This window comes from Quercus robur, chromosome 4, assembly GCF_932294415.1.
Source record: "Quercus robur chromosome 4, dhQueRobu3.1, whole genome shotgun sequence".
NCBI lineage: Eukaryota > Viridiplantae > Streptophyta > Magnoliopsida > Fagales > Fagaceae > Quercus > Quercus robur.
The window spans coordinates 56018440-56162618 of NC_065537.1; the positions used below are offsets into that span (position 1 = coordinate 56018440).

General features: G+C 34.2%; 8 protein-coding genes and 1 non-coding gene across 10 annotated transcripts in view; 4 read left to right on the forward strand and 5 right to left on the reverse strand.

The window, feature by feature from the left end:
- Positions 1–678, reverse strand: part of LOC126723032 (acidic endochitinase-like) — a 1097-nt gene extending 419 nt beyond the window's left edge. Inside the window, exon 1 of the mRNA XM_050426246.1 lies at positions 1–678. This exon is cut by the window's left edge and continues 419 nt beyond it. Within this exon, the coding sequence (XP_050282203.1) occupies positions 1–621 (621 nt within the window). The 5' untranslated portion in view covers positions 622–678.
- Positions 679–17417: 16739 nt separating this feature from the next.
- TRNAL-CAA (transfer RNA leucine (anticodon CAA)) lies at positions 17418–17501 on the reverse strand. Its single transcript has one exon. It is a non-coding gene; the product is annotated as a tRNA-Leu (tRNA).
- Positions 17502–40175: 22674 nt separating this feature from the next.
- LOC126723033 (F-box/kelch-repeat protein At3g23880-like) lies at positions 40176–43145 on the forward strand. The gene is made up of 2 exons (XM_050426248.1): positions 40176–41858; positions 42807–43145. Exon 1 carries the CDS (start codon positions 40240–40242, stop codon positions 41554–41556), a length of 1317 nt encoding a protein of 438 aa, XP_050282205.1. The 5' UTR covers positions 40176–40239; the 3' UTR covers positions 41557–41858; positions 42807–43145.
- A 15018-nt stretch (positions 43146–58163) lies between these two features.
- Positions 58164–59285, forward strand: LOC126722208 (F-box/kelch-repeat protein At3g06240-like). The gene has a single exon (XM_050425354.1). The coding sequence runs from the start codon at positions 58164–58166 to the stop codon at positions 59283–59285; it is 1122 nt and encodes a 373-aa protein (XP_050281311.1).
- Positions 59286–68458: 9173 nt separating this feature from the next.
- Positions 68459–91903, reverse strand: LOC126723035 (F-box/kelch-repeat protein At3g23880-like). 2 transcript variants are annotated; one of them, XM_050426251.1, is made up of 2 exons: positions 91733–91903; positions 68459–69722 (listed from the first exon to the last, which is right to left on the reverse strand). In XM_050426251.1, the coding sequence occupies exons 1-2, from the start codon at positions 91901–91903 to the stop codon at positions 68667–68669; spliced, it is 1227 nt and encodes a 408-aa protein (XP_050282208.1). In that variant the 3' UTR covers positions 68459–68666. The 2 variants fall into 2 exon arrangements, with proteins under 2 accessions (XP_050282208.1, XP_050282207.1); XM_050426250.1 differs by having other exon boundaries at positions 68459–69323; positions 91331–91903.
- LOC126723036 (F-box/kelch-repeat protein At3g06240-like) lies at positions 85647–87085 on the reverse strand. Its single transcript, XM_050426252.1, has one exon. The coding sequence runs from the start codon at positions 87081–87083 to the stop codon at positions 85845–85847; it is 1239 nt and encodes a 412-aa protein (XP_050282209.1). The 5' UTR covers positions 87084–87085; the 3' UTR covers positions 85647–85844.
- LOC126723034 (F-box/kelch-repeat protein At3g23880-like) lies at positions 90449–98286 on the reverse strand. Its single transcript, XM_050426249.1, has 2 exons — positions 96845–98286; positions 90449–90543 (listed from the first exon to the last, which is right to left on the reverse strand). Exon 1 carries the CDS (start codon positions 98226–98228, stop codon positions 96975–96977), a length of 1254 nt encoding a protein of 417 aa, XP_050282206.1. The 5' UTR covers positions 98229–98286; the 3' UTR covers positions 90449–90543; positions 96845–96974.
- Positions 98287–122717: 24431 nt separating this feature from the next.
- On the forward strand, positions 122718–123965 carry LOC126722209 (F-box/kelch-repeat protein At3g23880-like). Its single transcript, XM_050425355.1, has one exon. The coding sequence runs from the start codon at positions 122718–122720 to the stop codon at positions 123963–123965; it is 1248 nt and encodes a 415-aa protein (XP_050281312.1).
- Positions 123966–124261: 296 nt separating this feature from the next.
- On the forward strand, positions 124262–125994 carry LOC126723037 (uncharacterized). Its single transcript, XM_050426253.1, has 2 exons — positions 124262–125079; positions 125274–125994. The coding sequence occupies exons 1-2, from the start codon at positions 125037–125039 to the stop codon at positions 125633–125635; spliced, it is 405 nt and encodes a 134-aa protein (XP_050282210.1). The 5' UTR covers positions 124262–125036; the 3' UTR covers positions 125636–125994.
- The last annotated feature ends 18185 nt before the right edge of the window (positions 125995–144179 follow it).

The following is a 144179-nucleotide window of genomic DNA, read 5'->3' on the forward strand; positions in this document are numbered from 1 at the left end:
GAACTGTACCCATACATAATCAAATAGACCTGTCTTAAGGGCAGCTCCCATATAAGCATCAGGAAATGGGCACTGAGGAGCTGCGGTTAAGTACACTTTCTTTCCTTGTTTGCTGTATAGAGAGAGAAAGCTTGCAAGCTCATCCCAATGTTGGGTTGTTCCTCCTTCAATATCAAAGTCAATTCCATCCAAAACAGCTGCTCCAAGAGGGCGAGATGAGGATTGTCCTCCTAAGAAGTTATTCCAAAGATAGGTCGCTACTTGTCTAGCATCGTCAGTTGAAGAAAGAGAATAGCTCCCTGCACCTCCTCCAATGGATAACATCACCTTAATTCCTCTTGACTGACATGATTGTATCGCAGAGCTAAACCTGGTACACCCATTAGTTGTTGGATCACAATGGCCAGCAAGGTTGATTTGGGGTTTTTGACCGTTGCCAAAGGTTGGAAGGAAAGCTATGTTGACAAAGGCATAATTACCTGTGGCACAGGTTTGTGCCAAGGTACCCTCATTTCCATTCTGACCCCAGTAGATTGCGATTCCACCAGCATTAGTACCAACCACTAGAATCAGAATTACTGATAAGAGGAAAGGTATTGAGCTTGACGGATTTGATGCCATAGTATAGTAGGTTTGTGTGTTCAGAGAGTCGCAATTGAACTAGATTTTTTCTTTGTGTTTGTGGTGTTCCGTGTATCACATTTTCAATCTTTTATAGGACAAAAGTTGTAATACCCGAAAAATAAAAAGATTTAAAAGGAGGGGTATTTAAATAAATTTGTTTATGGGTCAGTTTTATAAAAGTTTTTAGAAAATAAGGTTGAAATCCTAGCAATATATATTTTTTAATTTAAGTCAGCATATAATGACAGATATTTTGAAAGAGAATATTACTCAAAATGCTCAAGTAAAGAAGGTTTGACTACACAGTTGAGATAAGAGTCTAAGAATTTTTTTCTTGTTAAATCTAAGATTTATTTGAAATTAGAGTATTTTTTTTATGAGGATATTTTGCCCAAATTTGAAACTATTTAAATACTCAATGAATTTTATGATGTGACCTAAGAAGGGATTAAATTATATTTTTAGTGTCTATACTATTTCGACAATAATGATTCTTTTCCTACGCCACTATTGCCTTAAGTGTAGAATGTTCTGCAGAACATTTAGGCATGGTCATGGTGGGTCCGGTTTGTAAGTAAAGATGAATTTGTAGAAGGTTAGGCATGGTTTTTAGGTCCAACGAAAATAGCCAAATACTACATTTTGGCAAATTAGTATTGTGCTAATTTGCTACAAATTAGTATTGTGCTAATTTGCTACAAATTTTACCAAAATGTGATATTTGACTAATTTTAATGCTAATTTGTGACAAATTTTACAAAAACACGATATTTGCCTAATTTCAAAGGTTCGGTTCTACACTATTTTTGCCTTAAAAAGTTGTACTTTTGGTGAATAGGAAAGTCGATGCAGTAGCAGCATTGTATTGATGATGTGCGTGTGTCGGTATAGATGAAGGCTAAAACAAGAAACAAGTCAGCCTTCATCTTCTTTTTATTATAATTTTTTGTTTATTGGTTTTGGTAGGGGTGAATAGGAAGTCAATGGCCAACACGTTGGTTGGTTCAGTGGTAAGGAGCTTGTGGCCCTGCTTGTCAGGCTTGGGTTCGAGTCACCTCCACAGCCAATTGTTGGTGGGCATCCTTAGTGGGGTTAACCCCCTGCACGATTTGGCTAGAACGGCCTGAGCCTATGTCAGATCGGCGCCCTGCCCGGGGGTAAAATATAGCCATAAAGGCCCCCATTTTCTTTAAACCAAAAAAAAAAAAAGAAAAAAAAAGAATAGGAAGTCAATGAAGTCTTTTTTTTTTTTTTTTTTTTGAGAAACAGGAAGTCAATGAAGTCGACAAGTCATAAATTATAGTGTAAAAAATAATAATAATAATAAAGAAAGGAAACAAAGGAACACACGTACTTGAAGATGGCCCACGTGCCTACATGGTAATAGGAGTTATGGCCTTATCTCTAGGGTTTTAGTTGTGGCAGAAAGATTAAAAAAAAAAAAAAAATAGAACAAAAAATAAAACAAATAGTAATAGGAGTTACTTATTTCATCTCATATAAAACAAGTAGTGAAAAAGTTTTTTTGATCTACTTTATTCATGTAAGATAATATGAAACTTTTGAATTTTAGGAACAAAAAATAGAAAATATAACTTGATTAATTAGTAATTCTTAAAAAATAAAAAATAGAAGATCAATCTTAGGAAATTTTCAATCTTCATGATAAGAGCAACCACATCAGTGGTTGCAAAAATTTGCGAAATACAAAAAAGTGCTCAATTTTGCACATTTTAACCCAAAAAACACCTACATCAATACTTGTAAAAACGTGCAAATATACAAAAATGCTACAATAATACAATAACCGTGCATATATGCACGGTTACTATTCATGTGCAAATGATTTTTTTATTCTTTTTTTCTCTCTCTGCGTCATGTTGCTCTCTCATCTGTCTTCTTCTCACAACAAAGAAAGAAAAAGGTGGATGGGGCCATGTGAGTAGTGGTTTGTTTGATATAATAAAAAATTAGAGAAATGTTATTATTTAAATAAAATAGATGATAAAATAGATAAACTGATGTGAGTGTTTTGTAAAAGTGGGTGTGTAAAATAGAAAAATTATGTTTTTTTTTTCTTGCAAAATAGATAAGAATTTTGCACGGACTGATGCGGTTGCTTTAAGAACTTGCTAGAATATGAATATGAATGATGAAAAAGTAAGAATGGTGAATTGGAATAGCAGTTGTTGTAGGCCACTTCAAGGGGACCTAAACCTCTACACACACACACACACACACACACACAGATGCATTAAGCAATTAATTTATTCTTCAATGATACCTAATGTTGAATTACAATTATGTATTTATAAAAGAATAACTCTAATTTTCTTGGCCCACATGGCTCAAGATAATTAGATAGTTAATTCAACATGTGCTTTATAAATTAAGTCATGTGTTAAATGAGCTACATGTACTCAAATCCTAACCAACTCATTCTAATCTCAATTAACTAACCAACTAAAGAGATTACAACAAGTATGAGGAGATTACAAGACATACTTTAGGGTTTCTATCATTTCCCTCCCCTTTAAAGCACCTTGTCCACATGGTATTGTTGTGGTTGGCATCTTCATCAAAGGAAATCTTCCAATGGACCAATACCTTAGTGACATTTTAATCACCATATTTATGCACTTCTCTTTGACAAGCAGTCTCATGCACATGAAGGTTTCTTTTTCGTAGATCTTCAAACTCTCAAATTATTGAGCCTTTAATGGTTCTTTAATCTTCAAGGTCTCATTGGTTCTTTGGACCTTGGAATGTTCTTGGATCCTCAAAACCTTATTTGATTCTAGAACCATTAGAATTGTTGGTGCTTGCATCTTTAATTCTTGGATCACCGACACACTTGGACTGCCAATTCTTGAATTGTAGACTCTTGAGTGAGAGCCTCCATTGGTGTGTCAAGAATTGGTTCTTAGTCCAACAGCATGAAATTTAGGCTTTTGCATTTTAGATTCTTGGGTGGTGTTCTCCATTAATGCATCAAGGATTGGTGATCAAAACCAATTTTGTAGAGTGCATATGACATACTCAAATCCTAACTAACTCATCATTATCTCAACTAACTAACTAAAGGGATTATAATAACTATGAGGAGATTACAAGTATGACACAATTTTTTTTTTTTTTTTTTGGGTTTAAAAGGTTATGGATTATGTTTGGAGGGCCAAGATTATTTTTGTGAGAAATGCTACTCCAACAATTTTTCACAATAATTTTACAACAAATCCTGAATGACAAATTGTTACCAATGAATAAAATTAAAAAGGAGAGATTTGTTGTGAAATTGTTGCGGTCATAAAATTACTCTATTTTAGTTAAACCTAAATTATTGGGATTCTAAAAAAAAATGTTCAATATATAAATTTTTTGTAGAATAAAAAAAAGTGTTATTAAAAATAAATAATAAATATAAAAAATTGCAAGTATATATTTGGGTTTTATTTTTTGGCAATCATAAGTGGCTTGTAAATTGGAGGTTTTTTTCTCAGTCAAATATAAACTTCATCTCTTGTTTTCTTTTCTTCCTGAGTAGTTCTATGACTAGACACTAATTTACAATTTTACCACAACTCTTATTGCATCAAAGTGATTCCCTCTCGAGAGTTGGAACAACCAAAATTGCCCTTCTTTTCTTGCCTTAATATTTCTTTGTTTCTCTCAAAGTATTTATTTTTATTCATCAACAGTTTTACTGTCAGTATTATATACTTGTATGGCACAATGCACAAAAGAACCAGTGATCGGCATGCCCCAATTAGGGTACCGTAGACGCAATAAATTAAAACGTAAATTATTAAAATTTGACAATTTATTAGAACAAATTGGACCCCATCAGTCAAAGGGTTTGATCCAATTTTTACGTGTGAAAATGAAAGTGAGTCAAGAAGGCACATTATTGAAGAAGCCACTGGGGCTACAAGAGTCCCTAGAAACCACGATGACCTTGACCCTTTAGCAACGAGACCGAACATATTATTGGTCGATGTAAAGAACTTACACCAAACTTTCCAACTATGACTAGAATTGACTTGGGATTGTGTGGCCCAATGCCAAAACTGGCCTTCCATTGGTCAGACGGTGTGATAGTCGATGTAAGGAACATACACCACACTTTCCAACTATGACTGGTATTAACACAAATATATTTGATTACCATATATATGATTTTTTATATGTATTTGAAAGAAATATATTTTCGTTTGAATTATAATTTGGAATATATGATTTTAGACAATTTGACATGTTTTGACTCTGATACTCCGTCAATGAGGATTATTCATTAATACTCTAATATCCAACCAATTGAGGTTATTCATTGGTATTGAAACTAGTTCTATTTGGGACATCACGAGCCTATCGTGTTTTTGAACCTAGCTAATGGGGGATATACATTAGCACGGAACTAATTTTATCTGAATCTGATGCCCAGTCACAGGGATATAATATGACCATAGTTGTAAAGATTGTTAAGAATATGAATTATGTTAAATATTTGAATTGTTTTAAGTCCTTGAAACTGTTTATGTGTTTTTGGAACTTATTGTAAATTAGAGCTTTGATATATATGAAAAACAGATTACTTTCCAATTCATCTATGATATATATGTAAGATTTAAAATATTTGATCTATATACAACTTATTATTTTACAGATTGATTTGCTTGATAGAACTTATTAAGATTTTGGTTACTTATTGAATTGTCAACTCACCCCCTCTTTCCCTTTTCAGGTTCTGATCAGGAAGAGTAGCATATGTTTGGGCTTCCGATGGGATGTGCGCATGAGTGAAGTTTAGGAAATCCTTGAAATAAGATTTGAACTTTTATGTTTAAAATCACCATTTGTGTAGATTTTTAGCCTTAAAGGATTTAGTTTATTTTTTATTTATTTTTTGATTTTGGAAGATTATCATTTGGAGATCTTTTGAGAATTGCATTATTGAAGATATTTTTAAAATTTATTGATGAAATTTTTTTTTTAGGATAATTCTTTAATTGTTAAGAATGCCATTCACATTTGTAGAATGCAAACTTTATAAGTGTGTGGCTATTATCATGTGCCTAACTCTTGGGTTTGGGGCATAACAAAAGTAATCCTATTATTACGGCTACATTGATTGCTTTTGCAGAATTATTCACATAAATGGTTGACATATGAAAATGCATGAAAGAGTCAAGTCGGTGTTGATCCCAGACCTAAACCAAATCCTTTACGACTTGACTTGGATTTGCACAATTTCTTGATGAGTTATAAGATAAGGACTGGCACTGTGACATTCACCAATAAGTAGATTTCTTGGTGGATTTTAACCAATACCCTAGTCGGTGGCTTGAATTGCCACCTTTTTTTTTTTTTTTCTTTACTTTTTTACATATGCGACTGACAAAGATAAATAGAAATTTTGCTTTGTCTAATATTGCGTCCTAGTGCCGCAATTGGAATACGAAGAGAGCTATTTGACAATGCCGTGGTCCTGAGGAGTGATTACTAATTTAGAGAGCAGAAAATATTTCACTTTGTTTTAACTGTAGTACGAAATTTTGTATTGTAGAGATCATTAGGGTTTTTTTTTTTGGGTGTAATTGAGGTCCTGTTTGGTAGTAGCTTTCAAGTATTGTTATTTAAAATGATGTAAAAACTGTGGTTTAAAATGTATTTTGAAAATATATGTTTAAAGTAATCATAATGCAAAAAATGTGTTTGATACCATGTTTTAAACAACATATTATAAAATGTGAAAAAATATAATCGTGTTTGGTATGTGTATGTATTTTCCTAAAAAAGTGGTAACTTTCTGACATGTGCAATTAATGGAGGTGAACATAGAGATGAAGAAAATTGAAAATGAAAGAGAAGGGATGAGAAAGAGAAGGGAGGACAAAAGAGAGTTGTAGACATGTTAGCTATTATCAAGTGGGTCCCATATTTTTATAAATATTTACAAAAGTGCCATTAAACAATGCTATTTGAAAACTAAAAAAATGGTAAGTATTAGTATTGGTAGTGCTAAAGAGCTAAATTGCTATTTTTAGCACTACAAACTTCAATTAGTGCCCAACTGCTGAATGATGGAGTAAGAGATGTGGTCACCTAAGACCCCAAGTAAAAAAAAGGCCCCCAAATTTTAAACAATAGGGTTATTTATAATTAATAAATAAAATAATATTTTTTTACCAGATGAAAAACAAATAAAAAATAGAGAAAAATGCAATGTCCACAATATTTTTCACAACACTTTTATAACTAATTATGTTAAGTAACAGGTTGTTACAGCTTGTTATTGATGGTAAAAAAAATAATTATAGTGATATTTTTAAATAGAAAACAAAAAGCAACTTAAAACCTAGGATTTGTTGTAAAAAATAATATGAATGTTGCACTTATAATAAAAAAATATGAATAATAATAAGAGTTTAGTTAGTAAACTTTTATTAGTTTTCATCTAAGTCTACCACTAATGTTACTTTTTTACTTACCAACTTACCATTATTAATCTACCACATCAACAAGTATGAAAAACTTTGTGAAATTTTTTCTGTCTATAAAATTTCTTTAAAAAAAAAATTCAATTTAGTTCATGTTAATTAGTAATAATTTTGCAACTAAAACAAGATAATTAATGTAACGACCCAAGGAAAAGCGTTAGTCACATCTGCTCTATACCTCAAAAGGACTAGTCACAATTGAGACTCCTTGTAATTGTTAATAAAGCCCAGATCTACCCAGTAAATACCCGATATGAGACTTATTACACACCCACACACATTACACAATCAATTAAATTGGGGCATCACAATCTCCCCTACTTAAATCCCTAACGTCCTCCTTAGGGCCCACTTTGTGGGGTAGTGTCCTTGAGCCCACACGGGGTTATCAGGCCGGCTCTGATACCATAAGTAACAACCCAAGGAAAAGCGCTAGTCACATTTGCGCTATACCTCAAAAGGACTAGTCGCAATTGAAGCTCCTTACAGCTGTTAATAAAACCCAGTTCAACCCAATAAATACCTGATGTGGGACTTATCACACATCCACACACATCACACAATCAATCATATTGGGACATCACAATCGAGTCACATATCACAAAGCAAAGTTATACGAATATGATAATTTTCTTGATACTAATAATTTCTTTTCAAATACAGAGGCACATCAAAGATCACAATATCAAATAGAACATAAATCAAAGGATGCTTGACTCTCTTGGGGAACGAATAGAAATTGAGGAGTTTATATAAATATATTACAATTCTTGAGTAAATCTGAAAATTTAATTTGCTAAAAGAAACATTTTAAATACCATTTGGAGAATAGGAATATGACTTTGAAATCACTTGGTTTAACAAATTTAAAGAACAAGAACCTTTTTAGAAAACTTACTTTGAAACTCAATTATTTTTGGAAAATAATTTAGTTTAGAAATCATCTTTTAAATGAGATTTGGACATTCAAAACATTATTTAAAATTCGAAATTTCTCTTTAAAACGATGTAAAAATAATGCTTTCAATAACTTTAGAAAACGTAAGCTTTGAAAACATATCTTTTGAAAATCTTTAACTTCTAAGAACCTAAAAAATAAAATTGTACATATTATGCATGATTACTTACAGCACTTGAATCACTCTGACAGTCCAGCTGAAATAACCTCCAAAAAGTCTCAAAACACTCTTAAATAGGACCTATCATCAATCATAAAAATTATTTAATATCCTCCACAAAATATAAATTTTATTGACCTAAATAAATTGACTCACTAAAATTAAATGTGCTGAACTAAATGATAACACTATTGCAAAACATCTCTACCCAAGAATATGTTTCTTTGAATTATCAAAACTCAGAGCCAGCAGCCAATACTTTAGGATTTAATATATGTCCTAAACAAAAGTAAAACCTGAAACATGAATTTAAGCTCTATAACTGAAACTTTGTTCTAAAATACACATTAAGGGCAAACCTAGGATTTAACAATAACCCCAATGAAGACCGTGGGCCAAAACTAATATGACTTGTTCATGGACTTAATATCATTGGCCCTAATGTATTTAATATCTAAGCATTATTTTGAAATGAAATTAGAATTTGATAGAAGAAACAAGTCTGCCATTATCCTTTAAAGAATTGTAGACGTGTTGAAACTGAATGGTTCATTTTGTTTGGACTAGTCAAAGTCTAGGCAAAGACTACCAAGGCCATTGATCATCCATAAGAGGACTTGGACTTTGACAAGATGAGATTACATGTGTGGGGTCGATTGCAATTTCTCCAGCAATTCATAATTAACCCTACGGCATAGATCAATAGCCCAAAAGTTCCTATAGACCTTAAAGCCCTTATAGTCCTACAAAACGATGCAGCCTTATTCATGCTTTAATTAATTTCGGCTGTTCTTTCAGACTCCGAATAGTGGCATTCTAAGATTCAAGAATAATTGAAACAGTGTAAAAATCGTAATCTAAGAAATTACCAATCTCATAGTCTACACATCACTAAAGTTTTCCATGATCAAAATTCTAACTCCCTAATTCTTGTTTCTAACGGTGAGAAATCATTCCTTGAACAATCTAATTACTTCTTCAATTGTATGTGCTCTAAACTCCAAGGAAAAAGTACACCTCCTAACCTCCTAAGCGATGAAACCCTTTCTATGAAAAACCCTAATTTATATCTTCATTTACCTTGTATTTGACGCATCTGAGATGTGGGCTTAGTGGGGTAGTGGGCTGTAGATTAAAACCCACTTAAACTTATCTCTTTAGTCTCTAAGTGGCCCATAAAACATCTTCCTCTTTTCTTTTTATTTATTTATTTTAATTGCCTCACTAAATTGTATGCACTAAAACTTTAATTTTCTCACCTATTTGTAGCACCACAAAATTGTCTACTCTCATCTTACTATGCATACACATATATTACCTCAACTCTATATTAAAATTGACAAGGTACAGTGATAATCATAAAAACAAAAATTGGGGTATTACACTCCTCCCCCCTTAAAATAAGTTTAGTCCTCTAAACTTGACATACCTTAGTCCTTGAACATAGAGAGATATTAGTCAACCAATTAGCATCACTAAAACTCAGTACTGTCCATAACATGTATGAATGGCAATCTTAAAAAATATCTTCCTTCTTAACTTTAAGTTGACGGTAACCTGATTTAAGGACAATCTTGGGTAATCGATATTTATTCCTCACAGTCATCCTATTCCATAACCTATTGTCAATGCATAATATCCTTTCCACAGGAAAATGCACTATTGAATACAACCCTTATCTAGAATTCAAAAAAAATATCCCACTAACCAATCCACATTATATCATATCAAAATTTCAAATCTTTAAGAGAATTAAGTCAGCCATTACTTCCTTATCTACTATCATAACCATACAATACTTACATAAACTCAGCAACCACTGTTTCACTTAATAAGAGAAAATAAGGAGATGATACCTGACTTAGTTTCCTCATCACTTTGCCCAGTAATTCTATGTGGGTTCAAAGACACATCTCCCCTCACTTAAATCCCTAATGTCCTCATTAGGGCTCACTTTGTGGAGTAGTGTCTCTGAGCCCACATGGGATTACCAACCTGGCTCTAATACCATATGTAACGACCCAAGGAAAAGCGCTAGCCACATCTGCGCTATTCCTCAAAAGGACTAGTCACAATTGAGACTCCTTATAGTTGTTAATAAAACCTAGATCTACCCAGTAAATACCCGATATGGGACTCATTACACACCCACACACATTACACAATCAATCAAATTGAGGCATCACAATTAATTTACGCCTTAAACCCCAGATTGCATTAAGCCGCCCCTGGTGCCCAACATTGGTAGAGTTAAAGGTAAATTTTTTTTTGCCATCTTGCTACAGTATGAGTAAACAACCAAAAGTAGTTGTATACTCTAGCAAGAAGGCATAAAAGAAATATTTGTTTATTCTCTTTTCTCATTAAAAAAAAAGTTCTCTCTCTCCAGTCCTGTCTCTCTCTCGTGGGTAGGTTCATGGTGGTGGGTCAGTGTGGGCTTGTGGGTGGGTTGCTGGATTCGTGGTGTGGGTGGGTTCGTGGGTGGTTTGGTGGTTGTGGTTTGCTAGAATTGGTGGTTGTGGTTTGCTGGAATTGTGGTTTTGGGTTGCTAGAATTTTGGGTTGTTGAAATCGGTTTGGTGTTTGCTGGAATTGTGGGTCGGTTTGCTGGTTTGCTGAAATCGGTTTGTTGGAATTGAGGGTTGTTGAAATTGGTTTGTTGGAATTGCGGGTTGTTGAAATCGGTTTGCTGGAATTGCTAGAATTGGTTAGATGTTATCTCTGGCTTTGCAAGTTCTACCGACCCAGTGATAGGCTCTTGGGGTTGTGGGTGAGGTGGCCATGGTGGGTTGTATCTTGATTGGCTTATGGTTTGTGTGGCTTGTGATCGTTGATGTCTTTATGGGTTTTGCTGATTTGTGTGGCTTGTGATTGTTGTGAGAGAAAGAGATGAAGAACAGAAGAAGAATTAAAAAAAAGATTAAAAAAAAAAAGAATATTTAAAGGAAATGCTAAAAAATATAGAACTATTGATGTTGGTAGTGTTATAAAATAAGATGTTAAAATAGATAAAGTAACTTTTTGAGTTGTTAAAAGGTAAAAAATATGGCTTCACCAATGTGGATGCTAAGAGGAGTTTTCTAAATTCAGGATTCAAACACTCAAAAATGAGAAATGTAACTCAAACACTGCTAAATAAAATCTCTTATCAAATGCATTGGTTTTTTTTTTTTTTTTTTTTTTAGAGCCAATAGTTTTCAGTGTTTAAATACTGAAAATTGTTATTTGTATTACCTTACCATACAGACCTCAGCTTTTAAGAGAGTGACCACAAGTTGCTGCACACAGTAGTCAGGATGGTCCTCTAACCACCAGTGGTTGCACGTAGTTGTCAAGTGGTTAGAGGACGATCGTGATTTATTAAAAAAATGTATTATACTTGGAAAATAAAATTATATATGCAATTGTTTTTAAATTAACATGTTTTGTCTAACTTGTGAGTTCTAGTTAACTTAATTGGTAAAATTTTTAATGGTTGAATAAGAGATCTGAAGTTCAATCTTTGCCTACATAAAAAACTAATTGATGTCTTGGTCTAATAATAAAGAGCAAAATCACAAAAGTAAATGCCACAGGTTGGAACTTCATAAAAAAAATTGGGTTCAATAAAATAAAAATAATGTTAGAGATAATAAAATGTCATAACAATCCAAAATTAGCAATGTTTACTCACATAGGAGCTTTTTTTTAATCTTTAATTTAAAATTTTTTTGTATTCTAATGTTAAAATTGTTGTGACATTTTATTGTATTTCTAGCATTACTCACAAAAATAATCTTGGGTCCCAAACATTATTCTTAACCCCTTAAACAAAAAAGTAAATAAGTGTTCAAGTAACATAAAAAATGTGCCCAAATAACATTAAAAAAAAAAATACTCTTTTTTCTCTTTTCTATCATCATTTCAGACTCCTTATCACTTTATTATCCTCGTGTCAATATTCTCAAGTCTCACTTTTTTTTAAGAAGAAGGTAAGAATTCTCAAGTCTCACTTAATTTCTCATCATTCACTTTTTGCTTTTTTTAATTTTGTTTGTAAAATGAAATTGTACAAATTCATGTATTTGATTATTTGTTTTTTGTGATTTCAATATATTCAAGTTCTTTTTTATTATATTTTGTATAATTTAAATTTTTTAATGACTATCTTAAAAAATTTCCTAGAGCCGCTACTAAGAGTGACTCCACAACTCTATATTCTCCATATTTGTTAATGAAATTTTCTCTTTGTTGTTATCGATCTATGGACGTAGGCCAAAGGCCAAATCATTATTATTCTCTTTTTTGTGTGGCTGTGTAAATTTTTTCCTTTCAAGTTTTCTTCATTCCTATTATTTGTTTGTGAGATCTTTCTCAAGATTGTAACAATTTTTACAATCAATCTTGTGTGGTAGTGCTTCAAGAAGCTCTTTGGCACAATAAACCGGTATTAGAGCCAAAATTCTCTACCTAGGAATTTGTATTTTGATGATTTTACTGATTGGTTCGTGTGTCTAAGGTAAGGAGATTTTATGGAATGACAACATTCACATGTGGCAATACCAAGTTGTGGATGTCTTGGTCCAGTAAAAGTTAAATATTGCTTTGGAAGACAAATGTAAAGAGATAATAGATAAACACTAGGAGAAGAAAACTAGACGAGCTTTTAGCACCCATCTGTTTGTGTTTGGCGCCCAACGATTAAAAGATTACACACACACGCACATATATATATATATATATATATATATATATATATTATTTACAATGGAGACGAAAGCTAAGAAGTTGTGGAAAAAAAATATAGGAGCACAAGTACATGACTAAGAGTTTGTAGAATTGACACTCATTTGAAGAGGAATATTTTCTATTGCCAAGACCATGAAGATATTTTTATGTATCTGCATATGGATTTTTTAACAAAATATTGTTTTACAAATTTTAGAAATTCAAGATTAGCGTTAGGGATAAAACTATATTGTGTGTATTGTATGAATCATATCATATCGTAAAATTATATATGTATTGTAAGGTACCTAAACATATGCTTTAAAATGAGTTTTTTTTTTTTTTTTTTTTTCCCCTCCAAAAAAATGAGGGGATTTTTTTTTTTTTTTTTTTTTTTTTTTTGGGATTAAAATTTGTACTTTTATTTGAATCTAACAAGTTGTTAGACTTGTTTTTAATATAAAATTATTAGGTTATTTAATTTAGGCTAATAAAATAACATGTTCATAAGTTTTTTTTTTTTTTTTTTTTTTTCCTACAAAATTTGGACTACACACTTAAACTTCACTTTCATATTAACAAATTTCTTTTCTATACTATGAACAAGGTATAACCATTTTTCATTTTTTTCATTATTGATATAAGTCTAAGAAACTAGAATACTATGAAGAAATAATTTTTTAAAGTGTATTTAAATAAAAGAACAAGAAGAGATAGTAAATGTTGATGGTGATGAAGAAAATTTCAATAAAGAAATAAGTTTATTGCAAAATGATGAATATGATGATAACATTGACTTCGACGACATTGATTAGGCAATATGACAAAAATAAATTATTATTTTGGGTCATTTTCAATGTATTGTTACTTTTGAGTTTAATTAATTTGAATTTGTATGTTATAAACACATGCTAGTTTGATTTATTTAGTCATTAGTGGAATATATTCAAAATTCATAATGAATATACTCTTTATATATGCATATCAATAATTTATTTATAAATTTTATTAAGTGTTTGTATATTTCACGATACATGATACGATACGATTCATGTTTTGATGACTATGCTTATGCCAAGGATTGATTTGTCCATCATCATGCTTTTAATTATAGACAAATAAACAGCTAAAAAGATCCTAACTACCTATGAACTTACAAAAATTTTCCTTACAAATAAGGGAATAATTTTTGAATGACATGGGACCTCATCAAGGTAGGCCCTAGAGGTCCATACCTGTGAAGTAAACCCTTGATGCACGGCCCTCTTACCTAAGGAAATATATTTATCAGTGAGCGACAGTGGAGGAAAATCTCTTGTATGCGTGCATCGAAGCATTATCACACACATTCCATGCTAAAACAATATTAATAAAAACATTAGTGACCAAATGTTGTAAGATGAAGACAATGCACACAACATTGGTAAGCATCTTTATCCCAATGCAAGCATGGCAGACACATTAAGTGCTTAATAGTTTCAGTAACAAATAGAAACAAAATTGCAAATCATAAAAAAATACTAACTTAAGAATAATTTCAGCAACAAACTGAAACAAAATTGTCAAAGAGATCTAGATACCTTTGTTTGTCAAAAAAAAAAAAAAAAAACTACAAGTGATAATTTAACAAAATAAGTAGATGAAATAGCACTAATCAATGTACTTATATAGAAAAAACCTACACCGATAGTTGAGGTTAAAAATATTCAAATTAAGAAACACTTTAACCCCGTACCACATGAACATGTGCTCCAATGGGCTTGCGGTACAAGGTTAAATGCTCGAAACAAATTCTTATGTAATCAATTATATAATAAGAAGAAATCCTGCAACTTGACAAAAATGGTAAGAATCTCATCAATTATATGATAAGAAGAGATCTTGCAACTTGACAACAATTGAAAACTTGACAACAATTGAAGAGAAGATAATGTTTCAAAAAAGGGCAAAATACAAAAAATAAAAAATAAAAAATAAGAGAACAGAAATATTGCAAAATTTGTAGTAAAGACAAAGAACACCACTCTAATATGATATTAACTATTTTTTACAACCAAATAAAATATATTTTTCAAACTTGACAAAAATTGTAAGAATCTCGTCAATCATATGATAAGAAGACATCTTGCAACTTGACAACAATTGAAAAGATGACAATGTTCAACAAAGGGCCAAAAAAAAAAAAGAAAAAAAAGAAAAAACCAAAAATAAGAGAGTAGAAATATTGCAAAATTCATAGTAAAGACAAAGAACACCACTCTGATATGATATTAACTACTTTTTACAACTATATATGTATATATATTTCAAACAACAACAAAACCTTAGTCCCAAAATTAGAAGTCGAATATAAATCCTCAACAGATTAAATTGAGTGACTAAAGTGAACCATACTAATGCATCAAGGTTTGTATCATCCCTCAATATGCTCTCTATAATACATCCTTGTATATTAATTCAAGGCATTTAAAAAAGTACGTCCCTAAGTATTCAATGTTTCTTATGAACAGGGTGCTATCCTATGCTCAACAATAATTGATAATTCTTGTACTATTTTCATTCATAGCAACAATGTAATTTTTCTTAAATTTCTTAAGAGAAATCTTTAATCCTACTCTAAAAGATACATTGAAGTAAAGAACAAACTAAGAACATAAGCACATTCTAAGATGAAATAAATTTTAGCATAATAAATAAAAAAGAAAAAGTCGCTAGCTTAGCATCTTGGAAGATTTTTCATCAAATTAAATAGGTTTTGTGTATATGTTGCATTTTTATAATATGGTATATGATTTTTATCAACAACTTTTATAGATAGGTTGAAATTCCATTTTAGTGTTTATAGATTATGCTTATCAGGAATTAAAGGTGAATTTTCACGACCACTGAAAATAAAAATCCACTCCCTAAGGGATTATAACAATCATCCATGGCCTGATTTGTCTTCTCTAAACTTCTGTATCCCTTAATCTCAAAGACATCACCTCATCTTTTAGTTTTAGGTTGTTTGTTGTTGTTGTTGTAGACATAGCACCTTTCTAATGATAGCTTATAAAGTTTCCATTGTGATGTAATAGTGTGGAATGTTTTCCCTTTGAGTAGATTATATAGTAAGCGAAATATTTGTATAATTTTTTTTGTCATCACATGATTGCTTATGGTTGATATCAATATTTTCTTGTGGATTTAATTTGTTGTGGTTTTCATTTGGTGCTTTGTTCTATGTAGTCTATTTTCTTTGAAAGCAAAATTTGTCAACATGAAATTGGATACACAAGAAAAAGAAGATCTAAAAAGGTTTTCACTTGTGGGCAAGATTATAATATTTGGCTAAATTATAACACTTGGTCCAAATTCTTATGTAAATCTATCTTTACTCAAGCCTGTTTCACTTTTTAAAAAGGTTCAGAAATTTGGATTGTTTTTAATTAATGAATTGGGATTTTGGCTTAATTTTTTTTCAAATGTAATCAAGTTGTATAAGTTAGGGCTGAGTTCAAGTTACACCTAGTGTAACTTTAAGTAATATTATACCACTCAATATTTTTTTAATTGGATGTGAATTTTGACAAATCCACCATTAAATTACATTATTTTTGTATATTCTCTATACTTGCAAAATTTCAAGGTGATCAAAGATTAATAGTGATGTTATTAATCAGTTGTTTAAAATCAAGTTTTTGTAGTTTAAAATAATGCATAAAAGATGAATTTATAGACCGAATGGTAAATAACATCCAATTCACATGAAAATTGGTATGAATGTTAAGAACATATAGATTATGTAATTCAAATGGTGAAATTTTCAAATATGAATTCTATCAATTCAGCAAGGTTACACATGGTAGCAAGAATCCATATATGAGAATAAAAAATGCCAAAATTAAATAAAGTGCATCCTGAGTCTACGACAAAAGGCTTCAGAGTGGATTAGCTTTCTTAGAGCTTACAGAATCACCTCTATATTCTACGGTCTAAATGCAACCCTGACGGCAGAGTATGTGGCAGTTTTATGCATGTTGAAGGTTTAAATATCATTTGTAAATAAATTTTCCTCTAGTCTGCTAGGCATTTTATGTATCAACGTACTCTTCATTTATCTTTGTTCCATCCATTTGAAATCTGTCTTTGGTTTCTTCCATATGCTGCTGACTCTAAACATGGCCAGCACTGTCATTCATATATACATACAATATGCAGCGCAGATATAGGGGTTTATAAGTCATCCAAAATTGGACATGTTTACTTTTTGAAAGCTTAATCGCTGATTGCTACCGCACAATGACAAAAATTGGTACAAACGTTAGAGCTTGGCCAGACCCAAGTCTGAAAACCATCAATTCAGCAAAGTTACATATGGTAGCAAGAATCCATATATGAGAGTAAAAGATGCCAAAATTAAACGAAGTGTCAGAAGTGGGATTTGAACTCACGCAGTCACGCCTACTCACGAAGACCAAAATTAAACAAAGTGTCAGAAGTGGGATTTGAACCCACGCCCTCTCACGAAGACCAGAACTTGAGTCTGGCGCCTTAGACCACTCGGCCATCCTGACATTTGCTGCAGTTTTCTCTTTAGTTTTCTAAACCCTAAGGATAATCTTAGTATAACTGATTCTAAATAGCCAGGTTGAAAATACCGTGATTCAATATCTGTTAAATGGGTGAGATTTAAGTTACATTTGATGTAATTTTTAGAAATGTTAGGCCACCTAAAACTATTATTAAATTAATAATTTGAAAACTCATTATTAGATTATTATATGTTCTCTATGTTCTATGCGTACGAAATTTCGTACCAATTGGACGTAGTTTATTATTTTATTAATAAACTCATCTTTGATGTATAATCTTAATTTACAAAAACTTAAACTTTAAACATTTGATTGATTATATAGTTATTAATTTTTTATTGTCTTTAAATTTGGAAAATATGAAGAATATTCAAAGATAATTTAATCCAATGATAAATCTGTTAAAGTTTGCATCAAATAAAAATAAATAAATATTGACGGGTGTAATTAGTGTAACAGTTAAAATTATTGAAGGGTGTAAGTGTAACATTTAAAATTACACTAGATATAACTTGAAATACATAGTAATATATGTATAAAAATGTAGGTTTGAATCATCTGGCACATTGATTTAAAAGTATAGTTTGATGATAAAAAAGAGGACAAACTACAATCTAATGCATTGATTTTTATGATTTTTATCCCTTCATAATAATAATAATAATAATAATAATTTTACATATATTTATATCAGTTATTAATTTACATGTATTTTTACTATTATGAGAAAGTCTAGTGACACAATAAAATCTCACAATATTTTTACAAAATCATTATTTTATTTGTGGTGAGTCTTCATATAATCTTTTTTCATTTATATTTCATTTTATTTCGATCCCCCCCCCCCCCTCGACGTTTCAAAATTTCCAATTATGATACTAATAAAATTTAAAATTATCTTAAAATTTAATTACCTCCCCCCCCCCCCCCCCCACCCCATTAGGATTTTGAGAGAGAGAGACTACAGATTTAATTAATCTGACTTAAAACCCATTAAAATGTTATATTTTTGGCCTCCAATCTTACATCTGGTTCATAAAAACCTATTAAAGATATATTTAGTATAAAGAACTCCAGTGAATGATCAAGCTCGTAGCTGCGACGAACTCTAGTTAAAAATCAACCCTCAACATGGTCTCTCTCTCTCTCTCTCTCTCTCTCTCTCTCTCTCTCTCTCTCTCTCTCTCTCTCTCTATATATATATATATATATATATATGTTTGAACTTTGAATCTTTGATAGTACACTTTTTTTTATTATTTATTTATTTACAGTGAGGTTTTATTGAATGTTTGATAAAATATGTTGTTTTAAATAATATTAGTTTAATGATTGGCCATGGGTTTCTTTTACATAAAGAGATTAAGTTCAAAAAGTATGTAGTGTAAAAGCCTATATTTACACCTTCCAATAATATATTATCAAATCAGTTTTGTCTGAAGGTAATTATAAAGTTTAAAACACTAGATCACACTCTCATTACATCATATATATTCCGAATATTTTAAAAAAATATATTGTGTACACTAGAGAAGAGAAGCTAACAAAGTCATCGTCTTTGGCTGGGACAAGCTCTGTCAAGAGATGGTAGAGTGAGCATGCCGCTAGTCGGGGATGTTTTGCGACAATGGCCAAATGGTGGAACAATCCTAAATTCCCCTTGGGTTCTTTAGAAATGTTTATTTGTGAAACTAAGCCCAAAATTTAAAATGTATGATGAACAAAGGTCAATGATTTTTCAACAAGAGAGAAATAAAAAATGCTTATAACAAAAATGCAAAAAATAAACTTAGAACATCAAGTTTGAAACTTCGACTCACAAACAGCAGGAAGAGAAAACTAAGAGGGTAGGTTCCTCTGTACTAGTATTTCCACCCACAAACTTCAAAATAGTGAGAATCTTTGCTACCTAAATGGGGTTTTACTCAAAAATTTCAAATGTAAGGGTAAAACATGGTTAGCTTATTTTTGAACTAAAGAATGTTTTGTACCTGGCTGGAGGTGTCCTTAATGACTGGTTTTAAACTAAAAGATAAGGCTATGGACCTCCAAGGTGCTAAATTGATGTTTGTACAATTTTCATTTTGTTTGGATAAAAGATTGGCTTGCTTTTAAGAATAATTGAGGAAATAAAGTGGCTCAATCTTAATGGCTGCCCTTTCCTAGTCATGGTAGGTTCTTGAAGGCTGCAATAGGTGGCTACAATAGGTGAGACTAGCCAATTAGAGTCACCTATGTTTTTTAGGCAGAAAAATATGTAGGGAAAATTACTTAGGCCACATACAGCACGAGCATAAGACCTTATCTGGAGTTGAAATTTCAGGTACAAGACCCCCTCCATGACCCTGAGGTGCTACTAGCATCCCTAGCCCGCTTTGTAGCATGCATGAGTTAGGCTTATGCAAAAAGTCCAAAAGGAATTGAACCATGCCCTCCAAAACACACACTTCTTCAATTTTCCCAATATGTCATATGAGTTTAGGTCATGCTTAAAAGAATAAAATAAAATAAAACACATGGATTAAGCCCACAAATAAGTTGATCGTGGCTGAATCGGGCTTGTAGATGTGTTGTGAAAATGAGTGAAAATGATAATCAACACGACTTAATCCGCCATTGAACCCACCATTACCAAGGCCTCTTGTTGTCTTGGTTCCTTTAAATACTTGAGTGACTTTGTGATAGTCCGCCACCTCCACAAAGTCAACCAACAAAGTAGTAGAGTGAGATTGACCTAACTACATTGGCTATCGAAGTGTCGTGCAAGTAGATGAAGAATGAAGGCTTGGGCCATCCCTTCTTGATCCCATGAGTGGTCTGAGGCTTGTTTTTGAGCAAGTACAGGCCCCTAAGTTGACAGTGTTGGTCTGAAAAGTGTGCCCAATAACGCCTTATCAAGGCAAGCATCAACAAGGAGGTTCTAGAACCTCACAGCTACCCCCTTTCGCCCCTTACAATGAAGTTTGATGAGGTGGTAGGTGTCACGTAGGGTTAGAGTCAGCTCCCTACCAGTAATATGGAACATGCGGGTTGTGTCCCACCACTACTTAAAGAAAGCCAGCAACAAGACCTTTAGAGCTCCTCCATTAGGCTAAGTCTCTATCAGCACTCCAAAGCTAGCTTGGTGCACTAACTCCTTAGTCTTGATGAAAACTATGGTTAGTGATAGTTCTTCAATGTGAAGAAAGTTTCAAAGATTAAAGTGATTATGTAGGAAAGATCACAAACACACACAGAGAATGAGAGAAATATCTAGAAGAACTTTTATTGATCTTTTTGCTTGAAATAACAATATGAACTATATCACAGTATTTATACTATATGAAACTCTACAACCGTATAATTGAATCCCTAGAATTACGGAATTGATCCACATAATGTGGAAACCAAAACCCAAAGCAAGGTAACTGCCATTCCCGCCTTGTGTAACTAACTTACAAAGGACCAAAATGACACCGTTTAGCAATGGATCTATTGACGTTGCTTGAGTTAAATAAAACGATGTGTTTGGACTTTTAAATGAAACTGTCCGTTTCATGCTCATTGTGTTGAAGTCAATGATGCTGTTTTGTTCTGGGTTTGTGTATCTTCCTTAACATCCCCCCTCAAATGAGAGGGGGAGGAATCCACTATGAGTTTGCACCTTTGATGAAGAAACAAAGGCGAGGGTAGAGATTTGGTGAAAATATTTGCTAAATTATCCTTGCCCGAAACAAACTTCACACACAAATCTCTATGAAGAACCTTTTCACAGACAAAATGGTAGTCAACTTCAATATGTTTGGTGCGAGAATGGAAGATTGGATTGGCCGAAAGGGCAATAGCTGAGACATTGTGACACCATAACACTGGAACATGATATAGAAACAATTTAGGCCCCTTGAAAAGAATGTGCAGCCAAGGCAATTCAGCTGTAGTGGTGGCCAAGGTCCTGTACTCAGCTTTTGTAGAGGAGTGTGATACTGTAGATTGCTTCTTAGAAGACCACAGGACACATGACTAGAACCAAGGAAAACCAAGAACCTAATTGTTGAACAATGATTAGATAGATCCTTTGCCCAGTCAGCATTAATGAAAGCTGAGAGAGTCAAGGGACCGGGGGAGAAATTGATACCATGGTGAATAGTGCCCTTGACATCTTTGAGAACACGCTTAGCAGCCTCAAAATGAGTCGAGGTTGGATGATGCATAAATTGACAGAGCTAGTGCACATTGAAAGCTAAGTTAGGGCATGTGAATGTCAAATACTATAAAGCTCCAACCATAGATCTATATTTAGTAGGATTAGAAAGAACAGTCCCTCATAAGGTAGCAATCTCTTAGAAGGACAACAAGGGGTTTTAGTAGGCTTGGCATTTTCCATTTGGAACCTGTATAAGACATTAGAGGCATATTTACTTTGTGTCAAGTTGAGACCATACTTAGTAGGCTGAATTTGTATACCCAGAAAGTAAAAGACAGGCCCCAAGTCCTTTACCTCAAAAGTAGAACTGAGGACATCAATAAGGCTACTGATGTGAGCAAAATTGTTGCCTGTGATGTTAATGTCATCCACATACAAGAGCAAGTAGATGATAATTTGTGTGGTTTGAAAAATGAAGAGAAAGCTATCAGCTAGGGAAGTAGTAAAGCCGAAGTATAGCAAATGAAATGTGAACCTTTCAAACCAAGCTCTCAAGTTTGTTTCAAACCATACAAGGACTTATGCAATTTGCAAACATAATTAGGATGCTTGGAATAAACGTATCCCGGTAAGAACTGACTACAATTGCTAAAACTAACCTCATAATGGCAGGTTTGATAATAGGACTAAATGTGTCTGTATAATCCAATCCAGCTTGCTGATGAAATCCCTTAGCCACTAACTTGGCTTTGTATCTAGCAATAGAACCATTACTATGCAACTTAAGTTTGAAGACCCACTTGCAGACCACAATATTCACATTGGGAGGTGAAGGAACTAAGTCCAAGTGTCTTGGTTCTGGAAAGTTTTGAATTCAGCATCCATTGCTTCACACCATTTGGGATATTGAGGAGCAATTTTGTATGTAGGAGGCTCAATATAAGTGTAATCAACGACAGCCTTGTAACATAGCTTAGGCTTAGTAATACAACTCTTTGATCTAGTCCGCTTAGGGTGCTGGTTTTGAGTAGATGGTTGTGAAATAGGGAAAGTGACATTAGAAAGGGGGGTTACAGAATTGGGAGTTGCAAAATTGGGAATTGCAGAATCCAAAATAGTAGGATTAGACATATTAGAATCTATAGTAGGAGTGGAGGAAGCTATAGGATGGGAAATAGTTGGAGTAGGAACAGGTTGAGAGGGTGGATCAGGTGAGGTAGCAAGTGGAATATGTGGAGTGGTAGGAAAGGAAGAAGAGTTAGTGGACTGAGCAGAAGGAAAAGGACCTAGGACTGAAGGCTAATTTGTAGAATGGAGATATAGTAGGTTTGAAAACCAGGTAGCATCAGTGGAAGTAGAAGTGAATTTGGAGAAAGTAGATTTAGTGGGTGTATAAAGAGTGTAAGGAAACTTAGATTCATTAAAAAGGACATGTCTAGAAGTATAAATCAATTTGATGAAAGGTCAAGATACAAATAACCTTTAGATACTGTGGAGTAACCAAGGAAGACACACTCTCTAGTTCTACGCTACAATTTGAGGGAATTATATGGTCTGAGGTATGGATAGCATGCACAACCAAATACTTTGAGCTAAGACAAATCAGGATTAGAAAAATATAACATAGACTAAGGGGAATGGAATTGAAGAACAAAAGTAGGAAGAAGATTGATTAGAGAAATAGCTATTTGTGTAGCATAAGGACAATAGGATATAGGAATGGAAGCCTGTGACAGCAAGGTGATAGTGGTTTCAATGACATGCCTATGCTTTCTCTCAACTAAACCATTTTGTTGAGGAGTATATGGACATGAAATTTGATGGATAATGCCATTCTGAGACAAGTAAGATTTGAAGGCATTGGAACGAAATTCACCACCTCCATCAAACCTAAAAGTCTTAATTTTGGCAGTGAATTGAATCTCAACCATGCATTTGAATTGAAAAATTTTTGCAAACACATCTAACTTGTTTTCAAGAAAGTAAATCCAAGTAAATCTAGTATAATGATCAATGAAAAGGATATAGTATTTAAAACCATTGACAAAATTAACAAGATTAGGTCCCCATATATCTGAACGAACAGTTCAAAAAGGGAATTAACAATGAATTGAGACTTAAGGAAAGGAAGTTTATGCATTTTGCCATATAAGCAATGTGTACATGAAACACTAGCATTACATTTATTTGAAGAATATCTGATTGAGAAGAAGGGATTAAGGAATTACCAACATGAGTGATGGGTAAATTCTGCCCATTTCCTACTATGAGATGATCTTGGCCATGGTAGGGTTTTGGAAGTTGAGTTGATTCAGACTAGATGTAACATGATCTGTGGTTGCACTATTAGCAAGCCATGGTTGGTCCTGAGCAATGCAAGCATTTGATGCTATGGCCATTGCAGCAAGCTTAGTGGATGGATGCTTCCCCTGATAAGCACAGTCCATCTTGTGGTAGCAGTCAATTGCCAAGTGGCCAAGCTTACCACAAATCTGACAAGTAGGCCTTTCTGATCTTGCACCAGTGGACTGGTTTTGTGAGAATGGATTGAACTGATTTAATGATAAATTGGAGCCTCTTCCTAGACCTCCTCTATTGTTGCAATTGCCTTGACCTCTTCCTCTATTATAGGATTGATTGAAAGACTGATTGTAACTTGAATTAGTGTTAGGCCTTGAGTTTGATGCAGCAGCCGTAGCAAAGATTGGATCTTTAACATCTAAACCTTCATTCAAGGACTCTTCTTCAGCATTCAACATTGTTGCTAGTTCATCAAAACTAAGTTGAGTGCTTTTGGTCCTTATGGCAGACCGAAAGGCATTATAATACTTAGGAAGTCCCTTGATTGATATATGCAATAATTCTTCATCATCTACTATGACACCTACAACCAAAAGCTTGTCTCAGACTACCTTGATCTTCTATAGATAAATATCCACAAAGTCTGTGCCTTTCTTGATGTTATCTAGCTCTCCTTTGAGATTCATCACATGTGATCTAAAGATAGATGAAAACCTATTCTCTGGAACTTTCCACACTTTCATTGCAGTAGTACAGCCTAAAGTCAAGGCTAAAATGGAAAGTGAAAGAGTAGAACTCATAAAAGTGAGCAAAGCTTTCTCTTTAGATATCCAATTCACATCATTTGGATTCATGATTATGGTGATTAATCCTGAAAGATCCTTCAAATACTTTTCTGGAATCAATTAAGGCTCCTCCAAAAGCTTAAACAATGAATAGGTTTCCAAGACCGTAGTGATCTAGTGCTTCCACACTATGTAATTTGTGTTATCAAGCTTAACAGTCATCATCTTAGCCATGTTTGACAAGAGTAATAGGGGTTGATTCATCACATTAACAGTGGAGGTTGAAGAAGTTAAGGTAGTTGTTGAAGAAGAGGCCATTGCTAAGCTCAAAGCTACCATTGTTGAGTTGCTTGCAAGGATCAATGGCTCTGATACCATGAAGAAAACTATGGTTTGTGATAGTTCTTCAATGTGAAGAAAGTTTCAAAGATCAAAGTGTTTATGTAGCAAAGATCAAAAAGAGAGAGAGAGAGTGAGAAATCTAGAAGAACTTTCATTGATCTTTTTGCTTGAAATAATAATATGAACTATATCACAGTATTTATACTAGATGAACCTCTCTAACCGTATAATTAAATCCCTAGAATTATAGAATTGATCCGCATAATGTGGAAACCAAAACCCTAAGCAAGGTAACTTCCATTCCTACCTTGTGTAACTGACTTACAAAGGACCAGAACGACACCATTTAGCAACGGATCTATTGACGTTGCTTGAGTTAAATAAAACAGTGCATTTGGCCATTTAAATGAAATTGTGCATTTCATGCTTACTATGTTGAAGTCAACAATGCTATTTTGTTGTGGGTTTGTGTATCTTCCTCAACAAATCTCAGGGACTAGTGCATCCCATCAGTCCTATGTCTTAGCAAGTCTACCCCTACTAGTGGGAGTGGGATAGGGCTCCTGCAGGCGAGCATGACAACATCAGAATACAAGTAAGTATACACAAGGATTGCATGACTAAACTCTACTTACTATGCCATGTGTGTATAGTTTCTTTCTTTATCACATGATTTGTTGATATTTGTTTGTGTGTAGTGTTCTTTGTTTTATTTAACTTGCTTTCTAGTTTGCATTTTCAGTATATTGTACATATCCAATGAGGCATTTTCTTTTCACTGCATCATGAATTTCATCTTTAGCATTTCATTTCAACATGAATTTTGAAGCATAAAATCATTTTAAAAAAAAAAAATCACAGGATTTGAGCAAAAAAAAGGATTTTTGTCTGCCGTTTACTTTTAGTGCGTACGCTAGCTACAGAGTGCTTACACACTCTTTGTTCCAGATTTTCAGACCTAACTCTACACATTTTCATATTATTCTTAATGAGTCCAATAAATTTCCTTCGTCCACGCAAGTCCGCACTGGACGAAGGGAAAAGTCATTTAAGCCACAATAAATAGAATGCTGTTACACATCAACAATAAGTAACACAGATGTTGAGGAGTCACCGAATCTTCTCATTCAAACCACTCAGAGGCATTACAAGAATGACATTGACACCGCCATTGAATGCCCCCAACGGCTAGAAAAGAAAGCCATATATATATATATATATATATAGGTCACACAAAGAATTGGCTACGATGTGAAAAATCAAGGGAAAACCTTTCCAATGGAAAAACAACCACGAAACGCAACAAACCCCATTAAAAATTCACTAATAAGGAATAATTATAATAATCAATAATTTACAAAACCTTTGTATCCTAAACTCTCTATGCAACCTCTGTTTTCCTTCCTACCATAGTAGTCCCAAAACCTCTGATATCCTTATATAATCAAAAGCTAGAATGTGTGACACTGCAAGAAACCTCTTTGAATAGTTGGCTCTGTGGTTTCAATCTCTCAACACACCCTCTTTGAATAAAAAGAACAGTGCGTTAATATCAAGCACTTGGATGGGTTCTTGATGATCTTCAATCAATAATGGGGATCCAAAGGTAAATTAAACAAGAACCCAATAATGATTTTTGCCACAAGGCACTGATTCTGTCTTCGTTTTCTTTTTCAAGCTTGCCTCTCTATTCTCTATATTTTGCTTCCTCAAATAAAAATGGCAGATGATGAATTCAAACCCCCAAGCTTGCCTTCATTGATTTCCGATGCACAAACCCATGTCTTGGTGTACGAACTTACACAAATATGGCTAGGAGACTCAAAAATCATTCTTGGCTCTCTAAAGCCAAAGTGCTCTTGCTAGATTGATTGGCTCTACCCATTCAGAAAGGGAGCAAAATAATGCTCTGCGATATTTTCTTCTTAGGTTTTGAACACACACTTCAGCCTTGATTTTCTGCCACAAATATCAGAGAAAACTTTATCTAAGCTTCCTCTGCACAATTAGCCATTAAAAAAAAAAAAAAAAAATTCCTGATGATCTCATTCGAATTGGACTAATGACTTTCTCAAGCAGGAATTTTGGTGAAAAAACGGCTCATGTGCTCGTTCCTTGAGTTTCTTCACAAATTGATAATGACTTAGACAGAAATTAGTCAATTTAAATTTTAATAGATTAATCATTTTCTCAAGCAACATGTGCTTCACTCTGTATTCCGAGATCTTCATTATAAGAGTGAGGTTAGGATTATTTTAGAAGAAGTGCTACATTATTTTAGGTTTTTAACGTTACTTTATTGTATTTAGGATATCGAGAGAATTTTAATCAAGTTGGATCCAAATTGATTCCTAGAGATCAGGATTTCTGATGTTAAATCCAAATTTAGTGTATAGCTTAGACTAGATTAGCACATTGGGCTTAGTCCAGTATACTATACTTGTAGTTTACTCATATTACTTGTACTGCACACATACCTAGTCTATATAATGCTCTCTATTGTCAAATAAATCCCATCCAAATTAGAAGTAGAAGTTCGTGTTTGAGATAACAATAACTACTGCTAGTAGTCTTAAATCTTAATCGTGCCTTTATCCTTTGCCCCTAATCTATTTCTCTCTTCTCTCTTTCTCTTCTTCTCTTCCGTTTAATGTCTCAGTTGACAGAACCAAAGATCCTCCCAGAGAGGAAGAACCTTGTCCCAGCCGATATTGTACTCAACATCTTGACAAGGTTATCTGTCAAATCACTCATAAGATTCAGGTGCGTTTGTAAATCCTGGTACTTCTCAATCACCACCCCATATTTCATCTCCACCCACCTTAATAACAACAACAACGATTATGATCGTAGTTATCTCAATACAATTTCCAAAGTTTTTTAGAACCATGTATCCTCCTTCTTCTTCTCATCTTTCTAACAGCCAAGTCTGTACGTTTTCTTGCGATCGTATGTTCAATAGAATTTCCGACTATTCAATTCCATCTGATTTTTCATCAAAGCTTACAAGTATAGTCGGTTCCTGCAATGGCCTATTGTGTGTCGCTGCCTATTACAGTGTCATGACTTATGCTGAAATTATATTCTTGTGGAACCCCAGCATTAGAAAATTTAGGAGGTTGCCTAATTCATGCTTAAGCCAAAATCAATATGCTTTTGCTACTGGATTTTCTTATCAGTCCCACACACGTGACTACGAGGTAATAAAGATCTTTTCTTTTAGTGTGGCTGAGGTTTACACATTAAGCTCGGACTCTTGGAGAAGGGTAGAAATCTCATTGACACCTAATATTGATAAATCTAAATAAATAAAAGTAGCAACCCACACATATTGAATTTATAACATATTTTAAACATATACATATATTTAGATATGATATTTAAATGAATCATATTCTCATTTGAAAAGAAATTTTATGATATTGGATACCTATCAAAGATTGATACAAAATTTGTTGTGTTTGTACTCGTTATGGTTGTATATATGTATGGATTTTTTCCTAAATATTTTAAAAAAAATTTATGAACCCATGAGCTCGATTGCCTTCCACCATTTTATATTGCCTAATTGAAAATGATTATTGCCCACAATCTTATATAAAAGATATTAAAAAAAAAAAATCATGTATTATATTTGTAATACAATTCATTACAAAAAATTGCATAAAAAATGAGACCATTTCTTCTCTGTCTTTCATCGATCTCAATTCAAATTTTCCTAAATTCAAAAATTAGTTTTTCTTTTTCGCTTAGAACAAATCCTAAATATAATTATTGGGAGAGAGAGAAAACGTTTAACTGCGGAGTTTCTCCTAGCCAAGATGGAAGAAAAATTAGGCAGTTCATCATACCCCTACTATGAATTTCTGCATACTACCTTATCACTTCTCTATTAACGGCGGTGAGGTAAACACTATTTCCATATTGTTTTCATGCTAGTAATAGATTTATTTATTTACCCAAAATTGAAAATAATTGTCTTGCTCTTTGGAATACACAAATAAAATAATGTGTTTGTTATTTTTGATACATATGTTCGCTAAATTGACTTAAACATGTGGTAAGTTGGAAGTGTTTATACTAGATATTGAAGTTCCATTACTGGCTTGTTTCAAATTCTCATTTCATGTAAGTGGGATTCTAATTTTTGTAATTATGTATACATATGTCTATACATAAGACATTCAATCCAATTTTCATTAATCTCGAAAAAATTGGATCCTATAGTATTTTATTTTATTTTTTATGAGTAGATATTATTATAAAGATTGATTTAATTCGAACTTACTCTTTTCCTGAAGTATTGAAAAACAATTGAAGTGAAATAGAGATGCATCATGAATTAAATTTGCGGTATGAATCAAGGAGGGTCAAATCACATCATTTATTGAAGAAAAGCCAAGCCATTTGACAGTCTTACAATAATGTGTGCCTTTAATTCTTTTTCAACCAAAAATAAGTTTAGAAACACTTTTTGTATTTCGTAACCTGTAATTATCGGAAAAACACTTTCCATATTGCCATACACTATAGCATGTTTCTTTTGGAAGACTGATGTCGCAAAAGTTACAAGAAAACAAACATGTTACTTTTTTAATGGAAAGGAAACTAAAACTAAAACCATAATTTGCACTAATCATATAATTAGGTGGCAAAATAGAAAATTAAAAAAATTGAGATAATTGCAAAAATTGAAACTACTGTTTGAGAGGTGTACTAAAATAAACGGGACCTTAATTATGACTTTTAAACTAAAAGTTATAAAGGAAAATATATATATTACTAAATATGTAAAAACCACTATTTTCGAGGCTTTAATAGAGATATTCGCCAAATTTGGTTGAACCTTAAGGTGACTCAAGTCTTGATCAAAAGACTGTTTCCCTTCAGCCCTCCAAATTTCATGCAATTCTGGCATCGTCACCACGATGAGTTCTACTAACACCCGTTTGATCTTGCACAGTGATTTCCAATGCTCTAGCTGCTCCAGGAAGGCCTACACTGCTCTACATCACATATTAAATACTTGGCAGAAATGCATTTTTCGCCCCTACGTTTTGACCCAATTTTCATTTTGGTCCCTATTTTTTATTTTTACCACATTCAATCCTTATTTTGAAAAATGCCATCCATTTTAGTCCCTACCATTAGTTCCCTAATAGAAATATCCTACATGGCTAACAAAGTGCACTGTTAGCACTCAAAATGCCTACGTGGCCATTAAAATAATATTAAAAAAAATTATTTTGCATTTAAAAAATGCCATGTCAGATCCATATCATATTCTAAATTTAAAAAATCAATTTATAAATTTTAACTAAATAAAAAAAATTGGAAAAAAGATTAAAAAAAAAAAAAAAAAAAAAAAAACACATGAATTAAGATTTTGGTTTATCTTGAACAAGAACACAAACTCAGATTTAAACACAAACACAAGAAGAGTATTTTTCCTTTATTTGATATTTTCTATTTGTTTTTCTTAGAAAACAAACACAAAATTAAACGCACACAAACCCAATAAATTAAACCCCCCCCCCCCCCACACACACACACACACACTCTCTCTCTCTCTCTCTCTCTCGTGATTCAGGTTCTCCTTTTTGCTTTCTCTGGTTCAGCACTTCAGCCTCTCATTAAGCTCAATCCTAGCCATGAGAGATGAGAGGAAAAAAGAAGAGGAATTGCCACTCATTGAGCTCAATACTGACCTCGGGTGGACACGAGCAAGTAGAAATTGTCGGCAGAGAACTTGATGTGAAACCCATAAACCAAGCCCAGAAAGGACTCACTGTCGTTCGTGGCTATTGTGGTCAATGGAGTAGGATTGAAGCTTAAGGAGTTTTAGCCTGGGTTCCTCACAATAAAATAGAAGTAGAGATCGGAGGTGGTGGATATGGTGGGTTTGGAGGTTTCAAATCGGCGATTTGAGTTGAGTTTCAAATCATTGGGTTTCAAATCGGTGGGTTGTTGATCATTGAGTTTTCAATCGTTGAGTTTTCTGTTGGTTTAAGTTGATTTTGTGTTGGTTTCTAGGAAAGATGAGAAAATATGGGTTTAAGTTGTGATTTTGTATATCTAGGTTTTGTGGTTTGAGAAAATATGTGTTTTATGGTTTGAGAAAATCTAAGAAGATATGCTACTAGGTTTGTGTTTGTGTTCTTGTTGGAGATCAGGTTGTGTTTGTGTTTTTGTGTTTAGTTGACAAGAAAGGGCAAGAAAATGCTAGAAAACTTGGCATGTGTTCTTATGTTTAAAATCTGGATTTGTGCTCTTTAGTGTTCTTGTTGAAGATGAACACAGTTCTAAATTAATGTATTTTTTTGGATTTTAATTTCGTTTTTTCTTTTTTAAAATTTGTTAAAATCGATAAATTAAAAAAATTAACTGGTTGTTAATATGGCATTTTTAATATTATTTTAATGGCCATGTAGGCGTTCTAAGTGCTAACAATGCACCGTTAGCCATGTTTGATATTTCCGTTGTGGAGCTAATAGTTGGGACTAAAACGGATGGTGTTTTTCAAAATAGGGACTAAATGTGATAATAATAAAAAATTATTTAAAAAAAAGGGTAGAGACCAAAATGGGAATTGGGTCAAAATGTAAAAACAAGAAATACATTTCCGTCTAAATACTTTTGGAAGAAAACCACAACAATAATAATAGAAAAACAATGTATGAGATGTTTAACATACTGATAGATTCTCATCACTTGTGGTAGTGACTGTGCAATTTAGCCACCAAAGCATGAGGGAGAACAAATCGTGAATCGTATCATGAATCGATTTTTTATTTTTCTATATCATGTATCATATCGAATTGTGTATTGTAAGATACACAAATACCACATAAAATTATAAGATAATTATAGATATACATATATAAAAGGTATATTCATTATAAATTCAAAATATATATATTCAACTAATGACCAATTTAATCATTACTTATGCAATTAAATTTAACAAAGCTAACTAAATAAATCAAATTCACTTATGTTTATAACATGCACATTTAAATTGATTAAATTCAGAAGTAATACATGATGTGTGGCCCAATAATTTGTGGCTCTGGCCCATTTTTACATTTGGGCCCAAGGCCCGAGTCGAGGAAGGGTATAGCCGAGAATGTGTAATAAAAGTCCAAATAGTCTTGAGACATAGCCGATGATGATTTTGTCCTCGACATATCCGAGGTCCCCCTGGAAGAAAGGACAAAAACGGTATAGGAACAGTTTGGGAAAAAATCTAAAATATCTATGTCAATAGAGAAGGAAACGCTGGATAGTATAACGACCAAGAACAAAGGGAAAGCTGCCATTACTGCCATTCAATACTCTGCACCTGACAGAGCCATACTCTTCAGCTTTTACAACCACCCCCAACCACTCTAGGTATGGGCTGACAGGACAAGTCTTAAGTCCTAGGGAATTGAGCTTACACGTGGACGCTGGTAAGAGGATAAATGCCCGCATAAAAGGATAAGAGAGAGTGTGAGAGAGGGGGGGGGGGGGGACAATCCGTCCTCCCAGCCATGGCGTCCTTGAAACAAGGAGAATAAGAAGAGCACAGAGCTCCCCAGACTCCTCGGATGAGATTCACTGACCGGAGCCAACCCGAACCCTCGCCCGGGGACCAAGACCTAGCCTTTCAAATCCACGCTCTATAAGTGATATTGTTTGGGCCTTTTTATGTGCGAACCCAACATTATTATGGGTCGTTACAAATTGTGTCCCTACAATTGGCGCTGTCTGTGGGGAGGGTTGTGTCTTGGCACAGGTGGTGGGTTGAGACAATCCCTCACATCATTTCCAATAGCCGGATGTAGTGTTCTAGCGTAAAGTTCCAATAGGGGCTACGTTTCTTCACTAGAGGCTGCGCTTCGTAACGTCAACAGCACGGATGGTTCTAGGGGCTTGGTTGAGGAGCTAATCCCCCTAAACCAAGGTCCCACGCCATAGCCAAGGGGTTAATTCTCCCAACTACTTAAAAAATCAAGTTTTGGACAGAACCAAGGTATTGCATAGTCCTAGGACTCAAACCTATGGGGAAACCAACTACTTAAAAAATCAAGTTTTGGACAGAACCAAGGTATTGCATGGTCCTCGGACTCAAACCTATAGGGAAACCAACTACTTAAAAAAATCAAGTTTTGGACAGAACCAAGGTAGTGCATGGTCCTCGGACTCAAACCTATGGGGAAACCAACTACTTAAAAAATCAAGTTTTGGACAGAACCAAGGTATTGCATGGTCCTCGGACTCAAACCTATGGGGAAACCAACTACTTAAAAAATCAAGTTTTGGACAGAACCAAGATATTGCATGGTCCTCGGACTCAAACCTATGGGGAAACCAATTATTTAAAAAATCAAGTTTTGAACAAAACCAAGGTATTGCATGGTCCTCGGACTCAAACCTATGGAAAAGTCGGTTACTTAAGGAGAATTCTAAGTCGCTCAATCCTTGGACCAAATACCAGAAAAGGCTAAGGCTATGAAGGTCATTAGGAAGATGGCGAAACGCCTTATTACTCAGCGACCTGCAAGGGCTGTTCATTTTGGGTTATATATCCTCAGATGATTACTTCCTACACGGCACCGAGCATTCGGCCATCATCTCATTCAAGTTTGGGGTATACAACCCCTTTTCAAGTCGGTCTTATTGTACACGATAGCTCCAATAAGTTCATAATAACAACTTTTTTCTTGATAAGGGATTTCGGCCCTAAGTATTGTTTTCTCAGGTCGGCGTTATTATGCCAGACAGCTCTAATAAGCTCATCATAATATCTTTTTCTTTTTTCTTAGTAAGGGTTTCTGCCCTAAGTATCATTTGTTCAAATCAGCATTATTATGCCGGATAGTTTCAATAAGCACAGGGCAAGGTCTTTTTATTAACTGGGATTTCAGCCTTAAGCATCGTTTGGAATGTAAAAAAAAAAAAAAAAAAAAAAAAAGTCATATGGTAGTACGTCTATTCACGGCATAACCATTTCAAAAAGAAGAGGTAGAATGTACGAAATAAAGCAATGATAACTTTCATTAATATAAAGAGGTATTACAGCGTACAATGAAGGGCTTAAACAAGCCTATATAGAAAACGAATTACAAAAACAAACAAAAAACAACAAAACAAACAAACAACCAGAAATCTTTTTAAGCTATGCTCCCAAGTCTTTCCAAATTCTGTCCCAGTAGCACCCATATTGAGAGGAGGACCTCCCTTGGTGGAAGAGGAGAAGAAGAGGAAGAAGAAAAAGCACCATGATGGATCTGGTGATGGAAAAGAAGAAGAAGGGGAGGCAAAAGGAGGCACCAGTGAAGGAAGAGAGGAAGAAGCAGGGATACTTTGTCCCTGCGTCAGTCCAGACTCCTAACACGCTGGTGCCATGTTAGCTATGCTCATAAGAGAGTGACTGGTACTGATAATGGGTGACCCCAGCTCAGTCGCACCAAAAGTTTGACGCGACGATCCCCTGCTTCGGATTTTGGCTGAAGGGAGGATGAAAGGTATCTTGAGTCTCTGCCATCCCTGTCCTGACCGAGCCATCTTAAGCTTCGGAGGGACAGAACGCTTCTGAGAAGGATATGATCTTATCATCCCCACTTCTACTTCAAATGTGTCACACTATAAGCTGTGGCTATACTAATAAGGAAGACTTAGAATACAGCTTGAGGGTTGAGGTTTTAGGAAGGTTAAAGAGTCTTTACGCGAAGGGAGTACCCTCTCGTTTGGCTTCTTATATGGAAGATGAATTCAGTTGCATTTAATCTGTACATATCTCTAAGAAGATTTACAAGTAAGGTAGCGTCTGTTCAACTCTCCAATGTCATCTGTAACTGTCAAATTTGATTGGCCTCGTAAAGGAAATTTATTAAAGACGCGCCTCGTACACTGAAACGACGGGAGCGCATCGTGTGTAAATCTAGAAGAATGTCTCGTAACCCGGCGCGTTTCCTAAGCAGATGAAGAGACACCAACATTAATGAAGGGTAGAGCTAAACGAACCGTAATAAAGGCTTGGCATCACCAAAACCCTCCTCTCCGACCAAGAGGTCGGACAGCAGGATTTTGAGGGGCTATTGTGTGGCCCAATAATTTGTGGCCCTAACCCATTTTTACATTGGGGCCCAAGGCCTGAACCGAGAAAGGGTATAGCCGAGGATGTGTAATAAAAGTCCAAATAGTTTTGAGACATAGCCGAGGATGATTCTATCCTCGGCATATCTGAGGTCCCCCTGGAAGAAAGGACAAAAACGGTATAGGAACAGTTTGGGAAAAAATCTAAAATATCTATGTCAATAGAGAAGGAAACGCTGGATAGTATAACGACCAAGGACAAAGGGAAAGCTGCCATTACTGCCATTCAATACTCTGCACCTGACAGAGCCATACTTTTCAGTTTTTACAACCACCCCCAACCACTCTAGGTATGGGCTGATAGGACAAGTCTTAAGTCCTAGGGAATTGAGCTTACACGTGGACGCTAGTAAGATGATAAATGTCCGTATAAAAGGATAAGAGAGAGTGTGAGAGAGGGGGGGGGGGGGGGACAATCTGTCCTCCCAGCCATGGTGTCCTTGAAACAAGGAGAATAAGAAGAGCATAGAGCTCCCCAGACTCCTCGGATGAGATTCACTGACCGGAGCCAACCCGAACCCTCGCCCGGTGACCAAGACCTAGCCTTTCAAATCCACGCTCTATAAGTGATATTGTTTGGGCCTTTTTACGTGTGAACCCAACATTATTATGGGTCGTTACAAATTGTGTCCCTACACATGATATATGAACCAAAATAATAATATATTTTCATCATCTTGGCTAATCAACTTCATCTAAGTCAATGTTGTCATCATGTTTAGCATCTCACATAATTATTTTTTCATAGACATTTTCTTTATTATTATCAACATTTACTTTTTTTTTTTGTTTTTTTATTCTAATAATTTTTTCTTTATATTTTTTCTTGAAATTCTAGCTTTTTAGACTCAAAATAATAACAACAAAATAAAAAATAATTATATTTTCATTTAATATATTATTAGTAGCATAGAAAATAAATTTGCACATATAAAAGTGAGTGTTATGAGTATAGTCTAAATTTTGTAGGAGAAAGAGAAGGGAAGAAAAAAACTCATGGATTTGCTATTTCATTAGACTCAATTAAGTTTCTCAATAATTTTGTGTTAACAAAGTCTAACAACTTGTTTAAATCAAATAAAACCACAAATTTTAACAAAAAAACTCATTTTAAACCCACATGTCAATGTATCTTATGACACGTACGATTCACCGATACGATACGATTCATATGATACATACCTATGTATCAGACGATTCATAAGCACTTACGATACATTTTTATGATACAAAACTTTTTGTACACGATACAATACATATCGCGTATCATACGATACTAACAACTAGGACAAAGATAACTCCAAAAATAGTCATACAAAAGCACATAAATTTCCGCATAATCAGTCCACCATATATGTAAGTCACCAGCATTGGACTTGGCCTTGACAAACTCTCCAATTGGAAGTTCTCCACGCATGTTGCAGCCATAGAAGGCCACGACTATAATTGTTCGACTAGTTAGTTCTTTAGAAAATTCCATTTAAGCTTAGGTAGGAAGCTAAATCAAAAACCTAATTACAAGGGTCAACTTGAGTGCGATAGACAAGCTTAACGATTTGGGTGTATGGATATTAAAGTTACAAATTATTTGTATAGATTTATTTGCTTACAAATTTGAAATTATAGAATTTGTGAAAAACTGTAATAAATTATAAACTATAAGAAAATTGTAGAATTGGTAGACCATGCAATTTAGCCACCGAAGCATGAGGGAGAACAAATATAACTCCAAAAATAGTCATACAAAAGCACATAAATTTCCGAGTAAGTATGATTTTACCTTAAAGAGTCACAAGTATTAAGGCTTACTATCAATCATGAATAAAATTCACCCACTACATCATACCAATATTTTCAAGTCTATTGCAAAACCAAATGAAACAACATAATTGGACTCATTTCTATTGCAGATATGGTAACAAAATTCTACCAATACCACTAATAATTTCACATCTTATACAAATAGCGCGTTTGCTTCATCAATCAACACAAAACGCAAGGCTTTCACAAAAGTAGTAGCTATAGTTGGAACATGTTGAACACCAAGATCTTTCTCTTTTAAAGTTTGGAGGTCAAGTGAAATAACCGCATAATCAGTCCTCCACATATGTTAGTCACCAGCATTGGACTTGGCCTTGACAAACTCTCCAATTGGAAGTTCTCCACGCATGGTCCAGCCATAGAAGGCTACGACTATAATTGTTTGACCAGTTAGTTCTTTAGCAAATTCCATTTAGACTCAAGTAGGAAGCTAAATTGAAAACCTAATGAACAAAGTTTAGTTACAAAATTGGTTATAACCTAAACCTACAATCTTACTCAATATCTTTTTATTAATGGTGAATTTTGACAAATCCATTATTGGATTACATCTTCTTCTCATATCCTCCATGCTTGAAAATTTTCTAGAAAATTAAAGATCAATAGCTATGTCATCAATAAATTGTTTAAATGACAAGTTTTGGTAGTTTAAAATTATATATAAAATATAAGCTTATAGATCAAATGGTAAATAATATCTAATTAACAAAAAATTTAACATGTGTAATAAGAGTATAAAGAATATACAATTCAACGGTTAGATTTACAAAATATGTAGTAATGTTTATTTTATTGAGTAAGGTTATAGACTTAGATTAAAGCCAATTTTCTATCTAAACTTTGTTCAAACCTAATTACAAGGGTTAGCTTGAGTGCGACAATCAAGCTTAACGATTTTGGTGTATGGATCTTAAATTTACGAATTGTTTGTATAGATTTATTTTGCGTACAAATTTGGAATTATAGAATTTTGTGAAAAATTGTAATAAATTATAAACTATAAGAAAATTGTAGAATTGGTTGAATTTTTATTGAGAAATTAGGGACCTATCAATAGATGTTATGTTCTCTCCTTTGTTGTTTTCATTTTTGTTTTGTTTTGTTTTGTTTTTTTTTTTTTTTTTTTTTTTTTTTTTTTTTTTTACAAAATCATTTTATTAAAAGTAAAAGTTTCTTTCCAAGCACAAGAGGTGTTTCGAAAAAACATGCAATATACATTGAGATATATCAACTATTAACATTTTTGAGACTACAGAGGTCAATAACCTTTCAAACAGAGCCATCCAGATTCGAAATAGAAGTTGAGTTGCCCTTGGATCGTTGTAAGTCCTATTTACATTGTTAAATTCCTTGTATCTCCTTGCGTTACAGCATACGGTGTAGTCATGGAGAAATTATAAGGTCCTTATAGTGGACAAGTGACCTGGTCTACCATTCCACTAAAAAACTCTCATCTGTTTAAAATTGCTTAGTTAGAATTTTTTTTTAAAAACAGAAACTGATAGCTGACTCAGCAATCTTAAACAAGTGGGAATTTTTTAGTGGAATGGTGGACAAGTGACGTGGTTCACCAGAGGATCGTATAATTTCTCGTAGTCATGGACTTAGAAATTTTCGAGAATGTTAGAATTTATGATATTTTAGGAGTGGGGTGCTCGAACAAAGAAAGTATCTCATGAGAATTTCTACGTGGGTTGCACACATATTATGAGAAAGATGACTTATAAAACACCAAGACGATCTCATAAGATAATTGTTGATTTGAATATAGAGTTTATGTTTTGACATATAAAAAAATGATAAATTACAACTTATTCACCTATGGTTTAAAATTTAACACTTTATGCATCTGAGGTTAGCTCAGTTAGAATTACGTAACCCACAACATGGCTAAATATGTAATTTTGCTCTACTTTTATGTCCCTCTCCATCAAAAACACAAAAAATATAAAAATACAAGATCAAATAAGATAAAAAAGAATCGAGCGAAATACTTGCATCATAGGTTTTCAAATCACAAGTAGGCAACTTAAATTTTGGTCAAACATTAGTAAGTAAAGTGTTAAATTTCAAATCACAGGTAGGCAATTTAAATTTCAATTAAATTACAGGTAACTTGTAATTTTCCTGGAAATAATATATATATACACACACACACACACACACACACACACACACACCCCTCTAAGCACGTGCATGACTCTGAGCATGTGCTCATGCTCGTGCTTAGAGACTCTTCTATTTTTTAGGTAAATTTTAATATTTTATATCCATTGTAATTTGAGATTACTACATTTTCAAATCACAAATAAGAAGCCTATAGGTGTGATGAAATTTTTTTGACTATTATGCGTTTGTTGTTGAAATGCAACTGACAAAAAATCTATTTCAATAAGAAATAACAATAGAGAGAAATGTAGAGGTGGGAAGAAAAATAGATTTTTTAAAAAAAATTTGGTAACAATTTAGGAGTTTTTAAATTACTAATTCTACATGTCTAACCCTATTGTTTAGGTTTTAGTAGTGGATTAGTGGATGTGAAGTTATTTTGCAATGGGTTGTTAAGAATTACAGGATTGTCCTCCAAATTTGTCCAAGTGTAGGGGTATTTTGGAGCAAAAGAAAAATACAATCTAAACAGGAGAAGCATCTTAAATAGTAGGATAGATATGTGAGGAAGTTTTATTGTACAAGTTTTTTTTTTTTTTTTAATGAGAAATTCTATTCAGAAAATGTGGGGAAGGTAAATACGTGGGGAGTTTTTTAAGCTATTGAGTAGAAGTAGAAATTTGTATCAACATAGAAGTAGGAATGGGAACTTAGAAGTAGAAATTTATTAAAAGTAGGAAGACATTTCAACATAAAAGTAGAAATTTATTATTTTTGTCAATTTACTATTTAACCTAATTTTTAAGTTTTAAGTATGAGTATTTTTTACCCAAAAAAAAGAGTAATAACTAACTTTTTTTTCTTTTTTTTAATCAATTTACTATTTTAACTTTACTTTTAAGTTATTGATTAATTAATTTTTGGGTATTTTTAACAATAAAAAAGTTATAAATAATTTTCTGGATCTTTCATGCGGTAAGGGGTAAGATGGGAAAACCCAAAGTGGAGATTGATAACTATCCGATTACCAATCTAGCATTATATTCGTATCTTTTTACTCTCCAGCCCTAAACTCTTTCTCCCCTTTCCGTTGAAAGAAATGCAGGAAACGGGAGAACATCGTTCACTACCACCGTTTCTCCGACGGAGGAACACCGATGTCCCAATCGACATCGCACTCAACATCCTCGCAAGGCTGCCGGTCAAACCATTAATGAGATTCAGGTGCGTTTGCAAATCCTGGGACTCCTCAATCACCAACCCCAATTTCATCTCTACCCACCTTAACAACAACAAAATCATCATCAACAACAACAACAACAACAACATGAACAAAGACGATGATGATGATCGTGGTTATCTCTTACACATGCCCAATGTAATTACAAGGACCATGTATTCGTCTTCTAGTTCTAGCAACCCAGTCTGTACTGTTGTTTGTGACCGCACTTTCAATAGGATTTCCGAGCACCCAATTCCCTCTGATCTCCTGATCAACTTCGCCGAAATAGTCGGTTCGTTTAATGGTCTATTGTGTCTCGCTGAGTATGGAAATGGTGCTACTTATGAGGAAGTTATATACTTGTGGAACCCCAGTATTCGAAAATTCAAGAGGTTGCCTCGGACTTGGTGGTTAAGCCAATATGATTGGGATGCTACTGGGTTTGCTTATCATTCGGAGAGAGATGACTACAAGGTTGTAAAGATTTATTCTCCATCGTCGAACAGAATTAAAAGGCCTGAGGTTGAGGCTGAGGTTTATAGTTTGAGCTCGGATTCGTGGACGAGGGTTGGCATTTCATTGAGGCCCAATGTTGTGGTCTCCAAGGTCAAGGATTATTCGTCGGCCTCGTTTGTTAATGGGGCTTTGCATTGGTTGGTGTCTGTTAGTGAAGGTGAAGTGGAATTTCAAAATAGGAAAACGATTTTGTCATTTGATGTGGATGATGATAAATTCGGTGAGATTGCACTCCCTGGTGGACATGGACTGAAACCGCTACATTCGGAGCGCTACAAAGAAAATCTAGCGGTGTTTAAGGGGAAACTGGCCTTCATTACATTTGAAAATCGTGAATTTGTTTACTTCAGAGATAGTATCGGGTCTTGCCAATGCGTCATTTGGGTGATGGAGGAATATGGTGTATGTGAATCTTGGAATAAACTTTTTTCTGTGCGGTTGGGAGAAGTTGAAAGTTTCTTTGGTTGCACCAGGTTTGGTGAACTTCTAGTTCAAAAGGCTTTCAAGTTCAAATATGGTGCTAGTGACGTACTGAGGTTGAATAATTGTGTGATTGTTTCACTTGACCCCGAAACTTTACATGAGAAGGATCTTGGTGTTCAACATCTTCCAAATATAGCTACTACTTTTGAGGAAAGCCTTGTTATACTCGATCGAGCAGATGGGCGGTCTGGATAGGAAGTGAAATCATTAGCTTTCATAGAATTTTGTTATGCAATCTCTAATAATAACGAGATCATTATCATGTTTTTACTTTTAGTTATGTGGTAGGCATGAAAGTATTGGTATGACACGCTGGGTTGGATTTTATAGATGAAGGATAATATCCCTTACTGCTTGCGGCATGGGGTATCAAATACAGGAGATTTGCTTGGAGTTTGAATGCTGTTTTGTGCAGATTTGCTCGGGGTTCAGCAGTTTACCATCTTTTATTGCAGAGAAATAGAACATTTATGGAGGTCTGATCAGCTCTGAAGAAGGTATTTTGTAATTAGTAAATTGAAAGTCAAGAATGGTGTGGTTGATAGAGGGAGGTTTGAGAACTTTGTTTTTAATAGAGCTTTACATTGTGTTTTTTTTTTTTTTTTACTCTGTTTGGATAACAGTTTCTTAATTCTTAGTAATAGTATCTCTTCGAACTCCCTTACTCTGTGTTTGCTTATTCTGAGTTGGCAATTGTATGTTTGTGGCAATTTAAGCCTTGGGGCTTATGATTGTTGTGACAGATGACAGTCTGTTGTGTTCCTTGACAATCAAAGCACAAAAATTTTTGGTTGGTAGTGCCTATAAACCAAACAATTTTGTCCTAGTGCATGTCACCTCCTATTAGTCAATGTTTTGTCAGGTCCTTTTATTTTAATTTTTAATGTTATTTTTTTTTTATTGATTTGGGGCCACTGATAAATTTTCAGTTAGAAGATTAGTTTTGAAACAAATGACATTTTTCCTGTGTCTAGTAGTGTTCTTCACCTAGGTTAGTTAGTGAACACCTGACTTTCCAACAATGGTTTTTCTCATAATTAATCATTCCATCAAGAATATTAGTACTGCTCATTGGTGTTTTTTTGGTTCTTTTTGGTTGATTGAAAGTTAAAGTTCCTTTCCAAGCACGAGAGGTGTTTTAAAAAACATGCAATATACATTAAGATATATGAACTAGCAACATTTTTGAGACTACAGAGGTCAATCAATGGTATAAACAAAGCCATCCTGATTAGAAATAGAAGTTAGTGTTTATGCAAACGATAACTACAGCTAGTTAATCCCAACTAGTAGTCTTATAACATGAAGGGTTGGATTTTATTCATGATGGATAAAATCCCTTACTGCTTCTGGAATGGGGTATCAAATAGAGGAGATTTGCTTGGAGTTTGAATGCTGTTTTGTGCAGATTTGATTGGGGTTCTGCTTACCATCTTTTATTGCAGAGAGATGGAACGTATATGGAGGTATGATTAGCTCTGAAGAAGGTATTGTGCAGTCTATCAAATGGGAGGTCAAGATTCAAGACCTGTGCGGTTGCTAGGAGGTTTAAAAACTTTGTTTTTAATAGAGCTTTATGTTGTGTTTTCTTGATAATGTTTTTGGATTACAGGTTCTTAATGCTTAGTTCTGTTTGAACTCCCTTACTCTGTGTTTGTTTATTCTGTGTTGTTAATTGTAAGTTTGCAGCAATTTGCTAAGCCTTTGGGCTTAGGACTCTTTTAACAGATGGTGGTCTGCTGTGTTCCTTGCCAATCAAATCATGAAAATCTGGTTAGTAGTGCCTTTAAACCAAACAATTTTGTGTCAGCGCATGCCACCTCCTATTAGTCATGTTTTGTCAGGTCCTTTTGTTTTAATTTTTGATAAATTGGAAGTTTTACCTATCAAAAAATATATATATATGTATTTGGAAGTTTTTTATTTTTTATTAATTTGGGGCCTCTGATAATTTTGCAGTTAGTATAGTTGGATTAGGTTTGAAACAACTGACATTGTCACCTGTGTCTAGAAGTGGTCTTCACCTAGGTTAGTGCACACCTGACATTCCAACAATGGTTTTTCTCATATTTAATCACTCCATCAAGAACATTAGTACTGCTAATTGGTGTTTTTTTTGTTCTTTTTGCTGCCATTGAATTAGAGTTAACTTAGATCAAATATCAATCTATGCTCTAGAAATTTCATACTTCAATTATATGAGACAGAAATTTTCTTCCAACATAGAATTCTCTAACCCAGCCTTCATCCACTTATTTCACGTCAAGTATAAATTTTACAACTGCGATGTAACGAGAACGATAGAGGTGGTTGTTTGGAATGATTTATGGTCAACCAAAGCACAAAAGAGTGTATAATAAACCTGCTCACATAGTTATGATAAGTCAAGCTTTTCCATAAGATAATAAATTCAATTTTTTTTTTTATACATTTTAATGTTTTTGTAGCCCCCTAGACAATGTGGTAGGTTACTCTAATTGATGGTTTTTAAGTTTTAGCAACATCAATAAATTGAAATTTCGTATTTTCCATTTCCAAGTAGCGGCCTTTGTATCTGCTTTTAAAAGCTGTAGTTTAAGAATTTTTCTGATTATTTAATTTGGATACTCTTCTGTCTTGTTAATTGTTGTTACCCCTCTTATCCAAATTACATTATCCACAATAGCCTGCCTTTTGGAACCAAAATTTTCTCCACTACTAACCTATCCTCATTAGCCCAACAAGGAATCAATTTCTTTACATTACTAGATTTTATACACTTTTATATTCATAATTCCTAAGATATGATAATTTGGAGATGTGATAAGGCATGTATGAACTTTTAAGTCTGGTTTGCTCTGTGTGTGTGTGTGTGTGATGAATTGAAGCTCATTTCCCTTGTCATTATAAACTCTCAAATTGTAGCTTTTTCCTGATAGGTAAGTAGAGCAATTTTATTAATCAGGAAAAAAAAAAAAGGAACTTTTGAGTTCATGATGATGAACACAAATGGGAATTACAAAAATATCAAATTGTAGGTCTAAGAGAAGCTAGGAACTCAAACATGGGTGAACAATTAGATGGACCCCCAAAACCTTGACAAATCAAAAAGAGTGCGTTGAAGCACAGATTTTAATTGATCCAAGGAGGAGTTTTCTATATCGTCAAACAAACTACGATTTCTTTTCTTCCAAATAATTCACATAAAAAAATTTGGTACCAAGTTCCAGATATGTTAGCCATGCTTCCCAAACCAATTTCTCTAACAAAACAATAAACTCGCAACAGTACCTGACATGACATAATGAATCCCAAATATCTGAAATACATGCCCTCACAAAGCACGTGATAGCATGGGCAATATCACAGTGAAGTAAAATGATTCATTGACTCCCCATTACTTCAACACACACAACACCAATTCACTAATGGCAATCCCCTCCTCATAAGATTATCCAAAACACAAGGATCTGACCTAATGCTGCAGTCCACATAAAGAACACAACCTAGGAACCTTAATGGTCCAAATACCCTTCCATGGAAATGGGGAAGGTAACACCATTTCTTTTTTCATTGTGACATCACTTCTAGGCTATGGAGAACTGATATTTGCTTTTGACATAGTTTTTCTAATTTATTGATTCCATCAAAACTTGTGAGTGTTGGCCATTTACATCTGATCAATTATCTAGTCTTTAGTTGTCGTAAATTTTGTGCTACCAAAAGAGATTTATTGTAGAATTAGTATTACTAAGAACACTGGAGCTTAAGCATATTCCCCAATCCAAAACTCATTCTTGCATCATGAGAATGATGGTATCATAAGGACTTCGAATAATACAGATCAGTTATTCTCCATGCTTGCATGGACTTAAAACATGCACAGAATATGTTACTTTCCATGATTGAGGCTTGGAAACCCACGTTAAAGTGAAAGAGAAAATTTGTAAAGGATTCTAATCTTACCAAAACGAGCTCATAGCATCCAACAAAGACACGCCATGACAATGTGCAGACAATTCTACAATAGAAAAACAATTTTTTATTTATTATTGTACAATAGAATTTAACTTATGACATCTGCACTATGATTATTGTTATTTATCATCAAGTTAATTCATTAATTGGTTTTTGGTGTAAGCGAGATTCAAACCCCAATCTCTTATTAGAGAATTAGAGATTAACAATAAAAAGGGATCCAATCAGGTATTAGCTAGTGGGGGTTCTCCATGAGGAGCCTAAGCAATACCTCCTATCTGGTAAGTTTGCTTCACAACATGGTGTCTTTTATTTATGAGTTTGGCTTGGCTTGGTTCCAGTGTCTTGTGTACTAAATCCAATAAGATGCTGCCATGTGGCAATTGTCAGCATCCTATCAAGTCCAATGCATGGGAATCATTGGACCCAAGCCTCTCCGATTTTTTATAACCCCATTTCCCATCAAAGACACAATAACTTATTGGAAAAAAATTTAAGAAGGTACTTTGTCCATTTGTTTCTCCCAGATCCAACACCAGGGGAGACCAAAAAAAGAAAAGGTGAATGATGAGAAGATAGATAAGATCAAAGGATAGATACTCTAATGGATTCCACGAATAGATATAAGAGCAAAGCTCGTCACACAAAGGAAACTCATCCAAGGGATAAGAGTAGGTAGAAGAAACCACTCTTAAATGTTGTTTGACCCCTTAGAGAAAGGAGCCATTAAGCTTTAAGATGACACCTAATTTTATGGTAAAATTTGTTCAGATAAGGGCCTCAATTGCAGGCTTGCAAATCAGAGTAGGCTCGGTTTGGGGATTCTTTAGAAGGCAGTCACTGTGTGTCACCATACGTGAAATTTTGGAGATGGGAATAGTTCCCTCAATGTTACAAAGAAAACGCCAATTACTAATAGAGTGGGCTAAAGAGATGCTCTTTCTAACCACATGTAAAGCTTGCTAATAATCACATGAACCTAATGCTAATGAACTATGGACTAATAAATCGAACACCAAGTTCTAACTTCGTCCCTAAGTTGAAATACAGTGTATTTCCCTCTATCCATGATTCCATGTAATTGTTACATGTTATCCTTGTAATGTATGGTCTAATATAAATGCACTTTGTACAATATAATTTATCATTTGATGTGTTTTAAGCACATTAAATTATTGACATGGTTTACTCTTAATAAAATTTCATTACCAGAGTTTTAACTTAAGGTTAAATATCAAAATTTGCAAGAAACTTCATTTAATTTAATAATACTAATATATTATCATCATCATCATCATCATCATCATCATTATTATTATTATTATTTTTTTAACAAAATAATGGATAATATGTGAGGGAAAAAAATTATTACAGGTATTATAAATTTATAAGTACAGTCATGTGTGTCTCTACTCTCTACTCCTTAGCCGACCCTAAAACTCTCTCTTCTCTTCTTATGTTCAGTGCTATCCTCTCCTCCGTTGAGACATGTCGCAAACACAACCAAAACCAACCAACAATCATCTCCCAAATGATGTTGCACTCAACATCTTTTCAAGGCTATCTGTCAAATCAGTCATAAAATTCAGGTGCATTCACAAATCCTGGGACTCTTCAATCACTCAGGGCTAGCCCTAGGCCTAGGCCACTTAGGCCATTGCCTAGGGCCCCCTTACTAGAGAAAGGCTCCAAATTTCGGGATTCGGGTCCTCTCCATTTCCCTTTGAAATGGAGAGGGTCCAGTACACGGACAAGATTTCTTTGAAAATTATCAAGGGCCAAATACCTGCCACGTCATTTAAAATGAAAACACCACACTTAACCGGGGTTAAACTCTTAAACTAGAGGGTTTGTTTAACTCAACCAGACAAAAAAAAAAAAAAAAAAAAACGGGGGTTCAACTTCTTTAACTCAACCAGACAAAGACAAACCACAGTCTCTCTCACCAAACCCATTTGAATATTTCAAACTCTCTTTCTCAGATCAACAGAAAATGTTTGCTTCCCATACGTTTTGATTTTTTTTCATTTTTTGTGAAGCAAATGGGTATCGCATCTGCAAACCTTCTCCCTCTCTCTCAGATCGGCAGTGTTGTGGATTCGGTAGTTTGCTTTCTTTCTCCCTCTCTATCAGATCGGCGATGCTATGGTGGTGGGTTTGGTATGGGTATTTTGCGTGGTGGGTCTATGGTGGTCTGTGGTGGTGCTGGTTTACTGGGTCTATGATTTTTTTTTTTTTTTGGCGGTGGGTTTACTAGTGGTGATGATGTGTAGTGCAGCGGTGGTGGAGTGGGGTTGCTGGGGTTTCCTTTTTTGCTTTGATTTTTTGTTGTGGGTATTGTGGCTGATTTATGGGTAGCCAATGGTGGTTGCTTTTGATTTGTGGCTGATTTTTTGTTGTGGGATGTGTGGGTTTGATGGTGGTGGTGGTGGGGATGGGTTCGCTGTGGTGGAGGTGGCTATGGTTTTTGGTCGAATTTGGGGTCCATAGGTCGGATTTGGGTGGTTTGGATCAGATTCTCACTCTCTTTTCCAAGGTTTTGTGAAGCTTTTTTTTTTTGTCCGGTTGAGTTAAACAAATCCTCTAGTTTAAGAGTTTAACCCCAGTTAAGTGTGGTGTTTTCATTTTAAATGACGTGGCAGGTATTTGGCCCTTGATAATTTTCAAAGAAATCTTGTCCGTGTACTGGACCCTCTCCATTTCAAAGGAAAATGGAGAGGATCCGTATCCCAAATTTTGGGGGAATTTTTTTTTTTTCACTATTAAGAAGGCCCAAAGAATTAAGTGATGCTAGAGATAGAAATAAGACAAATTTAAATAAATAGGTCTTACAAATAGACATGTTAATAATCACAATTATCCAACTATTCAATTCCCTCTCACCTTTGTTTATACCTTGCTGAAATAGTCAATTCATGCAATGGCCTATTGTGTGTCGCGGACTTTATTGCCAATATGGCTGAAGTTATATTTGTGGAACCCCGTACTAGGAAATTTAAGAGGTCGCCTGATACTTGCATAAAAAAATATAAATGGCAGGCTACCGGATTTACCTTGTAAAAATCTATTCGTCTTCGTCTTTTTGATGCTACAATGAAGAACCTCAGCTTGTGGCTGAAGTATACACATTAAGCTTGGGCTTGTGGAGAAGGGTTGACGTCTCATTGAGACCCAAGGTTGAGGTCAGTTGTTTCACAGCTAATTCGACTGCCACATTTGTTACTGAGGCTTTGCATTGGTTAGGAGAATTTCTTGAATTTAATGAAGACAATGATGATGAAACAAAGATTTTGTCATTTCATGTGAAAGCCTGTACTTGTGCTAAAACTTAAGAGCTTGATCAAACCCCCTCATAAAAATTTCAGCTAAATTATTTTTACTCTAACTTAAACTGAGTGTGAAACTAGAGTAAATAAGCGCAATGAACCAATAAAGCTACCCTAAGCCATATTCATTCATCATCAACAATAAAATCAAAGTTTAAAGAGTAGAGAAGAGAGATGCAAACACAAGATAACACCGAGACGCGTTAGCAAAGAGAAAACTGAAAAACTTGGTGAAAAACCTCTCCGTGACTCTCGAAGTCAAAATCGATTTACTAGAGAATAAAGTTGGAGTGCACAAATAATAAATGACCCTCCAAGCCTAGTCTATCCCATGTACTTGAGCCCTCTAAGCTTCTGCTACCAATGAACTTCTCGGAGTTTTGCCTTCTCTAACTTTTCGATTCCTACAATTTAGCCCAATTGCATCCGCCAATGAATGGCTCCTTCCAATGCTTCCCAACGACACCAAAATCTCACTTGTCACTCAAAATGGGTGTGGTAAGTATTTGGGCTAACAACATCTCAAGGATCTAGAGATGGAGAGATAGGAGTTGAGGAAAACCACAAAGAAATGTGTAGATGATTGTGAGTATGAGAATCTCTAACTCTCAAGTGTATTTGCTAGGATTTTCTCTCTGAAAAGCACTCCTTATAATTTGTGGTTATTAAAGGTATTTATGGTATGAGTAAAGAATTTGGTAAAACATCACAACTTTTTGCCAAATAGAAACTTTCATGGGTACTTCGCGGGTTGACCCTTCTCACGAAACACTTGTGAAATTGATAGCTTGACATGACTCTTCATCTTTCAATCATGTGCTCCACATGTGGCATTTTCACGAGTTGCTTCTCGCGAGCTAGTCTCGAAATCCACTGATTCATCATTTGAAACTTGATTCTTCACTAATCTCTAACATTTATCCCTTACAAATAAATCCACATACATACAGGAAAAGTGATTACAAAAATTACAATCAAATTTGGTACGGAATTAAAGCCAACACAATATAGTTGGAAATCACAACTTTACATGATGTAAACATTTAGAAATTCGTAGAGATAGCACTCCCTGGTAAACATACAATGAATCACAAAAAGTAGCAGTGTTCAAGGGGAAGCTGGCCTACATTATATTAGGAAAGCCCTTAAACTACCACGTTGACTATATCAAGCCATGCTCCATTTGGGTGATGGGAAAGTATGATGTACATGAATCATTGAATAAAATTTTGTCATTACGGATGGGAGATGTTGTAGACTGCTTTGGTTTCACTAGTCATGGTGAAATTCTAGTTCAAAGAGAAGTCAAGGGTCTAATTGATGACTGCATGGTTGTTTCAATCGATCTTGAAACTTTACATGAGACAGATCTTGTTGTTCAACAAGTTCCAAATATAGCTACTACTTTCATGGAAAGCCTTGTGTTACTTGATGAAGGAACCAAGCTATCTGCTTAAGAGGTGAAATTATTAGTGACAATCATAGGATGTTGTTATGTAAGTGTGATATAAATGAGAATTTTATAATGTTGTTTCCTATGGTGTCATTTTGTTTCTTTGTAGGCATAAAAGTTTTGGCTATGATTTAAATGTGTGAATTTTACTCATGATTTATATCAAAACATAAAGCTTGTGGCAGTTTCACGACAGAATATATCTATTAAACATTTACTTTTTAATGTTTGTCAACACCTTGACTGTTTTGGTTTTGGAATTGTTTCCTCCTCATGCGTTGGAGGCTAAACCATATGTTTATAGGTTATAAGAAACAATGAGTATGTTCAGCTGCTAATGCATTGTGTTTCTATTTAATAATTTTGTGGTCATCTTCTGAAAATGATTAATCGCTTATCCTAGAGAGACCGGTTACAGTACTGATGAATAGATAATATATTCCTTTTTTTTTTTTTTTTTTTTTTTTTTTTGAGAATTCTTGATTTCATTGAACTAAGCACAAAGTTCATAACCCAAGACTTGGAGCCATGGAGCCAGCAAAGCCAAAACAACAGAACACAAGTGAAGAGTCAAAACTAACTTAACTATTAAGACAAGTTCACAAACTTCACTACACAACATCAACCAGGGCCAAGACCAGCCCTTACAAGTTACAACAAGTTACGAAGCTGATAAATTCATTTAGAATAGCCCAATTTGCACAGAGAATTGTGCTAAGGATGGAGTTGTCCACTTCACTGCTTCCCTCCATTCTTCACCTTATATATATATATATATATTATAGACTTAAGGATTTGCTCATGTGTCTTAACCTCATCAACATAGATTCTATTATTCCTTTGAATCCGCAAGTGGTAAATTGTTTCCCAACAAGACATTTCTGGGATAATTCATCAGACGTTTGCTAACCTGTAGAGCATGCAAGTGTAGAAGCAGGTCAAATGCTAAGTTGTTGAATATAATACTGATCCACTCGACCATGATCCAAGCAAGGTTACATTCTAGTAGACTGGCAAGTCCTAGGGGCTATGACCATATGAGTAAGACAATTTCATATAGAATTGATGTTTATTAATTTAACGAAAGCATTTCAATACATATGGAAAGATTTAGTGATGAAGTGCAACTTATCCAAAAAAAAAAAAAAAGGATATAGTGCTGACTGATGAAGTGCAAGTTTTCAAGCATGCTTTGTTGAAAGCTTGATACTTTGAAGTGGACATCTAAAAAGCAAATAGATTAATGGAAAATTTCAACACATTGTATCAGATGTTCAGAATAACAAGCCAGGAGTTTAAACTAACTTAGTGCAAACTTCAACAGGTTAGTTGGTTCAATTTAAACACAAGCAATTTGACACTACAGTGGAAAAACGAAAAAAAAAAAAAAATATATATATATATATATATATATATCTTATTAGTTGGCTTTCTATATTTTTCGTCCCTGCTCCTACATATGCATTTTGGGTTCTACAGAAAATTTTATCTCAAGGGCAACTTCCTTACCTGTGTAATTAAAATTAAAAATAAAAATAAAATAAAAAAACACAAACACACACATCAAGAATTTAGCGTGGTTCTACACTTAATCCCTACAATTTTGCTACTACATTAGTTAATATTCAGTTTTAAATGTGATCCTCATTTGACTGCTGCACAGACAGTAGCCTAAATGTCAGAGATTGTGGGACTTGCTGTGATATCTAGAGAGGAAATTTCCTTAACAAAGAAGGAGCCTACATTGTACAACCTAGAATAAGTGCAGCTTCATTGAGGACTACTGCAGATACAACTTGCTTAGCCAACACGGCACTGTTGCCGATTACTTTATCTTGATTTGAGCAAATAGCATTCTCCCCTTTAAGATGATTCATAGCCATTGACTTATGAACCTCATTACATTAATTGCAGTGCATCATTTTGCATCTTGCAAATAGCCTAAACAAGATATCCTAAGTCACAATCAGATACAAGGGTTGTACTTTTCCTACTAGCCTAATCAAGATAGAAAATCTCGATTTTCTCAGTTGTCCATATTTTGCAGTCTCCCCTTCGTGACAAACCAAACCACAAAACAATGGTCTGCTGAAATTTTAAGCCAAACAAGTCTGTGCTAGTGCCACCTCTAATTTGGTAATTTTTCTTTAGAACTATATGTTATATTTCTAGATCAATTTACCTGTTTTTCCTAGCCTTTGAGAATTGGCAATCTGAGTCTAGTCGAAAGAGTTTGGAAATAACACAAACATGCACCTACGGTATGCCTCATTAAGCACATCAAACAAATGCAATACATTTCCTTGGAAAATTCTTTGCGATATTTTTCTACAGAGGAAGCGGCAAATTCTGAATAACAACTGCATAAAGATAAAAATGTTAAACAAATATAACAAAATAAAATGGTCATAAGCTCATAGCTACCTATATTGCCAATAGATACTCATAATGAACTATCATGTGATAATTCAAAATTTGAAAACTTGCAGAAGCAAATTGTAAAATTTCATGTATTATTTATTTATTTTTGTCGATAACTTGATATATTCAAATTCTCTTTTTATTAAATTTTTTTAAATTTAAGTTTCTTAATGATCCTCCTAAACAAAATTTTTGGAGCTTCCACTAAGGTTATACCAAAAAAAAGGGTGAATGATGAGAAGATAGATAAGATCAAATGATAGATAACTCTAATGGATATAAGAGCAAAGCTAAGGAAACTCATCCAAGGGATAAGAGTTTAGGTAGAACTTGATAGGGGTGGCAAATGGATGGGTTTGGGATGGGCATAATTGGGTTGGGTATATAAAACTCATTTACCCATTAAAACTCATTTAACTAATTGCTTCTAACCCAAATCCAACCCAACCCAATTATTATGAGTAAACCCCAACCCACCCAATTACCCAATTATCAAAATTACCAAAATGCCACTACAGTGAAAATAACTAAAGTACTCTAAAATATTCAAAAATGACCAAAATACCCCAAATCTAAAATTACCAAAATACTCTTGAAACCCAAAAAATTACCAAAATAACCCTGAAACCCAAAAAATGACTAAAATACCCCGAAACCTAAAAATCACCAAAATACCCCCGAAACCCAAAAAATTACCAAAATAGCCCTAAAACCCAAAAAATGACCAACATACCCTCCGAAACCTAAAAATTACTAAAATACACCCGAAATCCAAAAAATGACCAAAATACCCCCGAAATCCAAAAAATGACCAAAATGCCATCGAAACCCAAAAAATGACCAAAATACCCCTAAAACCTAGAAAATGACCAAAATACCCCCAAAACCCAAAAAATGACCAAAATACTCCTGAAACCTAAAAATTACCAAAATAATCACAAAACCTACAAAATAACCAAATACCCCCAGGAATCCAAAAAATGACCAAAATACCCCTGAAACCTAAAAATTACCAAAATACCCCCAAAATCCATAAAATGACCAAAATATTCCCGAAACCAAAAAATGACCAAAATACCCCAAAAACATAAAAAATAACCAAAATACCCTCAAAACCCAAAAAATGTCCAAATACCCCTGAAACGTAAAAAATTACCAAAATAATCTCGAAGCCTAAAAATTAACCAAAATAACGCCGAAACCTAAAAATAACCAAAATACCCCTGAAACCTTAAAAATGGCCAAAATAACCCCGAAGCCTAAAAATTGACCAAAATAACATAGAAATCAAAAAATGATCAAAATACCCTCGAAATCTAAAAAATGATCGAAATACCCTCAAAACCTAAAAATTAACTGAAATACCCCCTGAAACCTAAATGTGACCAAAATAACCCCTAAACCTTAAAATGACTAAAATATCCTCAAAACATAAAAAATGACCAAAATACCCCAAACCCTATAAAATGACAAAAATGCCCCTTAAACCTATAAGTCGATAAAAATACACCCTAAACCTAAAAAATTACCCAAAACCCCCCTAAAAATAAAAAATGACAAAAATACTCCCTAAACATAAAAAAAAATGACCAAAATACCTCCTAAACCTAAAAATGACTAAGATACCTCGGAAACCTAAAGAATGATTGAAATATCCCCAAAACCTAAAAAGTTATTAAACAAGCCACACTTAAAAAGTTATTAATCTACCGTAGAAGAAACCACACTTAAATGTTGTTTGAACCCTCGGAGAAAGGAGCCATTAAGCTTTAAGAAGCAACACCTAATTTTATGGTAAAATTTGTCCAGATAAGGGGGGCCTCAATTGCAAGCTTGCAGATCACATTAGGCTGGGTTTGAGGATTCTTTAGAAGGCAGTCACTGTGTGTCATGATACTTGAAATCTTCGAGATGGGAATAGTTCCCTCAATTTTACAAAGAAAACTCCAATTACTAATAGAGTGGGCTAAAGAGGTACTCTTTCTAACCACATGTAAAGCTTGCTAATAATCACATGAACCTAATGCTAATGAACTATGGACTAATAAACCGAACACTAAGTTCTGACTTCATCCCTAGGTTGAAATACATAGAGTATTTCCCTCTATCCATGATTCCATCTAATTGTTACATGTTATCCTCGTAACGTGTGGTCTAATATAAATGATGCAATTTGTACAATATAATTTTATCATTTGATGTGTTATAAGCACTTTTTTTTTTTTCTTTGAGAAAGATAAGCACATTAAATTACTAACATAGTTTACTCTTAATAAATTTGATTACTAAAGTTTTAACTTAAGGTTAAATATCTTAGAAATTATAGGAGAAGAAAAATTATATATATATATATATATATTTTTTTTTTTAAATCTAAAAATCTTAAAAAATAATACAATACTTATTATTAGTTTATTTAAATAAGTAGATAAGTACAAACAGAATTAGAGTCTTACTTAAACTTAAACTTGTTTGTTAAATGGATTATATGAAAATTTTAGATGGTAATTTATTAAGATTAAATAAAATTAAGATTTTATCAACTTAGAAATTATAGGAGAAGAAAAATTATATATAGATATATTTTTTAAATCTTAAAATCTAAAGAAATTTCGACAATATAGTGAAGCCACTTGGCGCAACCACAGCTTCTAATCCCAACTTTTAAGATGGTAACTAGCATTATGCCCGTGTGATGCACAGCTTAATAAAAAAATTATATATAATTTAAAAAAATATTTTTTGATAATATAATTAAATTTAATTACAAATAAAATAGTAATAATATTTTAAAAATTATGGAGAGTTTTAAATCTCTAAAAGCTCTTAGTAGTAAAATTGTAAGCTTTATATTATGGCAAGTTTTATATATGGCACTTAAAATTTCCATTATATTTGCTAACATGTAGAGGGGTAGAAGTGCTAACCATATATAAATTTCTTGCATATATAACCAAAAGAAAATTCCATAAATTAGAAAAATAAAACAAATTCCACAAATTACAAAAATATAAGTATTTAGAGTTTCTAGACTGCAATATAAATATAAAAGTTTACCTATAAGTTATTTTATTGTTGCCATAAGTGAGGAAATAATCACATAATCAATTAGGAACACCAAATCAAAGATGAATTGCATTATCTAAAAAATTTTATTTAAAATATATATATATATATATATATATATATAGAATTTAAGTTATAATTGTACTACATTAGTATCTAGACCTTCAAGGGTACCGCACTCAAATATTGTATAGCAATGTAAATGTAAAAGTTTAAATATGTAAATACATACTTGCAATGTTGCTGGTAGAAGAAGAGAAGAATAGAGGTTGTAGGTAGAAGAATAGAGAAAAAGAATTGTATTGTAGGTATTCATTATGGATTATTTGAGATATATATATAGTTCACATTGAAGAAGTTGATATGAATAAAAAGTCTAATGTTAGTCTATTGTTAGTTGAATAGAATTTTATAAAAGACCTTTTTCAAGTGTATTACGTTGCTGTTAGGTTGCTGATTTCTTTTTACATGTAGTGTTATATGTTTTTTTTTTTTTTTTTTGCTATTTTCTTTTTACATGTAGTAATATAATTATAGGAGAAGAAGATGAGAAAAAAAAATATATACCTATTATAAAAAAAAATCTAAAATGTCTAGTTGTGTACTACTTCTCCAAAAAAAAAAAAAAAACATGTATTAAAAATCTATTAGATTTTTAATATACAAGAATATATATACTAATATATTAATCATTAATTATCATTCTATTATAACTAAAATAAATAAAAACATGTACTACTTCCTCTTTTTACGTGTGCTTTGTTTTTGTTATCAAACATTAAGGTTTAAGATTTTTTTTGTTGCTGTTTTTTTTTTTAATTAAGATTTTTTTCAACTTGTATATTATAATAAGAAAATGATTAGATGAGGAATTTGAATTACAATCAAATTATGATTTTTATTAACTTAGAAATTATAGAAAAAGAAAAATTATATCTATTTTAACTAAATCTAATAAAATTTCTGCAATTATAACAATTTTTTAAATAATCTAAATCTAAAACTTGTAAGATTAACGTGTAAGATTTTTTTGTTGCTGTTTTTTATTTTAATTAAAAAAAAATTCAACTTATATATTATAATTAGAAAAGGATTAGATGAAGAATTTGGATTGTAGTCAAATTAAGATTTTTATCAACTTCGAAATTATAAGAGAAGAAAAATTATGTTAAGTTTTTAGATCCATGTAAACTAGATTGTTTAACCTAATTAATTAACTAAGTGAATACTTAGGTTTATTATTTAAATCTAGGTTAAAACAATAAAGTCATATCATATAAAGCAACGGAAAATAAAGAACACAAAAATTTGATGACCCAGGAAAATCAAACCGATAAAAAACTTGGAGAAGATTTAACCTAACTATCCTCAGGGTAAAAACAGATCCACTATGAAAGAATTGAACTTTTTACAATAAAATTTAGACCACTAACGTCCTATTGCTACCTTGTGTAGAAAACTTACTACCATGATCATCTAAAAGTTCCGAGTCCACGGACTGCTTCTTTCCTTGATTCGCAGCAATCACAAGTTCACCTGCTTGTGACTTTGAGACTCCACTCAAAGGTTTAAGATCTTCTTGAAAGTTTTTTATGTAGCAACTGAAGCAACCATCAAGTTTTTGATGTAAATCTTGATCTTGATAGCTTTATGTGTGTGTATGAAGTAAACACCTCTGAGATCTCACAAAAGATTCAATATACAACTCAACAAAGACTCTAGAGAGTTTTTGGATACAAAACCTTAAATCTACAAAAGAGGCACACTCTTCTCTTTCTGAAAAGTCTTTTAAAAACGTGTTTAGGGTTTCTTTTATATACTAGAAGAAGTAGATCTGAAACCCTAATCCTTAATAGGCTTGAACTGCTGTTTGGGCCGACTTAAAATTCTGCAGATACGTGTTTCGATCGGTCAAGCCTGTCTTTCGATCGATTGAATCAGGTACATTTCAAATTCTTCTTTCTGCAGCTTGTATGTTCTTGAATCTTGACTTATATCACCTTGAGTATTGTCTAATAATACCTATAAACTCTAGAATCTATATCAAGACAAGTTTATGTTCACGATTTGCCAATTGTTCTAAACTTTTAGAACCTAACAAATTATATATATTAAAAATCTAAAAAAAAATCTATAATTTGGTAAAGCCACTTGGTACTACCACAACTTTTGAGCAGAACTTTTATTATATAGTATATGATTTAATTAAGATTAAATAAGAATTAGATAGATTAGATGAAGAATTTAGATTGTAATCAAATTAATATTTTTATCCACTTGGAAATTATAATAGAAGAAAAATTTTATATATTTTTTAAAATCTAAAAATCTAAAAAAAATTTCTACAATATGGTGAAGTCACTTAGCGCAACCACAGTTTCTAATTCCAACTTTTATTATATAGCATAGTTTATGATATAGATTATGCCTAAGCTTTTCTTTAAAAAAATAAATTAATAAATCTCTCAAAAAAAATTAACAAATAAAACAAAACATATAAATACAGTAAATAATAGTATGTTCGTGTGTAATATTTTCTCTTTAGCCGGCCCTAATTCTCTCTTCTCTTCCATTGAAACATGTCGCAAACGAAACCAAAACCAACGAATAATCACATCCCAGAAAACGTCGAATTCAACATCTTGGCATGGCTACCTGTCAAATCAGTCATAAGATTCAGATGTGTTTGTAAACCCTGGGACTCATTTATCATCAGCCCCTATTTTATCTCAACCCACCTTAATAACAATAACAGCAAATATCATGGTTGTTTCATTATGGTGCCTGACTATTTTGGTAAAAAGGATAAGGTCTGCAAAGTTGTTTGCGACCGAACGTATGATATAATTTCTGAGTATCCAGTTCCCTCTGGTTTTGATCGTTTTTATCTTGGATCATTGTCTGCTGGAATAGTCGGTTCGTGCAATGGCCTATTGTGTATTCCTCACTATAAAGGATATTGCGTTGATGTTATATATTTGTATAACCCCGTTATTAGAAAATTTAAGAGGTTGCCCGATTCTTCCTTTAGCGAACGATATGATTGGGTTGCTGCCGGATTTGGTTATCAGTCCAAGACTAATGACTACAAGGTTATAAGGATCTATTGTTTAGGTGGTTTTACAAAATTTGGCGAGCCGAAAATAAAGTGTCAGTATGCGGATGTTTACACATTAAGCTCGAACTCATGGAGAAGGGTTGAAATCTCATTGAGGCCCAATGTCAGGTTACATGGTAACGAGAGTATTTCACATGCCACTTTTGCTTGTGGGGCTCTGCATTGGTTGGTAGATTTTATTGAATATGAAGACGAATTGCAATGTGAAACAAAGATTTTGTCATTTGATGTCTACAATGAGAAATCCAGAGACATAGCACTCCCTGATGGGGGTAGAACAACTCAACATATTGCACTCCCTGATGGGTGTAGTAGAACTCAACATATTGCGGTGTTCAGGGGGAAGTTGGCTTTCATTACAGTAAACACTGTAAACTATGACGACCACTATATTACGATGTGGGTGATGGAGGAGTATGGTGATGTACATGAATCATGGAATAAACTTTTTTCATTGCTGATAGAAACTGCTTTTTTCTATGGTTGCACCAGGTATGCTGGACTTCCTGATGCTTTACAAGGGAATTCTACTTACGTGGAAAGCCTTGTGTTACTTGATGGAGGAACTGAGTTATCTGGATAGGAGGTGAAATGACTTGTGATAATCATAGAATTTTGTCATACATGTGTGACAGAAATGAGATAATAATTATGTTGTTTCCTTTGGTATCATTTTGTTTTGCAGTAGGCATAAAAGTATTGGTAAGTCGGTATGATGTAAATGGGTGAAATTTATTCATGATTTATGTCAACCGTAAAGCTGGTGGGAATTTCATGACAAACCATATTTACTCAAAGATTTTACTTCTTAATGCTTGTCAACACCTTGACTCTTTTGGTGTCTCAATTGTTTCCCCTCATGCTTTCGTGGCTATATCATATGTTTTTTTGGCAGAGGTAATAAGCAACAATATTGTGTGTTCAGCTGCAGATCACAATGTCGAGGCCAAGGCCATCATTGTTAAGCCTCCTATGATTTTCCTTTATTGTTCTTTTTTAATTTTTGAAAAAAATGAAAACCAAAATTTAAATAAAAAATATGTAGTGTATTTTAATATTTTGTATATGGTGTAGAGAATGATGTTGTGATCAACTTGTTTTGTAAATTAGATTAGTTCTTTGGGTTTGGATTTGTTGAAATTGTGGAACAAAAATTGGTGTGTTTCACTAACTAGGGTTTTGGGTCTATACATTTATGAATTTTAGCTTGCTGTCTATGTGGTATATATGAAACTAAAATTTTAGTCGGTTCGTGCAATGGTCTATTTTGTGTAGCTGAGTTTAAAAATCATGACTGGTTTGCCAAAGTTATATATCTGTGGAACCCCTGCATTAGAAAATTTAAGAGGTTGCCTGACTTTTGCTTACGCCAATATAATCGCGATGCTATTGGGTTTGCTTGTCAGTCTGAGACAAATGACTACAAGGTTAAGGCTGTGAGTACCCAACAATGTAAATTTGCCTGAGGTTGAGGCTGAGGTTTACGGGTTAAGCTCGGATTCGTGGAGAAGGGTTACAATGTCACTGAGACCCAATGTTGTGGTCTCTTATATCGATCCATTTTGGCCTGACACGTTTGTTAGTGAGGCTTTGCATTGTTGGCAGATGTTAAAGAGGGTGAAAGGCAATTCTTACATCGAAGTATGATTTTGTGATTTGATGTCAATGATGATAAATTTGGAGAGATACCAGTCCCTGATGGATGTGGTTTACCGGGTGGACGTCACAGGCTAGCGGTGTTCAAGAGGAAACTGGCCTTGATTTCATTCGAATTTAGCTTCAGACATGATACCAGTTGTTCTCAATGCCTCATTTGGGTGTTGGAGGAGTATGGTGTGCATGAATTATGGAATAAATTTTTTTTCCTGTGCAGTCAGAAAATGTTTCATCTTTCTTGGGTTGTACCAGGTATGGTGAACTTATAGTTCTAAAGGTTGTCGAGGCTAAATCCAATGTGGGTGAATTTCCCAATTGGAATAACCTTGCAGTTGTTTTAATTGACCCTGAAACCTTACATGAGAAGGATATTTGTGTTCATTATCGTCCAACTACAGCTACTACTTTCGTGGAAAGCCATGTGTTACTTGATGGAGCTAACGGGTTATCTGGATAAGAAGTGAATTTATTACTGGTTTCATAGAATTTTGCTATTCAACCGCCAATAGAAATGAGACCAGACCATTATCATGTTTTTTTCCTTTGGTTCTGTAGTAGACATGAAAGTATTGGTATGATGTAGAGGGGTGGATTTTATTCTATGATTTATAACACCCCTTAATGCTCTTGTGGAATGGGTTATCAATTACTGGAGAGGAAGAAGTTCGATTATTGTTATGCGGGGATTATCTTGGGGGGTTTTTTTTTTTTTTTAATCAATCATGGAGGTCTGATTAGCTATGAGGAAGGCATTGTGCAGTCTAGCAAATGTGAAGTCAAGAACCAAAACCTGTGCTTACTACAAGTAGGTTCAAGAACTATGTTTTTAATAGCACTTTATGCTATGCTTGGGGGGTCCCTTACTCTGTTTTGTGTAGCAAGATTTCCTAGTGCTCACCTCCTGTTTTGAGGGGGAACCTGCAGCTCTGTGTTTGCTTTTTAATAACAGTTTCTTAGTGATGATCTATCTTTGTTCGTGGTTCCTTACTCTGTGTTTGCTTACTTTGTGTTGGCAGTTATAAGTTTGGGTCAATTTGTTGAAGGATTACAGAGAATATGATTTCAAATAGATAGAATGGTAGAGAAAAAAAATACATGTGACTGACTTGAATGAGTATCAGACCAAAACTTATAAAAAATAAAAACATAATTTAGAAAAAGAAAAACTAGGTTGTAATGATAGAATTATTGGAGCCTGATCAGAAGGGATTGTTTTCCATAAATTTTGCTTGGTTGTGCCTTAAAAAATATCATATAAATATTTCAGTGCACTCATTTATCTTTGGCTAGCATGGCCAATATACATTTTTTAACAGCTGAACTTCTTAAGGAATGGGGAACTTTGAACAGTATAATAAGTAAATGGGCTGGACCTGATAGTGATGCGTTTTGCTATAGCGGAAAGCAATGGACTATTTGCTCATCTCTTTGGTCTCCTTCAATCTTCAGATTCAAGGCAAGTTTCTCTCTCTCCACTATGTGTTGCTATTAGAAATATCTTATTAGAGAGACAATTACCTAATCTGATTTCCTTGGAATTTATATTTTCTAATAAAAATTATGGATGAGTCACTAAGGCATGCCAGCTTTTGACTCAATGCCTCTCTGATACTGGGCTCATGGGAACTCCCATTATTTCAGAGTACCACCTAAAAGATCTGTTGCACAAAGCACAAATACTTTTTGATGCATGGCAATTCGTGGCAAGACTGTGAGACTGGATAGCAATAAGACCATTTATACACACAATATCTAGGATTCTAGATAGCAGTGTTGAAGGACCTAAGACTTTCAAGTCCATTTCCATGAGTTGAAATACACACATGTTTGTGCTTATGTGTGTGTTGGTTGGGCTTCAAAGAACTGTATTTCTTGTTGTTAGGCCCCTAAAAAACCCGGCTCCAAAATGGAGGAATAACTACCCAATAGAGGTCTATAAGTGACTTGTGATTTTGTAGTCCACAGGTGAAACCAAACATTCAGGGAATGAACAAGCATGAATATATTTTTCCTTTCTTTTCTATGAGTTAGGATCATTGGGAAGAAAAATATCAGTATAACAATGCTTCTGAACACCATATATCTATATGGTATTTGCCAAGCACGTTTGCCTTTTGGTGGTAGCTTAGGAGTTTTGTAACAGATGTCTTTCTCTATTGTGTTTCTTGCTAATTAAGGCACAAAATATGGTTGCCAGTGCTTTCAAACCTAACAGGTCTGTACTAGTGCATGCCACCTCGTATTAGTCGTGTTTTGTCAGGTGCTTTTATTAGTCGTGTTTTGGAAGGTGCTTTTTTTCAACTTAAATTTTCATTGGGGGCCTAAGATGAAGTTGCAGTTAGTAAACAAGTTTTGAAATAACTGAGATGCATCTGTGTCTAGGAGTGATCTTCACTTACAGCTTTGACATTCCAACAGTGGTGTTTCTCATATTTTGTCATTCCATTTAGAATATGAGTATTGCTAATTTCGTTTGATCAGAGATTGGTATTTTTTTGGTTCTATTTGGTGCCATTGAAATAGAGTTAACTTATATCTATCTATCCTCTAGATATACTTCATCACATGAGACATTTTATGAACTTTTAAAAACAAAGAATTTACTAACCTAATCCACATCCATTTATTTTAAGTCAAGTATAAGTTTCACAACTGTGATGTAATTAGAACAATAGAGGGGTTGTTTGCAATGATTTTTGGTCAACCAAAGCTCAAAAGAGTGTTTAGGACAAGCTACACTAGCTCGCACTTAGTCATGATAAGTTTTCCATAAATAAAAAATTCAAAATTTATTTGTTTTTACCTATTAATCTTTCTGTAATACACTAGTCAAAGTGGTATCCTGGTAGGTTACTCTAGTTGATGCTTTTTATGTTTTAGGCTTTTAGCAACATCAATGATGCACTTCCTTGCCAAATGCCATAATGAATGTAAACTAAAAATTTGTAGTTTCCAGGTAGCAGATTTTGTATTTGTTTTTAGTAAAAGCAGATTTTGTATTTGTATTTGTAGTCTAAGAAATTTCTATTTGTTTATTTATTTTGGATACTCTATCTTGTCAGTATGCCTCTTATAAAAATTACATCCACAATAGCCTGCCTTTTGGAACCAAAAGTTTCTCTTCACTACTAAACTGTCCTCATTGGCTCAAAAAGGAATCAATTGCATTACATTACTAGATTTTGTACATCTCTTTATTCATAATTCCAAAGATATGATAATTTGGAGATGTCATAAGGCATCTGTGCACTATTAAATCCGCTTGTGCTCTCTTTCTCAATCATCTTCCTCATCAAATGTAAACTCTCAAATTTTAGCTTCTTTCAACTACTAATAAATAAAAAAGTACAGTAAAAATAAATAAAGAAAAAGTACGCTGTTCCTAGTTGTCAGTTAGTTTCTTTTTTCTTTTGAAAACTCTGTATAACGCGTTTTCTTTCTCAAGCTTCTCTCTGAAATCCCTCATCAATTATAAACCCTCAAATTGTGACTTGTGAGAAGGTATACCCTGCAGCAGGTATAATTTTTCTCATATTGTAGCTTTTTGGAACTACTAATAAAAAAAGTGAATCCATCCTAATTGTTAAAATTTTCTTCTCAAAGTCTTGTGTATCACTCTTCTTCATGGAGGAGGCGAATTCTCCATGACCCACAGTCCTTTGTTTGAAAGCTGCAATGGAACACCATCTCCTTTTTGATTGTGTCACCACTTCCAGTTTCTGCACCCTTTCAAGAACTGATTTTTACCTTTAACATAATTGTTCTTATTTATTGATTCCATCAAAACCAGGAGTGTTGGTGATTTAAATCCAATCAATTGTTTTAGTAAATTTTGTGCCACCAAAAGAAATTTAACGTAGAAGATACCTCAGGCCCCTAGGCTATACTAAATGATGAGAATTAGTATACTAATAATACTAAGGCTTATTCACCAGCTCCAAAACCCAATCTTGCATCATAATAATGAGTATAGTACTATTCAAATAATATTATCAGTGTATCCTCCATGCATAGAATATCTCTATAGTTTCCATGATGAGAATGGAAAAACAAAACTATCTTATCAGTTGGCTTTTTTATATTTTCGGGCTCTGTTCCAACATATGCATTTTGAGTTTTACAGCACAACTTATTCTCAAGGGGCAACTTTACTACCTGGAATGAGGTGCAACTTCATCAGCACTGTTGTTGGAGTTGATGAGTTAAGGAAGTTCATGGGTAGACTACCAGAAGCCCCATTTGTCCATGCTCTGATGGAGCATTGAAATTAGGAAGTCCTGCTTCTCCATACAAAGTATGGTGGCTATGAAACTGCTTTAGATTTGTCAGGTGCTTTGTACCAGTCAAATGACTCTTAAAAGCAACCTGTGAATCACATTTGACAGTTGACATTGCACAACTCACAAATTTAAGGAACCGCCTGTTTTGGTTTGGAGGGCTCAATTTGCCTTCTTGATTGTTCATATGTTCTCATTTGAAACCATGCCTCCGAGCTGCAAATTGATCCTGGGGCTTCCTCTCAGGTTCAACTGCTAAAACTTAAGAAGTACCTACTACCTCTTTCTTGCTGCTATGTTTCTTACCAGTCTTCAGTAGCAGTTTCAGGGGTTGGATTTTCTAGAGGGCTTTGTTTTACAAATTACTCACCGTTTTCATTAAAAACTTCTTGATTCAATTCAGAATTGTACATTTGCACTTTCTGTTGTCAGTGTATGACTTTGATGAGTCTCTGATACTCATTGTGTACTTGCAAATTCATTTTATGTCGCTTTCCATTCTTATGGTGCTCTAGGATTTTCAGAGTGCTATAGTCAACCTTAAAAACTTCACACCATGCCCTATGGGGGAAGGTGTCCAGTATAAAGCAGCAGGTACTTGTGCTGGTAGAGGTGATGGTGCCTGCCCAGAAACTAATTCTGAAGGCAACAGCATTGTAGGCTTTGTAGCAGCTCCACCTTCATTTTAGTAGCTGAGGAGCATACATTAGAATGTATGAAAAATTCATCTGCGAGGATCAGTCCCGAACCAATGACACCGGGCTATGACTCCAAACTTCTTGTGCATTTTCACCATTCACACACTTTAAGCATGTGGCTCATTGTCTTGGCCTCCTACAAACACAAAAGAGAGAAAGTGTAAGAAGGATAGACAACGAGCTAAAGACATTTGTTTGTATAGCCAAAATAGTAATTTGCTTATTTTTGTATGAGAATAATGTTCTTCTGATATAGAGAAATATTTTGATTGACATTAAATGGATATAGTAACTTGTTCAACTAGTTGGACACCCATGTGATGCACGGGAAAACTTTGCCTAAGATTATGTTGGTCTCAAACATTGCATAAAAATATAATTAAATTATGTTGGTTTCAAGCTAAAACAATAAACTTGGTTTCTATGGAATTCTGATCTTCAGTATTTACATCAATAGGAATTGATTAAGTAGGAAAAACTTGAAGCTGACTCATAGAAATGAACATCAAAATAAACATAGATTTGCTTTAATAAGTAAAATAAGCACATATTATTAGCCACAATTTTTTTTAAAACAATATAAAGCAAGAACTAATAATAAGAAAAGTAGTATATATATAAAATAAAAAATAATAACTGAATGAAATAACATTTAGAGTAAAAAGATCACATATGACATACCCTTATTGTTCATTGATTTGATTGAATGAATATGTCACTAATTCTGCCAATGAAATTCTACTTTAAACTAGACCATGTAAATACTACAGGAAAGCTTAAAAAAAAAAATTGGTGTGCATCTAACTAAAAAATTTTATTTAGTCCCATCTTGTTTCTACCAAAGAATATACCAAACTTATTTTTGCGTCATAGATTATATGCTGAATATTTGTGGCTAGAATCTTATAAATTGTTTAGATTTTCAAAATGGACAAATGCTATCAAAATCTATGAATGCAGTATCTCAATTGTTTGTCAATATCTGAATTTATGATCATCTTTATGCTTATGATGGACCTAACATTTTCATGCATTTTTGTATAAAAAAATAAATCACCTACAATTTGAAGGATCACAAACAGTTTGGTCTAACTTGATGTAGCAAATACTGAGATACTTATTTGATATTCAAAAAAAAAAACTATTTAAAGAATAAAAAAGAGAAGAAAATAAAATGTAGAAAATACCTTGAGTTTTGCCAAGAAGAAATGAAATGTAGATCCAATTTTCGATTCAGGAATCGGGAATATAAAAGAATTATGGGTGTTGAGGCTAGACTGTACATTTCCTTTTTTCGTAAAGTGATTTCTATCTTCCTTAACCATATATCTCCGTTAATTAACACTATATAAGAGGGTTGAATTAAGACTTGAAAAATGAGTAGAAACATTGGTTTGATAAGTTGGGATTACGAAGAGACACAAATGAGTGAAGAGGAGTTTAAATGCTAATGATGAGTTAGAAGTTAATTTAATTTTCTTTAAAATAAAAAAAAATAAAATATATATATATATATATCTGGAAGTGATCAAAGAAGAAGCCACATGGCAAAACTTCATACTCTTCTACATGAGATATCTGCTTTAATAGTTTGTAATTGTTGGATCATGCTTTAATAGATTGCTTGAATCTTTGTGAAACTACATATCTATATCTATATAATATCTAAAAGATGAAGCTAAACGTTTATCAGCATAACATTTCAGTCCATTTGGTCTAATTCAGTCCCACCCAGTCTATTTCAGTCCTCTTCAGTCAATTCAGTCCAATATTCCCTCCACTTCAGTCAATTTTGGTCTATATCAGTCCACTTGGGTCCATTCAGGTGCGTTCTTATCACTTCGGTTGATTTGGTCCAATTCGTCAACAATAATGAAAGAACCACTTTGCTGAGGTTTGCACTATGATATGCTAAACTCCTCGCTTGTTATTGTCACCTTCTTGGATAGCATTATTTTTCTGAAGTTGTCATTGATCTATTATTTATTTAAAGTTCACTTTGAAGTATTAAGCAATTCAAAAATCATGCTTGAAAGCTTAGAATTTTGACTTGCTTCTTCACTTGCTTGCTCTGAAATTGTGTCAGGTCATTGCCAACATGGGGTCCAAGACTTGTTTCTTGTTTTTACTATGCTGATCTTAGACCTTTCAGATGTTGTTTCTAATCAAAGATATAATCTTTCCTTGGGACCAAAACAAACTTAACAACTCCACCAAAAATAGGTTGATGCTAACCTCCAATGATACCGATTTTGCTTAGATTTCTGAATAAATGAGGAAGAAAGATGGGTTTATTTAATTTTTCCCTAATGAAATAAAGCTTTTAAGCAATGGTGAGGAATGAGTACTGAAATTTTGATGGAGTATGTACCATATGCCTTGGTGCAATCCATATAAAATGAATCACACCTAATGAAGTATATGCATGTTTTTATAGGATGCATCAATAAACAAATTTATCTTGTGAATCAAAGCAGGTCAAATCACATCATGCCAAGAAAAAAAATGGCCCCAGTCATGTGACATCCTTAGAAACAGTATCCACATTAGCATGAACTTTGAAGTTCAAAAAGAACTTTCCATATTTCCTTACACTAGATACTGTAAAATATTTTTATAAATGACCACAACAATACTAATGGAAACGCAATGTATTAGCAGCTCAACACACTGATTCATTCTCAATACCATTGGCAATGAGCATGTGATTTAGCCACCAAAGCATGAGGGGAAACAATTGCAAATCCAGAATAGAGAAGGTGTTGACAATCCATGATCACAAAGCTTTAGATCCTTTTCAAACACTATATGTTATCTCAAATTTTTCTCTAAGGGGAATGAGAAAATGCAAACCTATGAGAAGAGATACAACAAGCTAAAACTGCAAAGCAGATGTACTGCAGCCACTAGCAAGATATATATCATTTTGATCAGGAATAAAGCACAAGACCTTCGTTAGGCCAATGCTCACCACATAAGAACTTCCACAGCCCATTTTCAACTTTCTCATCATAGGGCTTCTTTTCTTCCCTCTTCTTTGCTCCAGTTTTATTTTATTTTTTTTTGGATAAAGTAAGATCTCTAATCTAATAGTTATCGACACAATCAGAGAGGCACACAAAAAGTAGGAATTAAAATGTTATATGTTCTTTCATGAAATCACCACAAGCATAAAGGGTTGATATACATCTAAATTAAGTTCACCTACATCATATCAGTACATTATGCCTTTGGCAAAACAAAATGATACCAAAGTAAACAACATGAGAATGGTCTCAATCGTACAACACTTACCTAACAAAATGCAATGATTATCACTAATGATTTCACTTCTTATCCAGATAGCCCGGTTGCTCCATCAAGTAACACAAGGCTTTCCTTGAACGTAGTAACTATACGTGTAACATATCGTAGGATACCAAGGTCCTTCTCATGTAAAGTTTCAGGGTCTAGTGAAACAATCGCAGTGTCATCTGAAAGAATCATAGACTCATCTATTTTTATTTCACCATATTTAGATTCTTCCTTGACTTTCTTATCAAGTAGAAGTTCACCATGTTCAGTGCAACCATAGAAAATTATATCAGCATTTTCAAACCGGATGGACAAAAGTTTATTCCATGATTCATCTACACCATAATCCCTCATTACCCAAATGAAGCATTGCGAGTCTGACTGTAAGTCATCATCGTTTTCTGCGTATCCACATGAAATGAAAGCCACATTTCCCTTGAACACAAACAGACTGTGCTCAGACAATTTATCTCCAGCAGGGAGTGCCATCTCTCCGAATTTCTCATTATCGACATCAAATGACAAAATCATCGTTGGATCTTGGAATTCCACTTCCCCTTCACTATGATAAGCAATCCAGTGCAAAGCCCCACTAAAAAATAGGGGAGACGAAGAAGGTTCGATACCGGAGACCACAACTTTGGATCTCAACGAGATTTCAACCTTTCTCCACGAGTCAGAGCATAATGTGTAAACCTCAGCCACAACTGGAGTACCCCGAAGCTTTACAACTTTGTAGTCATTTGTCTTGGACTGATAACCAAACCCGGTAGAAAGCCAAAAACCTTTGCCATTAGAACACGAATCAGGTAATCTCTTAAATTTTCTAATGCTGGGGTTCCACAAATATATAGCATCAGAAGTAGTGGAAAGCTTTCCACGTTGAGCGAGACACACTAAACCATTGCACGAACCGACCATTTCGGACAGGTTTAAACCAAAAACAGAGGGAACTGAATACTCAAAAAGCGAATCAAACGTGCGGTCACAACAAAGAACCTTACAGATCATTGGAATCTTACAGGAAAAATATTGAATACAGGTTTGTATGAGATAAGCATGATCATCATCGTTGTTGTTGTTGACGATACTAAGGTGGGTGGAGATGAAATTAGGACTAGTGATTGAGGAGTCCCAGAGTTTGCAAACGCAACTGAATCTTAGGAGTGACTTGACCGGTAGCCTTGCCAAGATGTTGAGCACGACGTCATGTGGGAGATGGTTCTTCCCTTGTTGGAGGATCAAAGGTTGTGGACCAGGTTCCATTGTTTGGGACATTTTTTCGGCGGATGAGAGATTTCAGTTTTAGGCGTAAAGACTAGAGAGAGTAAAGATAAAGAGAAATAAAGTAAAGGCACGAATCTGTTGGATTTGGGTTAGGCTTGGGCTCATTGATGTGTTTTATCACCAGCATTTTTGGGCCTCTGGAACACTAATGATGAGAAAGTTGAGCCTCTTAAAATACGATCAGTAATAATGAAAGAGAGCGTTGAGCCCATGTCATGTGTTTTAATTTTATTTGTATTTTTTTCATTTTAATCTCTAGTTATGTTATAAGGAAAGTCAAACGAATGCATAACAATTTTTTATTGATGGGACAGTGGCAGAACCAGAATTTTTTCTAAGGGGCCAATGTAAACACAATAAAGTAGAGAGTGATATTTTCTATCAATAACAAGTTGTCACGTCAGACCACTAAAGTTCATGTGATACATTTAAAACGGCTAATTATAAGATGTCACATGCTACTTAGTGGATTCCACTGTCATTATTCAAAGGCCAATGGCAATATTCCAAGTGACAAAGAATAAAGATTTCAGAGAAAACCTAAGAACCAATCAAATGTTAGCATGCGTTGATTTAAATGATACAAGCAATCTAATTAAAAGCAACCATGTGTTATTTTAAATTAAACCACTATGGCTAATCAAATAATGTCATATGTCCCTAGGAGAACAAGACATAAAGTCCCACAATTTAAATTATGACACATGTCATTAGTGATAACCAATTACATGTCATCACACCTTCTCAAGACTTATAAATAGAGACATTTCTTAGTCTCGTAGGAGGAAATACACGTACATTCAGAAGTCTCGAAACTCTACCGAAATTAAGCTCCAAAGCCTCCAAGAACTTCAACCTTCAAATCTTAAGAACATTTGAAGAGAAATCATTCAAGTCATCTTCCAAGATCTCAAAGTGCATTAGAATCAAGTCCAAAAGTGTTCAAAAACTTTAAAAGATTGCAAGTTAGTGAAGATCTACAGATTCCAGCCTCCAAAGACACGAAAAACTTCCACAACAATCTTTGAAGACGAAGAACACGCAAAGAAAATTCAAAGAACGCATGAAGAACACAAAGAACGAAGGATTCCTAGCAAACACAGTTAGAGATTCATGGTGATTCTACTTCAAAGATCTTTTGATCCCTTTCTTAATCAAATTGAGAAGCACTTGGTGTTCGAATCAAGTTTATATTGGAATCAAAGATTTTTTCAAGGAGATCGAATCAAATGAGTATTCCTTTATAACAAGATTCAATTTTAGAGAATTGTACTTACTCATACATTAAGACAAATTTACACTTGCAAAACATTGTCAATTGTTTGATTTTCAAACCTGAGATTTTGTGTTTACAGTTCTTATGTATAAAAAAATGAGTTAAAAAAACTTTTATTTCACAAATTAACTTTTAATTTAAAAAGTTGTGTCCTATGCCCTTTCATGGCATTAATATCATTTATAATTGATTCTGAACTAAATTCTTTAGCAATTGCTTTTTCTATTGATATAGTTAAACAATCACTCAAGAATTAATAGGTAAAGCTTAGAGAAAATTTAATTAGATTCTATGGTTGAAGTCCAATTTTGCACCATGTGTCCTAAATTATTTATTTTTAGAGAGAATTTTATTTCTTAATTTTGGAATCAAATGTGAGCTCATATCATAAATATCTATTTAAGTGAGTTATTGTGTACAAAAACCAAAGAGTTTAGAATTAGTGAATATAAAAATATTTAAAAATGGACAATTTACATTTTCCACCTAATAACACTCTTACAAGAATTTTAAAGAGTTAAAAAAATGTATGATAGACTATCAATAATATTTAAATTATATATGTAAGATTATTATACTATGCATTTTAATGTGTATCTTTTAAATATATTCATGCATATGCATAGGGTTACAAGCTAGTTGATATAATAAACAAGTTTATAGCAATAATTTAATTGCTTTATTCACTACTATCAATTAAAAAAAAATTAAAAATTAATATTCTCAAATTATAATAAATATAATTTAAGTACAATAGTCAAAACCCATATCCTATAGTACTAGACCATCTATTCTAGTGATAGTTGCTTTGGTTTTTGGTTTGAGCAATGCTGGTGCCATGACTCGCCCATGTGGCGAGTTGTGGTTAGTGGAGAGGTGATGGTGAGTCCATGTGAGGACACCCTTCCACCAACCACAACTCGCCACATGGGCGAGTTGTGCCACAAGTTGTGGCACCAGAATTATCCTTTTGGTTTTGGCTCAAATACTTGCTTTGTTTTAGTGGGAAACCACCACCACATAAATACCACATGTCCACCGACGATAAATTGAGACAGGAGGACCAAGGTGGAGTTCAACGATTCGTTGGTCATTGGTCATGGTCCCACTTGCACAATTGCACAAATGCAGCCTTGGCGTAAGAGCAACATATATTTAGATTTTATTTTGAGAGTAAACAATTGTGACTTGTGAAGTTTTGATCTTTGGGGTTGGGGTTGGGGCTGGGGTTGGGAAGTTTGGGTTGTGTTTTGTTACTATTGCAAATTGTGTGTATTTATTAAGGGTGGCAAATGGGCGAATTGGGTCATAAATGGGATGGGTGTGTAATTACCCATTTATCTATTTATGACCCGTTTATAGATAAATTAATTATCCATTACCAATTGAATCCATTTAATTAGCAACCCACCCATTTAACCCAATATGACCCAAATACCTCTAAAACTAATATCCTCTTCACCTCCAAAATTACCAAAATACCCTTAAATATCTAAAATGACCAAAATACCCCTACACTTCCAAAATTATTAATATACCCTTAAACATCCAAAATTATCCCAATATCTCTAAAATGAGCAAATTATCACCAAAATCTCAAAAATGAGCAAAATACCCATGAAGCCTCTAAAATAACCAAAATACCCCCGATATTTCTAAAATTACCAAATATGCTCAAAACCACTAAAATGACCAAAAAACCCCCCCAAAATCTCTAAAATCACCAAATATGTTATAAAAAACCACTAAAATGAGCAAAATACCTCCAAAATCTCTAAAATGAGCAAAATAACCCGAAAACCTTAAAAATGAACAAAATATTTTGGTAATTTTTAAGTTTTTGGGCTATTTTGGTAAATTTCTAGGGTTTAGAGGTATTTTGGTAATTTTTAAGTTTTTGGGCTATTTCTGTTATTTTTAGTTTTAGGGGTATTTTGGTTATTTTTTAGGGTTCGGGGGTGTTTTGGACATTTTTTAGGTTTCGGGGGTGTTTTGGACATTTTTTAGGTTTCGGGGGTATTTTGGTAATTTTTGGTTGCAGAGGTATTTCGGTCATTTTTTAGGTTTGGGAGGGTATTTTGGTCATTTTCAAGTTTTTGGGAGTATTTCGGTCATTTTTTAGGTTTATGGGGTATTTTGGTAATTTTTAGGTTTCGGGGGGTATTTTGGTCATTTTATAGGTTTCGAAGATATTTTAGTCATTTTATATGTTTAGGAAGTATTTTGATCATTTTTAGGTTTCGAAGGTATTTTGGTCATTTTATAGATTTCAAAGGTATTCCGGTCATCTTTTACGTTTAGGGGTATTTTGGTAATAATTAGTTTCAGGGGTATTTTGGTCATTTATTAGGTTTCAAAAGTGTTTTGGTCATTTTTCAGGTTTAGAGGGTATTTTGGTAATTTTTAGATTTTGAGGGTATTTTGGTCATTTTTTAGGTTTTAGGGGTATTTCGATCATTTTCTAAGTTTAGGGGGGTATTTTGGTAATTTTAGGTTTCATGAGTGTTTTGGACATTTTTTAAGTTTCGAGGGTATTTTGGTAATGTTAAGGTTTCAGGAGTATTTTGGTAATTTTAAGGTTTCACGGGATATTTTGGTTATTTTTTAAGTTTTGAGGGTATTTCGGTCATTTTTTAGAAATTTAGATTTCATGTTGTTTATTTAAGTTTTAGTGGGTATTAGTGGGCTTATCCATTAAGACCCATATAATTAAATAACCTAATGAGTTTTTACCCATTCAACCCAAATATTCAAGTGGGTTGAGTTATGACTTATCCAAATTAGGGGGGTAATGGATGGGTTCATGGATATGGATAAAAATTGCCACCCCTACTATTTATTTTGATTTTGGAGTCCTAATTTAATTAGAACGAGATTGTGAATCTTCCTTCTCAAAAAAAAAAAAAAAAAAAATGTTTGTGGGCCAAACTGCTAAAGAATGGGCTAGGACTAAAATTGTTGTATGTATTTTTAGTTGGGGGGGGGGGGGGGGGGGTAATTAAATTCTTCCTAATTTGGCTTCCCTAGCTTAGCCATTGGGTGGAGCATAAAGTGGAACCCAAAAAGTTGGACAAATGATTTCTATCCGATAGTTTCATTTTGGATATGGATAAAGCTTATGCTAAAATGGAGTGGAACTTTCTATTTAGGTTACTAAAACGTCTTGGATTCAACAACCAACATGTGGGATTAAAAGAATGCTATGTCCGCAATATTTTCATAACAAATTTTATGTGTAAGGTTGTTACTTATTGTTAATAGTGAGCAAAAAAATAATTTCAATGATAGGTTCAAATTAGAACAATAACAACTTACTATATAGAATTTGTTGTGAAATTTTGTAGAGGTAGTACTTCTTATGAAATTAATTATGAGTGCAACTTTTCTTATGCATTTCCGATCTCAATAGAAGCCCTTTTGAATTTATCAAACCATCAAGAGGTTTAAAACAACTAATCTGACTACAAATAAACTATAAAGACCTACAAATTATGAGTTCTAAAACACAATGAAAAAAACAACTAATCTCATTGATAATCAATTAGAATGCTTATTTATATTTCTATTTAGTTATAAAACAAAATACGAATATGACTTTCTCACACCAAACACCTAAAATCTGAAAACAATCATCCTTTACACAACCCACAACATCTGTCCTCAACATGAAAAATAATAAGTTGTCATTGTCACTCAAAAAAAAAAAAAAAAAAAAAAAAAGGCCATCTTCCTTAGTTATAGCCAACTCATACGAGTTAGGATTAGATGGGACAGCGAAGTTGAAGCTAGGTAGATATCATTGAAAGGTTGAAGATATATAACATGATTCTTTGAGATGAGATGACTTGAAAGGTTGACTAGAAGTGCAAGAGGTTTTTGGCTTGAAAAATTGAATCAAAGAAAACAAAGAGTCTTACAAGGAATCATTATTCTTTAACAAGAAAAGTCTTGAAGCATTGAACCAAAGAAACCAAAAGTCTCTCTTTTTTTTTTTTTTGGTTCTTATCTTGTGGTTTTAAAGACTATTTCAATTTTCTTTTCAAAGAGAGCGTCACATGACAGATCCTTGTGCTCTCTCGCATGAAGTCTCTGTTTATATATATATATATATATATTCATGATATTGATTGATTTGAATAACTGTCATGGTCAAAGTTTGTAATTGTTGGATCATGATTTAATTTGAATCTTTGTGAAACTACATATCTATATCTATATAATATCTAAAAATTGAAGTATAGCATTTATCGTTGCTACCATTTTATTAAGCCATATCAGCATAGCATTTTGGGCCATTTGGTCCAATTCGGTTTCACTCGATCTATTTCAGTCATCTTCGGTCATTTCAGTCCAATATTTGTCCCACTTCAGTTAATCTTGGTCTATATTTGTCCACTTGGGTCCATTCTTGTCCCTTTTGTTGATTTAGTCCAATTTGTCCTTCAGTCTAACTGGGTTTTAAATTGATTTTTTTTTGTAAGATGCCTTTTTAATTTTGCGTTCAAAATTTTATTTTACTTTTCTTAATTTTTGGATTGAAAAGTATGAAATTTTATTATATTTGGGTCAAACTTTTTAATTTTGGGCTAAAAAATACAAACAAAATAGGCATTTGAAATTAAAGATATAGGTCATTAAAAAGCAATAAAAATTATAATATTGAAAAGATTACCTTAAAATTCAAGTTTCAATAATAAAGACATCATATTTATTTTTGGAAAGGAAAAAAACTACTACAATTTTGAACTTATATAATAATTTAAACTTAATGTAACATTTTACATGTGTTCTATGGAATGAAGGTGTATATAAATGTGGTGGGTAAAGTCTGTCAGTTGATGTTGGGCCATAACTCATGTACCAAGCCCAGCCGCGATAAAGAAGAAAAGGCGTGGGCGTAGGATACCCCGTCCCAATAGTGATGGGCCGGGCCTACTAAGGGGCGTCCGAGGAGGAACACCTCCTCGGACTCACCAAGTAAGCATCCAATTTGCACCCCATACTTAACGAAAGGTCGCCCAGTACACGGAAACAATGCGTGACACTCAGGAAGGAGGAAGAGACAATCACAACTGCCGCATTAAATGCCAGGGAACTACTTTTCCAGCCGCATTAATGTGGAAGGGACAGGAACGCAGAGTGACCTTGGCCACTGCAACTCACAGAAAGGAGGGAGAATGACCTATGGAACAGGCACTCGAGTGGAAGATGGGATGACTGACAAGTGTAGGGACATGATCTCAGGAAGGGAGCTATATAAGGAAAGGAGATCCCCATGGAAGTGGGATCGGATGGTGTAGAGAAGAAAGGATAAAGGAGGAGAGAAGAGAGAGAAGCAGCAAGAACAGCCTCAGGGACCTTTACTGAAAATGCTCGAAGGAATATCCCTACGTCCAACTAGGTTGCATGGCTTGGTCTTAACTTCATTTTCTCCTGTCAAAGACCTAGTTCTATAACTCGCTCTCTACAAATTCATTGTTGAGGGACTTTTGGGCCAGGATCTCCCACCTGTTGGGCCTGAACCCCGAATTCGTCACCCTACAATAAATATTTAAATATTCTTGGACATATTCAAATTAGTAAACCGATTATGGTATATTTAAAAAAGGGAAATAATATATCCACAATATATTGACAACATTTTCACAACAAATCTTAAGTGACAAATTACTATTGGTGGCAAAAAAAGTAATTTTAGTCATGGATTCAAATTAGAACCAATAACAATTTATCATCTATAATTTGTTATGAAAATGTTGTGGGCATAACACTTCCCTTTATGAAAAATTATTTTAACAATATATTTTTCATTTATATAAAACAATATTATAATTATGTAATTTAGATCGCTGTATCTGCAACTGTGACCGATGACGTTGCACCTATGACCTATTCCAGTTAGTGACGCTTCCCTGTGAGACAAAGTAGTGATGTAGAGCCCAAAATGCATTTGTCGGAGCAAGATTCCAAAGATATAGAAAAATGTAAGAAGCCCCTTTTTTTTAAGAATAAAAGAGAACTAAAAAGCTAGTTTTATGTTTTCTTTTAGAATCAAAGATAACTACTTTACTGAGGTTTGCACTATGATACGCTAAACTCCTCGCTTGTTATTGTCACCTTCTTGGATATCATTATATTTGGGAAGTTGTCATTGATCTATTATTTATTTAAAGTTCACTTTGAAGTATCAAGCATTTCACAAAGCATGCTTGAAAGCTTACTAATCCATCTTTTTTTTTTTTTTTGGCTGAATAAAAGCTTACTAATCCATCTTGCATCTTGGCGGAGTGGGTCGGTATATTCAACAGCTTAGAATTTTGACTTGCATCTTCACTTGCTCTACAACCTCGCTTTTACCCAATGAAATTGTGTCAGGTCATTGCTGACATGGGGTCCAAGACTAGTTTCCTGTTTTTACTATGCTGATCTTAAGACCTTTCAGATGTTGTTTCTAATCCAAAGTTTATATAATATTTCCTTGGGACCAAAACAAACTCTAACAACCACACAAAAAAAAAAGGTTGATGCTAACCTCCAATGATATTGATTTTGCTTAGATTTTTGAATGAAAAGAGGAAGAAAGATGGGTTTATGAAGTAAAGCTTTTAAGCAATGCAGAAGAATGAGTACTGAAATTTAGATGGAGTATTTACCACATGCCTTGGTGCAATCCATATAAAATGAATCACACCAGATGAAGTATATTGCATGAATCAAAGCGGGTCAAATCATATCATGCCAAGAAAAAAAAAAAAACAAAAAAAGGCCTAGTCACGTGACATCCTTACAAACAGTATGCACATTACCGTGAACATCCTTAATTACAAACGGTATACACAAACGGTATACACAAACAGTATACACAAACAGTATCCACAAACAGTAGAAAAATCTTCATAAAAATCAAAAGTTTAGAAACAGTATCCCCATTACCATGAACTTTGAAGTTCAAAAAAACTTTTCCATATTACCTTACACTAAATACTGTTAAATATTTTTATAAAATGACCACAACAATACTAATGGAAACGCAATGTATCAGCAGCTAAACACACTGATTCATTCTCAATACCATTGGCAATGAGCATGTGATTTAGCCACCAAAGCATGAGGGGAAACAATTGCAACTCCCAAATAGAGAAGGTATTGACAAACCATGATCACAAAGCTTTAGATCCTTTTCAAACACTATATGTTATCTCAAATTTTTCTCTCAGGGGAATGAGAAAACGTAGACCCATGAGAAGAGATACAACAAGCTAAAACTGCATAGCAGATGTACTGCAGCCACTAGATATATATCATTTTGATCAAGGAATAAAGCACAAGACCTTCGCAGGGCCAATGCTCACCGCATAAGAACTTCCACCGCCCATTTTCAACATTCTCATCACAGGGCTTCTTTTCTTCCCTCTTCTTTGCTCCATTTTTATTTTATTTTATTTTTTGATTAAGTAAGATCTCTAATCTAATAGTTTGCAACACAATCAGAGAGGCACAAAAAAAAAAAAAGTAAGAATTAAAATGTTATGTGTCCTTTTATGAATTCGCCACAAGCATAAAGGGCTGATATACATCTGAATTAAATTCACCTACGTCATATCAGTACATTTATGCCTACAGCAAAACAAAATGATACCAAAGTAAACAACATGAGAATGGTCTAAATCATATCACACTTACCTAACAAAATGCAATGATTATCACTAATGATTTCAGTTCTTATCCAGATAGCTCGGTTGCTCCATCAAGTAACACAAGGCTTTCCTTGAACGTAGTAACTATATGTGTAACATATCGTAGAATACCAAGGTCCTTCTCATGTAAAGTTTCAGGGTCTAGTAAAACAATCGCAGTGTCATCTGAAAGAATCGTAGACTCATCTATTTTTATTTCACCATCTTTAGATTCTTTCTTGACTTTCTTATCAAGTAGAAGTTCACCATGTTCAGTGCAACCATAGAAAATTATATCAGCATTTTCAAACCGGATAGAAAAAATTTTATCCCATGATTCGTGTACACCATAATCCCTCATTATCCAAATGAAGCATTGCGAGTCTGACTGTAAGTCATCATCGTTTTCAGGGTATCCACATGAAATGAAAGCCAGATTTCCCTTAAACACAAACAGATATTGCACGATCAATTTATCTCCATCAGGGAGTGCCATCTCTCTGAATTTCTCATTATTGACATCAAATGACAAAATCATCGTTGGATCTAGGAATTTCCTTTCCCCTCCACTATGATAAGCAAACCAATGCAAAGCCCCACTAAAAAATAGGGGAAACGGATAAGGTACGATTCGGGAGACCACAACTTTGGATCTCAACGAGATTTCGACCTTTCTCCACGAGTCAGAGCTTAATGTGTAAACCTCAGCCACAACTGGAGTATCCCAAAGCTTTACAACTTTGTAGTCATTTGTCTTGGACTGATAACCAAATCCGGTAGAAAACCAAAAAGCTTTGCTACTAGAACACGAATCAGGCAATCTCTTAAATTTTCTAATTCTGGGGTTCCACAAATATATAGCATCAGAAGTAGCGGAAAGTTTTCGATGCTGAGCGAGACACACTAAACCATTGCACGAACCGATCAATAAGGATATCTTTAAATCAAAAACAGAGGGAACTGAATACTCAAAAAGCGAATCAAACGTGCGGTCACAACAAAGAACCTTATAGGTTATTGGAATCTTAGGAGAATTATATTCAATACAGGTTTGTATGAGATAAGCATGATCATTATCATCGTTGTTGTTGTTGTTGTTGACGATATTAAGGTGGGTGGAGATGAAATTAGGACTAGTGATTGAGGAGTCCCAGAGTTTGGAAACGCACTTGAATCTTATGAGGGATTTGACTGGTAACGTTGCCAAGATGTTCAGTACGACGTCGTGTGGGAGATGGTTCTTCCATTGTCGGAGGATCAAAGGTTGCGGACCAGGTTCCATTGTTTGAGATATTTTTCGGCGGCGGATGAGAGGTTTCAGTTTTAGGCGTAAAGACTAAAGAGTAATAAAGTAAAGGCACGAATCTGTTGGGTTAGGCTTGGGCTTACTGATGTTTTTTTCACCAGCAATTTTGGGCCTCCGGAACACTAAAATAAGATGAGTAACAGCAGTTTCAGTTTTAGGCGATTTTGTTTTTTTTTTTTTAGGCATTTTTTTAGTTGTACTTCAGTTATATAATGTATTATAAGTTCGGTTTAAAATACTTGTATTGCTATTTTTTTTATACTAATAAGTATTATTGTTTACTCAAAAATAAAAAATATCATGTGTTTTATATTTATTTTTATTTTTTTCATTTTAATCTCTGGTTGTTTTATAAGGAAACTCAAATAAATACATAACAATTTTTGATTGATGGGGTTAATGGCAAAACCAGAAATTTTTTCCAAGGAGCCAAGGTAAACACAACAAAGTTTTTATGTGTTAAAAAAAATGAGTAAAAAAACTTTTATTTCACAAATTAACTTTTAACTTTTAAAAGTTGCGTCTTACGCTTTTCATGAAATTGATATCATTTATAATTGATTCTGAACTAAATTCTTTAGCAACTGCTTTTTCTATGTATATAGTTAAACAATCACTCAAGAATTCATTGTCCATTTTGCAAAATATGCATCAATTGTAGATCGTTTCCCCTATAAATTATTCACAATATGTAAACATAAATATTGATTTTTATAATCTCAATAACTCAAATTGATAAAATATACAACTTTATAGCAGTAATTTAATTTAATTGCTCAGGTCACTACTATCAATTAAACAGATAATTAAAAATTAATATTTTCAAATTACAATAACCTCAGCCACAACTGGAGTACCCCAAAGCCTTACAACTTTGTAGTCATTTGTCTTGGACTGATAACCAAATCCGATAGAAAACCAAAAATTTTGGCCATTAGAACACGAATCAGGCAATCTCTTAAATTTTCTAACGCTGGGGTTCCACAAATATATAGCATCACCAGTAGTGGAAAGCTTTCCACGTTGAGCGAGACACACTAAACCATTGCACGAACCGACCATTTCGGACATGTTTAAAGCAAAAGCAGAGGGAACTGAATACTCAAAAAGCGAATCAAACGTGCGGTCACAACAAAGAAACTTACCGATCATTGGAATCTTACAGGAAAAATATTGAATATAGGTTTGTATGAGATAAGCATGATCATCATCGTTGTTGTTGTTGACCATACTAAGGTGGGTGGAGATGAAATTAGGACTAGTGATTGAGGAGTACCAGAGTTTGCAAACGCACCTGAATCTTAGGAGTGACTTGACCAGCAGCCTTGCCAAGACGTTGAGAACGACGTCGTGTGGGAGATGGTTCTTCCCTTGTCGGAGGATCAAAGGTTGCGAACAAGGTTCCATTGTTTGGGACATTTTTTTTTGGCTGATGAGAGATTTCAGTTTTAGGCGTAAAGAGAGTAAAGATAAAAAGAGTAATAAAGTAAAGGCACGAATCTGTTGGGTTTGGGTTAGGGTTAGGGTTAGGGTTGGGTTCATTGATGTTTTTTTCACCAGAATTTTTGGGCCTCTGGAACACTAATGATGAGAAAGTTGAGCCTCTTAAAATCGATCAGTAATAATGAAAGAGAGTGTTGAGCCTCTTCTATCAATGTATTCAACTTTATGTTCCACCATGTCATGTGTTTTATTTTTATTTGCATTTTTTCATTTTAATCTCTAGTTATGTTATAAGGAAAGTCAAACAAATGCATAACAATTTTTGATTGATGGGATCCGTGGCAGAACCAAAATTTTTTCTAGGGAGCCAATATAAACAAAATAAAGTAGAGAGTAATATTTTCTATCAATAACAAGTTGTCACGTCAAACCACTAAAGTTCATGTGGTACATTTAAAATGACTAATTACAAGACGCCACATGCTACTAAGTGGATTCCACCGTCATTATTCAAAAGCCAATGGCAATATTCCAAGTGTCAAAGAATAAAGATTACAGAGAAAACCTAAGAACCAATCAAATGTTAGCATTTGTTAATTTAAATAATATGAGCCGTCTAATTTAAAGCTGTCATGTGCTATTTTAAATTAAACCACAATGGTTAATCAAATAATGTCATATGTCCCTAGGAGAACAAGACATAAAGTCCCTTGATTTAAATTATGACACATGTCATTATTGATAACCAATCATATGTCATCACACCTTCCCAAGACATATAAATAGAGACATTTCTTAGTCTTATAGGAGGACATACACATACATTTAGGAGTCTCGAAACTCTACCGAAATTAAGCTCCAAAGCCTCCAAGAACTTCAACCTTCAAATCTTAAGAACATTTGAAGAGAAATCATTCAAGTCATCTTCCAAGATCTCAAAGTGCATTAGAATCAAGTCCAAAAGTGTTCAGAAACTTTAAAAGATTGCAAGTTAGTGAAGATCTGCAGATTCAAGACTCCAAAGACACGAAGAACTTCCACAACAATCTTTGAAGACGAAGAACACACAAAGAAAATTCAAAGAACACATGAAGAACGCAAAGAACGAAGGATTCCTAACAAACACATAGTTACAGATTCATCGTGATTCTACTTCAAAGATCTTTTGATCCCTTTCTTAATCAAATTGAGAAGCATCTGGTGTTCGAATCAAGTATATACTTGAATCAAAGATTTTTTCAAGGAGATTGAATGAAATGAGTATTCTTTTATAACAAGATTCAATTTTAGAGAATTGTACTTACTCATACATCAATACAAATTTACACTTGCAAAACATTATCAATTGTTTGATTTTCAAACTTGAGATTTTGTGTTTAAAGTTCTTATGTATAAAAAAAAAAATGAGTTAAAAAAACTTTTATTTCACAGATTAACTTTTAATTTAAAAAGTTGTGCCCTATACCCTTTCATGGCATTAATATCATTTATAATTTATTCTGAACTACATTCTTTAGCAACTGCTTTTTCTATTGATATAGTTAAACAATCACTCAAGAATTCATTTTTTGCAAAATATGCATCAATTATAGATTGTTTCCCCTATAAATTATTCACAATATGTAAACATAAATATTGAATTCTATAATCTCAATAACTCAAATTGATAAAATAAACAACTTTATGGCAGTAATTTTTGATTTAATTGCTCAAGTCACTATTATCAATTAAACAGATAATTGAAAAATAATATTCTCAAATTACAATAAATATAATCTAAGTACTAAAGTCTAAACCCACAACCTACAGTACTAGACCATCTTTCTTTTTTTTGGTTTAATGAGATCAACTTTCTGATCATTAGTTTCCTACAAGCGAAAAAATCAGATAACCTAAAAACATCAATAAACCACATACCTTTACCCCTGAGCTGTGAAAAGTGATGCTCTACATAAACGTTAACAGTATTAAAAACTCTGTTTAAGTCACTTGAAGGAAAAGATCTCCTATTGGAGCCAAGTTTAACCTATAAGAGATAGCAAAATGGATTTTCTTTAGGTTAGAGTCTCTTCAGTTCTGTGACTTCTGTCCCTTCTTCTGAATAAAAATGTCGCAAATGAGAGAACCACAACTACAACCAAAACTAATGAATAATTATCTCCAAGATGATGTCGTACTCAACATCTTAACAAGGCTTCCCGTCAAATAACTCATAAGATTCAAGTGCGTTTGCAAACCCTAGCACTCCTCAATCACCACTTAATTTCTTTTCCGCCCACTGGTAAAAATGGCCAAATACCATTTTTTTTATAAATATTTTGCAATCTACTACTGTTTGCGAAATATTTAGCAATCTACCACTTTTTTGAAACTCAATTTTGTGGCAGTTCCATGAAATCAAGTTACTTCAAAAACTTTTAAAAAAAAAATCATGGTACTCAAGTTTCATGAACTCGAGTATCATGGAAATCTCGATTTCCACAAATCGAGTTTCAAAAAAGTGGTAGATTGCTAACTATTTTGCAAACAGTGGTAAATTCATACATATTTTCTCTAACAGTGGTATATGTCCATTTTGGCCTCCGCCCACCGTAATCACACTAACAACATAGATCATGAATTATTCATGATCATTCATATCTCATACACATGCCTATTGCTATTACAAAGTGCAAGTATTTTTCATATCTTTCTAATAGAAGTGTCAAGAGATATTCTTGAAGCTGTGATCTAAGATATTGGTATGAGAGAAGTCAAAACTCAACTGTAACATGTAAGAGCAAAATCTGAAACCCCATTAACTTTAAATGCTGCCACCAAAACTGAATATGGAAATTCAGCGTGTAAAGGAGGCAAGTTACCCTGACTATGGAAACTCAGCGTGTGGGTACTCCATACTCATTCTTGATGAAATGATTGAATTGTGGAAAAATAAATTGTTGGAGTGTCATAGGTGCACCTTGAATATACAAAGACCATTCCTAGAAGCGACCAATGCAAAAGTAGAGATTGGACAATCAGGGAGATGGTTTATTGTTCTCTCAACTTTTACACTAAGGACAATAGATGTCATTAAACAAATTATGATTTTAGAGAAATCTGGTTAAGAATTTGAAATCCAGGAAAAATTTTTATTTACAACAAATGGAAATTTGACAACACTTTCAAATTGGAAATCAACTGCAGAAAGTTTGAATAAGAAAAAGAAAAAAGACTTGTATGACATCCAATTAAAAGATAAATTTAGTTCAAAATAACTCTTTCTGTATATATTAACAATCAACTTAAATGTTATTATAGGGATGCATCAATAAACAAATTTATTGTATGAATCAAAGTGGGTCAAATCACATCATACCAAGAAAAAAAAAGGGCCTAGCCATGTGATAACCTTAGAAAAAAAATCTTCTTCGTAAAAATCAAAAGTTTAGAAACAGTATCCACATTACCATGAACTTTGAAGTTCAAAAAGAACCTTCCATATTACCTTACACTAAAGACTGCTAAATATTTTCATAAAATGACCACAACAATACTAATGGAAGCACAATGTATTAGCAACTAAACACATTGATTCATTCTCATTACCATTAGCAATGAGCATGTGAATTAGCCACCAAAGCATGAGGGGAAACAATTGCAACTCCGAAATAAGTGTTGACAATCCATGATCACAAAGCTTTAAATCCTTTTCAAACACTCTATGTTATCGCAGGGGAATGAGAAAATGAAGGCCCATAAAAAGATATACAAGAAGCAAAAATTGCATGGCAGATGTACAGCAGCCACTAACAAGATATATATCATTTTGATCAAGGAATAAAGCACAAGACCTTCACTGGCCTATGCTCACCGCATAAGAACTTCCACAGCCCATTTTCAACATTCTCATCATAGGGCTTCTTTTCTTCCCTCTTCTTTTGCCCCATTTTTATTTTATTTTTTTGGATTAAGTAAGATTTCTAATCTAATAGTTAGTAACACAATCAGAGATGCGAAAAAAAAAAACTCAGAATTAAAATATTATATGTTCTTTCATGAAATCGCCACAAGCATAAAGTGTTGATATACATCTGAATTAAGTTCACCTACACCATATCAGTACATCTATGCCTACCGCAAAACAAAATGATACCAAAGTAAACAACATGATAATGGTCTCAATCATATAACACTTACCTAACACTTACCTAACAAAATGCAATGATTATCACTAATCATTTCACTTCTTATCCATATAGCTCGGTTGCTCCATCAAGTGACACAAGGCTTTCCTTGAATGTAGTTAGTATATCTGTAACATACCGTAGGATACCAAGGTCCTTCTCATGTAAAGTCTCAGGGTCTAGTAAAACAATAGCAATGTCATTTGAAAGAATTGTAGACTCATTCCAATCATGTATTTTTATCTCACCATCTTTGGATTCTTCCTTGACTTTCTTGTAAAGTAGAAGTTCACCATGTTCAGTGCAACCATAGAAACTTATATCAACATTTTCAAGCCGGATAGAAAAAATTTTATCCCATGATTCGTGTACACCATAATCCCTCATTACCCAAATGAAGCATTGCGAGTCTGACTGTAAGTCATCATCGTTTTCAGGGTATCCACATGAACTGAAAGCCAGATTTCCCTTAAACGCAAACAGATCTTGCTTGATCAATTTATCTCCATCAGGGATTGCCATCTCTCTGAATTTCTCATTATTGACATCAAATGACAAAATCATCGTTGGATCTGGGAATTTCCTTCCCCCTTCACTATAATAAGCAAACCAATGCAAAGCCCCACTAAAAAATAGGGGAAACGAATAAGGTATAGCACCTACAACTTTGGATCTGAACGAGATTTCAACCTTTCTCCACGAGTCAGAGCTTAATGTGTAAACCTCAGCCACAACTGGAGTACCCCGAAGCTTTACAACTTTGTAGTCATTTGTCTTGGACTGATAACCAAATCCGGTAGAAAACCAAAAATCTTTGCCATTAGAACACGAATCAGGCAATCTCTTAAATTTTCTAATGCTGGGGTTCCACAAATATATAGCATCAGAAGTAGCGGAAAGTCTTCGATGCTGAGTGAGACACACTAAACCATTGCACGAACCGATCAATAAGGACATGTTTAAATCAAAATCAGAGGGAACTGAAAACTCAAAAAGCGAATCAAACGTGCGGTCACAACAAAAAACCTTATAGGTTATTGGAATCTTAGGAGAATTATATTCAATACAGGTTTGTATGAGATAAGCATGATCATTATCATCGTTGTTGTTGTTGTTGTTGACGATATTAAGGTGGGTGGAGATGAAATTAGGACTAGTGATTGAGGAGTCCCAGAGTTTGGAAACGCACTTGAATCTTATGAGGGACTTGACTGGTAACGTTACCAAGATGTTCAGTACGACGTCGTGTGGGAGATGGTTCTTCCATTGTCGGAGGATCAAAGGTTGCGGACCAGGTTCCATTGTTTGAGATACTTTTCGGCGGCGGATGAGAGGTTTCAGTTTTAGGCGTAAAGACTAAAGAGTAATAAAGTAAAGGCACGAATCTGTTGGGTTAGGCTTGGGCTTACTGATGTTTTTTTCACCAGCAATTTTGGGCCTCCGGAACACTAAAATAAGATGAGTAACAGCAGTTTCAGTTTTAGGCGATTTTGTTTTTTTTTTTTTAAAGGCATTTTTTAAGTTGTACTTCAATTATATGATGTATGTATTATAAGTTCGGTTTAAAATAATTGTATTGCTATTTTTTTTATACAAATAAATATTACTGTTTATTCAAAAATAAAAAATATCATGTGTTTTATTTATTTATTTATTTATTTATTTTTCATTTTAATCTCTGGTTTTTGTGTAAGGAAACTCAAATAAATACATAACAATTTTTGATTGATTGGGTTAATGGCAAATCAAGAAATTTTTCCCAAGGAGACAAGGTGAACACAACAAAGTTTTTATGTATAAAAAAAATGAGTAAAAAACTTTTATTTCACATATTAGCTTTTAACTTTAAAAAGTTGTGTCTTACGCTTTTCATTGCATTAATATCATTTATAATTGATTCTAAACTAAATTCTTTAGCAACTGCTTTTTCTATGCATATAGTTAAACAATCACTCAAGAATTCATTGTCCATTTTGCAAAATATGCATCAATTGTAGATCGTTTCCCCTATAAATTATTCACAATATGTAAACATAAATATTGATTTTTATAATCTCAATAACTCAAATTGATAAAATATACAACTTTATAGCAGTAATTTAATTTAATTGCTCAAGTCACTACTATCAATTAAACAGATAATTAAAAATTAATATTCTCAAATTACAATAAATATAATCTATTAAGTACTAAAGTCCAAACCCACAACCTACAGTACTAGACCATCTTTTTTCTTTTTCTTTTTTGGTTTAATGAGATCAACTTTCTGATCATCACTTTCTCAACAAAAAAAAAAAACTTTCTGATCACTTTCCTACTACAGGCGAAAAATTCAGATAACCTTAAAACATCAATAAACCAAATACCTTTACCCCCGAGCTGTGAAAAGTGATGCTCTACTTAAACGTTAACAGTATTAAAAGATTGCTTGTGGGAGGCAAGTTTAACCTAGAAAAGAAAATAAGATAGCAAAATGGATTTTCTTTATGTTAGACACTCTTCAGTACTGTAACTTCTGTCCCCTCTTTTGAATAAAAATGTCGCAAATGAGAGATCCACAACTACAACCAAAACTAATGAATCATTATCTCCAGGATGATGTCATACTCGACATCTTAATGATTCAAATAACCCATAAGATTTAGGTGTGTTTGCAAACCTTGTCACTCCTCAATCACCACCCTCAATTTCTTTTTTGCCCACTGTAGTAAGACTAACAACATAGATAATGAATTATTCATGATCATGCATATCTCATACACATGCCTATTGCTATTACAAAGTGCAAGTATTTTTCATATCTTTCTAATAGGAAGTATCAAGAGATATTCTTGAAGCTGTGATCCAAGATACTGGTATGACAGAAATCAAAAGTCAACTGTAACATGTAACAACAGAATCTGAAACCCCATTAACTTTAATTGCTGCCACCAAAACTGAGGATCGAAATTCAGCGGGTAAAGGGGGCAAGTCACCCTGACTGATTGTAAAGGAGGCAAGTCACCTTGAGATTACTCAGTCGTGGCACCATAAGATGATCTAGCCATGTTGGAAAAACAAGTTGTATCTGCAACAGTGCCCGATAACATTGCAACTAAGACCTATTCCAGTAAGTGAAGCTTCCTCCTAAGATTGAGTTGTGATGTAGAACACAAAATGCATATGTTGGAGCAAAAGTTCAAAGATATAGAAAAAAAAAAACCAATAAGCCTTTTTTTTAAATTTTATTTTTAAAATCAAAGAGAACTAAAAAGCTAGTTTTATGTTTTCTTTTGGTTACTCCGGAAAAAATGAAGAAAAGGTAATCGAACAGTAATGAATGAATTACTTAACTGAGGTTTGCACTAGGATATGCTAAACTCCTCGCTTGTTATTGTCACCTTCTTGGATAGCATTATTTTTCTGAAGTTGTCATTGATCTATTATTTATTTAAAGTTCACTTTGAAGTATTAAGCAATTCAAAAAGCAGGCTTGAAAAAGCTTACTAATCCGGATTGCATCTCGGCGGAGTGGGTCAGTATATTCAACAGCTTAGAATTTTGACTTGCTCCTTCACTTGCTTGCTCTACAACCTCGGTTTTGCCCAATGAAATTGTGTCAGTTCATTGCCGACATGGGGTCCAAGACTAGTTTCTTTTTTTTACCAAACTGATCTTAGACCTTTCAGATGTTGCTTCTAATTAAAGTTGACATAATCTTTCCTTGGGACCAAAACAAACTTAACAACCCCAAAAAAAAAAAAAAAAAAAAGGTTGATGATAACCTCCAATGATACTGATTTTGCTTAGATTTCTGAATAAATGAGGAAGAAAGATGGGTTTATTTAATTTTTCCCTTATGAAGTAAAGCTTTTAAGCAATGGTGAGGAATGAGTACTGAAATTTTGATGGAGTATGTACCATATGCCGTGGTGCAATCCATATAAAATGAATCACACCTAATGAAGTATATGCATGTTTTTATAGGATGCATCAATAAACAAATTTATCTTCTGAATCAAAGCGGGTCAAATCATATCATAACAAAAAAAAAAAAGGCATAGTCATGTGACATCCTTACAAGAAAAATCTTCTTCATAAAAATCAAAATTTTAGAAACAGTATCCACATTAGCATGAACTTTGAAGTTCAAAAAGAACTTTCCACACTAGATACTGTTAAATATTTTTATAAAATGACCACAACAATACTAATGGAAACGCAATGTATTAGCAGCTAAACACACTGATTCATTCTCAATACCATTGGCAATGAGCATGTGATTTAGCCACCAAAGCATGAGGGGAAACAATTGCAACTTCAAAGTAGAGAAGGTGTTGACAATCCATGATCACAAAGCTTTAGATCCTTTTCAAACACTATATGTTATCTCAAATTTTTCTCGCAGGGGCAATGAGAAAATGCAAACCCATGAGAAGAGATACAACAAGCTAAAACTGCAAAGCAGATGTACTGCAGCCACTAGCAAGATATATATCATTTTGATCAAGGAATAAAGCACAAGACCTTCGCTGGGCCAATGCTCACCGCATAAGAACTTCCACAGCCCATTTTCAACATTCTCATCATAGGGCTTCTTTTCTTCCCTCTTCTTTGCTCCATTTTTTTTTTTTTTTGTTGGGATTAAGTAAGATGTCTAATCTAATAGTTTGCAACACAATCAGAGAGGCACAAAAAAAAAAGTCAGAATTAAAATGTTATATGTTCTTTCATGAAATCGCCACAAGCATAAAAGGTTGATATACATCTAAATTAAGTTCACCTACATCATATCAGTACATTTATGCCTACAGCAAAACAAAATGATACCAAAGTAAACAACATGAGAATGGTCTAAATCATATCACACTTACCTAACAAAATGCAATGATTATCACTAATGATTTCAGTTCTTATCCAGATAGCTCGGTTGCTCCATCAAGTAACACAAGGCTTTCCTTGAACGTAGTAACTATATGTGTACCATATCGTAGAATACCAAGGTCCTTCTCATGTAAAGTTTCAGGGTCTAGTAAAACAATCGCAGTGTCATCTGAAAGAATCGTAGACTCATCTATTTTTATTTCACCATCTTTAGATTCTTTCTTGACTTTCTTATCAAGTAGAAGTTCACCATGTTCAGTGCAACCATAGAAAATTATATCAGCATTTTCAAACCGGATAGAAAAAAGTTTATTCCATGATTCATCTACACCATAATCCCTCATTACCCAAATGAAGCATTGCGAGTCTGACTGTAAGTCATCATCGTTTTCTGCGTATCCACATGAAATGAAAGCCAGATTTCCCTTGAACACAAACAGACTGTCCTCAAACAATTTATCTCGAGCAGGGAGTGCCATCTCTCCGAATTTCTCATTATTGACATCAAATGACAAAATCATCATTGGATATAGGAATTCCACTTCCCCTTCACTATGATTAGCAAACCAATGCAAAGCCCCACTAAAAAATAGGGGAAACGGATAAGGTTCGATATGGGAGACCACAACTTTGGATCTCAACGAGATTTCAACCTTTCTCCACGAGTCAGAGCTTAATGTGTAAACCTCAGCCACAACTGGAGTACCCCAAAGCTTTACAACTTTGTAGTCATTTGTCTTGGACTGATAACCAAATCCGATAGAAAACCAAAAATCTTGGCCATTAGAACATGAATCAGGCAATCTCTTAAATTTTCTAACGCTGGGGTTCCACAAATATATAGCATCACCAGTAGTGGAAAGCTTTCCACGTTGAGCGAGACACACTAAACCATTGCACGAACCGACCATTTCGGACATGTTTAAAGCAAAAACAGAGGGAACTGAATACTCAAAAAGCGAATCAAACGTGCGGTCACAACAAAGAACCTTACAGATCATTGGAATCTTAAAGGCATTATATTGAATACAGGTTTGTATGAGATAAGCATGATCATCATCATCATCGTTGTTGTTGACGATATTAAGGTGGGTGGAGATGAAATTAGGACTAGTGATTGAGGAGTCCCAGAGTTTGCAAACGCACCTGAATCTTAGGAGTGACTTGACCGGTAGCCTTGTCAAGATGTTGAGTACGGCGTCGTGTGGGAGATGGTTCTTCCATCGTCGGAGGATCAAAGGTTGTGGACCAGGTTCCATTTTTCGGCGGATGAGAGATTTCAGTTTTTAGGCGTAAAGACTAAAGAGTAAAGATAAAGACTAAAAAGAGTAAAAGCACCAATCTGTTGGGTTTGGGTTTGGGTTAGGCTTGGGCTCGTTGATGTTTTTTTTACGAGCATTTTTGGGCCTCTGGAACAATGAAAGAGAGTGTTGAGCCTCTTTTATTATATATTCAACTTTATGTTCCACCACGTCATGTGTTTTATTTTTATTTGTTTCTTTCATTTTTATCTCTAGTTATGTTAAAAGCAAAGTCAAATGAATACATAACAATTTTTGATTGATGGGATCACTGGCCGAACCAAAATTTTTTCCAAGAAGCCAATGTAAACACAATAAAGTAGAGAGTGATATTTTCTATCAATAACAAGTTGCCACGTTGGACCACTAAAGTTCATGTGGTACATTTAAAACGGCTAATTACAAGATGCCACATGCTACTTAGTCGGTTCCACTATCATTATTCAAAGGCCAATGGCAATATTCCAAGTGTCAAAGAATAAAGATTGCGAAGAAAACTTGAGAACCAATCAAATGTTTGCATGTGTTAATTTAAATTTTAACCCAAAAAAAAAAAAGTGTTAATTTAAATGACATAAGCAGTCTAATTAAAAGCTGAAATGTGTTATTTTAAATTAAACCTCTATGACTAATCAAATAATGCCATATGTCCCTTGGAGAACAAGAAATAAAGTCCCTCCATTTAAATTATGACACAGGTTATTAATGATAACCAATCACGTGTCATCACACCTCCCCAAGACTCATATAAATAGAGACCTCTCTCAATCTTATAGGGGGACATGCACACACATTCAGAAGTCTCAAAGTTCTACCGGAATTAAGTTCCAAAGCCTCCAAAAACTTCAACCTTCGAATCCTAACAACATTCGTAGAGAAATCATTCAAGTCATCTTCCTAAATCTCAAATTGCATTGGAATCAAGTCCAAAAGTGTTTAGAAACTTTAAAAGATTGCAATTTAGTGAAGATCTACGGATTCAAGCCTCCAAAACCTCGAAGAACTTCCACTACAATCTTCGAAGACAAAGAACACACGAAGAAAATTCAAAGAACACACGAAAAATGCGAAGAATGAAGGATTCCTAACAAACACATTGTTAGGGATTCATTGTAATTCTATTTCAAAGATCTTTTGATCCCTTTCTCAATCAAATTGGGAAGCATCTAGTGTTTGAATCAAGTTTATGCTTGAATCAAAGATTTTTTTCAAGGAGATCAAATCAGAGGAGTATTCTTTTGTAACAAGATTCAATTTTAGAGAATTGTACTTACTCATTCATCAATACAAATTTACACTTGCAAAACATTGTCAATTGTTTAATTTTCAAACCTAAGATTTTGTGTTCACAGTTCTTATGTATGAAAAAAAAAATGAGTAAAAAAAACTTTTATTTCACAAATTAACTTTTAATTTTAAAAGTTGTGTCCTACGCTCTTTCATGGCATTAATATCATTTATAACTGATTCTGAACTAAATTCTTTAGCAATTGCTTTTTCTATTGATATAGTTAAACAATCACTCAAGAATTTATTGTCCATTTTGCAAAATATGCATCAATTGTAGATTGTTCCCCTATAAATTATTCACAATATGTAAACATAAATATTAAATTTTATAATCTTAATAACTCAAATTGATAAAATAAACAACTTTATATCAGTAATTTAATTTAATTGCTCAAGTCACTACTATCAATTAAACAGATAATTATAAATTACAATTCTCAAATTACAATAAATATAATCTTACTAAAGTCTAAACCCACAAGGCCACAACCTACAGTACTAGACCATCTTTTTTATTTTTTTTTTGGTTTAATGAGATCAACTTTCTGATCATCACTTTCCTACTACAAGTGAAAAAATCAGATAACCTTAAAACATCAATAAACCACATACCTTTACCCCTGAGTTGTGAAAAGTGATGCTCTACTTAAAACGTTAGCAGTATTAAAAGCTCTGTTAAATTCACTTGAAGGAAAAGATCGCCTATTGGAGGCAAGTTTAACCTTGAAGAGAAAATAAGATAGCCAAATGGATTTTCTTTAGGTTAGACTCTCTTCAGTTCTGTGACTTTTGTCCCCTCTTCTGAATAAAAATGTCGCAAATGAGAGAACCACAACTACAACAAAACTAATGAATAAATATCTCCAAGATGATGTCGTACTCAACATCTTAACGAGGCTTCCGGTCAAATAACTCATAAGATTCAGGTGCGTTTGCAAACCCTGACACTACTCAATCACCACCCTCAATTTCTTTTCCCCCCACCGTAATAACACCATAGATCATGAATTATTCATGATCATGCATATCTTATACACATGCCTATTGCTTTTACAAAGTGCAGGTGTTTTTCATATCTTTCTAATAGGAAGTATCAACAGATATTCTTGAAGTTGTGATCCAAGATATTGGTATGACAGAAATCAAAAGTCAACTGTAACATGTAAGAACAGAATCTGAAACCCCATTAACTTTAAGTGCTGCCACCAAAACTGAGGATGGAAATTCAGCGTGTAAAGGAGGCATGTCACCCTGACTGATTGTAAAGGAGGCAAGTCACCCTGAGATTACTCAATCGTGGCACCATTGGATGATCTAGCCATGTTGGAAAAAACAAGTTGTATCTGCAACAGTGCCCGATAACATTGCAATTAGGACCTATTCTAGTTAGTGAAGCTTCCTTATGAGATTGAGTTGTGATGTAGAACCCAAAATGCATATGTTGGAGCAAGAGTTAAAAGATATAGAAAAAGAACTAATAAGCCTTTTAAAATATATATATATATATATATATATATATATATTTAAAAGCAAAGAGAACTAAAAAAGCTAGTTTTATGTTTTCTTTTGGTTACTCCCAAAAAAAATTGAAGAAAAAGAAATCAAACAGTAATGAATTGCATTATTTATAAGCTAAACTACTTTGCTGAGGTTTGCACTAGGATATGCTAAACTCCTCGCTTGTTATTGTCATCTTCTTGGATTGCATTATTTATTTAAAGTTCATTTTGAAGTATTAAGCAATTCAAAAGGCATGCTTGAAAGCTTGCTAAGCCATCTTGCATCTCGGAGTGGGTCAGTACTATATTTAACAGCTTAGAATTTGACTTGCTTCTTCACTTGCTTGCTCTACGGTCTCGCATTTGTCCAATGAAATTGTGTCAGGTCATTGCTGACATGGTGTCCAAGACTAGTTTCTTGTTTTTACTATGCTGATCTTAGACCTTTCAGATGTTGTTTCTAATCCAAAGTTGATATAATATTTCCTTGGGACCAAAACAAACTTAACAACACCACCAACACCCCCCCCCCCCCCCCCCCTCCCCTTCTTCAACACACACACACACACACAAAAGGTGATGCTAACCTCCTATGATATTGATTTTGCTTAGATATCTGAATGAAAAGAGGAAGAAAGATGGGCTTATTTAATATTTCCCTTTTGATTGAGGATATTAGGTAATCACTGCACAAATATATGCTACTTATGAAGTAAAAAGCCTTTAAGCTATGGTGAGGAATGAGTATTGAAATTTTGACGGAGTATGTACCATATGCCTTGGTGCAATCAAATACAAAATGGATCCACCTAATGAAGTATATGCATGTCTAGGGGATCAACAGAGACATGTTTTAAGTAAACTTCAATTTTAGGCACCAAAATTAACCAGAAGCTACCAACATTATCTGTTTTTGGTGAAATTGTGGGTACTCCATACTCATTCTTGATGGAATGATTGAATTGTGGAAAAATAAATTGTTGGAGTGTCATAGGTGTACCTTGAATATACAACAAAGACCATTCCTAGAAGCGACCAATGCAAAAGCAGAGATTGGACAATCAGGGAGATGGTTTATTGCTCTCTCAACGTTTACACTAAGGACAATAGATGTCATTAAACAAATTTATGATTTTAGAGAAATCTAATTAAGAATTTGAAATCAATGAAAAACTTTCGTTTACAACAAATGGAAATTTGACAGCAGGAATATCCGTCAATTTCAACTTTCAAATTGGATATCAACTGCTGAAAGTTTGAAAAAGAAAAAGAAAAAAGACTTGTATGACATCCAATTAAAAGATAAATTTAGTTCAAAATTACTCTTTTTGAATATATTAACAAACAACTTATGTGTTATTATAGGGATGCATCAATAAACAAATTTATCATATGAATCAAAACGGGTCAAATCACATCATGCCAAGAAAAAAAAAAAAGGGCATAGCTATGTGACAACCTTACAAAAAAATCTTCATAAAAATCAAAAGTTTAGAAACAGTATCCACATTACCATGAACTTTGAGCTTCAAAAAGAAGCTTCCATATTACCTTACAATACTAATGGAAGCACAAGGAATTAGCAACTAAACACACAGATTCATTCTCATTACCATTGGCAATGAGCATGTCAATTAGCCACCAAAGCATGAGGGGAAACAATTGCAGCTCCAAAATAGAAGTGCTGACAATCCATGATCACAAAGCTTTAAATCCTTTTCAAACACTATATGTTATTGCAGGGGAATGAGAAAATGCAGGACCATGAAAAATAAACAAGAAGCTAAAATTGCATAGCAGATGTACTGCAGCCACAAACAAGATGTATATCATTTTGATCAAGGAATAAAGCACAAGACCTTCGCTGGGCCTATGCTCACCACATAAGAACTTCCACAGCCCATTTTCAACATTCTCATCATAGGGCTTCTTTTCTTCCCTCTTCTTTGCTCCATTTTTATTTTATTTTTTGGATAAAGTAAGATCTCTAATCTAATAGTTTGCAACACAATCAGAGAGGCACAAAAAATGTCAGAATTAAAATGTTATATGTTCTTTCACGAAATCGCCACAAGCATGAAGGGTTGATATACATCTGAATTAAGTTCACCTACATCATATCAGTAAATTTATGCCTACGGCAAAACAAAATGATACCAAAGTAAACAACATGAGAATGGTCTAAATCATATCACACTTACCTAACAAAATGCAATGATTATCACTAATGATTTCAGTTCTTATCCAGATAGCTCGGTTGCTCCATCAAGAAACACAAGGCTTTCCTTGAACGTACTAACTATATTTGTAACATATCGTAGGATAATAAGGTCCTTCTCATGTAAAGTTTTAGGGTCTAGTGAAACAATCGCAGTGTCATTTGAAAGAATCGTAGACTCATTGCAATAATATATTTTTATTTCACCATCTTCGGATTCTTCCTTGACTTTCTTGTCAAGTAGAAGTTCACCATGTTCAGTGCAACCATAGAAACTTATATCAACATTTTCAAACCGGATAGAAAAAAGTTTATTCCATGATTCATGTACACCGTACTCCCTCATTACCCAAATGAAGCATTGCGAATCTGGCATTTTGTCGTCATCGTTTTCGGGGTATCCATATGTTATGAAAGCCAGATTTCCCTTGAACACAAATAGACTTCGCTGGTGCAATTTATCTCCATCAGGTAGTGCCGTCTCCCCAAATTCCTCATTATCGACATCAAATGACAAAATCATCATTCGATCTAGGAATTCCCCTTCCCTTTCACTTTCAGTATGATAAGCCAACCAATGCAAAGCCCCACTAACAAAATGGGGATCTGTAAAAAAGTCGATATAGGAGACCACAACATTGGATTTCAATGAGATTTCAGCCCTTCTCCACGAGTCCGAGCTTAATGTGTAAACCTCGGCCACAACTGGAGTACACCAAAGCTTTACAACCTTGTAGTCATTTGTCTTGGACTGACAAGCAAATCCGGTAGAAACCCAATCATCTTGGCCATTAGAAAAATGTTGGCTTAGACACGAATCAGGCAATCTCTTAAATTTTCTAATACTGGGGTTCCACAAATATATAGAACGATTTCCATGTTGAACTAGACACACTAAACCATTGCAAGAACCGACCATTCGGGACATGTTTAAATCAAAAACAGAGGGAGTTGGATACTCAAAAAGCCAATCAAACGTGCAGTCACAACAAAGAACCTTAGAGATTATTGGAATCTTACGCGTATTATATTGAATACGCGTCTGTATGAGAAAAGTTTGATCTTGATCATCATCGTTGTTGGTGTTACTAAGGTGGGTGGATATGAAATTAGGACTAGCGATTGAGGAGCCCCAAGGTTTGCAAACGCACCTGAATCTTAGGACTGATTTGACTGGAAGCCTTGTCAGGATGTTCAGTACGACGTCGTGTGGGAGATGGTTCTTACTTTGTCGGAGGCTCCGAGGTTGTGGACGAGGATCTCTTGTTTGAGACATTTTTTCGGCGGAAGAGTTGTTTCGGTAGAATAGGGTAAAGAGTAATCTGTTGTGTTTTGCGCTTTAAGCATATCTCATTCTTTCTTTTATTTTATTTTTTTTTATTATTTTTACTGGGGTACTGCCACATTACCAGTTCTGGAGATTGGCATTTTCACTGTCCAGTGTTTACATCAGCTCTTGACCCTAAAAAAATAATCAGCTTTATTTTCATTCAATTATCATTAGACATGACAAATAGTTCGATTGGGTGGGCTTGGATTTTCACATAAATAAAATAAAATAAATGTCAAATGTTTAGACAAAATTAATCAAATCAAGGAAATGAATTACACATAATAACTTTTTTTTTTTAATTTTTTTGTTAAGTGGGAACCTGCTATTATTAGCTTATCTGTGTTACTATTATAGTACATGTGAAGGGGGAAAAAAATAAAAAATATAAAACTTTTCATATTCTTCCAATTTTGATAGTTTTGAGCACTGGGGTAAAAGTGTCCACCATACCGCTCAAATCGCCCACAAAATGGCATAATAGCATCTAGTGACGGACCCAAGAATTTAGGTTAGGAGGTGTAAGATTAAAGGACAAGATTGAATGTAAAAAATTAATCTAAAAAATATAATCAATATTAATAACAAAAAAAATAAACAACTATATGTCAATTAACTACAAATATATATGTCATATCATTAAAATAAAGAAAAAAAATACAATTTATGATTAAGAATAATCAAATTAAGAGATTATTATAAATACAAATAGTTTAAACATATAATTTGAATTATAAATTTATGGTTAAAAATAGTCAAATCAAGAGATCCATCTAAATATAAACAGTTTAAACATATAATTTGGTTCTTCAAAAAATAAATAAATAAATAAATCATAGCAAAAGTATTAAGAATATGTATACTTGTGAATATTTGAACATGTGACTTACAAACCCAACTTGAATGCTTTTAAAAGCTCCACAAAAAATCTAAGAGCATCCACAGCAGATGTGCCAAATGCCAAATATTTGGAACATTTGGCACACCAAACACCAAAAAACACCTTACAGCAGATGTTTTAAATGTTGCAAATATTTGGCATTTGTGTTCGTACCGTTGCAAATTTGCAACGGTACGGACACAAATGCTAAAACCAAAATAATGTTTTTTATTCGGCTTTCTCTCTCCTCTCACTTCTTTAATTGATTTTTTCTCTCTCTTCTCACATCAGATTCCAACTCCTCCCTCAACAGAGAAAGAACACACTACACATCTTCAAACAATAAGCTCCAAGGCAAGGTGGCCATTATCACCGGAGGCACAAGTGACATGGGCAAGGACACGGCTCGCGAGTTCGCTGCTCACGGCGCATGAGCCATCGTCATCGCCGACGTCCAAGACAAGAAGGGCCAAAACGCCGCCGTGTCTCTCCGTCCAAGTCTCTCTGATCTAGCTTGCCACCATCTCGCCGTGATTTGGGATTTTGGGATGGTGCTGTGGATTTGAGATTTGGGATGGTGCTGATGGGTTTGAGATTTGTGGTTGTGTCGATCTCTCTGGTTGTGTTTTTATTTATTTATTTATTTATTTTAAGATGGCGTTGGTGGATGTGGGTTTGTGCCGATGGTGGCTGGCCGGTATTGTTGCTGTTGGTGGCCGTTGTTGCGGCAATGGTGGATGTGCCGTTGTTGTTGTTGATGGTGATGACAAGGAGGCCGATCTCTCTGGTTGTTTTTTTTTTTTTTTTTTTTTTTAAGGTGGTGTTGGTGGAAGTGGGTTTGTGCCGATGTTGTTGCTGTTGGTGGCCGTTGTTGCGGCAGTGGTGGATGTGTTGTTGTTGTTGTTGATGGTGATAATAGGGATGAGATAATATATTATTTTAATGTATAGTAAATATTATTTTAATATATAGAATTGAATGATAAAACATCTGGTAAATGGAATGTTGTAAAATAATGTGGTAAAATAATAAAGTAAGTTTTTGGTGTGTTAAAATGACATTTTTTTTTGCAACATCTGATAAGAATGCTCTAAGGTCCAAAGAAAGAGACCGGTATGAAAAGAAATTTTTTCTTTTTGATGGGAGGCGTACTTTGTTTGCATTATATATAACTTTTTTTTCCAGAGTTCTATGCTAGTACTAATTTCTATGTGTAGGTGTAGCAAAGTTGTTATTTTTTATGTTTTTTAATCATACCAAGTAGGACCCACGGTTTTATATTATAGTTGTAGACTTGTAGTACGGTTTTGTCTAGTCCATTAAGTTTTTGTGTTCAGACTACTATTCAATGAATCAATGTAGAGATTTTTTTTTTTTTTTCTTTCTCAAAAAAAACATGTAGAGATTTTTTTTTTTTTTAATCATTACTAAGTGGGACCTATTGGTTTTATATATAGAATTGTAGTAGGAGTAGAAGTTTACTATTACTAGGAAAGGTACTGTGAGTTCACTGAATTGAGATTTTTTTTTTTTTGCCTTTTGTGTCAAGGGGCAAATAAGGTATTTCAGGTTATTATAATATTATTAGTCAAAAATTTGAAAGTTCAAAGGAGACACCCTCCCCCTTCCCTCCGCCCCTGACCGCACTGCACCGCATGGTGTAATACGGTATATAGTTTTATAATTAGATAACCGCATAAACCACAAAGCACCACAGCCCCCTCTCTCTCTCTCTCTCTCTCTCTCTCTCTCTCTCTCTCTCTTTATATATATATATATTAAATTTTTAATTTTTAATTTTTAATATATATTTATTTATTTTATATTAAATATATATTATACATTTTTTTTTTTTTTTTTGAGAATGAATACGCGTAAGCTTTATTACTCAATGGATGAAATATCCGACATAACAAAAGACATTATGTTTGGAGGAACAGACTCCATCCAGACTACAATAGGAAAAGAGAGCCTTGCTCTTTGGGCTAAGGCATGGGCAACGGAGTTGCCTTGTCTACCCATATGAAAGAAGGAACAGCTCTGAAAAGAGCTTACATAAGACATTGTGTCTTTTAGAATATGACCAACAGAGGAATGCTGCATTTCTCCATATCTTAGAGCCTTTATCACCAACTCAGAATCTCCCTCGAATGACGATTGTTGATGTTAAGAATATAAAGTGTGAGAAAGACTGAATAGTCTGTATATTGATATGTGTATAATAATGTACAATAGAGAGCCTTATATAGGCTAGATATGTGTGCAGTACAAGTAAAAGGAGTAAACTACAAGTACAATATACTGGGCTAAGCCCAATGGGCTAAACTAGTCTAAGCTATACACTAACATCCCTCCTCAAACTCGAGGTGGTAAGGAGGAAGCCAGCTGGAGTTGGGATATAAGATCTCGAAGACGACCAGGCGTGTGAGTCTTGGTAAAGATATCAGCAGGCTGGTCAGCAAAGGAGATGGAGAATAACTTGAGATTTCCTTTCTTAAGATGCTGACGAGTGATGTGGCAGTCGATCTCAATATGCTTAGTGCGTTCATGGAAGACATCATTATGAGCAATGTAGATAGCACTACGATTGTCACAATAAAGAGGAGTGGCAGTGGGCTGTGGAGCATCCATGTCAGCCAAGAGTCAGCGAAGCCAAACAAGCTCACAAGTGGTGTCGGCAAGGGCACGATACTCAGCCTCAGTACTGGAACGGGAAACCACATCCTGCTTCTTGCTGCGCCACGAGACCAGAGAAGTACCTAACAGGAAACAGAAACCTGTGATAGAGCATCGATCAGTCGGATCACCTGCCCAGTCAACATCTGAATAAGCATGAAGCTCGAGAGAAGATCAAGAGGAGTAATGCAGACCATGATAAAGTGTGCCTTTGACATATCGGAGAATCCGAAGAACAGCAGCATAGTGGACAGAACGAGGTGCATCCATGAACTTACTAACCATACCCACGGCATGTGAAATATCCGAACGAGTAACAGTGAGATAGATCAAACTGCCAACCAACTGACGATAGCGAGTAGCATCGGATATAGGTTCACCGCCCAAGGGTGTGAGCTTTGCATTGTATTCCAAAGGAGTGGAAACAGTCTTGTTATCAGTGACACCGGCTTTGGAGAGAAGATCAGAAGCATATTTAGCCTGGGAAAGATAGTATCCATCAGAGGATGAGGTAACCTCAAGCCCAAGAAAATAGCTGAGAGTGCCCAGATCTTTCATCTCAAAATGCTGACTAAGGAAGTTCTGAAGAGAGCGAATACCTGCAGAATCATCTCCAGTAATAATCATATCATCAACATAAAGAAGAATAAGAGTGATACCAGCAGAGGATCGTCGAACAAAGAGAGCAGTGTCATGAGGACTCGAAGTGAAACCCTGCTGAGCAACAACTGAGCTAAACTTTTCAAACCAAGCTCGAGGAGCCTGCTTGAGGCCATAAAGAGCACGGCGAAGGCGGCAAACTTGATTGCCTGAGTGTAGATAGCTAGGGGGTGGTTGCATGTACACTTCTTCATGGAGGTCTCCATTGAGGAAAGCATTCTTCACATCCATTTGATAAAGAGGCCAACGACGAACAGCAGCCACAACAATGAGACATCTAACAGATGTAAGACGAGCAACAGGAGCAAATGTTTCCTCATAGTCAATACCATACTCCTGAGTAAAGCCCTTGGCAACTAGGCGAGCCTTGTATCGTTCAACAGATCCATTAGCCTTGGTCTTGATCTTGTAAACCCACCTACAACCTACTACAGACTGACCAGGAGGCAAATCAACCATATCCCAAGTGTGATTCTTATGAAGGACATCTAGTTCTTCATTCATAGCTTGCTGCCAAAGAGGGTCAGTATGAGCCTCACGATAGGTGTGAGGTTCATAGAGAGTGGCAAGAGCAAAAGAGCAATGATAATCAGTGAGATAAGGGGGAGGAATGCTTACCCGAGTGGAACGACGAAGTTCAGGACCAATAGGAGACTCAGGAGAGGGTGGTGCCACAAGATCCAAGACAGGCGGGTCATATGCCAGAGACAGAACCGGAGATGAGTCGTCTGGAGAGGCAATCGATGCTGAAGAATCCTCCACAAGTTCAGGATAGAGAGGGAGGAAAGGATCAGTAAAAATGGGAGACTCTGAGGAAGAAGATGTAGGAAACTGCTGAAGACTCATGAAAGGACGATGTTCCCAAAACTCAACATGACGGGAGACACGAAGGCGATGAGAAATGGGATCATAGCAGCGAAACCCTTTTTGAGACACACCATAACCAAGGAAACAACAGAGACGAGTACGAGGTTGGAGCTTTGTTCGTTCATGAGGAGGAAGAGAGACAAAGCAAGCACAACCAAAAACCCGAAGAGAGGAGTAGTCAGGAGTTTGACCATAGAGAAGCTCAAATGGTGATTTGTTGTGTGTAGTTGGTGAAGGAATACGATTAATGGTGTGCACAGCAGTGAGTGCGGCCTCACCCCAAAAGCGCTCAGGAAGAGAGGCAGAAATGAGAAGGGTGCGGACAACATCAAGAGTGTGACGATATTTTCGTTCTGCACTACCATTTTGTTGAGAGGTGTAAGGACAAGACCGCTGAGGAAGAGTACCATGTCTGTCTAAAAAGGATAGGAAAGATTTATCATTATATTCTTGAGCATTATCTGATCGAAAGACTTTAACGGTGCAATTGAACTGTGTTTCAATCATTTTATGAAATGTTTGGTAAATAGACACAAGTTCAGACCTATGGTGAAGCAGATAAATCCAAGTATACCGAGAAAAATCATCCACAAATATGACAAAATATTTAAATCCCCCCTCAATGGGAACAGGTGCAGGACTCCAAATATCAGAATGTATAAGATCAAAAGGGGCAAAAGAAAAGGAGTCACTTTTATTAAAGGGCAATTTTTATTTGTTTGCCAAAATGACAAGAAGTACAATCAAATTTTTGAAACTGAACCGAACCTAAATGACCTTGAGAAGCTAATAATTGAAGACGAGATAAGGATGGATGACCAAGACGAGCATGCCATAGATCAGGTGAGGAGGTGGCAGTGGTAGCAGCTGCAGAAACAACTTGTGAAGGAATCTTCAAGTCATGAACCTCAAACATACGACCAACCTTACGGCCTGTCCCAAGCACTTGACCCGTCCGGGGATCCTGCACATCCACACCATGATTAGTAAATAGAAGATCTACGCCTAATTCGCAAAGTTGACCAACAGAAAGCAAATTGAGGGATAACTTTGGAATATGAAAAGTGTCACTAAGGGATAAACAGGGAGAAGAGATTGTTCCTTTATGACTAATAGGCATAAGAGTTCCATCAGCAGTGTAAATGGTGATTGGATGTTCTAAGGGTGCCTTATCAGAAAATTGGGATTCATCATGAGTCATATGGTTACAACATGCAGTATCAAAAAACCAAGGTTGTTTACCTGAGGTGACAGAAAGGGCAGTGGAAGTGCGAGATAAAACCTGTTGAACAACTGCCTCAATATCAGCCGTAGTAAGTGAGGAAGCCAAAGATGGACCTGTAGGAACCGATGGATCTGAAGGACATACAGCAGCTGCCTGAGGAAGAGAAGTTTTATTCTGCTCTTGCACAAATTTCTGTAGCTTACGACAAACAGAGATGTCATGGCCTTTGGCACGGCAAAACTTGCAGTGAGTACCTTTGGAAGACTGAGAGGTGGGACGCCCGGAGTTTATTCGCGGAGGAGCAGTGAATGCAACAATGGGAGGCTATGGTGAGGGTGTAGCCAATACATGATCAGATGATGTCATGTGATAAGTAGGCCGACGATTCTCCTCAGAAATGAGCTCCTTTACTGCAGCATCAAGAGAAGGAGTAGGAGACCGGCTAAGTAGAGAAGCCCTAGTAGGCTCAAAATCCTCACGTAAACCCATCATGAAGTGCATAAATCTACGGCGATCTCGATATTTGACAAAGAGCTCAATGTCCTTAGAACACACTAGTGGAGGATTTGCAGCAGAGAGTTGTTCTCACATAGTAGAAGTCTGAGAATAAAAATCAGAAATAGACTGACCTGTCTCTTGGCGCATTTGATAAAGCTTTGATTCAATGTGAAACTCCAAGCTTGAATCATTAGTGCAATTATAACGATCGGCCAAAAATTTCCAAGCAGCCTCAGCAGTTTCAGGACGAGGAAGAAGATTATAAATGGAGGGAATAGAGGTATTGATAAACCAAGATAAGATCTTACTCTGAATACTCTCCCATTCCTCTAGACGTTCTTCATAATCATCTGTTGTAACAGCAGTCTTGGAAGACTCTTCAGCAGCTGTGGCTTTGGACTTAAGGTCTGGTACTGGCTTAGGAATTGAACCAGTCACATATCTCCACAGTTTACGACCCTTGAGAAAGACGGTCATATTCTGAGACCATGCATGATAGCTAGTAGGACCATCCAACATGATGGTGATAGGACGTATGATATCTCATTCACTTTGTTGAGCCATAATGAAGAAAATGATCAAAAAGTGAGATTTAGATACCTCAAATGCAGAAATGGAGCCCAAAATCAGAATATACGCGAAAAACTGAGTAAGACAGGTCCTGTTGAAAAATTTTGACTTGGTCAACGGTCAACGGTCAAAGTCAACGATCAAGTCAAAGTCAACGGTCAACGGTCAGGTCAGGTCAAGTCAACGGATGACGTGTGCTGACGTCACACTAAGGCTGACGTGGCAGTTTGTGAAACGAAGCTGGCGCATGGGGCGAGTGTGAGCGCGTGTGGCGCGTGGAGGACGTCTGGTCTGGCGCGTGGGGCGCGTAAGTGAGAGTGATGGCGCGTGGCGGCGCGTGACGGCGCGTGGAGCGCGTGCTCGTGAGGAAGAAACTTTAGGCGGCGCGTGAAGGCGCGTGTGAAGAGGTTTCTGGCCGTTCTTGGTTGGGTTTTGCTCGGGATTGTCTGTTCTGTCACTCAATGCCTTTGCTTTGACAGTTGGATGAGCAGAACAATGAGATCCGAGAGTTGCTGGGACTGTGGGCGTGACGGCGGTGACTCGCTTCTGACAGTGGCTACTGGATGAAGGCGAGGGCAGCGGAAGAACGCCGAAGATGTCCACAAGAACCAGAAAGTCAGAGGAATGGCTCTGATACCATGTTAAGAATATAAAGTGTGAGAAAGACTGAATAGTCTGTATATTGATATGTGTATAATAATGTACAATAGAGAGCCTTATATAGGCTAGATATGTGTGCAGTATTATACGCATATCAATATACAGACTATTCAGTCTTTCTCACACTTTATATTCTTAACATAGTATCAGAGCCATTCCTCTGACTTTCTGGTTCCTGTGGACATCTCCGGCGTTCTTCCGCTGCCCTCGCCTTCATCCAGTAGCCACTATCAGAAGCGAGTCACCGCCGTCACGCCCACAGTCCCAGCAACTCTCGGATCTCATTGGGCTAAACTAGTCTAAGCTATACGCTAACAGTTGAAAACCACATTCACAAGCAAAGAGGGCTGCCCTTCTTGCAGCTAACATCTCCAAGGCCACAACAGATTGTGGTTTCTGAATTTTTTTTGAAAGTGCCGCAATAAGTTCTCCCTTACAATTTCTGATAACAACACCAATGCCCGCTTCATCCGATTCATTGAACATAGCCCCATCAAAATTTGTTTTGTATGAATTCAGTGGAGGAGGCTTCCATTTCTTGCTAACACTGTTCTATGATCGTGGCTATCTAAATTCCAGGTTCTTTAAATTTCTGATATAGTTCTTGGCGTAAGAAGCAATTTTTTCCAGCGGCATCGAAGGTTCCTGCAAACGTGACTTGTTCCTATGTTGCCAAATTGACCAAGCCGTGACAGCAAAGAGGGCCAAGGTTTGAGGCTTCTCCCTTATTTTGTTGACTAGGTCCTTGAAAGAGAGAGCTGATGTTGTTGTCCTATCCACCCAGCCAAAATCCTCAGACCAGATATGCTTTATTTTTACACAACCCCAGAGAGCGTGAATCACATCCTCAGGTGCTGATGAGCATAATTGGCACACCGGGTTTTGCAGAATTTTCCTGTTTACAAGATTGGATTTTGTAGGGAGAGAGTTAGAAACAGATCTCCAAAGGAAATGTTTAATTTTACCTGGTACTTTCAGCTTCCAAATCCCACGCCAGAAAGATTTTTGTGCTGCTGCTTCTTGAGGGAGGATCGGGTTCTACAGGTCCTCTTCACAAAGAGCTTTGTAATCGGATTTAACCGAGTACACACCTGAATTTTCCTTTGGCCAAATCAGAATGTCAGGTTGTGGGACATAACACAAAGGTATGGACTTAATTTGCTGAGCTTCTGGGGGGATAAAAACATAAGTCTATTAGGTGCACATTCCACCAACCCGTGTGTGGATCAATTAGAGCATCCACAGTTGCTTCCGATGAGAGAAAAGAGGGAGGAGAGCTGACCTTCCCCCCTGTCGTGCCTAATAGCCAAGAATCACCATATATGCGTGTAGATTTTCCATCCCCCACCCTCCATCTTGCTTCCTTGGCAATGAGTTTCAGACCACAAAATACTCTTCTAAGCAAAAGAACCCGATGATGAGTTTGCTTCAGAAATAGAGCCATTTGGGAAATACTTGGCCTTAAAAACTCTGTAAAACAGTGATTCTTTATCTTGTATTAGTTTCCAAACCTGTTTCGCCAACATAGCTTCATTGAATTTACAAAGATCTCTAAACCCCAATCCACCCTCATCTTTTGGCTTGCACATTGAGTCCCACTTTGTCCAATGAATTTTTCTCCTTTCCCCCATCTGTCCCCACCAAAATTTCCTTATGAGCATTTCAATGTCTTGACAAAGGCCAACCAGTAATCTGAAGCAACTCATGGCAAATGTTGGAATTGCTTGCACCACTGCCTTCAACAAAACTTCCTTCCCCGCTTGTGACAACAATTTCTCCTTCCATCCCTGTAACTTACTCCAAACTCTATCCTTGATATAGTTTAAACTTGCACGTTTGTTTTTTCCCACCACCGCAGGTAAACCCAAATAGAATTCATACTCCCTTATTTCTGGTACACCAAGGAGATTTTTTATAGATAGCTTAGAACAGTCCGGAACATTTTTGCTAAAAAAAAGAGTTGTCTTTTCCGTGTTGAGTTTTTGGCCCGAAGCTTTTTCATAAGTCTCCATAATGGTTTTAATGGTATGAACATCCCCCAAACTAGCTCGACAAAAGAGGAGACTATCGTTTGCAAAAAATAGATGAGAAATTTTTGGCCCATTTTTACAAAGTGAAACACCTTGGATATTTCCTTCAGTTACTGCTTGCTGGATCAGCCCATTTAAACCCTCTGAACAAAGCAAAAATAGGTACGGCGAAAGGGGATCACCTTGCCTAATCCCCCTTGTTGGAACAATGTGTCCTTGTGGTTCACCGTTTACTAAGATGGAGTATGTGACTGATCTAATGCATTCCAAAATCCAGCCCACCCATTTATTGTTGAAACCCATCTTCAGCATGATTTTTTCTAAGAAAACCCATTCAATTCTATCGTAGGCCTTGCTCATATCCAATTTTAGTGCCAAGTGACCCTTTTTCCCAAACGTCTTTGTCTTCATATGATGCAGTGTTTCGAAAGCCACCAGGATGTTATCTGATATGGCTTTGTCAGATTGGAAAACGCTCTGTGACTCAGAGATAAGTTGAGGCAGAATTCTTTTTAATCTGTAAAATATCAATACAAATAGTAAAATATCCTAGCTGCCTCTCAATATCTTTTTTTTGAATAGAAAGCTCTCGGTATCATTATTTGTATCTAAATCAAAATATCAGTCTATATCACTTTCACAGTATCTCTCTCGATCTGATAGCTAGGCCATTCAATCTCTCACAGATTTATTTCTTTTAAGTCTCACACACTTTTCTCTCTCTCTTTTGGTTATCTATTTGTTAATTTTTGTTTGAGTATATAAGCCCAAGATTTTGAAAAATGTACCAACCCAAAACCGTTAAAACTGCACCATATACACCACACCACACTACACCTATGATCAAAAAATTGAAGTGCAATGTGGTTATGGTTTTGGCCAAACCACACCGCAAAGTATGGTGCTAAAAATAGCCCAAAAACACACCAAATCACACCACAAACAACCCTAATGGGGGCATGACCACAACCATTGGTGACTACTAAATTGCTAGGTAGTGTCAATGCAGTGCTTTTGTGCCTTTATGTCTATACAGTATGCACCTAGCATATTGACATGTAGTCTAAATATTTTTTAGGAAAATAAAAAGCTAATAAAAAAGGTCAAGTCATGGGTTTGTCAGGTTAGGTCAAGTTGGCCCGCAAAATATAGGTGGACTACGGGTTGACCCTTTTTTTATGCAAGCCAAAAAATTTGGGTTTGGTCTGGGTCAAAACAAGCAGGTTCGAATTGGGTTAGCAAATTCCGGCCCATTTTGCCATGTCTAGTTATCATGTTTTACACTACACATAAAGACAAAAAACATGACCAAGAATCAAGAATGACAAGGTATTATTCGTTCTAATTTGGGCTTACCACAAATTTTTTTTTTTTTTTTAATTACCAATTACAGCTTGGTACTTAGGATTTGATGTGAAAATGAATCTTTTCTCTTTGAGTAGACTATATACGTGCTTTTTTTGGTCCTGTAAAACACTAATGATTAGAAAGTTTATCTATAGGGGGTAAATTACACTTTATCCTCCTAAACTATACCTCTATTTACACTTACCCCCCTCCCCTCCCCTCCCTCCTGATAACGCCTTAAAATGTATACTTGTTATATATTTATATGGCCGTTATCTCCTTATTACTATGCTTAATTTGTATAACTAAGCCATGATTTGCATTAGTCCCTATTATTTATCTTTACATAATTTCTTGAATAAGATGTTATTCATTGTGTGTAATTTTTTACTTTCAGGAAATCATGTGAGAAAGATGAGTTTACAGGAATATGTGAGAGAATGGAGGCCAAACTAGAATTAAAGTAGAGCTAAAGGACCATGCTTAAATGTCTAAGGAGGTGCAGCTGGAGTGCTTAGATCGTCTACCATGATTGGAAGCTTCAAATAAGGAAAGAAATCAAAGAGGTAGAATCTGAAAAGGAAAAATCTGATTTGAGCACTGATCAGTATTTCGGGCGTATCTCTCTCCTCAAAAATCCAATTGACACAAGGCCAGATGGGTTGGAACCATAACTTAAATATCTACAACTTTCCAGTTTTAAGTTTTCCGAAATTCTCAATTTTTGACGGCCGAAATTAACTCACAAGTTACCGCTGTAAACCTGGACGGAAATTAAAATAGTAAATGTTTTATTTTCTTTGGACACTTAGGGCTCGTTTGGGAGGAGGGAATGGAATGGAATAGAAAGGAATGAAAAGAATCATTTTAGAATATTCTTCCATTCCCTTGTTTGGGAGTTTTAATGGAGGGAATGGAAAGTTCATTCCCTTGTTTGGGAGTTTAAGTGGGAGGGAATGGAATGGATAGGAGGGAACAATCATTCCTCTCTATTCCTTTAAAACCTCAAATTTTCATTCCCCCCGAAATTGGGGGGAATGGAAGGGAATGGAATTAGATTTAATGATTTTTTTACTAAAACTCCCAAAATACCCCTATATATTTAACTCTTTATTTTAAAATAGGGGTTTAATAGTAATATTATCATAAAATGATTCCATTCCATTCCCTCCATATTGCTCCCAAACAAGATTAGCTACATTCCATTCATTTTCACTCATTTCCATTCCTTTATTTTAAAACATCCAAACAAGGTTACTTAATTCAATTCCATTCCATTCTTTTCCATTCATTTCCCTTACTTAAATTTAGTCCATTCCATTCCATTCCTTTCCATTCCCTTATAATCATTCCATTCCATTCACTTATGAACTCCCAAACAGAGCCTTAGACATTAGGGTTTTGAAGGGAGGCTGGTAGAACGAATTTTGGCAGAGCAAACCTTGTATTTTTCTTTCTCTAATGACAGCCTAAACTCTTTGGTAGGGCTAGGGTTTATGTTTCTTCTATACGGTATGAATATTCAATGTGATTCTTTCTAGGATTTTATCTATAACATATTTGATTGTTCAATTAGATTTCTTTTGATGTATTAGTTCTTCCATGCTTTCAATAAGTTCAATCATGTTTTTCTTATTGTTTAGATGAATTTCTAATCATTTCAAATAGAAATCAGGTTTTAAAGTGAATGGGTTTTTCTGAAAACTTTTCTAACTGCATTATCAATCGAGGTTATCATGCATTCTTGAATTGTCTTAGTTCAACCGAATCATAAGTTTTTAATTGTATAAGAACAATTAATTATGAAATAGATATTTTCTTAGATCACAAAGAATTTCATATCGATATAGGGAAACACCCCGATGCCTTAGTATTTACATTATTGATTTAAATAAGTTATCATTGTTATTCTTGTTTACAATTACCAGACAAAAATTATTCTTCATCTTCACCAAAAGTTTTTTAATTACATTGTCTTTGAATTTACCCCGCTCCTTGTGGTTTGACCTCGGTACTCCGAGAATTATATTGCTACGATCTCCTGCACTTGGGAGTGAGCAAGCACCTGCACTTGGGAGTGAGCAAGCCCCCCCCCCCCCCCCCCCCCCCAAACTATACTCTCTTTTATATTTTTCCCCCTAAATTATGAGAATATGCACTTACCCTCCTAAACTATTACCTATGTAATACTTTGCATTCCAACCTATGGGTAATTGTTTAGGAAAGTAAGTGTGTATTCTCATAGTTTAGGAGGTAGGTGTAAAAGGGGTATAGTTTAAGGGGGGTAAAGTGTAAAATGAGGTATGGTTTAAAGGGATAAGTGTAAAAATAAGTATGGTTTAAGGGGAAATAAATTAATAAAATGATCTACCACAACATGAATACAAATCTTCTCTCATTTTTTAGTAATGCTACATTCACATTTTACAACATTTTTACAAACTATTGATATGGAAAATTCTTATTACTTTTTATTTGGGCCCATCACTAATATCATTTTTTTACTTACCAATAACTACTTACCACATCAACAATTTGTAAAAACTTTGTAACATAATTTGTGGCTTTAGTATTTTCCCTCATTTTTTGTAATCCACCTTATATTTCACCAATCATAATATGGCACGTGTTTGATTTTTTTTTTTTTTTTTTTTCATTTTAAACTTTGGTTATTTTATAAGGAAAGTCAAATGAATCATAGTAAGTTATGATTAGTGGAACATAAAATGGAACAAACAAAAAGAGACAAATGATTTATGTAATTTGATAGTTTCATTTTGGATATGGAGAAAGCCTTTGGTAGAATGGATGGGAACTTTCTATTTAGGTTACTAAAATGTCTTGGATTCAACAAGCAATATGTGGGATTAAGAGAATGTTATATCCATAATATTTTCACAACAAATTTTATTTGACATGTTGTTACATATTGTTATTAGTGAGCAAAAAAGTATTTTCAGCAGTTGGTTCAAATTAAAACAATAACAACTTATCACATAAAATTTGTTGTGAAATTGCTGTGAAAATATTGTGGATGTAGCACTTTTTGTGGGATTAATTAGGAGTGTAACTTTTCTTACTCATTCCCGATCTCGATAGAGCCCCTTTGAATTTATCAAACCATTAAGAAGTTTGAGACAAGGAAATCCTCTATCCCCTTTCCTATTCATTTTAGGATTGGAAGTGTTGTCAAGACTTCTTTAACATGTAGAAGATGAAAGGAAAACTTTGAGCTTTAAAATAATTATGTTACATTTTCTCACGCGCATAGGTTTGCAACTAGTGATACATAACAGTGGGCTGAAGGGGATGATAACACAGTTCATACTGTTTAAGTCTTCTATATATATTGAAAATCTCTGGTTTAGCATCAATATTGTTTTTGGATGATATTCCACAAAAGCGGTTTTAAGTGTCTCATGAAATTCTTCCATTATATTTAGTCATAGAATCACTCTCACTGAACATCAAGTGTTGGCCAAGCTAATATACATTTTTTTTTTTTTTTTGTGAGAAGTCTCCACTCTAACCAATTTGTTATATTTAACGGCTTGAGGGAGCTAAATTTTCAGTATGTTTTCTGCAGCTGCTGATTCAAATAGCTAGTAAACCTTTTGTCTATCCCATCTTCTGAGGTTGATCTAGATGAGCTTAAACACCCACTTATTATCCTAGCTAATGTGTTGAGGTTGAGGCAGTTTAAATCCACGTATGTAAGGAATCCCAGGGAGTTCCAAACATACAGTCCTACTAAATAAATTTTTGCCCAAAAGAAATGTCAATATTGTCTAGAGCTATAAAATAACCAATTTTTTTTTTTTTTTATGAACAGCTCAATCTCGGCTCTGAAAAATACTTGTTTATGTTCTTTTATTTAGCAAACAAGTTAATCTCAAGCCCAACTTTACGCTCGACTATTAAATGAGCCAAACTCATCCATAATATATATATATATATATATATATATATATATATATATATAGGGAAAGATGAGAGAAAATTCAATTAGAATTCAATTAAGGTCTATTTTTGTGTTACGTGTCCTATCTAATCAAAGTTTTAGGTTCTACTTTGTATTTATAAGTTTTTGTGTGTGTGTGTGTGTGTGTGTGTGTGTGTGTGTTATTGTACTTGCTTAGGTTTAGAGCATATTCAGACTGGTTAAACCAAGTCTAGTTGCCTCTTGTATGCCTATTTTTTGAGCACGCATTGTAACCATTTTCTTTTAGTTCAATATACTTCTATCTTTTCTGTCAAAAAAAGTTTTGAAATTTTTGTGTCAAGTAAGATAATTCAATGTAAAAATTGGATTTCAACTAGTGATACTCTTTCTCATTGGTTCATCCCTTATAAGGTAGAAGGAGGAAAGCTATCTTTCCAATGTGGGACAAAAAGAATTCAAGCCAAGGCAAGGCAAGGCAATCAAGCCAAAAAAGCCAAAGCCAAAGCCAAAGCCAAAAATTCTTAAGTACCTACAGATAGTATACTTAGTACAGCTTAACATAACCAATATCATGAAAATTGTAGGGAAAAAACTATTTTAGTACCTATAAATGCCCTGGTCGAACTATATCTTATATGTTTAATAACCCAAACTAACATCAATAACACTGTTATAATTCATCATTCCCGTACAAGCTACATACTTGATTTAACTATATATAATATATATTTTTCATATGTACACTAGTATAAAAATATATTTATATAGATTTAATATTAGATTAAGTAAATTTGTAAATAGGTTCATATGATTTCAAATTATTAATTATAATTTATTGATAACATAATTAGTCCATTTGTAATAAAAGTTATTGATTTCTAAAAAGGTAAAAAAAAAAAAAAAAAGCCATGTTTTTATTATATACTAGTTATTGAAGATCCATATTTGTTTGTTTGCAATTCTCGTTTCATGAAAGTGGAATTCTAATTATTGTAATTATGTATACATATGTTTATACATAAGATATTCACTTCAATTTTTATTAATCTTGAAACACTTGGATCCTATTATATATATATATATATATATATATATTTTTTTTTTTTTATTTATGAGTGGATGCTATTCTAAAGAATTAATGTTTACATCATGTGCCGACCTAATTATATGGTCAAATTACAAGGATTATATAATTACTTATATTTTGAGGTTCCATTATTTTAAAATAAAAATGTGAACAAATTTTATTGCTATAAAACCCGTTAGATAAATCATGCCCATTTTTAGAATATATTAATAGAATAAGTAATATATATATATATATATATATATATATATATATATATATAATTTATTTCATTAGATCAAAATATAAATTTGAAGAAAAAGGAATATGCTAAAATATTCCAACTCCATAATTACAATACCATTAGTTTTATCTATTATCTACATACTAATCACAATCCCACGTGATGTGCAAGAGTATATAATTATTTTGTAATGAAATATAATATATAATTTATTTTTTTAAATATTCATACAATCATATATTAAGATCAATAATCTGTAATACTGTGTTTCTCTCATAAGATAATTTCATTTTACATGTGTTATACTATTAGTTAAGATTTTTTTTTTCTTTTTATATAACCCTTTTACCAAACCAACAAAGGGCAAGGAATTTTTTTTTCCTAAAATAAACGATGTCGTATTTCTTTCTTTTTTTAAAATAAGGAATTTTGGGTTCTCTATAAACAAAAAGTTATATATATTTTTTGTGTTCTCTATTAATTTCTCTTCTTAAATATGGTGCTCATCTCAATACATTCATAAATATATACTGAATCAAAATATACCCATAAAAGCAAAAATAATGTCATATCAATCAACGCTTACCAATGATTAAGAGGGTGTTTGGTCATTGATTTCAAAACATATTGTTTAGTGTTTAAATACTGAACACTATTGTTCAAAAATAAAAAAAATATGTTTGGTAGACCATTCCAGAACAGGGGTTTTTGAAAAATATTGTTCAAAACATATGTTTAAAACAATGGTTTTTGAAATCACCTTCAGGCTGATTTTAAACAACAAAAACTAGTGCTGAGTGGCACTTTCGTAATTAGATTGAACAGTATTATGGGTCCACCGGTCAGCTTTTTGAAAGAATGGGTCCACCAGTCAACAAAAACTACTCTCTCACCCACACAGACAGGCGGGACAGCAACCCAATAGCATTTAAAAAATATTTTATATTTATTTTGTACTTTGCTGATTTAAAAAATATTTATTTTGTACTTTGTTCAGCTTTTTTTTACCATCTAACACACACATACTAAACACATATTTTATATTTTTGAACACTGAAACATGTAATTTAAACCATGATACCAAACACATTTTTTTGTTTTATAAACACTAAAAACATGTATTTCAATAACACTTTTTAAACTACAATTTTCACATCTTTTTAAACAACAATTTTTGAACACTTTAACCAAACGGGCCCTAATTGGACCAGTTAGGAAAACAATTTATTATTAATAATCTAATGAGATTATTCTCTCTGTAGAAACTAAAAAAAAATTCACCTACAAAAAGACAGATAAATAAGTTTCTATATGCATCCTTGCATTAGCATTGGAGAATGCTAATGCCAAATCTAAGAGAAATTTGGAATTTTAAGCCCCAAAACCATCTGCATTGGAGAATACTAAACAGCAGTATTGCAAATTTTTTTGCAATACTGCTACAATGCAATTCTAAACATAAAATTGCACTGTAGCAAGTATTGTAAAAAAATAATAATATTTTATCTGACTCTCTCTCCTCTGTCTCTCATCTCTCGTCTCTGTCTCTCATCTCTGTCTCTCCATCGCTGAACCCAAAAACCAACACCACGGCGAAACAGCCACCCAGCACCATATCACGCCAACCTAAAAACCGAAACAGCCACCCGCAACCCAGCACCACAGAGCACAGCCAACGATCCACGACCACCCGCAACCCGCAACCCATATCACGAATTCGCAACCCAGCACAACCAATGATCCATGACCATAGAGCACAGCCACCTGCAACCTAGCACCACAGAGCACAGCCACCTGCAACCCATATTACGAATTTGCGATCCACGACCCACGATCCACAACTGGAGCAGTGTGAGTATGAGCAGTGCGAGTACAACCCACGATCCACGACCCATGAAGTTTTGGGTTTTATTGAAGCCGAGTTGTGAAATTTAGGATTTTTTGTTTGTGGGTTTTGTTGATTGATGCGTTTTTGGTTGATCTATGAAGTTTTGGGTGTTTGAGTTGTTGGTTATTGTTGGACTATTTCACCACCTCGCTGGAAATGAAGGCTCTGGCGGAAGTTACAGATGGAAGAGAGCTGAAAATGAGAGAGAGGGGAGAGATGGGAGAGAAAAGATATAATTTTGAGATATATTATTTTATTATGTAGAAATATTATTTTAATGAGTAAAAGAGGAAAATAGAAGTTTGGGATGTGGAAGTATTGTAAAATAGTATGGTATAATGATAAAGTGACTTTTTAGAATTGTAAAATAGAGTAGCATTGGAATTTTCCAATGCTAATGCTCAATATAGAAACTTAATTAGGAGATATGTATGAAATTGTATTTTGATGAGCGACATATTTTTGCTTTTACAATTGTATTTTCATTATTATTGATATTGTTATTGTTATAAAAGGATGCATGTAGAAACTTAATTAGGAGATATGTATGAAATCATAATGCAAAAAAATTAAAATTAAAATCCTTTATTTTATAGCCCTTAGAGCTTGTTGGACACTAAGGAAAATAAATCAATGTAATAGTTCTTTGGATAATAACCCAAATCCCATTAGATACCTCTGCCCTTTCTTGCTCCATTGATGCCAATTTGCTTCAACCATTATATCTTCTTCTCAGAGCTATGCTTTGGATCCCAAATTGAATCATAAGGTCATTCTTCCACTAAAAGGTGGGTATATAATCTCTAAAAAAACAACTATTTCTCTATCAGTCTCTTAAATTTTTGCTTTATTACTTTGATCACTTTGATTTTTACTTTATAATTATTGTTTGGGCGCAACTGCCTTTTAGTTACATGCACGCAAAATTTTTTTCATAAAATAGTTGGTTGTTTTGCTGTAGGCAACAATTAATGCAGAAGTAGCAAACTATTTTCATGTGCTCATATTGTAAATTGCAACAATACACAATAAAATGGTCTATGCTAAAGGTAACAATGTAAATTGCTTCAAATAAACATTATTTTGGTTTTGCTTTCTTTTCTATAACATCTGTGGTTTGCTTAGCTTGATAATTTTGTCGCTAGACCAAGAACAATATAAAAAACAAGACAAAAGAGTTTGGCAGCTATGAAATTTATCTTAAATGATACCCATTTTGCAACATTTGATTGTGTATGTGTGACTGATATTAGAATAATTCAAAACATTTTAGAGTAAACTGGTTGGTTGTAGACTACAAAAAGATAATGAGAGATCAATCATGGCATAAAGGGTCACGAGTTAATTGCTGATCCTATGTGCCACATAGCTTTGATGGCTGCCAAATTTCCTATAGGTCTCAATAGGAAAATGTAAAGATTCCACTTTGACCTTTGAATTAATATTTTGATTTATTTTCATCACATTTGTTTCTTTCCTTTCCTTTTTCAATTTTATAATTTATGATTATTTGTAGGTAATACAAGTGGATGATATTGGGAAATAGATAATGTATGTTTGTTTCCTAGATATGTATTATGATAGACTAAAACAACACCATATGTATGAAACCATGGATTGCCATTGAGTAAAGTGCGTTGCTCCCTATTTTGTTGATAACATTAATCCCAATAATTGTATCTCTATGTTTTCATGTGTTTGATGGACACACCCATGAAAAGGGTTGACAAGAAAAATGATGGTCATGTTTGTTGAATAATTATTACTTTGAAGAAAAATCTAATTGATAAATGAGTTTTCAGGTAAATCTAATTGCAATAAATGTGTGTTTTTTTAGATTTATTGCAACTATGAAGATAGTAAAATGTTTATTTCAAGTTTATGGAAGTGGAATTGTCTCATTCAAATAGGTCTCTACCTTTCACTTATCATTCTTTGCCTAGTTATATTTAAACAAAAAATTAATTGACAAAGCTCTCTAATTTTAGTTTTTTGACTTTTGTAGGAATTTGTAAAATATGAAGATTGCATCTATACTCAGTAATTAGTTTATTGTCGTAGCTGTATTGAAGATGGATTGTGGGTTAAGAACAAGTTTTTGGACCAGGTTTTAGGATAATTATATCTAATTGTATTCATTTAAATAGGTGGAATTATAATTATGCATATCAAAATTGCTGATACCCAAAGCATCCTAAATTAACCTTATAAGGCTAATATAATGATGCTTAACCCCATGTTTCAATGACTTCTATGAGAGAGAGTGTCGATGCCTATGTTAATGAAGGACAAAGTCCTTACATCTTTCGATCGAATGTCAAAAACCACCACATAATTGGGTCTTACTTCTAATAGTTGGAGAAAAACCCCTTTTTACACAGCCAAAGAGATTGATAATGAGCTAAATGCTTTGCCTAAACATGACTCACTATGCGACCTTGACACTGCTATATATAGTTAAAATATTATCGAGGATGCTTGACGAGATCAATGCCTTAGTCAGAAATTTCATATGAAAAGTGATAGGTTCAACGTGTCTGATATGTACAACATACGCTTGCAGTTAATTGGTTTCATGATCAACTAATGGTAGGGAACAAAATATGCCTACTTGCATTGAAGTTCCAACTATTGTAGGTGATTTTAGCAATGAAAATATCCATTGTTTGTGTTATAATAAATATTCAACATTTCCAAAATCATCTTACATAAAAGCTTATAGCATTATCCACGCATCGCATGGGCTATCTGCTAGTTATTTGTAATAGAATGCCCAAAATAAAAAATAACAAACAAATTTGAGAATAACTCATAAGATTTCTAAAATGAATTTTACCAAACACATGAGATGCAATAATATCAAAATTACTACATTGAATATGTATATTACTTTTTTGATACTCTACAAATAAACACAAAATATTTTCATTATCAATATGTTCTATATAAAAATCAAGAATTTTCACAACAATGATGGAACAAATTAAACTGCATTAACCATTCTAAGGCAATCAACAATAACAAAAGTCAATATCATTGAAATATTGCGGAAGGAAAATAGCAAAATCACTTCAAAAAGACTAAATGCCAAAATGCCAAAAAGAAAGGAAAAAATAAAGATCATTTCTGATTATGTGTTTTATTCATCTCAATGATTTTCTTATTGCCAACTTAACTTTGAAAATCTTTGACAAAAACAATCGATATCTTCTCAAAATGGTGAAAACTAAAACTTAATTGAAAAATGTGGAGAACAATTAAACTGTGGTTCCCATTCATCATACATATCTCCTAATTAAGTTTCTATACGCATCCTTATATAATAACAATAATAATGAAAATACAATTGCAAAAGCAAAAATATGTCACTTATCAAGTTATTTTTGTTTGAATAATCTTTACTTTTGTCTAAATATATAAGTGAAAATATAGGGTACTTTTTTTTTTCTTTTTTTGAGAAGGGATATAGGGTACTTCTAACTATTAAGAGTATTTTCTATACAAAAACTAAAAATTTGTCCTCCCAAAAGGATTGAAAATTATAAACAAAACTTTGCATAGTCTTATAATTTAACTTCTAAATGGATTACTAGAAAAAAAAAATTCAAATTATAACTTGCAAAAAAACTAATTATTAACCCAAATCAAATCAAACCAATAGGATGATGAAAAGAATCGTGATCAAGAATTGGAATACCAAAATACATAAATATTAAAAAAAAAAGTCTATACAAATTTACCAAAAAGAGAAACAAATATGATGTGACAATTAAATCAATAATGACAAAAAGCACCATTAGTGGAAAAATGGTTGAAACAATAGAAGAATCCACCAAAAGAAAAACAAAATTGGAGAGAGAGAGAGAGAGAGAGAGTATTGACCTTTTTTGTCATGAACAACTTAGAAGGAATATGAAAGAGAGGTGAAAAAGAAGTAAAAAGAAATTTATAAGAAAATTAAGATGGAAGAGGAAAGGTTGAAGTAAATGAAAGATTAAAATTTTAACAAGACAGTAATTGAGAAACTTTAAATGAAAGAATTTAAGGAGATGGAACAAATTTAAATATTTATAAAGGAATCAAAATGAAAATTTTAAAAAGACAATGATAGGAGGAGATGAAAGATTGAACTAAGAAGACAATGGTTGAACCGTTGAAGAAAATGAAAGGTTGAATAAAGTAAAAATTGAAAAAAAAAATAAATAAATAAGAAGAAGAAGAAGAAGAAAGGATGCTAATGATGTGGTGTAAAAAGAGATTTGTAAAATTTATTGCAAAGCTTCCATATTATATATGGTATAGATAGATATGTATAGAAATTGTTTTCGGTTTTGATATTTTTTAGTTATAAACATCTAAATTAAATTAGTTGAATATGTAAAGACAAAATTATATATAAAATTAAAACCGTCCAAGTTATATATTTAATATTGTCAACAAAATTTAGGAATAAAAAATAAATAAGAAAAAAATAATTATATGACTAATGACGTGGCAGATGAGGTGGTGTAACATGAGCATAATGATAATAATAAATACTATGTTTCGGTTTTTAAATATATATAGATATAGATTGAAAAAAAAATTAATCAAGTAGTTTATTTATTTATTTATGGAATCAAGTAGCTTGTTAACAAGCTTGACATTGTTCAACAAGATATTGAACCAAGTTGGAAAATGTAATCTTGTTTGGTTCTGAGTTTGAGCTTAGTTCCTATTCAAAATAAATTTAAATGAATAAGTTTAAAATTTTAATATTCGATTTGACTCGATTTGTTTATGGCCCTAGCTTTGTTTGATTTCCATTTCCTTTGTCCCAAGCTGCAAAGTATGATGTTATATTAAAAGGAAATGCTAAAATTATTTTTAAAAAAAACTTACAGATTGATGTGGTGATAAATGTAATTGGTGAGTTTCAATCACCCAATAAATAAATGTTTAATTTGATTTTTTTTTTTTTTTTGGCAATTGGTGACAAAAGAGTTTAAACTTTGGTTAAATTTATTCAGAGTCGATTTAAATTTTTTTTTTTTTGTATTATTTAAACAAATTACTTAACTGATTAAAAAAATTATATTACCAAAATTACAGATGAATTATCTTTTTTTTTTTTTCGAGGAAATAGTAATATTTATTAGAACACACAAACATAAAAATAGTATATATAGTTTTTTAAACAGGCTTATAATATATTAAATCACCAGAGTACCACTGCAAAAGGGTCTAACCTTTGCAGTAGTAGTCTAGGGTTATAAAGATTGAAACTCTAACAATCACAACTAATGTGGGACAAACATTTTTTTTTGAGGAAACAGTAATACTTATTATAACACACGAATACAAAAGTAGCATATAAAATTTTTTAAACAGACTTATAATATATTACATAACTAGAGTACCACTATAAAAAGGCCTTAATGGTCATATCATGGATTACATTGGAGCAACATAGGCTATATATATAGCTCCAAATAAATTGAGAGAGAGAAAAAAAAAATGTTAAAACTGCTATATAAGTATAAATTTCACCATCCATGTTAATGTTTATTCCTATTCAGAGGTATAATGACATGGTGCTTATCCAAAAAAAAGAAAAGAAAAGAAGTTATAATGATATGGCATTGCATTAAATTTCCAAGTATAATATGATCTGATATTTTGTGTTTAATATGCAAGACAGCTGGGCAAGTAGGTTAATAGAGCAGGTGATGTGGCAACATCACATTAATTAGCAATAAGAAAAAAGAGATAGATATGCTTAAACACAGCGTTACCTCAAGGCAACCCCAAACATGTTCCTGTCTTTACTCATTTCTTCAGTCTTTGTCTCTCACTTTACTCTCTAAAGCCTAAACTCTCTCTCTCTCTTTGCTGAAAAACAATGTCACAAAGAAAAGAACTCAGTCCACAACCTCCGATCCTCCGACAACCTCCGATCCATCTCCCGGACAAAGTCGTACTCAACATCTTGTCAAGGCTGCCTGTCAAGTCAGTACTAAGATTCAGGTGCGTTCACAAATCCTGGAACTCCTTGATCACCAGCTCCAATTTTATCTCTACCCACCTTATCAACAACAACAGCAACAACAATGAGAATGATGATGATCGTGCTTATCTTATATACATGCCTGCTATGTATTCTCCTTCTAACAACCCAGTTTGTATGGTTGCTTGTGACCGCAAGTTCAATAGGATTTCTGAGTACCCAATTCCCTCTGAACTTCATTTAAACTGTCCTGAAATTGTTGGTTCCTGTAATGGTCTAGTTTGTCTTGCTCAGTATGGAAATGGGTCCACTATTGCTGATGTTATATATGTGTGGAACCCCAGCATTAGAAAGTTTAAGAGGTTGCCTGATACTTGCTTAAGCCAATATGATTCTGTTGCTACTGGGTTTGCTTATCAGGGTGAGAACAATGACTACAAGGTTGTAAAGATCTCTTCTTTGCGTGCACCCAACAGGCCTGAGGATGAGGTTGAGGCTGAGGTTTACACGTTAAGCTTGAATTCTTGGAGGAGGGTTGGAATTTCATTGAGACCCAATGTTGTGGTCTCCAATGTCAAGTATTATTCGTCTGCCACGTTTGTTAATAAGGCTTTGCATTGGCTGGGGTATATTAGTGAAGTTGATGGGCAATTCCTAAATCAAAATATGATTTTGTCATTTGATGTCAATAATGATAAGTTTGGAGAGATAGCACTCCCTCGTGGACAAGTGTTGCCACAAGGTCTAGTGGCGGTACCGCAGAGTCTAATGGTGTTCAAGGGGAAACTGGCCTTCATTACATTTGGGTACCCTGTAATCTACCACGGATTTATGCTGACCCATACGCCATGCTTCATTTGGGTGATGGGGGAGTATGGTGTACATGAATCATGGAATAAACTTTTTTCTGTCCAGTTTGAAAATGTTATACATGTACAAGGTTGCACCAAGCACGGTGAGCTTCTAGTTGAAAAGGAACTCAAGACCGAATCTGATGATGGTGAATTACAGAGGTGCAATGACTCCGTGATTGTTTCATTTGACCCTGAAACTTCACATGAGAAGGATCTTGGTATTCAACATCTTCCACTTATAGCCACTAGTTTCATGGAAAGCCTTGTGTTACTTGATGGAGCAACTTAGCTATCTGTATAAGAAGTGAAACCATTAGTGATAATATCATTGCGTTTTGTTATGTAAGTGTGATACAAATGAGACCATTATCATGTTGTTTCCTTGGGTATCATTTTTTTTTTGCGGTAAGCATATAAGTATTGATAAGATGTAGGTGAATTTTTTTTCATGATTTGTACCAACACTTTATTCTTGTGGCAAAGAACATATAGCATTTTACTTCTAACAAAATGATTTTTGGTAATTTTTTATGGAGTATGAACGTATGCCATAGTGCATATATCAACCCTTTATGCTTATGGCAATTTCATCAGACTTCATCGGGCACTATTGCAAATACAACTTGCTCAACCAACACGACTGGATTATCCTATGGTTCCATGACTGAGTTATCTGAGGGTAGACTTGCCTCTTTTATAGACTTTGAATTTCCATCCTCAGTTTTGGTGTCAGCAGTTATTGGGGCTTCAGACTCTGTTCTTACAGGTTGCAACTGACTTTTGACTTATGTCATATCAGTATTTTGGATCCCAACTTTTAGATATATATCCTCATCCTTGAGTCTCTGAGCCTTGTTGATACTGGGTTTCAAGAATCGATCCTGATGTGGTGGAGCATGGTGGTTGTAGGCCAGTGTGCTTGTTTCTGGTACCATTATATTGCTGGTGCCTGGGATTGAGAGAGCACATAAGTCATCAACTGTTGGTCCAAAAGAACCTGGGCATCAGTAAAACCTTTTTATTTTTTTGATAGGTTAAAACCTTGTTGTTGTCCGTTAGGTTAGCTGCTTGAAGCCCCATTTGTCCCTGCTCTGATTGAGCGTTAAAGTTGGTTGGGTAAACTGCTTGAAGTCCTGCTTCTCCATACAAGACAAGGTGGAAATGAAGTTGCTTTAGAGGAACCACCTAATTTGGTTTGGAGGGCTCAATAGGCTCTTTTGGAATTAAAACTTCAGAAGTTCTCATATAGCCCCCCCCCCATCTTTCGCTTGAAACATCGCCCCTGCGCTGCAAATTGATCCTGGGACTTCCTCTCATGTTCAACCGCTAAAACTTCAGCAGTCCCTGCCGCCACTTTCTGATGCTATGTTTCCTTTCTATTGTCATCAGCAACAGTTTCAGAGGTTAGATTTTCTAACGGGGTTTGTTTTTCAAATTCCTAAACTTTGAAGGCTGAACAACTTCTTGCTTCAATTCAGCATTGGTCATTTCTACTTTCTGCCGTCTGTTTATGACTTTGCTGAGTCTGCTACTTATCTTATACTTGTGATTGTTATTTTATACTTTAAAATTGCTTTCCATTCTTATGCTGCTCTAGGTTTCCAGAGCATTGCAGTCAAGCCTACAAAGTTCACATCATGCCATATGGCGGCAAGTAACCAGAATGGAGCAGGAGGCACTTGTGCTGGTATGGTTAATGGTGCCTGGCCAGAAATTGATGTAGAAGGGAGCGGCATTATGGTAGATCCACCTTCAATTGGTGCAGATACTGTAGTTGTAGGTGTTGCAGCACCATGTGGTGGGAAGTGCCTGCCACCACCCTGGCCACATCCCCAACCACAAAAGGGGGTTATGAGCCATCTAGTCTTGGGTCAAAATGTCCCTTACCACCCCCTCCAAAGGGCATACCACGCCTTCTACCTCCAGCTCTATAAGGAGATTGCCCAATCTGCAGAATAGCAACTGGAACAAGAAGCTTATTAAATATTTCTTTGAAAATAAATCTGCCAAACTAGCAAATTTAGCATAAAGATAGCAAGATAACAAAAGTACATTTCATGTAGCTTATATATATATATAAGTGAAGTGACAACAAAAAGTCACAACCTAAAATGCATTATGTAATAAACAACGCAGGAACCTGATGAAGACGTTCACTAACTGCTCCGCGACGCATGTGTACTGGGAAGCTAATGGCTGTGCCGACAGGTTAGTTAGGATGGGAGCTGATCTTACGTCAGACTACCTCTTTTTGTATGACCCACCGCCTGTGGTGGTTGATTTATTGGATAATGATAAAGCCGGGTATGTTTGTAATAGACTTCTTGTTCCGTAGTTTCAAGTGTTATGCGTCGTTAACCAAAAATTAAATAAACAACCAGACTGAAAGTTTTAATAAGCGACTTGAGTGATTGTGTAAGACACCAGAAGAATAAATAAAAACCTACTAAAGCAGACCAAAAAATATGAAACTGTTATATAGGAATTAGTACGGTAATCCTAAAGGCTTTATGCAATACAGGAACCGAGTGGATGCTAAAAGATCTTCTACCATTTTGTCCCTAGACTATGTAATAGTGTTACGCAATTGTTGGCTAATACTGCTAAGGAGACTGAGAAACCTTATATTTGGTTAGAGGAATGTCCTGCTGTTCTTTTTCCAATTGTACACAAAGATATTGCTTGATGCATATATCACAACTAAACTAAAAGGAGGCTTGATGCAATGAGTAACAACTGAGAGCAGGCGCTGACCTAAAAAACTAAGAATCGGTTCAACCAGGTAATAACAGATGGCATAGTCCTAAAGAAAGCTTTTCACAGTTAGAAAAACATGCTAGCATTCATGTAAAGCCGCCATGAAGCTTGTTATGGTAGTTCAATTAAGGTCACTGCCTATTAGTATTTATGTTTAGTACAATGACAATTTAAGGTTTGATAACACATAATCAAGTTCATTTGAGTCCTTCCAGCATAACTTGTGTTTAAGGGGAACGATTCCTCTGATGACAACATAAAAACTAGATTATTAGTGTAAGTTTGGGGAAGATTAGCTTAAAAAAAACATTGGATTAAGTAAACTAAATGTATTAGTAACATCTAAAACTTCTATATTAGTAGAATTTTGGAGCAAGGCTTGTAGCAGTTGCACATGCCAGTTTGACTTTGACACAACTTTAAAGCCCAATCAAAACCAGTTTTTAGGAACTAGGAGGATAAGTAGAACATAGCTGAGGCATTGCATGCCAAAATTATAATCATACCAACACCGACGGTTATACTAGAAAACGTCAATAAATTCAATAGAGAATGACGGGCAATTTGAATAAGAATATATAAAATATTCATTAAAAATAATAATAAATATAGGGACCTCACCTTTGAGTGACAATAAAAAATGACAGTAATAGTGTTACATTAAGCTTGATTACCTTACCTGCAAAACATTCTTCCCCATGCTATTAAGCTTCAAATGTATTGATATTAATTTCTCCTTAAACTAAGTTGTCTAATTTTTAAAGGAAATCGATTTTCTTCAAATGTTCATTAAAGTAAAAATTACTTAAAAGATGAGGCATTTGTCTTAACTTTACAATAAAGGTCTTTGTTAAGATTTAACTCAATATCATCACAACCAAATATTTCAAAATAATATTGAGATGTATTTAAATGTTTCAATGTAGATACATATATATTAAATGAAAACACTATTAGAAAATTCACTTTCAAACGACAATTCTTAGAGAGAGAACTATATAAATTACTTAGATTGATACACATAAATTAGTTACAAACAATTATAATAATATTATTTATTATTTATTAGTTACTGTTATTGTTATTGTTATATTTATATTTATGTTTATTTGTATTTGGATAATAAGTTTTCCAACTAAGAATTGTTTTGCATATGAAATTTATATAAATAGCCATGTAAATTATTTTTATATTTTTTTCAAAAAAATTATTTTTATATAATTGATTAATGCACACCTATAGATAGGGATGGCAATGGGGTGGGGCGGGGCTGAAGGATGGGGTCTTCGTCCCCGCCCCGCATGGTTTTATCTTGCCTCATCCCCGCCCTGCCCCACATGACGGGGAATACTTTCTCACCCCATCCTCGCCCCTTGGAGCCCTGCGAAGCCCCACCCCACTCTGTAAAACTCTACTTTTTGTTAATTTGCCCTACAACTAGTACAATTTTTTTAATGAAACTTATTTCATTAATAAAAATATACTTGAAATTACAAATTTATCCCATTAAATCAAATCAATTTTTAGAAAAAATTGAATAATCTATCCAAGTGTTTAACAAGACAATCATAAAAAATAAATAAATATTTCATAGTATAACACATAACAAAATAAAGACAGAGAATCACATTGGGTAAAATAAAATATGCTAACATTAATACGTTTGTTTAAATAGTAGGGTTTTAGGGTATGAAAAATTTATAATTATAACCCTTAGTAATGCGGAGCAGGGCGGGGATGGGGAGGGGTGGGTGGGGTAGGTCTAAAAAATTTAAACACATCCCCGCCCCGCCCCGTGGTGCAGGGCTAAAATCTTGTCCCATCCCCGCCCTACCGCCTTTGCGGGGTGGGGAAAATCTGTGCAGGGCGAAGCGGGGAGGGGCGGGTTAAGCGGGGCGGGGAAAAATTGTCATCCCTACCTATAGATATATTAGATGCATTTACTCTATTTATAAATTCAATGCACTACATAAATGCATACTTTATTGAGGTTGAAACCTAAATGAGACTAGTAGATATGTGTTAGATATTGATTTACTCGTTATTGTAGTGGGTGGGGGCTCCATATAAAAAGAATTGCCCCGTGCATGTATTTTGGGCCACATATCGCATTGAATTTGTGACGATACAATCCAACTAGGTAGTGTAATTTTTTTAATTTCATTTTGAACAATATTTATCCTTGATAAAATTAGCAATATCTAATGTAGTACATGCTAATCTTGTAAAGTGAAAAATTGTCTAATGTGATTGCTTTTTATTTATGGGTACTAAGTATATGAATAGACTGAGTCGCCTTCGAACCTTTTATGTCATAGGAAGGGACATATGGTAGGTAATAATTTCCAGCGTTATTTGTTATCAATTGCAAAGCTCTAATACAATCAAACCATTCGTCGATTTGGTGAAAACAATAACTACGAAATGAAGTTTATACTCAATTTAAACCGCATGAAATGGATGCAAGGGGCAACCTACATAAAAATTGGAGAGTGAAACATGCTATGCATATTCATAAATGGAATAATGGTTCTTAGTTTTTCTGTGTTGAATGAACATATTATTTATCAAGGTATAGGGCTCTAGATTGAGGGATATTTGCAATTATCAACTAAATTGTGACTTTTGTTATTCATACAATTCCAAACACAGTTGATGATGGATCATGTTTTTTAGTGGCATTTTTATCTTTGCTCTCTCTTCATTTAGACTTCCATTTCAAAAAAATTTGCATTTATTTAGTTCACCGAATTTGAAAATTGAGTAAATGCATATAATATATTTAGAGGTGTGCATTAATCATTTAAATAGTTTTTTTTTTTTCAAATATATAAAAATAGCATATAAGGTTATTTATATGGATTTGATGTAATAAACCATTTTTAATTGGAATAATTATCATCCAAAAACAAAAAAAAAAAACATAATAATAATAATTTATATATATATATATATATATATATATATATGTAATGGTGTAAATTTTTATTAATATTATATCATTTAATTGGTTTTTTTTTTGAGAGAGAGATAATTGGTTTAATATATTGTGAATCACAATGTTGGATTACATACATTCTCTGATTCTCATCTGTATTTATATATATATATATATATATATATATATATAAATTGAAGCGTAGTATTTATTGTTGCTACGCTCTTGTTGAGCCATATCAGTGGCCACATTATCCACTTATTTCTAACATTTTCTCTCTCCTTTTTAATTATCTTTCTCCTTATTAATTTATCACCTTACAATTACTCTTCCGCTAACATTTCCCCTACTTTTACCTTTTTATCTCCCCACTACTCTATACCTTAACATTTCAATTCTTCCATCCCTTCATATTCATTTTATTTTGACTCTTCTTCTCATCATTTTTATTACTATAAATATTTGTTTCTCTCTCTTCCATACTATCTATATTTTGCCGACACAAACATGTGAATACTCTCTCTCTCTCTCTCTCTCTCTCTCTCTCTCTATATATATATATATATATATATATATATATATATATATATTCTTTAATACAACTCTACTTTAGGGCAATGCATTTTGGTGGTGTGTTTTGTGAGTTTCTCATCACATATACCCTCTCTCCCTCTTATAGTTTTGGTTTGAGTTAATTCTTAAATAATTTAGAAGTGAGAATTTGACAATTTTATTTACTTGAATTTAAGTAAAATATTATATATTATATATTTAATTTTTATAAATAAAAAAAGAGAAAATATAAATAATTTAATAATACAGAGGATGTGGCTGAATTGAAATGTTGAATAAAATAAGACGAGAAGAAAAATAAAATAAAAGATATAACAATAAACATCAGACTATCCAAATCATGTTATGTAATAGATTAATATTATATTCTTATATACTATTTTAATTGTTTATAAAATAATATTATATTCATATATACTATTTATAATTCTTTATAATAGAATAGGATAACATTTAACAATCAAAGAGAACCAAAAAAAAAATCTCATATACTATTTCTAATTCTTTATGATGCAATAGGATAACTTTTAACAATTAAAGAGAAAAATTGTGATATTTGAATGTGCCTATAATTATTTGAGTAATATTAATTTTAAATTTATGATGAGATCTGATTAACATGAAAATCTCCTTTAAAAAAAATGAGAAATTTAAATAATTAATTTGAAATGTGAAATTAATTTGAAACTTAAAAATATTTAGTTGTAAAAATAAAAAAGGAAAACATAATGCATTATAACAAAAGTTTAAAGAATATAGATCACTTGAAAAAAAGAATAATAGCTCTTCTCAATAAAAAAAAGATATCAATTAAATACACCCAATTTTTTCTCAAAATAATAGAATAATATATTTGTAGAGATAGAGAGATGGAAAATACTCTAAGAAATAGTTCAATTTTTAAGAAGAAAAAATTATTGCGACTAGTTTTCCTTTAAAACTTACGTCTAATAGAATCAAGTGGAATAAAATTTTGTCAATTTCACATTTCATATTAATCAAATTTTATTTGTTATTTGATTAGTAAACTTACTTTTTTATTATAATTGTAAGGACTCTGTTTACGGCCAAAGCCCAAAATACACTGGGGATTGACCCAACAAGCCCAAGACAATAAATTTGTAGAGAGTGGATTGAAGAACTAGGCTTTAGTGAATTGGACAACAGCTAGTGAAGACTTAAAAGATGATTTGAATAAAATAGCAGACACCAATATGAATAAATTTACCGTCTGAGGAAGTTATTGTTCATATAAGTCAGTTGGAACTGAATACAATTGCAATTTAGATTGCTACAATGTTCTTTCTCTCAATTCTTTCCCCTCTCCCTCAGGGAGGGTCTTTCCCATTATATAGTCCCTCTTGAACTCTCTTTACCCTACACCAGTTGATCATTTGGATTGCTACTTGAGTATTTGTCCTATCAAACACCCCCTCTGACCTTCTGTGAGTTGTGGTTGCCAAGGTAGCACTGTTTGGTGGTCTTCTCCACATAAATACGGCCAGAAAAGTAGCTTTAATGCATTTAATACAGTGGTAATAGCTTTCCCTTAGATATTTTTCTTAGGGTTTCCTTCTTTCTTGTACATTTCTGGGACATGTCCTTGTCACTGAACCTTGCTGAAAGATTGCCCTGATTATTAAGATTTATCCTTGACCTATTCTTAGCCTATCCGAGGAGACTCTCCTCCTCGGACAACCTTCCCATTCATGTTCTATTCACGAAGTCTTTAACCCAAACCATCTTGTGATACTCACCCGTCTTCGGATTACTTACCTCCTCGGCCAAGGTTCAAGGCCCAATATGTGATTTGAGCTTTTAACCCCACAATAATTAATTTTAAATTTTTTTTTTGAAATTAAAAGGGCGATGTGATATTTGATCAATAATTTACATATTTTAACTCCTATTGATATGTAATTTCCTAAATTTGTGTTATGTCATTGAGAAGAGTTTAATGGGATAAATTAATTTATTTTCACTTTTTAATTATATGGGATAAATTAATTTATTTTCACTTTTTAATTATTGTTATTTTCTAAAATTCCAACAGTACCCTATAATTAAGGTTTTGTTTTATATTTTTCCATTTTCTAGATCTTATTATCCTAGAAATCTAAATCTTATTGTCCTAGAAAGACTGAAGTCTTTCAAAGAATAATATTATTAATCAGATGGCAACTTGGAAGTTTTTAATTAGTTTCCTTTTAGTATATTTCATGTTATGTGTTTGTCACATTTATCTCAACTTTAGTTTACTTCACTCAATCCGATACCACAAGGGTCCATTTGGTTGGAGATTTTTAGTATCGTTGTTTACAATAATGTGAAAACTGTGGTTTAAAAAGTGTTGTGAAAACATGTGTTTACAGTATTCATAAAACAAAAAATGTGTTTAATAACATGTTTTAATATGTAAAAAAACATAATTGTGTGTTTGGTATGTGTGTGTTTTTTAAAAGCTGAAAAGTGGCCCCCTAGTTGGAATTGAAGATGGAAGCTTTATGAGTTGTCTAATCAAGTGGGACCCATGCTTTTCAAAATATTTACAAAAGTATCATTGAGCAACGTTGTTTGAAATCTGAAAACTGGTAAAAGGAGTTTTCCAAATTCAGTATTTAAACACCCTAAATTGAGTTACGCAATTCAAATACTCCTAAAAAAACACCTTTACTAAACATGTTTGTTTTTTAAAATCACAGTTTTTAGTGTTTAAATACTGAAAACTGTTGTTTGAAATCACATACTAAACAGACTCTAAAGAGAACAAAGTTTCTCTCCAAACTCTTCATATATCTTTATATTGAGTATGAATTTTGAAAACCTAACTCTTAGATTGCATGTTCTTATTATATTCTTCATGCATGTAAAATTTCAAGAATATCAAAGATTAATTGCTATCTCATCGAACAAATGTTAAAATTTCAAATTTTTATAATCTAAAATTGTGTATACAAAATAAGTTTATTGATCGAATAGTAAATAATATCTAATTTGAATGAAATTTGATATGCATGTTAAGAACATAAGGAACATGAAATTTAATGGTTAGATTTTCAAAATTCACAAAAAAAAAAAAAAAAAAAAAAAAAAGATATATGAGAGATTTGAAAAGTCTCTCTCTAAACTAGTTTGGAGAGAAACTTTATTACTCTAAAAATCACAAAACCTAAGAGCCCTTTATATGGTTGTCAGTTTAGTTATTATTACATATAAAGGAGATTGGGTTTTGGGTGTCCCAACTAGTAGGTTCAACCTTCATATGTTAAGAAGCCACCATTCACTATATTATTCGGACATTTATAACTCTGTTTTTATTTCATGGCACTTTTTAGTGTTTTAAATAGCAAATATTCAATATTCAAGAATATTCTTTGAAAAAAAAAAGTTTCAAGAATTCATGGCAAATATTCAACATTTAGGCATTCATGGATAGAATAATAATAATTATTATTATTATTATTTTGAGAAAATGGATAGAATTAATATAATTATTAGCTTTAGATACCTAGGCAGAGAAATTCTGGTTGTTACTTAGCTTCCAAGCAAAGATATGAAAAAGCTTCCGCATATGGACTGATCAGCTTCCAGCTTCCTCCAATCTAGCGGGATACTGGCAAAGTTTCTACAGCTGTCCTAACTTCGAGCTTCCAATTTGTGTTGATATTTTAAAGGATCCAATTAACGGATGTCTTTAGGACATTAATTAATGGACAATTTTAAAAACATTTTACTACTACATTTATGAAAAACATAAAAAGCTGTAAAAAAAACAATTACTTTTTTCTTTTTTCATATAAATTTCTAAAAATATTTTCTAAACTAATGCTCTTAAGGCATCAATTAATTTTTCCTATACCTGAAAGCCATATATGTTATGTTAGGATCCTAATCCAATAAAGAACCAATAAACTAACATAAAAACCATACCATAAACCTCTCCATTACAACTAAACCTAAAAAGTAAAAAACAAGGATGAAAAAACAAGAACCAAGAAAAAAGAAAAACATACCCAGAAATCTTTGAACAAACTAGTATAAGAACTCGAACAAGGTATTGATTAGAAAGATTATTAATAAATTAGTCCTCATCGATGCCCTTAAAAGCCCAAGCATACGCCTTGCAAAGCTTCTCTCCTCGTGGTGCTCGTAATCGCTCTCGATTACCAAAGAATTTTTAAACATACTCCAAGCAACAGCCCCTATTTGAAACTCTATGACAACTTTTTTCAAGCACCTGGCATGGCCTTCTTTTAAACCTACCATCCCATTAGAAAATTCAAAGTAGTCTCAGTGCATTCACTCCCACCGTGAGACCTCGAAACATTGCTCTAGGACTATTTAAGAATTATCTCAATCTCATGTTATTAGAGTGGCCTATGTGATTCTCAAAAAAAAGAAAAAAGAAAAAAAGAATGGCTTATGTGACAACTTCCCAGGAAAAATACAAAAAAAAAAAAAAAGTTCTAAAGACCACAAACTATATTACAAATTTTTTTGTTATAACTCTAATGTGGCAGAGTGAAGTAGTTGTCTCACTTATACATGAACCTACTGTTTTTTCTTTACTACTCAAATTCTATTACATTACAATTGGGGGGGAAATAATTTGTGGTTCTAGATTATTAAAAAAAAAAAAAAGTCACTTTACACATTGGCCAAATGGGATTAAAGCGTTGTCTCTTTAGAGCATTTCCAACAGAATCTCCAAATTTTTGTACTATTTGGAGAATAAATAGTGACTTTTACCTTTTAATCACCAACTTTTTCAAATACACTTCTAACAGATTCTCTATCTCATTCTCTATCTCATTTAAATATTATTTTTTTCATTCATTATTTATTCTTTTTTTAACAACTACACATTTTCTAACATTTTTTTATTCCACACCTAATTATTATAATAGGAAAAAAGCATTTGAGGAATGAACAGTGATGAGCTACTGTTCATGAGCCAAAAAAAAAAAAAATCTAAGTATAGAGAGTCCATTGGAAAGCTTCTTTTGAATTTCACTCTCTATTATATAGAGTATTTTGTGTTTGCCGATGCTATTGAAGATGCTTTTACTACTCTTTAGTCTTTGGAGCAGAAAAAGTTTACAATCCAGAGAACCAAGCCCAGAACCAAGCAGAACCAAGCCCAACCACATCTACATGTACTTTCAGAGTGCCTAATAATATTCCTAATCCAAGGGTGGAATAACATCTATCCAACAATGTTGTACTCAACATCTTGTGAAGGCTACCTATCAAATCAGTGATAAGATTGGGGTGCGTTTGCAAAACCTGGGACTCCTCAATCACCACCCCAAATTTCATCTCCACACAACTAATTAATTAACAACAAAGATCATGGTTATCTCATATATATGCCTCATGTTTTTAGTAAGCTCAGACCTTTGTCTATACGGTTTCTTGACCGCACGTTTAACAGGATTTCCCAGTATTCAGCTCCCATTTCTTTTCCTTCATACTTTGTCAAAATAGTCGGTTCTTTCAATGGCCTATTGTGCCTCAGTGACAGTGGTACTGAAGTTACGTATTTGTGGAATCCAGCATTAGAAAATTTAAGAGGTTGGCTGTTTCTGTTTCTTCTGTAACCCAATATGAATGGGTTGTTACTGGATTTTCTCATCAGTAACAAACCAATGACTACAAGGTTGTATAGATTTTGTGTTCTTCTCGAGCAGCCAACAAAGTGGGGTCAGGTAGAGGCTGAGGTTTACACATTAAGCTCGAACTGTTGGAGAAGGGTTGAAACCTCATGGGGATCAAATGTTGCAGTGCCCTGTATCGGGGCTAGTTCGTATGCTGCAATTGTTAGTGGGGCTTTCATTGGTTGCGACATAATAGTGAAAATCAGAACTTCATTTAAGCTCGAACTGTTGGAGAAGGGTTGAAACCTCATGGGGATCAAATGTTGCAGTGCCCTGTATCGGGGCTAGTTCGTATGCTGCAATTGTTAGTGGGGCTTTCATTGGTTGCGACATAATAGTGAAAATCAGAACTTCATTTCGTCATTTCAATAATGAAAAACTGGGAGTGATAGCTCTCCCGGATGGACATAAACTGCTACCACAAGATCTGATGGTGTTCAAGGGGAACTCGGCCTTCATTATAGTTGGAGGGTCCTGTACAACTTAAATCACAATCTTTGCCTTTTGCATCAGTCGCCATTCATCATTTGGGTGATGGAAGAGTACGGTACCGTGTACGTGAATCATGGAATAAAGTTTTTTTCTATAAAATTTGAAAAGACTGTATGTTTCTTTGGTTGCACCAGCCACCAGGCTTGGTGAACTTTTAGTTCAAAAGGAGGTTGAGGACAAATCTGTGTTGATTGTATCACTTGACCCTGAAGCTTTACATGAGAAGAATCTTGATATTCAACAGGTTCCAATTATAGCTGCTACTTTCATGGAAAGCATTGTGTTACTTGATGCAGCAACTGCGTTATCTGGATAGGAAGTGAAATCATTAGTGATCATCCTGGGATTTTGTAATGTAAGTGTGATGCAAATGAGATTAATATCATGTTATTTCCTTTAGTATCATTTTCTCTTGCGGTAGGCATAAAATCATTGGTATGATGTAAAGGGGTGAAAATTTTGTTCAAGATTTATAACATCCCTTAATGCTTGTGGAATGAGTATCAAATACTGGGAAGGAAGAAGTTTGAATGCCGTAATGTGCAGATTAGCTTGGATTTTTGCAGTTTACCATCTTTATTGCAGAGAAATAGGACATTCATAGAGGTCTGATTAGCTCTGAAGAAGGTATTGTGCAGTCCATGAAATGGGAAGTCAAGAGTCAAGACCAGTGTGGTTATCAGAGGGAGTTTCGAGAACTATGTTTTTAATGGATCTTTATGTTGTGTTTGATTGACTCAGTTTTTGGATAACAAATTCTTATTTCTTAGTGATTGTCCCTGTTTGAACTTTCTTACTCTTTGTTTGGTGACTCTGTGTTGGCAGTTATAAGTTTGCTGTAAGTTGCTTAAGCCTTTGGGCTTAGGAGTCTTGTGACAGATGGCTGTCTGTTGTGTTTCTTGCCAATCAAAGCACAAAAGTTTGGTTGGTTGTGCTTTTAAACCAAACAGGTCTGTGCTTGTACTTGCCACCTTCTCTTAGTCATGTTTTTCTTTTTCAGATTTAAAAATAAATAAATAAATAATGTATGGTAAATTGGTAGGATATATATATATATATATATATATATATATATATATATGTATATATTTAAAAAAAGGGCGTGAGATAAAGTTGCAGTTCATATAGTTAAACAAGTTTTGAAACAATTGAGATGCACCTGTGTCTAGTAGTGGTATTTCACTTGTTAGTGTGCACTTATGACCTTCCAACAATGGTTTTTTTTTTTTTTTTTTTTTAATCATTCCATCAATATTTACTGCTAATTTCCATTTGAACTGTGATGGGTTTTAAGTAAATTAAAAATTTAATAGTTTCCAGGTAGCGGATTTTGTTTCTGTTTCTAATAAGAGCTGTAGGTTTAGAATTTTTCTATTTATTTAGGTGGATACTTTCTTGTTATTATCCCTCTTATCCAAATTACATCATCCACAACAGCTACCCTTTCCGAACCAAAAGTTTCTGTTCACTACTGACATGTCCTCATTCGCCCAAAATGGAATAAATTTCATAACATTAGTAGATTTTGTACATCTTTCTATTCATAATTCCAAAGAAATGTTTATTGGGAGATCTGATATGCCATTCTTGCACTATTAAATCCAGTAAGCTCGTCCTAATTGTCAACCTTTTCTTTTGAAAGATAACGCTCTTTCTTTCTCAAGCACCTCTCTCTCTCTCTCTCTCTCTGTGATGAATTGAAGCTCATCTCCCTCATGAAATGTAAACTGTCAAATTGTAGCTTCTTGGAATTACTAATGAAAAAAATTAAGCGCCTCCTAATTGTCAATGTTTTTTTTCTCAAAGCTTTGTTAGACTCTTCTTTGTGGAGTAGTCAAACTTTCTTCGATGGTTTGAAAGTTGCAATGGAACACTATACCCTTCTTAATTGTACCATACTTCTAGTTTTTGGGCAGCCTCAAGAACCGATCTTCACGGGTAGAATTACCCTTAACTTAGAAGAGCATCATGCCCATAGTTGGCTAGTTTATACTTTAAAACGAGAATTAGTATACTAAGAACACCAAGGCTATATCACATGACTACCTATTACCCAATCCAAATCTCAATCTTTCATCTTGATTATAAGAGTATAGTAAGGACTGCAAAAAAATCAGTTTATCCTGCATGTTTGCATGGTTTTGAATATGCTGATAGTATCTAAAGTTTGTGATAAAGCATGGAAAACCATATCAATGCGAGGAGAAATCTGTAAAGGGTTCTATTTTTGGCCAAACGAGCTATAGCAACTGATGAAGGAACACTACGACAATGTGGAGACAATTAATTATACAATAGGAAGCAACACTTTAATAGCAAAGAAATGTCCAAAGAGTAGAACAATTAAAATGAAACCAATTATTAGTTAGTCATGGGGTTCTTTGTGAGGAGCCAAAGTAAGACCTCCAGGCCAAAGAATAATTAAAGTTTACTTTTTTCAATTAAAAATCTGATGATTTTCCATAAAAGAATGATGCTAATGTTGACGGAGTTAAAGCTCTGTTATAATGTGAAGTATAACTGTGTTGGAGGTAGAGGTGGAAGTGGAGGCACTTGTGCTGGTTAAAGGTGCCTGGCCAGAAATTGATGCAGAAGGGAGAGGCATTATGGTAGCTCCACCTTCAACTGGTGCAGATGCTGTAGTTGTAGGTGTTGCAGCACCATGAGGTGGGAAGCGCCTAGCAGCACCACCCTGGCCATATCCCCAACCACAAAAAGGGGATTATGAGCCACTTAGTCTTGGGATAAAATGTCCTCAACCACCCCCTCTGAAGGGCCTAACACCCCTTCTAACTCCAGCTCTATAAGGAGATTACCAAATCTGCAGAATAGCAGCCAGAACAACAAGCTTATTAAATTTTATTTTGAAAATAAATCTCCAAAACTAGCAAATTGAGCATAAAGATAGAAAGATAACAAAAGTACATTTCATGCAGCTGATATATATACATATATATATATATATATATATATATATATATATATATTGTAGGGAATTACACCGAAATCCCAACCTGTGAGAAACAAAACAAATAGAGAAAACACACGCCAAAGAAAAACAATCACACGCACAAGACAATATTTACATGGTTCGGCAATTTGCCTACGTCTACGGAATTGCAAGGATTTCACTATTATCAGGGAAAATATAATAGTGCACAAGAACACTCTCAAGAAACCCAAATCTCAATTACACCCTAACACTCTCTCACAGAAAAATTAGAATAGAAGCTGGCTGCCTCTCTTTTCTCTATTTTCTCTCATGCGGCTGCTCACTAGGTTAATTGGAATTTTTCTCTATAATCTCACGGCTGCACTTAATCTCAAAACATAATATATATATATATATATATATATATATATATTTATATTTTATGCCTAAGTCGGCTGTTACTAGGAATTGTTATTCCTAGTTAAATTCAGTCAATAGTGACCGACTTAGGTGGACGTGGGCTTGTGGCAATTCAAGCCACACACACGGCCCACTTTAACAAATCTCCATCTTGGCTTGAATTGATCAAGCTACACTAGCAAACTCCTCCATCAGCTCCACCTTAGCCCTTAAGGGCTCACAAGCTGCAAACATCAGCCACAATCCTCCATAACACAATCCCTCATCCCTGCAACTCATCCTCCTCTCCTCAAGCTAGAAGACCAATTGAAGCTGCACACAGCTTCAACTTCTCAATAGTGACACCCTTAGTCAACATGTCTGCTGGGTTCTTAGATCCATAAATCTTCTCAAATATTACCAGCTTATCTTCAACAAGATAACGGATAAAGTGTTATTTTGCCTGTATGTGCTTCGACTTTGAATAAAAAGCCAAATTTTTGGCAAGAAATATTGCACTCTGACTGTCACTGTGTAGAATGCCCATCTCCTGCTTCTTACCCAATTCATCTAAGAAACCATGTAACCAAATCATCTCCTTTCCAGTTTCAGTTGCTGCAACATACTCAGCTTCTGTAATAGACAAAGTGACAATCTTTTGCAGATTTGAAGCCCATGATATAGCTGTACCACCCAGAGTAAAAACAAACCCAGTAGTATTCTTTCTACTATCAATATCACCAGCAAAATCAGCATCTACATAACCCTGCAGTTTCAAGCTTGCACCTGTGAACCAAAGACATGTATCTGATGAACCCTTTAGATATCTCAGAATCCACTTGACTGCCTCCCAATGCTGCTTTCCAGGCCTACTCATGAATCTGCTCACAACTCCCACTGCATGTACAATGTCTGGCCTTGTATACACCATAGCATACATCAAGCTGCCAATAGCTGAGGCATAGGGCACCTTGCTTATATGGTCCCTTTCTTCTTCTGTCTTCAGTGATTGTTCTTTGCTTAGTTTGAAATGACTACCCAAGGGTGTGCTCATTGGTTTCGCTTCATTCATGTTGAACCTGCTGAGAACTTTCTTCACATACTCTAACTGTGAAAGCTTCAATATACCATTAGCCTTGTCTCTAATGATTCTCATACCAAGGATTTGCTTTGCAGCTCCCAAATCATTCATTGCAAATTGTTTGGACAATTGCTTCTTCAGATTATTAATCTCCTCAATGTTAGACCCTACAATAAGCATATCATCCACATACAACAGTAATATGATGTAAGAATTGTCAAAAGACTTAACATAGCAACAGTGATCAGCTTTACATCTCTTGAACCCAATTCTATGCATAAAATTGTCAAATTTCTTGTACCACTATCTAGGAGCTTGTTTTAGGCCATACAAGCTCTTTTTCAGTTTGCAGACTAGATTCTCTTGTCCTTGAACAATGAACCCTTCTAGCTGAATCATGTAAAGGTATTCCTCCAAGTCACCATGAAGGAATGCTGTCTTCACATCTAACTGCTCAAGATGTAAATTTTCTGCAGCTACTATTCCCAGTACCGGTCTGATTGTTAACATCTTTACAACTGGAGAAAATATCTCTGTGTAGTCAATGCCTTCCTTCTATTGAAACCCTTTAACAACTAATCTGGCCTTGTAACGTTTGCTACCATCATGCTCAATCTTTATTCTGTATATCTACTTGTTGTGTAAAGCCTTCTTTCCTACTGGCAATTCAGTCAGTTCCTATGTTTGATTCCCCAACAAGGAATCTATCTCATCCTTCATGGCTAACTCCCACTTGCTTGAATTTTCATCTTGCAAGGCTTCATCATAACAATCTGCCTCACCACCATCAGTCAACAAGAGATAATTTAGAGTGGGTGAATAACGATGTGGAGGTCTAATGTTTCTGGAAGATCTGCGGACTTCAGCTACAGGTGTACTCAAATCTACCTGTGAATTTACATTCTCCTTATCTTCTTCATCCCTTTTCTGGACAGTACCTTCAGTCAATTTATCTAAGTTGACAAACTCAGATTTCTTTTGATCTATCTCTGTAACATCTGACACTACAGTTGACCTGTTCTTATACATAACTTGTTCATTAAATATCACATTTCTACTTATGATGATTTTCTTGTTTTGTTCATCCCAAAACCTATAGCCAAATTTCTCATCATCATTGCCAATGAAAAAACATATTTTAGACTTTGCATCAAGTTTACTACGAGCATCAGAATCAATATGAACATAAGAAACACAACCAAAAACTTTTAAGTGTGAAAACTTTACCTCTTTACCACTCCAAACCTCCTCAGGAAGTCTGAACTCCATGGGAACTGAAGGTCCTCGGTTTATTAGGTAAGCTGCAATGCTAACAGCATCAGCCCAAAAAGTTTTTGGTAGTCCAGCATGCAACCTCATACTCCTAGCACGCTCATTGAGAGTTCTGTTCATGCGCTCAATCACACCATTCTGCTGTGGTGTCCCAGGAATGGTCTTCTCCATCCTAATTCCCTGTGCAGCACAATACTCACTGAACCCTCCATCTATGCACTCTCCTCCATTATCCGACCTCAAACATTTTACTTTCAAACATGTTTCTGTCTCAATCATGGCCTTCCACTTCTTAAAGGTTTCAAATACATTGGATTTATTTTTCAGAAAATAAACCCATACCTTTCTACTTGAGTCATCAATGAAAGTGATGTAGTACCTTGAACCTCCAAAGGATGCAACCGGAGAAGGCCCCCAAAAATCAGTGTGTACTAACTCCAATTTTTCAGCCTTCGGTGTCCTGCCAGTTTTCAAGAAGCTCACTTTTTTCTGCTTTCCTAAGATGCAACTTTCACACATGTCAAAATCAATGGACTTCAATTCTTATAGTTTTCCTTTTGACAGCAGCATCTTCATCCCTTTCTCACTCATGTGACCAAGTCTACAGTACCATAGGCTTGTATCAGTACTTGCATCAGCAACTGCAATTGTGTCTCTTGGACTTGAGGTCATGTACAAAGTACCAGTTTTCTTTCCACGAGTCAATACCCAAGCTCCCTTTGTAACCTTCCAAGTACCACCAACAAATAGTATCGCATGCCCTTCATCATCAAGTTGTCCAACAGAAATCAGATTCCTCCTTAGGTCAGGAATATGTCGAACCTTCTCCAGTAATCAAACAGATCCATTGGGCAACAATATCCAGATGTCTCCCATACCTATAACATCCAAGGCTGAACCATCAGCCAAATACACTTTATCAAAATCACCTGCAACATAATTCTGTATGATTTCTTGGTGTGAAGTGGTATGAAACGAAACTCCTGAATCCAAAACCCAATCATCAAGTGAACTGTCTACTGCAAGAAGTAATGCATCCTGTACCTCTTCTGTTACAACATTAGCAGAATCATCTCCATTCTTTTTCTTAGGACTTTTGCATTGGTTCCTAAAGTGACCTGTTTTCCCACAATTCCAGCATTGTACTTGTTGGCCTGCTCTAGATTTACTTTTGTTCCGATTAGAATTTCTGGATTTTGATCTGCCCGATTTGAATTTCTGTTATTACCTCTCCCTCTTGTCTCAAGGTTTAGGGCAGAACCAGATCCTGAGATTTCACCTGCATCTCTTCTGCGAATCTCTTCAGCCAGAATTAAATCTCGTATATCATTGAATTTGAGCTTTTCCTTTCCTGTAGAATTACTTACTGCCATCCTTATTGCCTCCTAACTGTTTGGCAAAGAAGCCAAGACGATTAGAGCACGAATCTCATCATCAAAATCAATTTCTACAGACGACAATTGATTTGTGATAGTATTAAATTCATTCAGATGTTGTGTTACTGATGCATTCTCTGTCATCTTCAGATTGAACAGTTTCTTCATCAAATGCACCTTATTGTTTGCTGACGGCTTTTCATACATACCAGATAAAGCCTTCATCAGATCTGCTGTGGTCTTCTCCTTTACAACATTGTGTGCAACAGACCTAGACAGAGTTAACCTGATAACTCCTAGTACCTGTCTGTCAAGAAGAGCCCATTCATCAGCCTTCATAGCCTCAGGTTTTGTCCCCAAAAGAGGCAGATGCAATTTCCTCTCATAGAGATAATCTTCAATCAGCATCTTCCAATACGCGAAGTTTGTGCTATCAAACTTTTCTATTTTAAACGCCTTTCCTGCTTCCTTTGCCATTGCTCCCACTCAAACCTAACCCTAGGCTCTGATACCAGTTGTAGGGAATTACACCAAAATCCCAACCTGTGAGAAACAAAACAAATAGAGAAAACACACGTAAAAAAAAAAACAATCACACGCACAAGACAATATTTACGTGGTTCGGCAATTTGCCTACTTCCACGGATTTGCAAGGATTTCACTATTATTAAGGAAAATACAATAGTGCACAAGAACACTCTCAAGAAACCCAAATCCCAATTACACCCTAGCACTCTCTCACAGAAAAATTAGAATAGAAGCTGGCTGCCTCTATTTTCTCTATTTTCTCTCATGCGGCTGCTCACTAGGTTAATTGGAATTTTTCTCTATAATCTCACGGCTGCACTTAATCTCAAAACATAATATATATATATATATATATATATATATATATATATATGCCTAAGTCGGCTGTTACTAGGAATGGTTATTCCTAGTTAAATTCGGTCAATAGTGACCGACTTAGGTGGACGTGGGCTTGTGGCAATTCAAGCCACACACACGGCCCACTTCAACAATATATGT

Coding starts and splice junctions, on each gene's coding strand:
- LOC126723037 (XM_050426253.1), top strand. CDS start 125,037: ATGCTATGTTTCCTTTCTATTGTCATCAGCAACAGTTTCAGAG. Junction 125,080..125,273: donor CATCAGCAACAGTTTCAGAG/GTTAGATTTTCT, acceptor ATGCTGCTCTAG/GTTTCCAGAGCATTGCAGTC.
- LOC126723034 (XM_050426249.1), bottom strand. CDS start 98,228: ATGTCTCAAACAAGAGATCCTCGTCCACAACCTCGGAGCCTCCGACAA.
- LOC126723035 (XM_050426250.1), bottom strand. CDS start 91,903: ATGGAACCTGGTCCACAACCTTTGATCCTCCGACGATGGAAGAACCAT. Junction 69,324..91,330: donor GTACTCCAGTTGTGGCTGAG/GTTTACACATTA, acceptor GTTGTGGCTGAG/GTTTACACATTATGCTCTGA.
- LOC126722209 (XM_050425355.1), top strand. CDS start 122,718: ATGTCACAAAGAAAAGAACTCAGTCCACAACCTCCGATCCTCCGACAA.
- LOC126723033 (XM_050426248.1), top strand. CDS start 40,240: ATGCAGGAAACGGGAGAACATCGTTCACTACCACCGTTTCTCCGACGG.
- LOC126722208 (XM_050425354.1), top strand. CDS start 58,164: ATGTCGCAAACGAAACCAAAACCAACGAATAATCACATCCCAGAAAAC.
- LOC126723036 (XM_050426252.1), bottom strand. CDS start 87,083: ATGGAACCTGGTCCGCAACCTTTGATCCTCCGACAATGGAAGAACCAT.